At 42.3% G+C, this 142,834-nt stretch overlaps 8 protein-coding genes and 3 pseudogenes across 20 annotated transcripts in view; 3 read left to right on the plus strand and 8 right to left on the minus strand.

Moving 5' to 3' along the window:
- Window positions 1-1,675: 1,675 nt before the first annotated feature.
- On the minus strand, window positions 1,676-14,204 carry LOC139392069 (RNA-binding protein 24-like). 2 transcript variants are annotated; one of them, XM_071139757.1, is made up of 5 exons: window positions 14,001-14,132; window positions 13,707-13,874; window positions 12,715-12,838; window positions 12,187-12,241; window positions 1,676-4,647 (listed from the first exon to the last, which is right to left on the minus strand). In XM_071139757.1, exons 2-5 carry the CDS (start codon window positions 13,872-13,874, stop codon window positions 4,296-4,298), a joined length of 699 nt encoding a protein of 232 aa, XP_070995858.1. In that variant the 5' UTR covers window positions 14,001-14,132; the 3' UTR covers window positions 1,676-4,295. The 2 variants fall into 2 exon arrangements, with proteins under 2 accessions (XP_070995858.1, XP_070995857.1); XM_071139756.1 differs by having other exon boundaries at window positions 13,707-14,204.
- Window positions 14,205-18,919: 4,715 nt separating this feature from the next.
- LOC139391585 (stathmin domain containing 1) lies at window positions 18,920-21,044 on the minus strand. Its single transcript, XM_071138962.1, has 5 exons — window positions 20,883-21,044; window positions 20,413-20,551; window positions 20,180-20,310; window positions 19,684-19,815; window positions 18,920-19,258 (listed from the first exon to the last, which is right to left on the minus strand). The coding sequence occupies exons 1-5, from the start codon at window positions 20,949-20,951 to the stop codon at window positions 18,920-18,922; spliced, it is 810 nt and encodes a 269-aa protein (XP_070995063.1). The 5' UTR covers window positions 20,952-21,044.
- Window positions 21,045-30,591: 9,547 nt separating this feature from the next.
- Window positions 30,592-53,996, minus strand: LOC139391827 (nuclear pore complex protein Nup153-like). 4 transcript variants are annotated; one of them, XM_071139400.1, is made up of 21 exons: window positions 53,778-53,996; window positions 42,529-42,745; window positions 42,051-42,323; window positions 41,638-41,810; window positions 39,393-39,521; window positions 39,148-39,264; window positions 38,808-38,852; window positions 38,664-38,717; window positions 37,674-37,802; window positions 37,139-37,321; window positions 36,781-36,936; window positions 36,423-36,527; window positions 36,160-36,244; window positions 35,957-36,058; window positions 35,193-35,771; window positions 34,814-35,005; window positions 33,788-34,645; window positions 33,286-33,579; window positions 32,808-33,062; window positions 32,465-32,648; window positions 30,592-32,220 (listed from the first exon to the last, which is right to left on the minus strand). In XM_071139400.1, the coding sequence occupies exons 1-21, from the start codon at window positions 53,994-53,996 to the stop codon at window positions 32,130-32,132; spliced, it is 4,440 nt and encodes a 1,479-aa protein (XP_070995501.1). In that variant the 3' UTR covers window positions 30,592-32,129. The 4 variants fall into 4 exon arrangements, with proteins under 4 accessions (XP_070995501.1, XP_070995504.1, XP_070995502.1 ...); XM_071139403.1 differs by having other exon boundaries at window positions 41,671-41,810; window positions 42,529-42,742; window positions 53,778-53,893; XM_071139401.1 differs by having other exon boundaries at window positions 42,529-42,742; window positions 53,778-53,893.
- A 1,109-nt stretch (window positions 53,997-55,105) lies between these two features.
- On the minus strand, window positions 55,106-66,540 carry LOC139391814 (phosphatidylserine synthase 1-like; annotated as a pseudogene).
- A 191-nt stretch (window positions 66,541-66,731) lies between these two features.
- On the plus strand, window positions 66,732-74,689 carry LOC139391812 (transcription termination factor 3, mitochondrial-like; annotated as a pseudogene).
- Window positions 74,690-74,913: 224 nt separating this feature from the next.
- LOC139391813 (cytochrome b-c1 complex subunit 7-like) lies at window positions 74,914-78,558 on the plus strand. Its single transcript, XM_071139378.1, has 4 exons — window positions 74,914-74,991; window positions 75,698-75,766; window positions 75,901-76,067; window positions 78,356-78,558. Exons 1-4 carry the CDS (start codon window positions 74,973-74,975, stop codon window positions 78,431-78,433), a joined length of 333 nt encoding a protein of 110 aa, XP_070995479.1. The 5' UTR covers window positions 74,914-74,972; the 3' UTR covers window positions 78,434-78,558.
- A 409-nt stretch (window positions 78,559-78,967) lies between these two features.
- Window positions 78,968-81,186, minus strand: LOC139391906 (leucine-rich repeat-containing protein 14B-like; annotated as a pseudogene).
- A 4,664-nt stretch (window positions 81,187-85,850) lies between these two features.
- Window positions 85,851-97,960, minus strand: LOC139392187 (protein naked cuticle homolog 2-like). Its single transcript, XM_071139972.1, has 8 exons — window positions 97,754-97,960; window positions 97,555-97,581; window positions 97,371-97,456; window positions 89,649-89,709; window positions 87,720-87,814; window positions 87,366-87,461; window positions 86,978-87,248; window positions 85,851-86,828 (listed from the first exon to the last, which is right to left on the minus strand). The coding sequence occupies exons 1-8, from the start codon at window positions 97,776-97,778 to the stop codon at window positions 86,362-86,364; spliced, it is 1,128 nt and encodes a 375-aa protein (XP_070996073.1). The 5' UTR covers window positions 97,779-97,960; the 3' UTR covers window positions 85,851-86,361.
- A 2,700-nt stretch (window positions 97,961-100,660) lies between these two features.
- Window positions 100,661-103,132, minus strand: LOC139391853 (GATA zinc finger domain-containing protein 1). 2 transcript variants are annotated; one of them, XM_071139448.1, is made up of 5 exons: window positions 102,688-103,132; window positions 102,401-102,523; window positions 102,238-102,297; window positions 101,956-102,139; window positions 100,661-101,381 (listed from the first exon to the last, which is right to left on the minus strand). In XM_071139448.1, the coding sequence occupies exons 1-5, from the start codon at window positions 102,865-102,867 to the stop codon at window positions 101,212-101,214; spliced, it is 717 nt and encodes a 238-aa protein (XP_070995549.1). In that variant the 5' UTR covers window positions 102,868-103,132; the 3' UTR covers window positions 100,661-101,211. The 2 variants fall into 2 exon arrangements, with proteins under 2 accessions (XP_070995549.1, XP_070995550.1); XM_071139449.1 differs by lacking the exon at window positions 101,956-102,139 and having other exon boundaries at window positions 100,917-101,381; window positions 102,688-103,088.
- Window positions 103,133-108,132: 5,000 nt separating this feature from the next.
- On the plus strand, window positions 108,133-112,747 carry LOC139392317 (chromatin accessibility complex protein 1-like). Its single transcript, XM_071140218.1, has 3 exons — window positions 108,133-108,380; window positions 110,829-110,952; window positions 111,260-112,747. The coding sequence occupies exons 1-3, from the start codon at window positions 108,228-108,230 to the stop codon at window positions 111,337-111,339; spliced, it is 357 nt and encodes a 118-aa protein (XP_070996319.1). The 5' UTR covers window positions 108,133-108,227; the 3' UTR covers window positions 111,340-112,747.
- A 15,454-nt stretch (window positions 112,748-128,201) lies between these two features.
- LOC139392402 (protein argonaute-2) overlaps window positions 128,202-142,834 on the minus strand; it is a 17,565-nt gene continuing 2,932 nt past the window's right edge. Inside the window, exons 3-20 of one of the 8 annotated variants that reach the window (XM_071140367.1) lie at window positions 139,822-140,002; window positions 136,862-136,982; window positions 136,407-136,588; window positions 135,916-136,052; window positions 135,415-135,567; window positions 135,095-135,182; window positions 134,703-134,850; window positions 134,367-134,486; window positions 134,017-134,139; window positions 132,770-132,906; window positions 132,369-132,553; window positions 131,978-132,137; window positions 131,402-131,492; window positions 130,808-131,014; window positions 130,373-130,507; window positions 130,165-130,266; window positions 129,642-129,841; window positions 128,202-129,443 (exon numbers count right to left, since the gene is read on the minus strand). In XM_071140367.1, coding sequence (XP_070996468.1) covers window positions 129,335-129,443; window positions 129,642-129,841; window positions 130,165-130,266; window positions 130,373-130,507; window positions 130,808-131,014; window positions 131,402-131,492; window positions 131,978-132,137; window positions 132,369-132,553; window positions 132,770-132,906; window positions 134,017-134,139; window positions 134,367-134,486; window positions 134,703-134,850; window positions 135,095-135,182; window positions 135,415-135,567; window positions 135,916-136,052; window positions 136,407-136,588; window positions 136,862-136,982; window positions 139,822-140,002 — 2,579 coding nt within the window. In that variant the 3' untranslated portion in view covers window positions 128,202-129,334. The remainder of the gene's footprint in view (window positions 129,444-129,641; window positions 129,842-130,164; window positions 130,267-130,372; window positions 130,508-130,807; window positions 131,015-131,401; window positions 131,493-131,977; window positions 132,138-132,368; window positions 132,554-132,769; window positions 132,907-134,016; window positions 134,140-134,366; window positions 134,487-134,702; window positions 134,851-135,094; window positions 135,183-135,414; window positions 135,568-135,915; window positions 136,053-136,406; window positions 136,589-136,861; window positions 136,983-139,821; window positions 140,003-142,834) is intronic. The other 7 variants (XM_071140372.1, XM_071140374.1, XM_071140373.1 and 4 more) reach the window with 7 other exon arrangements.

A 142,834-nucleotide genomic window follows, 5' to 3' on the forward strand; every position in this document is an offset into this window, starting at 1 on the left:
CTCACACATCCCCATGTGCTACATACACCCCTCAAACTTCCCCAACAGCAACCCAAGTTTTGAGCTGAGCGCAACTGTAGATCTGGATCACGGCACCACTGTGAAGGTCATCACGTTGCTCGAGTACCACTTCCTCCCGATTCGGCCGATACCTGGCGCAAACTCAGGACCTCTGCCTTGTCAGGAAGACAAAGGAGCTGATCGTGGACTACAGGAAACGGAGGGTCGGGAACACCCCCATTCACATCGACGGGGTTGTAGTGGAGCGGGTTAAGAGCTTCATGATCCTCGGTGTCCACATCACTAAGGATCTACCATGGTCCTTAACACACCAACACAGTCATGAAGAGGGTACAACAATGGCTCTTCCTCTCAGAAGGCTGAAAAGATTTGGCATGGGCCCTCAGATCCTCAAAATGTTCTACAGCTGCACCATAGCGAGCATCTTGACTGGCTGCAACACAGCTTGGAATAGCAACTGCTAGGCATCTGACCTCAAGGCGCTACAGAGGGTAGTGTGTACTGCCCAGTACATCACTGGGGCCGAGCTCCCTTCCCCCAAAAATGGTCAGACTCCATCCACCCAAGCCACAGACTGTTCTCTCTGCTACCGCACGGCAAGTGGTACCAATGCACCAAGTCTAGAACCAACATGACCCTGAACAGCTTCTACTCCCAAGCCATAAGACTCCTAAACAAGATAGCTACATAGCTCATCAAATATCTACCTGGACTACCTGCATTGACCCTTTTTATAATATCCACACACATGGATACTGACACCACACACATACTCACCACATACTCTGCTGCTAGTCACTTTACCCCTACCTGTATGTACAGTACATAGCTACCTTAATTACCTCGTAGCCCTGCACATCGACTTGGTACTAGTACTCCCTGTATATAGCCATGTATATATTTTCTACTCCCTATACAATTAGTTTACAAAGTATTAGGAATACCATCCTAATATTGTGTTGCACCCCCCACTCCCCCTTTTTGCCCTCAGAACAGCCTCAATTCATCAGGGCATGGACACTACAAGGTGTTGAAAGCGTTCCACAGGGATGCTGCCCCATGTTGACTCCAATGCTTCCCACAGTTGTGTCAAGTTTGTGGATGTTCTTTGGGTGGTGGACCATTCTTGATAAACACAGGAAAATGTTTAGCATGCAGTTCTTGATACACTGAAACAGGTCCGCCTGGCACCTACGACCATACGCCGTTCAAAGCCACTTAAATCTTTTGTCTTGCCCATTCACCCTCTGAATGGCACACATAAAAAATCATTCTATAACCTGTCTCCTCCCCTTCATCTAAATGGATTGAAATGGATTTAACAAGTGACATCAATAAGGGATCATAGCTTTCACCTGGTCAGTCTTTCATGGATAGTCATGTTATTTTCACAGTTTATTTCATCTTTAACTCTTTATTGTTGGAAAATAACTGGTAAGCAAGTGTTTCACTGTTAGGCTACAAAGCACACACACACACACACACACACACAGAGGAAAGTAAGCACACACACTGGAAAGTAATCAGCTACTTAACCCAACTAAACTAAGAACATTGTTTTTAAACACCAGTCTCCCAAAAGGTTTTACAACCATATTTGAGTGATGAGGGGTTTGGGAATTGAGGACGTATGCAAATAGACGGTGAGTCTGTTTATAAGCGTTTAATACACTTAGATGGAACAGTCCTTACATAATACAACACAAGAACAAGAGTTCTGGAGCTAGAAATAAGTAGTCACATCCCAAATGGCACTCACCCAATTCTCAATATAGTGCACTACTTTTGACCAGGAGTCCTGGTCAAAAGTAGTGCACTACAAAGGGAATAGGGTGCCATTTGAGCTACAGATCCATGTGTGTTTGAGAGAGAAGCTTTTGCCTAGTGAAGAGGTGACTCAGCCATTCTCGTGCTGTAGGGTAAAAATCTGGGACATGTGTATCCATAGAACCTGCTGAACATCAACAACTTTAACACCTTCACCTTTCAGACCTAATTTGCTCTGGAGACTATTAATGGTCTCAGGCCTCCACAACAAGGCCCACAAAGTCACCCATCCTGAAAACAACACAATTGATCATCTCAACATCGTATATCCATCTTAAAGAAATAAAAAAAACATTGTTTAAATATAGAACATTTTATTTCAATTTAGAGTAAATAGTGTTGAAATTCTGAAATAAGGTTTTAACACTGTACATGCCTTAATCCAGTGACAATGAAAAGCTTCCTTAAAAAGTATTTTTTTGTCATTTATTTTTCATATTTTCCCTTGTAAGAAATAGTTCAAGTATAAAAATTCCCAAGTGTAAAATAGCCCATCTGATGTATATTAAAAGCAATAGAAGCACAGCTATCCAAACCATGACAATGGCTGTACATTCTAATGTATAAAGCAAGCATTTTGCTAATTTGCCAGGATTTTTTTTGTCTTTTCCAACGGTTCTAAACACAGAGGCAGAATAACAGTCTGCACGCAAGTATGCCTGCATTTAAATAAAGTTTCATACAAAAGGCATTAATCTAGCCAATATTTAATGTTCTACGATTTCAAAAAGGCAAAAAGTATAATTGTACAGTGCACATACAGAATTGTATCTTAAATAAATCAACATTTTTGGTAGAGTATGTTAATAATAATACAACTAAATCTACTCAATAACTTATATGCCTTGAGATGAATACATAACAATAGTAATTCAGTACCGCCACTAAGCGCATAGAACATAGTCAACTCTGAAAATAAATATCTTAAATAGATCTCTTTTCTTACTCTCTTAAATAGCAACACAAATGTGAGGCACACAAAGAACCCCCAGATTCATGTCAAGTGCCTGCAGTCCCACCACCCCCTTTCTACATTCCCCACTGCCACCACTTTCCAGACCCACAGAAAGGAGCCCTGGAGTTGGGGTGTGTAGTCTGGGTAGAGGAGGAGTTGGTGAGGCTTAGAGGAATGGGTACAGGGCAAGGGCCAGGGGGTTGGTGAGGCTGTGAGGAGTGGGTACAGGACAAGGCCTAGGGGGTTTGGTTAGGGTTAGGATAGGAGGGCAGTGTATGTACCTGACACCAGCCCAGCCAGCCAGCTCTAGGACAGAGGACAGAGGTGGAAATGCTGACAGGTCCAGGCAGACAGACAGGCAGGCAGGCCAGAGGGGCCAGTTCCCAAATGGGCCCAGGGATTAAAATGTGACAGCTCAACAAATAAGCACAAGTGATGCGTTCTTTCCAGAGTGATCCATCTGTGTGGCGCTGGGCTAACTGTCCCACCCCCCTCCCCACCCGCAGCTGCTCCCCCCCTCTCTTTCACTCTGACTAGATCCCATTGCACAGAGCCAGAGGGGAACACGACTGAGCCCTTTGTCCTTTACCACTATGTACACAACTGTGTGTGTGTGTGTGCGTAATGTATGTGTTTGAGAGTAACTGATTTGGTGCTTCTCATTGTCTGAAAACCTTTCTTTCGGAGTTGCCTTCATATTGTTTGTGATGCCCTTTGAAGAGTTGATGAGTAGATGGCATTTTTGGTTATTCCTGCAGCTTTTTTGTCTCCTGGTGAACTGTTTGCTTTGCATAGGTCAAGAGATCAAGATACAGAGTCAAAAAAGGGACAATCAGCATCAGGAAGATATGTTCTTAACGCGTGACAAGACTTTCACCTTTTCTCCACAGTTATTTCAGCTCCTCCCTGACACACAGAGGTTGTCTTTACTAACACACTGGAAACTGGTCCATTTCCCTGATTATCACAACATTTACTTCAATGCACTTGACAAGACAGAACGACAAGAGTCCTCGAAATGTGATAATAAATATATGTTATAAGGGCTTCAGAACACAAAACACTTTGGGACACGTCTAAGTGTCCCGTAAAGAGAACGCTCTCTCTCTCTCTTCTATGTTAATGACAGCAATGGAACATACGGTCATGTTTTACACCAAGCTTAGTCGTTGCATTTATCTTCTATAAATAAATACTCTACTACAATTATAATAGTAATAATTATATTAATAACAACAATAATAATCATAAGGATATATCCACCTTACTTTGTTCTGTGAATTGGTAACGTTTACTCATTTTTTTGTGGGGGGTTTAAGCACAGCAAGTTGGAAAGCTACTGTATGGAGCTCCCACCTCACCACCACCATCTTAACGACTCCGTCACTTAACACGGCCCCTCTCTCTTCCTCCTCCTCCTCCTCCTTTCCTCTGCACAGCCAATCAGCCGTGGGCCTCCCATCCTCCTCGTGTCCAATGGCTGCAGTGGCTGCTATTGCATGCGATCAGCTTGCAGTTGCTGAGGCTGGTACTGACCGAAAGCTGCGGCTGCAGCGACGGCTGATCCCGGTGCGGCCGTAGGCAGGGGCTGCTGAACGTAGCCGTAACCGGCCGCAGTTATGTATCCGGCCGCTACAGGGGAGGCAGCGTAGGGATACTGCTCGTAGGCGGCAGCAGCGCTAGCCGCCATGGCGGCGGAATACTGTGCGTAGGCGGCTCCAGTGTAGTCGATGTATGGTGAGGAACCGGTGGAGGCAGAGGCTGCACTGGGCTGCATGGCATGAGGAATGACCATGGTGCTTGGCTGCATAAAGGCCTGAGGGTACACATAGTGAGCAGGGATCCTACAGGACAGAGACAGACAGGGAGTTAGAGGTAGAAATCACAGACCTGGCCTTACAAAGCCACTGATGGACAGCAGCAAACCCCAAGTTTAACAGCAGAACCAAACGCAACCAACCCAACCACACTGCGGCCAAGCGCCCCCCAATACATCAAGACACCAGTCAATAACACCACGGAGATGCCTGCAAGTAGCTATTAGAGATATAGGGTTGCCAAAATAGAGATCTCTCTGTGGGATAAAAAAAAATGGGTTGGTGAGAGGTGTTCAAAGCTCAGAGGGGTTTTGTCCTCTGATAAGGGATAGGAAGACATTTTGGGTTTTCAGTGACCCATTGATGCCGTCATGGAGAGACAATCCAGAGATGGCGAGAAGAGAGAACTTGGTTTGTGTGTGCTTGGTCACATGTGGATTTGGCCCTGGTGCCAGTCCTAGTTGGGAGGGGATAGGGAACAGAGAAGAGGAGGGAGGCTCACAGGCAGCGCTGGGAGGAAGAGAGGGGGAGAGGACATGAGATGAGGGGGGCATTGTGAAAATGTCACTGCCACTTTGACAGCTGGACAGTTTTCAAAAAGGACACTGCTGGCTGTTTCCCCCTCTGTGCTTAGACAAAGAGCCCCGGGCCGGGCGCTAGGCTAGCTGCACTCAGAGGGACGTTTTCATTAAATAAGCAATCAGGAACAATGAGCACATTCAGCCCTTCGTGACATATCCCGGCCGTGAGGCTCGGCTCGCTAGGCTCTCTAGCGCGATCTGCTAGGATGATGATGGTCGTTTGGGAAAGTTACACTATTGTTTTGGTGGAGGAAACCTTGATGGGGAAATCACAAATGACATTCCTCAAAAATACTAAACTGGTGTTAATTGGAGTCAAGTTTATGATTCAGTAAGAGAAGACTGAGTAACCTAATCAGTGTTATGACAATGATTGACAATCACTTTTATATTGACTTACCACCATTTGTCAGTATTGGGTTTCAATGAGTTGTGGTCTGGTGTGGATTTGTAATGGTCTGGAATGATGCGCATGGTGTGATGTTGTCAACAAGTCATTCAAATCTCTTCAGAAACAACCTAACAATTGATCGGACCAAATAAATACTGACATCAATCAAGCCAATAAGAAACAAGATGGAGAGCGGAATCTTTTGTACAGTCAAACAGTTTGGAATCTGGATTGGAGAAACCAAAGACAAGATCTATCGTGGCAACCCTATTGTCAGCACTCCACTATCCAACCAATCACATCTCAAAACACTGGCCCCAACGAGGAAACAGGAAGAAAAAAAAAACAGCAATTCTACAAGAAAAAGACGTCAAAGACAAAAAATTCAAAACAGTCCACATGGATAACCAACACAGCACAAACACTCACTGAAAGAAACAAAAAGGAAAGAATAAATACATTAAAAGAAAAATAAAAGATCAAGTACAGCTCTATCACTCAGGGGTCAGGGGTGCTCCTATGACATCACATCGCAGATGCCTCAGCCTGGCCTGCTGGCACGCTGCTGTCTCAGCAGTGTTACAGTCACAATACAAGGTGGAGACACACACACTGGACAATGCACAACAAAACAAAACGTAACACACACACACTGGATGTACACATACATAAAACGTGTACGCACACACGGGCCACTACAAAGAAAAACTCTCTCAAACACACAAACACACACACAAACACACACGCAAACACACGCGCAAACACACGCGCAAACACACACACAAACACACACACAAACACACACACACAAACACACACACACACACAAGCACACACACAAACACACACACAAAGGATGGTTTCATAACAAAACAACAAAATGCAGTGTCCACTGAAAAACACATGTCAAAGCTGACCATTGTTGTGCCTCCCCATTACTAGCTATAATAAGATATGCGATGCATCCCCACAGGGTCAAAAGCAGGGCACTATACAGGTAATAAGGTACCATTCAGGATGGAAGCATGATGTCAAAAGTTGGATCAAACAGGTATTTTGAAATGCTGTTTTCATCTCTTTTCGGAAAAACGATTATTTCTTACAGTATGGGGAAAAACGGCACAAAAAGAAGCTCTTTCATACCACATATAATATATGTTATGCAGTGTTACAACACACAAGAAAGATGCTTCTTTTTAATAGCACTATATTTGCAATTGTAGAGAATGAAATGACAGCATTGAGCTGGTATGTTTAGATGATGGTGAATTTTATTTGTATTATATTTACTGTGCCATGCGAAAGTATTCGGCCCCCTTGAACTTTGCGACCTTTTGCCACATTTCAGGCTTCAAACATAAAGATATAAAACTGTATTTTTTTGTGAAGAATCAACAACAACTGGGACACAATCATGAAGTGGAACGACATTTATTGGATATTTCAAACTTTTTTAACAAATCAAAAACTGAAAAATCGGGCGTGCAAAATTATTCAGCCCCTTTACTTTAAGTGCAGCAAACACTCTCCAGAAGTTCAGTGAGGATCTCTGAATGATCCAATGTTGACCTAAATGACTAATGATGATAAATACAATCCACCTGTGTGTAATCGTATAAATGCACCTGCACTGTGATAGTCTCAGAGGTCCGTTAAAAGCGCAGAGAGCATCATGAAGAACAAGGAACACACCAGGCAGGTCCGAGATACTGTTGTGAAGAAGTTTAAAGCCGGATTTGGATACAAAAAGATTTCCCAAGCTTTAAACATCCCAAGGAGCACTGTGCAAGCGATTATATTGAAATGGAAGGAGTATCAGACCACTGCAAATCTACCAAGACCTGGCCGTCCCTCTAAACTTTCAGCTCATACAAGGAGAAGACTGATCAGAGATGCAGCCAAGAGGCCCATGATCACTCTGGATGAACTGCAGAGATCTACAGCTGAGGTGGGAGACTCTGTCCATAGGACAACAATCAGTCGTAAATTGCACAAATCTGGCCTTTATGGAAGAGTGGCAAGAAGAAAGCCATTTCTTAAAGATATCCATAAAAAGTGTTGTTTAAAGTTTGCCACAAGCCACCTGGGAGACACACCAAACATGTGGAAGAAGGTGCTCTGGTCAGATGAAACCAAAATGGAACTTTTTGGCAACAATGCAAAACGTTATGTTTGGCGTAAAAGCAACACAGCTCATCACCCTGAACACACCATCCCCACTGTCAAACATGGTGGTGGCAGCATCATGGTTTGGGCCTGCTTTTCTTCAGCAGGGACAGGGAAGATGGATGGAGCCAAATACAGGACCATTCTGGAAGAAAACCTGATGGAGTCTGCAAAAGACCTGAGACTGGGACGGAGATTTGTCTTCCAACAAGACAATGATCCAAAACATAAAGCAAAATCTACAATGGAATGGTTAAAAAATAAACATATCCAGGTGTTAGAATGGCCAAGTCAAAGTCCAGACCTGAATCCAATCGAGAATCTGTGGAAAGAACTGAAAACTGCTGTTCACAAATGCTCTCCATCCAACCTCACTGAGCTCAAGCTGTTTTGCAAGGAGGAATGGGAAAAAATGTCAGTCTCTCGATGTGCAAAACTGATAGAGACATACCCCAAGCGACTTACAGCTGTAATCACAGCAAAAGGTGGCGCTACAAAGTATTAACTTAAGGGGGCTGAATAATTTTGCACGCCCAATTTTTCAGTTTTTGATTTGTTAAAAAAGTTTGAAATATCCAATAAATGTCGTTCCACTTCATGATTGTGCCCCACTTGTTGTTGATTCTTCACAAAAAAATACAGTTTTATATCTTTATGTTTGAAGCCTGAAATGTGGCAAAAGGTCGCAAAGTTCAAGGGGGCCGAATACTTTTGCAAGGCACTGTAACTAGGCAAGTCAGTGAAGAACAAATTCTTATTTACAATGACGGCCTATCCCGGCAAAACCTTAACCCGGACGACGCTGGGCCAATTGTGCGTCGCCTGTGGGACTCCCAATTACGGCCGGTTGTGATAGACCCTGGAATCGAACCAGGGTCTTCAGTGAAGCCTCTAGCACTGAGATGCAGTGCCTTAGACCGGTGCACCAGTCAGGAGCCCAAGAAACATGATGTTGTTGGAAATAAAGGTTGCATCCTAAATGGCACGCTATTCCCTTTCGACCAGCCCATAGGGATCTTTTTAACAGTAGTGCACTATACAGGGGATTGAGTATCATTTGGGATGCATCCAAAGTATGAAGAAGACAGAGACGTTAAAATGGCCCATGATTGTTGGCCTGCATTAGACTGTTTGAAGCAATCACTGCCCAAGAGTTTCATCCCAATGTTATTTTTCCATAAATATATAGCAAAGTGCCAATAAGTCCGACACAAGTACGGTTTCCATAAGTAGTCATGACGACATTCCTGTAATGTGGATCTGGTCTCAGACATGCTCTTTGTTGCCTGGCCTCATGTATGATTGACAGGAGAGGCTGAAGGCTGGGCCCCAGCTATTTTCTGCTTGCCTGTCATCTTACTGTGGTATGTTCCCCACCCCTAGAACTCATCTGGGCTCATATCCCACCCTACCTTTATTTACTTCCTCTATCTTGTCCTTCTCCCTCTCCCCTTCGTAAACTCATTCAACATTAGACTACTACAACCTGTTTCTCCATCTCCAACAGCATAAACCTCTTATATGTTGGTAAATGCTGTGTCACCTAACAAACAAAACACACACACATCTGCCTGGATTCACTTCCGTAACGGTGCTGCTCATGGGAAGCACTGGCTACCCTCTGACTCCCATCTAAGTGCCCTCGTTTCCCTAGAGATACAAGCAAGGTAAAAATACTAGGGTTACTGTGTGTCTCAATGCTCTGTGTAAATATATTATCTTTCTGTCTGGAACTTTGCGGTCGGTAAAGTTCAAGGCTAAATAAAGGTCTGTTTCAATCACATGTCAGATGGGTGACATCTTCGACCAGAGGGGGAAGAGTGGAGGGGTGGCGGGGCGTTTAGCAGTACACACCTGTTGCTCTCCGACACATTAGAACCATTGGGATTCTGTTGCATCAGGAGCTGAGGAACAGCCAGTCATGCTACAGATAAATGTGAGAAGCGTAGAGGGGCGACATGGTGCTATAATAATAACAATGGATCTGGTTGCTACAGCCTCAAACAGTAGCCTGATCCCAGACCTGTACGTACTGCCATTTACCTAGTACCCATCAGAGGAGGCTGGTGGGAGGAGCTATAGGAGGATGGGCTCATTGTAATGGCTGGAATTGAATCAATTGAACAGAGTGAAACTAGATTTCCATATGTTTGATGTGTTTGATACCGTTCCATTCATACTATCCCAGCCATTACAATGAGCCCGTCCTCCTATAGCTCCTCCCACCAACCTCCTCTGATTTATACCCATCTATCAAGCCTCCTACATGTGTTGGGATCATATCATTGGTGAGACTTATACCTAGTGGTGTGATAGCCATGGAGCTGGTTGCTACCCTCCCACAGCTGTGCCCATCGATGTCTGCTTCCCAATGGCACCCTTTTCCCTATATAAATTGCCCTTTCATCAGGGCCCTAGTAGTGATCTATACAGGGAATACAAATGTGCCATTTGGGACAAATCCTTTGTCTGCAGCCTTGGGCCTTCTACATGTGTTGGAAAGCACAGGTGGCACATAGGTGGCACTGTCTGGATGTCTGTGGCCCTTTAAACCTCCCTGGGGCCTCCAGCCTCCATGTGTTGGGGCCTCCAGCCTCCATGTGTCCGGGCCTGCTGTTTTTAAAGAGTGTCCCATCCCATCATGACGGAGCGAGCCCCAGACCCCCTGCCCAGCCCCCCGCCCCACTACCAGTGCAGGCTTCATGCGACTGCAGCGTCAGCACTTCAGCCTTTGTGAGGCACAATGGAGAAGCTTGTTTTCCTTAACGCCGCAGGCCCATGTGATGAAAGCTTGTTCAGAGGCTGTGGCATCCAGACATTTGTTTGTGTCACAGTAGAGACTCTGGTGCACTGCTCTACCACTGGACTGGACTACACACGAAAGGACACACACAAGCGAACATGTGTGCGCACACATACAATAGTTTCGTCAGACAAATACAAACAAACACACACTAAGAAACACACATTAGTAGGTGTTCTGCTTCAACTAAACTACTAGCCTTGGATGACTTTCCCTCATCTGTCACCAGTGTCCTGTAAGGGATAAGGTTAGTGACTACTGTCAATTTACAGTCTTGTCATGGACCTCTCACTGTTCTCTTCTTTGTCATCTCTGAATGAGAAACAGCAGCTCTCCTGAGAGTCGGCCCTGAAGTATACCATATACTAGATAGATGAGAGAGGGAGAGAAAATAAGAGAGAATAAGAGTTAGAAGAGACAAAGACCATGTGGCACATGCCCTTGGTGGATTGAGAAAGAGGGAGAGAGAGAGAGAATATGCTAATCCTGGGAAATACTCCATTCTGGGTGAGTTTGAGAGGTTAGGTGTTAATGCAAGAGAATGAATAACACCAAGGTCCTAGAAATGTCTTGCTGTGAGCTGTTGATGGTTTTGGTAGGTTTGGTTTGGAGTAGGGGTGACAGGGGAATAATGAAAAAGCACACAGAAAACCATCCCTCACTCCAACACAGAACATAATGTTACCAAAGAAAAACTAAACCACAAGCTACAACACGAAAGCATCAAATCAAATAAAGACATTTTAAAAAGACTTTGCTCCCCCTGGCAAAGTCAACACTCTTCCACAAAATAGGGAAAGAACATCCCAAATATCATTAAACCAGTTTTTTTGGGTCATTAAATAGACAGCACACGGTTTAGCTATGAACACCACTTCATAACAGTAAAAATAAAGTCAAAAGCACACAAAGCTCTAATTGCTATTCAAAATAAGTTAAAACTCAAAACCAAAATTAAAAACCAACAAACATGCATCTATAATCACCATTTGAGCTTGTTTGTGTGCATTTGAAATTACAGGTAATTCCCTGGTCTGATCTGTGACATGCCCACAGAACTAATCCTGAAACCACCAGTTATCTTAACCTGTATCGAGCCTGTCGGACCAGAGAGAGATAGATAACATTGAGTCATTGAGGCTCTAACTTTCCATTAGTTGTACTCAACACACACACACACACACACATGCATACACACACATGCATGCACACACGCTCATACTATGAACACACTTTCTCTTTCACTCACACAAACCTTACATTGATATGGTGGTCAACTTTGTAGTCAGTGATAAAAAGAAAGAGGACTTGTGAAACTGTTTTTTTTCCTCAACATAATTATCATGCACTGTAATCATGTAAGTATGGAGAAAAACAGGACTAAGCACAAAACAATTCCATAAACAGATTATATAAACATACATGTCATTGTATGAACATGTCTAACAATGCCAGACTTTCGCCAAATGAGGGACATCACTGCTAATATATTATAAATAACAGATTCAGTGAGGTAACTCGAGTGAGGTTTCATATAGGTTTTCACTGATGAGGTCATTTGTTAATGTATACTCATCAACACCCAACCATCCCCTCAACGCACACAAAGAAGCATCAGTACTTACCCATAAGGCCTTTGGATAAAGGCAGGATGGATTTGTGGAACACCAAAAGTGAAACCTGGAAGGAGATGAGGTATGGTCAAATTAATTAATGATCTTATTTATGTCATTGTGAGTGCCAAATGGCACCCTATTGCCTTTTTATTGCACTACTTTTGACCAGGACTCATAGTAGTGCACTATATAGGGAATAGGGTGCCATTTGGGGTGCAATTATTCAGTTCATTCTAGACACATCGGGACATCCTGAATCATGTATTGAACACATTCATTTGACATATTTATGTGACATAATGATTAATAAGCCTTGGAATCATCATGAAAGTATTCTGCACCAGGCATGATTTGCGAGGGAAAAATGTGTACGATATGGAAATAAAAATACGATGAGACCTGGGGCATGTTCTATAGAACAAACAGCCTCAATGTTTTCAGAACATTACCATACAGAACCGGTACGGTTGCTTCCTACTGAGTTAAGTATACTTCCGCTATAGGTATCTCTCTATGTGACTGTGTGAGTGTGTTTACCTGGCTGCATCACCCGTGGCTTGGCCCCCAGGTACGCCAGGTTGACGTTGGCTTTCCTGCCGTCGATGATGGGGTTTGGATCTTTACAGGCCCTGTCTGCAGCCGAGCGGTCCGCCATCGTCACCTGCAGGGACACACAGAGAGGGTTGACAGAGCACAGGTAAGAAGTGGTGAAGGAGAAGTGTGAGGGGTTGGTAAACATGTACGATAAAGACTCACCAATGTTAATATTCATTAGCTAAAGGGAGGCAAATATTAGAGAAAATATGGATATCACACACAACCCGACTGTCAGTCAATATTTTGAAAATAAAGATAACCACCACTACTTATAGTAAGTTGAGATCTATGGTCTTGGGTAGGCTCTAAGCTCCTGATGACTTATTTCCTTGTTTTCCAGAGTAGAAGCTAGATATAACGCCATCTCTGACCATAGATACTCATCCATTCAAAATAATTGGACAAGTTTACCTGTGACTATAAGCACGTTGAGAGTAATGACGATGTAAGAGTTTTTGGTGCTGTAATATGGTATTTTTCAAATAACCCGAGGAAAACCTCTCAACTCATCAAATTCTACAGGCTAATATTTCACATAGATGTGCTTAAAACTAAATGGCTGCAAGGAGAAAGGTACCATGACAGTAAACCCGTTTTATAGTTGCCCATCTGTCTCTTATTAATGCTCATAGACATCGACATGAGGTTCTGCTCATCATCTTCCCAGAACTCATCTTCTGAACATGTTAGTGCGGAACAGTGCGCGTGTGCGCCTATCGGTTGTTTTCAATGATAGAACGCTTCAAGCTGAAAACACAAGCCTACTTGTGAAAAACTTCAAATATTATGAAATAGTCCTACAGTAGCCTAACCAACACCCACTTTAACGATCACATGTGATTTACTGCCATTTGAAATAATGCAGGCCTTAGACAGACACTTGCACTTTGTGTAGGAAAGTTATGAAGAATAAATACTATATTGATACTTACGAATCCATACCCCCTGGACTTGCCGGTCTGTCGGTCGGTAATCACGACTGCTTCTTCAATTTCTCCAAACACTTCAAAATATTTCCTGAGACTGGAATCCGTGGTGTGGTATGGAAGACCCCCTACAAAAACCTTCGTGTAGGTCGTGTCCTTCTGCGTGGTGTGCATCTTCACCAATATTTCAGTGCAAAATAGTATAAACAGAAACAATCAAAAATATAGTGCAATATTTCCTTATCAGCTAGTTACGTTATTTATTAATATTGCTATAAAAACGAACAATAAGACATTTACCACTGGAGAGGCTTCAGGGAAATATCACAAACTCGACAAAAATCAAGATTCGAGGTAGATTATGTTTCGACACTTAAAAGAGATATGGAGCGGATTGTCCAAGCAATCGTCAGGTGTTTGCAACTCTTCTTCGTAACTGTCGTGACAAACTAAATATGTTTCGGACCCATTCCTAAAAGTGCTTCCCATAACTCCACCCAGTTCCAAGCCTGAGGGCGGTACTTGTGCGTGCATTGCTGCCCGCCCACATGCTCCCCTACACGCTCCAGCAAACAGCTGGGAAGCGGACACAATTAAAGATGCTTAGTGGTGATGAAGAATATACCATATTACCTACCACATGTTAAACCACCAGGAAAGTTATGGTCATTCGGTTTTTCATACCCCTAAAATGACATTTTCTTACAACAGTTGTATAGACTAGTGCTCACGGCAAGGTTTCAGCTACTTAATAACCCACAGTGTCACACACAAGACCCCATTATACTCCATGAAGACATAACTTAAAAAATGAAGGTCTTGGTTCTCTTCCTGTCCCAAGGGATACCTGGCAGCAGGTGGTCGGGTCAGAGAAGGCCCATTACGCATAGAGAGGAGACAGACAGTGGTCAGCCCAGGGACGCATGTGTTTTAGTGGCAGCAGCAGTTCAGCATGACCAATGCAGACAGGTGTAATCTCTGGGCCTCAAATGTCCTTGTAGAATAATGCAGTAGAGTGTTAGATTATATTTTGGACTATCATACACGTGATGCTGTTAAAATGATTATGCACAATGGGTAGGGACATAAATGTTTAGTTTTCTGGGCCCCTAATGTCTCATAGGAAGCCACTGATGACTGGACTGTTTTAAAACGCGTTTAGGAGTGACTTCAGCCGGGTGATGATGGAATTTATGATAACCTTTTTAGGTGGACTTGAAGGGAAGAGCGGTACGTGCGTAAATACGCGGCCAGGGCAATTGGGCACGCGCCCCGTGCAGGATCTGATTTTTCAAATAGGCTACTTATTCTTGTGATTATATACATCATACAAATAATAGGTTAAATTGTATATTTTAGTACAGCAGTGCCTTGAGGTCAGATGAATGTCAACTTGTGGGTCTTGTAGTGCCTGTGATAACTAAAATAGGCCTAATAGCAACTATAAGACTTTGTAAACTTTGTAAAACTGTTTACTTTTGTCTTTCATGAATGAATGTGGAAAATGATGATTCTCCCCCTGTTTTCCACGACAACTGTTCTGTAACGTTATACTGAGAAATCTGATACGGAACTATTGCCTAAATCCTTCATATGGTTCCACCTCTATGGACTAAGACAGCCATGGAGACACGCAGCCTACATAGGCCCTAATACTGGTGTGTGCCTGGTTGCTTGTAGCCTACAGTAATATTATGAGTTGCAAATTTGATGTGGCTGGCTAGCTGTCATAATTGTCATCTCCTCCATCACCGGAATGCAATAGCGTGAATTGCCACTGGACTCTTCTGTACCAAAACAAATCTATAGCCCTCTGCCTGGTCACTATTCCCTGCCGAAACCTGATAGAGCGACATTTCTGTATCTCGGTGGATCAGATACTATTTTATTCATGCGTGCCCACGCACCCTTTAAATTACAGCCCTGAGCAGAGCCGCCGAGTAGTGGTCCGTTTCAGGTTTCAGCGGCCACACAATGAAGATACCATCGAGTTGCGCCCCCTTGTTGTCTCCGTTCGCGTGCAACATGCCGACTAATCAGAATCCCCTTACATGTTGGCTAACAAAACGTAGCTACAGGGTCTCTGGTAAATCCTCATCAATGGTTATCCTTAAATCCCTTATGTGCATATATTTGATGTGTATAGGCCTATAGCATACATTTATAGGCTATAACATTGGGAGTGTGCCAAATGAGCCCTGTTAAATTAAATGCATAGCCTATATACTGTAGTATAGAGATATCCTTTAACGCAATGAATGCTATGTGAGTATGTAACTAACTAAATAAAAAAAAATGGAATTCCATTACAAATTCCATTCAGCATTCCACTTCAAGTTCACCATCCTTGACTATCAGGATAGGCTTCCAACTTGATTAAACAAGGGAGCGTTAGGAGGATGGTCATGTTTAGAAAATGTAAAAGTAATACTTAACCTGACATGTGATCAGACCTTGTAATTTTGGGAACTGAGACTAGATTTTTCACCAGTTGAAAAACACAGCAAACCTGTCAACCATATAACACCCAAAAGGTAATGATGGGTCATTTGGGAACAGTCAAACTAAGGTCGCAAGGGCTTAGTTTGCAGAAGATCTAGGTGCTGCTGTAGGCCCTCCTTGGTTGGGGACAGAAGCACCAGATCATCAGCAAACAGGAGACATTTGACTTCAGATTTTAGTAGGGTGAGGCCGGGTGCTGCAGACTGTTCTAGTGCCCTCGCCAATTCATTGATATATTTGTTGAAGAGGGTGGGGCTTAAACTGCATCCCTGTCTCACCCCCTCAGCCCTGTGGAAATATATATATATATATATATTTTTTTGCCAATTTTAACCACACACTTGTTTGTGTACATGGATTTTATAATGTTGTACGTTTTTCACCCCAACACCACTTTCCATCAATTTGTAGAGCATACCCGTATGCGAAATTGAGGCAAAAGCTTTTTTGAAACCAACATAGCATGATAAACTTTGCCTTTGTTTTGGTTTATGTTTGTTAGTTAGTGTTCTGTATGTTTTATAATACCATCAACCCCACAGGCCTTTTTGTGTTGGATGGTTGGTTTTTTGTCCTGTAGTTCATTCAATGTAATTGAAGAATCCAGTGGGTTCTGGTAGTCTTTAATAGTTGATTCTAAGATTTGTTTTTGATCATGTATATTTGTTATAAAGCCAAAAAGATTGGATGCGTGGTTTATCCATACATCTCCATTTTGGATAGATAACTGTTTGTGTTGTTTGTTTAGAGTTTTCCAATTTTCCCAGAAGTTGTTTGATTCTGTGGATTCTTAAATTACATTGAGCTGATTTCTGATGTGCTGTTCCTTCTTTTTCTATGCTGTATTTCTGTATTATTTTAGTGATTCACCATAGTGAAGGCGTAGGCTCAGGTTTTCTGGGTCTCTGTTTTTGATTGGACAGGTTTCTCAATTTCTTTCTTTGGTTTATGCATTCTTCATCAAACCATTTGTCATTGTTGTTAATTTTCTAAGGTTTTCTGCTCAACATTTTTTAATTTGTTAGGGAAGCTGAGAGGTCAAATATACTGTTTAGGTTTTCTACTGCCAAGTTTACACCTTCACTATTACAGTGAAACGTTTTGTACAGGAAATTGTCTAAAAGGGATTGAATTTGTTGTTGCCTAATTGGTTTTTGGTAGATTTCCACGCTATTTTCCTTCCTTCCAAAAAAAAATGTTTACCCCTTTTTCTATCCAATTGGTAGTTACAGTCTCGTCTCATCGCTACAACTCCAGTACGGACTCGGGAGAGGCGAAGGTTGAGAGCCGTGCATCCTCCGAAACACAACCCACCACTGCTTCTTGACACAATGTCCACTTAACCCTCAAGCCAGCCACACCAATGTGTCAGAGGAGACACCGTACACTATTATTGTTTTTTCTTTGAAGTAAATTTAGCCCACTTTTGCTAAAATAGAAAATATAGTCTACTGATGGTGCCTTGAATACCATGTCAGCGTGCACCGCCCCATGAGTCTCCCGGTCGTGGTCGGCTGCAACAGAGCCAAATGTGGAGTCTCCCGGTCGTGGTCGGCTGCAACAGAGCCTGGACTCGAACCCAGAATCTCTAGTGGCACAGCTAGTACTGTGATTCAGTGACTTAGACCACTGCGCCACTCGGGAGGCCATCTATAGTATTTCTTAATATTATTCAGTTCCTTTGGCTTTGATGCCTAATGATTGAGCATAACTCTGTTCAAGTAGTGTGATTTTGCTGTGATCTGATAGGGGTGTCAGAGGACAGACTGTGAATGCTCTAAGAGACTCTGGGTTGAGGTCAGTGATAAAGTAGTCTACAGTACTACTGCCAAGAGTGAGCTATAAGTGTACCTACCGTAGGAGTCCCCTCAAAGCCTACCATTGACTATGTACATATCCAGCATCCGACAGAGCTGCAGGAGTTGTGATCCATTTTTGTTGGTTATGTTGTCGTAGTTGTATCTAAGAGGGCATATGGGGGAGGGAATGCTGTCACCTCCAGGTAGGTGTTTGCCCCCCTGTGTGCTGAGGGTGTCGGGTTCTTGACTCTCTCTCTCATTTCAATTGCTTATTTACATTAGGGACAGATACAATGAATGTCCGACCATCCTATGCATTACACCACCACACAGAAGCTTACAATAATTCCCAGTGCTTGTCCCCAAATTAACATTAAAGTAATAAAACCTACTTTTTAGACACTATAGTGAAAACACCAAGATACTCTTACATATGATAATGACACCAAAGCCTTTCTGCAAGTGAACTATAATGAACAGTGCTGAAGAAGTCATTTAATTCCATGGAAACACCGCCATCTTGTGTCTAAAACAGCTTTCAACTCAACGTTCACCATTGGGGGGGGGTCCCTTTTTTAAATTAATGGAAAATAAATATCTTCATTATTTCAATTTCAAATAATAATATTGCCCACCTTTATACAGTATGATTTTGCATCGTAAAGTAAACCCTCAGAGATCTCTTCTCTTTATACCACGTACTTCAAACAAGTCTTAGAAACAGACTGTATGCACATACACTTGGCTCTTTTGTATACAAAAACACAAATAGACATCACTGATCTCTCTCTCCCTCACCTCACCTGCCCACTCTTCCTCTAATTCCCCCTGCACCATCTCTCTATGCTCTCCCTCCCTCTCCCTCCTTCTCAGACACACTGGGCTCCAATAGACAGATAAGGTGCTCCCAGCCAGGTGCTAGAATTGCTCCTCAGCTTGCTCAGTCTGTTGAAATGTGGAGTCATTCTCCATCTCAAGAGAGGCTGAGAGAAGCTGCCCACTGAGCCCACTTATGACTCCCTCTCCCCCGCCCTCCCTGACCACTCCACTCCCTCCATCCCCTCCTCCTTGAGTCTGAGTTGGGTCTGGATCCAGTGGCTCCTGCTGGATCCCTCTTGGGCTGGGTGGGGTCTCAGGGGCATCAGGGGCGTGGAGGACCTCCACAGGGCTGACTATGTCCCCCTCTCCGGATGTTGATGCAGCTTCTGGGTCATGGACACCAGCTGATTTAGGCCTCAGGTTCACGTTCAGCTCCTCCTTGTTGAGATGAGAGAGAAAACAAATAAATATTCAAGATATACACACACAGGTCATATTCAAGGTACACAGGTCATATTCAAGATACACACACAGGTCACATTCAAGGTACACAGGTCATATTCAAGATACACACACAGGTCATATTCAAGGTACACAGGTCATATTCAAGATACACACACAGGTCATAAGCAAGGTACACATGTCATATTCAAGATACACACACAGGTCATATTCAAGGTACACAGGTCATATTCAAGATACACACACAGGTCATATTCAAGATACACACACAGGTCATATTCAAGATACACAAGTCATATTCAAGGCAGATATAGTTAAAGTTGGTCCCCATTTAACCTCCTAAACTCAGTTTTCCCTTATTCCCCTCACATTCATATGTTTCATGATTTCATAATCCTCACCTTCCGTTCCTCCTCCACCTGTCTCATCCTCTCCTCCATGTCCACTTGGCTGGTGACAGACTGGTCCCTCTTGCCCTTCAGAGACTCCAGGTGAGGGGTAGGCCTACGTTTGGGTGTCTCTCTGTCATCAATCTGACCGTACACACACAGCAATTAAACCATGAGTTACACACTCCAACAACACATATTAGGTAAACACTCATATACTGTAGTTAATGTGTAAATAACTCATAAAATATCATCTCTTCAATACAGAGTGACTGTCATTGGTATATTGACATAGTCAATCAGTTCTGCACTCACTTCCATAAGATGACAGCAGTTTTATAAATAACCAGGAAACTAATTAAGAGACTATCCAACCAGGCCGCAGTCTTATGATGACAAGAGGTTATGGAACTCCTCCTCTCTCCTGATTCTGACGCCACCATAGAGGGTGAGACAACATGAAGCTACACTTTGCTCTGCCCCACCATTAGACCTGACCGGTACCCACCATGATGTTGTATGCCTCGCTGCTGGACCTCTCCCTGGGCTGGGCGATGATGCCTTGGCTCAGAAGCTGTTCCAGAATCTCACTGGACCTGAGTCTCTCACCACTCTCCTGGGCCAGGCCAGGAATGTGGGCTGAGTGGGAGACACACACAAATAGGTCTCTGACGAGTACAAGATACACACACTCTCTCACACACACACCACCACACACACACACACACACCGACCTCTTACCTGCCAGTGGTGATAGTTTCCTGGGTACAGCCCCCAGTAAGGTGGGAACCTCACCAGTGTCCAGGACCACTCCACTGTCTGTGGTTAACTTTGACACTGCAGAGTCGCCCCTACAGCCTTGTTTACTCACTGTGTCATCCTGTTGGGAGAATTACAACGTCAAACTCAAATGCATAGTGTCTTAGATGTTTTGACAGGTGCAATAATACAAAGTGTATCATATTTATTTCTAGATCAAGTCACCAAATAGTTTGACTAAAAAGAAAGACTGCCACTAGGCTATCAGTAGGCCCCCGCAAATCAAATAAGGGAATCAATTGAGAGGAAAAGTGCTCTGACGCGCATCACGCCGGATGTGTGCCATTCCATTCCAAAAGTCTTCCACTTTGCCTTCTGTATTACACATGTTCATAACATTGTGATTACAGTTTTTAAATAGGAATCGAAATTAGGAACTGCAGGCAGCGTACCTCTCCTCCGTCCAACTCGCTTGATCTCATGGGCTCGACCACCGTGAACCTGGAGCTGCCGCATCCCATATTTACTTTCAAGAGAACAGTGGTCGGCTAGAAGTTTTCTTTTTGATATACCATTAATAGAGCATTTGGCGGGATATTAACGCAAAAGGAACCTCTCAATCAGTCGCATTCCTTCACACTTTCCAAGATAGCGCGACCCATGTCGCCATGGACTCTCTGCGTTACCATGGGCCGTTGCTACAATAAATCTGACCTGGTTAAAGAGGTGACACCCCCTGGATAGTCAGTAGGTGTCCGGGTACACTCAATCAATTGTCCACCAAATAAGTCCAATTCCAAATGGTTTTAGGCTTGTAGTGGCCCCTGTGCAAGCAGGTTTTGGCTCCAACCCAATCTCTTGACTTGAAATTGAAAGCATAAACACAAGAAAAAATACGTTCACAAAATAAAAATGTGTAATATATGTTCTGTTATTGGTGTAACACACAACATAGATATATTATAGCTTGCATCAGCGACTTCAGCCATGCCCAGAGAGACAGGTGGCAACATTCTAATTCCCAAAGGAGCTGAGAGGAGAGAGCAGGGCCAGGGGTTCCTGTGCTGAAGTGTTGGCGGTGAATATGCAGAGCTCTTAGCCTCCAGGCTGTCCCCCAGGGTGAACAGGTTCATATGCACGGTCTCCAGGGTCTTCCTGTATATCTGGTTACAGATAGACAATACCCAGTTATCAAGCATTTAAATATGTTATGTTGTTGATATAGTCAAGATAACCTTTTTCCAAGACAAAAAAGGATCATGTCTTTCATACCCATAACCACAAGGAGGCAATATTGAGGTGTGTGTGGTGTTGCTGTCATAGAACAGTTAGGTGCCATATGTTCACACTGTTAGATCCAGAGAAGGTATGTTTTAGCAGATTCATTTGTCATCTTCACTACTGTGAGGGATAACTCACTGAGAGAGGAGGAGTTTCTTCTGCAGGCCAAAAGTGTTCTTCCTCAGGTTCTTGGTCTCCTGCAGAAGAGCAATGTGGGGCTGGAGGGGTAGCACTGGGTTAGGGCAGCCACACATACATACTGACAACAAACAATTAACATTGTATTGTTAACATGAAACTGTTATAGGATGAGAGAAGGCAGGTGACAGACAGACGCATAGATAGACAGACAGACAGACAGACAGACAGACCTGGTCCATGCAGAGCTCGTAGTTGGCCCTCTGGGCCAGGATGTCCAGCCGGGTGTGGACCAGCTGCTGCTCAGAGCCAGAGCTCATGATCTGTCTCTCCACCTTCTGCATATCCTTGACCAGGACCACCACTGTCTCCTTCACCTGGGGACAGGTTAAAAGGTCAGTTACAGGTCAGTCAATTTATCTCATTAGTATCACTATTCACCAAGCACAATGGCAATTGTGAATTGTTTACATTGATAAACTATGACTATTATTTTCTACAGTGTGTTTTGCATAATTCTTATGTAGAACTCTTTAGGTCTCTGTTAGGCTTACACAACGTTTCACAACAGTGTGAATGTTGTCAGAAATGCCAAGAGATCACAAGGCAGGTCGCAACTGGATGGCAGATGAGTGAGCAACATGGCTAGGACCAGGACAGCTGAACACTAACCTTCTGTTTCTCCCACTCTAGGGCATCCCTGGTGGCGCTCAGCTCATTCAGCCTCTTCCTCAGGCCGAAGACAGTGGCACAGCGCTGGGTCTCCAGAGCCTTCATCAGCTACACCAACAGTGATACACACAGCGAGTCAGACATACAGGAATGACACAGACATATCTTTGTCAAACATAAACAGTCTGTACCAGTCTTTCTGTCAATCACTTGCCAAATAAGACACTGATATAGCGTTGAATGCAGTTCATGTACATACAGTCAACATAAGGAGGAGCATACAAAACTATGTTCCAGCCTGTACTATACCTTGGAGATTCCCACGGAAGTAAGCAGTTTCTCTGCTGTCTGCTTCAGTTTTTTGCAGTAAGCAACCACTGATCATAGGTCAGAGTTCTGGGAAAGAGGATGGAGAGAGGGTTTATCATATAAATCGCTAAAGTAGTGAAACTTTCCGGCTTTTCGTTTCCCCTCCAACTAGACTAAAAAGTTTTAGGTAGGACAATATGACCCGAGGGACAGATGTTCATGCTCATTGATTGATTGATTGATCTATTGATTGATTAACTCACCCCTTGACGATGTGGCAAGGCTGGTACTTGTAGCCCAGGTTGGGCAACTGGAGGTCAAAGGTCAGACAGTGTTCGTTGAGCTTCACAGCTTGTCCCTTGTCCATGTGGTGGGACATCATTGGGTGAGCACGTCCTTCAGAGAGCTACAGGTAGAGTGAGGACATAATGCATTCAAATACAGTCAGATCAGGTGAACAATTTGCAGATACAATGGCTGCATTTACACAGGCAGGCAATCATTTGAAAAAATATCATAGTTGGGCTGTCTGTGTAAACACAGCAATAGATAGCAATCTAGGTATGCCTATGGAACCGATTTGAAACAGTTGAGATAAAGACTTTACAATCGGCAAATAATTCATTCATGTCATTGGAATACTTGCAAAAAAATTAGACAAGCATTGGTGCGTTTTACTATCCAAGACTCAGCAGCCTATGGGCCCTGGTCAAAAGTAGTGTACTAAATAGGGAGCCAGTCTCTGACCAGAGGTTGTCCAGGACCAGGTGGATCTTCTGCTGAATCAGGTGGATGATCTCCTCAGCCAGCTCCACCTCCAGCTTCAGCTCAGCATCCACTTCATCATCTGTAGACCAGATTCCCTCTTCTACATGATCACCAATCACCTGGTACTACACAACACATTGAAATCTGAACACTGCACACTCCCTCAGCACCTGCCTGTACAAGACCTTCTCCAGCAGACAGCGCTCAGCGATCGCCTTCACCTGGAAACACCCAACAACCATGAAATCAGTTTAAATCCCACACATGACAAGAGAGGGTCATTTACAGTCATGGAGGGTGAGCAGCAACATTTAGAATGTCCCGAGTCATGGGAATGTAGTATCTGTGGACCAGATTCCCTATTCTACATGATCACCAATCACCTGGTTCTACACAACACTTCAAAATCTGAACATCATCAGATGTTGGTTGCATCTCTATGCCTGTGTTTAGACAGGCAGACAGTGTCTCCTCGTCTGTTCTAAAGGTATCAAGGGCAGTGCAGTGTGTCTTGAGTGTCCCAACTGTTCTCCCTAACCCTGCATACACCCTGAATCCACTCTACCTTCACTAAGGCAGCCATCTCCTGATCTACTCTTGCAATGCTACCAGCTGATTGTCTCTGCCAGTGCCCTAGCTCCTCTACGCGGTAGGTCAGGTGGTTCTTCGTGCTCCAGCGGATCTAAGCCAGGGGAAGGAGTGGACATTGCATTCCTGGATCTGATGTTTTGTCAGCACAACCCTCCGACTTGAGATTTCACCCCCAGATTGTGAGGTGTGCAAGGATTTATTCCAATACACTGAGAGAGCAGTAGGGTTCCTCTAAAATAGCTAGGGGTCACAACGTGCCACAATGTGTTACCTGAGTAGTAGCATCTCCACGTGCGCAGTGAAGATCCTGGTTGATCTGATAGGTTAAGGCCCTCTGCAGCTGAGACCTATTGCTGACCAGATTGCTGTTGAAGGACCAATCTGGTTGGGTGTACCTGGGGTAAGGCTTCAGAAAACTTGATTTCATGCCTGTAGATCTCCTACAAAACAGGGAAGAATTAATAGAGTATATAATATCTTTCATTTTTCAAATTCTGACAAATAGACCATTATTGACTTGTAGAAGGTTTCAGTTTTAAGCAGTTCTGTATTTTTTGTGATTTGGACCAAGACTGGCTTCAAAATATCCACTAAAGTGAAATAATACCTTATTAGCCATCTGAGATTTCACAGTCAGTGCCTAAAATGATACGTAGCCTTCACTAACAAGAGAATACATCAAACAACTAAAATAAATCACTTACTACATTATTAATTTAAAATTATGAAAATTATAGAGGTATGAAGCAAAGAGCTTGAAAGTTGAGTAGCTTGTTAGCGAAGACAAAAGTGAAATGTGTCAAACTTCGAAACTCTTCAGAAACACTTGGAACCCTCAGTTGAAACACTTCAATTTTTGACATCACAGTAAACATCTTGTAGAATGTTTAAAACAGAATTCAAAACAACATCAAGAACACACCCATTGACCTTTAACGTTTAAACCCGTTAACCCTTTCAGGGCCCTATTGAGCACACCGCCATGTAGTTAACATATTTACGTATTTGCAGTAATAATCAGGAATTCTGTCAGCAATGTAGAGTAGAGGCATTTAGCACACAACGTTTATGTTAAAATCTCACAGACTACAACCATGCCCATTATACTTCTCTACCAAGCAAAAAGGCAGTAACTGCTCATAACGTGGAACTGAGAAAAATTTTCAACCAAATTAGCAATTATTGCCTTTTTGTTTGGTAGGGCAGTATAGTACTTTGTAAAAGCAACAATTAGGCTAAATATTGGATTAATAAAACTTGAAAACAATGCATTCATGAGACAAAAGGGACCCACTAAATCAGATTGAGTATTTTACATGGGTTAATACCTGTGTTAAAATCTATTTAATATTTCTCTGTTTTTGGTACGATGTACCCAATGACTAATGAAAACTTGCTATGTCCTCATTGTGATTTTACAGATGTGTTTCATACGTCTTATTTATATACTTTTGTAATATTTATGAAATGCATATTGATATACACTGCTCAAAAAAATAAAGGGAACACTAAAATAACACATCCTAGATCTGAATGAATGAAATATTCTTATTAAATACTTTTTTCTTTACATAGTTGAATGTGCTGACAACAAAATCACACAAAAATGATCAATGGAAATCAAATTTATCAACCCATGGAGGTCTGGATTTGGAGTCGCACTCAAAATTAAAGTGGAAAACCACACTACAGGCTGATCCAACTTTGATGTCATGTCCTTAAAACAAGTCAAAATGAGGCTCAGTAGTGTGTGTGGCCTCCACGTGCCTGTATGACCTCCCTACAATGCCTGGGCATGCTCCAGATGAGGTGGCGGATGGTCTCCTGAGGGATCTCCTCCCAGACCTGGACTAAAGCATCCGCCAACTCCTGGACAGTCTGTGGTGCAACATGGCGTTGGTGGGTGGAGCGAGACATTATGTCCCAGATGTGCTCAACTGGATTCAGGTCTGGGGAACGGGCGGGCCAGTCCATAGCATCAATGCCTTCCTCTTACAGGAACTGCTGACACACTCCAGCCACATGAGGTCTAGCATTGTCTTGCATTAGGAGGAACCCAGGGCCAACCGCACCAGCATATGGTCTCACAAGGGGTCTGAGGATCTTATCTCGGTACCTAATGGCAGTCAGGCTACCTCTGGCGAGCACAGGGAGGGCTGTGCGGCCCCCCAAAGAAATGCCACCCCACACCATGACTGACCCACCCCCAAACCGGTCATGCTGGAGGATGTTGCAGGCAGCAAAACGTTCCACACGGCGTCTCCAGACTGTCACATCTGTCACATGTGCTCAGTGTGAACCTGCTTTCATCTGTGAAGAGCACAGGGCGCCAGTGGCGAATTTACCAATCTTGGTGTTCTCTGGCAAATGCCAAACGTCCTGCACGGTGTTGGGCTGTAAGCCCAACCCTCACCTGTGGACGTCAGGCCCTCATACCATCCTCATGGAGTCTGTTTCTGACCATTTGAGCAGACACATGCACATTTGTGGCCTGCTGGAGGTCATTTTGCAGGGCTCTGGCAGTGCTCCCCCTGCTTCTCCTTGCACAAAGGCGGAGGTAGCGGTCCTGCTGCTGGGTTGTTGCCCTCCTACGGCCTCCTCCACGTCTCCTGATGTACTGGCCTGTCTCCTGGTAGCGCCTCCATGCTCTGGACACTACGCTGACAGACACAGCAAACCTTCTTGCCACAGCTCGCATTGATGTGCCATCCTGGATGAGCTGCACTACCTGAGCCACTTGTCTGGGTTGTAGACTCCGTCTCATGCTACCACTAGAGTGAAAGCACCGCCAGCATTCAAAAGTGACCAAAACATCAGCCAGGAAGCATAGGAACTGAGAAGTGGTCTGTGGTCACCACCTGCAGAACCACTCCTTTATTGGGGGTGTCTTGCTAATTGCCTATAATTTCCACCTGTTGTCTATTCCATTTGCACAACAGCATGTGACATTTTTTGTCAATCGGTGTTGCTTCCTAAGTGGACAGTTTGATTTCACAGAAGTGTGATTGACTTGGAGTTACATTGTGTTGTTTAAGTGTTCCCTTTATTTTTTTTATGCAGTGTATTTGTGAGCACTTATTAATTTTTCCCTTTAACCCCATTCGATATGTAGAACGGATGTGGGAGGGGCTAGGTATACATAAGGGTGCAAATGTTAAAAAATTCACAAAGGCTCTGACGAAGGCAGTGAGGCTGAATACGTAAGCTTATTAAATATCAGTGATACTACCAAGAGCAGTGTGCGGTTTCCTTTTTCCTTCATCTTGTTCAATTGTTGCCATGCACCTGCAAATCAGATTGCTCAGATGTGCGAGTGCCTTTTGAATTTTTTAACATGTGTTAATACCTACCAAAAACAGAGATTTACACATGATCAAAACTTCACACCATGGTAAGCCTACACAAAACACAGCCTTGATTTTAAGTGTTTCTAAAATCCCCTGTGGGAAACCAGGGGATGTATACTGTACTTTACCATTTATATTTGACAACTTTTACTTTACTATATTTCTAAAGAAAATAAAATAAACTTTTTACTCCATACATTTTCCCTGACACCTAAAATTACTTGTTACATTTTGAATGCTTAGCAGGACAGGAAAAGGATCCAATCCACACAATTATCAAGAGAAAATCCCTGGTCATCCCTACACCCTCTGATCTGGCAGACTCACTAAACACACATGCTTCGTTTGTAAATAATGTCATTGTTGGAGTGTGCCCCTGGCATTCCATAAATAAAAAAAACAAGAAAATGGCACCATCTGGTTTGCTTAATATAAGGAATATTAAAATATTTGTACTTAACCTTTGATACTTTAGTATATTTAAAACCAAATATTTTTAGACTTTTCCTCAAGTAGTATTTTACTGGGTGACTTTCACTTGAGTGTCACGACTTCCACCGATGTCGGTTCTTCTCCTTATTCGGGCGGCGGTCGACGTCGCCGTTCTTCTAGCCATCGCCAATCCACTTTTCATTTTCCATTGGTTTTGTCTTTGTTTCCCACACACCTGGTTTTCATTTTCCAATAACTGGTCATGTATTTAACCCTCTGTTTCCCCCATGTCTTTGTGTATGATTGTTTATTGTTCATGTCGGTACGTTTCCGGCTGGTTTTGTCCGGGTGCTGTTTTCACGCGTGTTTTGTGGCAACCGTTATTGTTCGCACATTTGGTACTGTTACTTGTGCTATTTTCTTGAGTAAAGTGCGTTCACTCATCTCTGCTCTCCTGCGCCTGACTTCATGCACCAGCTACACCCACCGCCTGACATTGAGTCATTTTCTATTAAGGTATCTTTACAATTACTCAAGTATGACAATCGAAACGATTGAAACTATTTCCTTGTTTAACTGCTAGGTTTTATGGGTATTATGACTCAAACTGGTACTCTAAATGAAATTGGTAAGGTTGCTGTATCAACTTGATGTCGTCGGTCATACGGAGACCACCATTACACAGCTGAAGGGACATGTGCCGGAGGACCACCAGAACGGTTGTGCAACACCGGTTTCGTCTGAACTCTAATCGTGACTGAGAGCCTGACCTCTGCAAGCAGGATTTCAGACAACACAAGCCGCATCCTGAACTCCGGTGAAGCAGAACGGAGAAACGGCAGAGCTTTACCGGAGCCACAAACTGAAATCCAAAGATGGCAAAATCATCTGCTCCATTCTGAGGCGCTACATTAGTCTTGTGTGTGGCGCCACCTGGGACAGCGCTCAAACACGCCACTACTGGCAACTGAAAATATGCAACGTTCTTGTTAAGTTAGCCTATGTACACTACGCATTCTCCCACAAATTAGAGGATGCGGCTTTTTCAACCACACCGTTAATGACAGGTGATTAAAAATCGAGCACACAGCCATGCAATCGCCATAGACAAACATTGGCATTAGAACGGCCCATACTGAAGAGCTCGGTGACTTTCATCGTGGCACTGTTACAGGATACCACCTTTCCAACAAGTTAATACAATTTCTGCCCAGCTAGAGCTGCCCCATTCAACTGTAAGTGCTGTTATTGTGATGTGGAAAGTCTAGGAGCAACAATGGCTCAGCCGCAAAGTGGTAGCCCACACAAGTTCGCAGAACGGGACCGCCGAGTGCTGAAGCGGTTAAAAATTGTTTATCCTCGGTTGCAACACTCAGAGTTCCAAATTGGCTCTGGAAGTTTATGGTCGAGCAGTCGCACACAAGCCCAAGATCACCACGCGCAATGACCAGCGTCGGCTGGCGTGGTGTAAAAGCTTAGTGCCATTGGACTCTGGAAACGCATTCTCTGGAGTGATGAATCACGCTTCCCCATCTGGCAGTCTGACGGACGAATCTGGGTTTGGCGGATGCCAGGAGAACGCTACCGGCCCTAGAGGAGGAATAATCTGGGGCTATTTTCATGGTTCAGGCTAGGCCCATTAGTTACAGCGAAAAGACATCTTAACGCTACAGCAAACAATGATATTCTAGACGATTCTGTGCTTCCAACTTTGTGGCAATTTGGGGAAAGCCCTTTCCTGTTTCAGCATGCTCCCGTGCACAAAGCGAGGGCCATACAAAAATGGTTTGTCGGTCTGTGTTGAACTTCACTGGCCTGCAAAATCAATAGCATCTAACTGATCTTCTTTCAGTTAGAAGCAATTGATTTTGCAATGGCATAGACCTAGGTTGAGAATTTGTTTGCCCATGAGAACTGTTTTCACAGTGCAACATGTACATTTGACAAGATCCAGGATTCCTACAGGGTTTAAGTTCAGTGTTCATATTCAATTGTTAAATGCTTAATAATGACTAACACTCATTAATGTAAGGAAAGAGAATGTTGTGCATATTTACACTTACTGTCATTAAACTTATAGCCTACTTGTTGGATGTGCATTGGTGTCTAGCTGAAGGCTAGTTGTATAGTGATATTGTCGACCATCAACTGATCCAGGAAAGACATATTGATAAATAAAAAAAAAAAGCTAAAGTGGTCTGGTACTTGGGAGCACGGAGAACACCAATACCTGCCCTGACCCGGAAAAAGCAATGAGTGCTCTAAACAGCCGACTGACAGAAGCAAACAATGGTAAATCTAAAGCATTGGAATAGAGGCATTGGCTATTTTTAATCAAGGACACATGGCAAACAAATCTATGCATTTTAAGGGAGCTCAGCACTACTGAGTGGACAGGGAGACTTTGTGCAGCCATGTAGAAATAAAAATGGCGTTAATTTTCATATAACATTGATAAATTCGCATTATTGAGAGAACCCCAAAGTTGTTGCATTCAGGGGAGATGTGGCTCCCCGAAATCATATACCATTGTTAAATTAGCATTATTGAGAGTTCACGAAATTGGCACCCTGGTTTTGTTATTTTTCTCTTGATATACTAGTTCCTTATAAAAAAACTTCTGTCAAAAGGAATGATACGTTTTAATGGTTTTATTGATGGCAATTACCCATGGTTGTTATTGTGTCACTCATCCAGTAAGAATCATGGCTTTAAAATTAAATTGACTTCCTTATTATCCAAAGTCACCCTAGTCCATTTAAACAAGCAATAAAAAAATATATACTAATGCTTTGTACAATACTGGTTTTGGTCCAAACAAAAGTGGATCAGAAAAGCCAATATACCTTTAGTCTTCAAAGGATCCCAATTTGCATTTAAATTTTTTTTTAAATGGATTTCAGGCAACTTTGAATATAGGGATTTACATAAATTCTAAATGACAAAATGCTGAACGCAGAGTTGATTTAATGCCACGTTCACGTGCTAGTCGGGAACGTGGACATTTGACTCGCTAACTGGTTGAACGCTGCATGTAACTAACTAAAACCAACAAGTCGGAAATTTCCTAGTGCCGACAAGCACGTAAACGCGACATTACACATTCAACTTCACAGATAAAAAACAAACACTATTTACAGGTTTTTATAATAATATTCAAAGGCCAATTAAGAGAGGCAGACAGAGAATATGAATCAGAATAAAGGGGAGAGAATATGAAAATTAAGGAGATGGAGACCGACAGAGGGAGGGGTAAAAACCCCCACAAAAGAATAAGAACAGATTTGGAACTACAGATTTACAAAGTCGGAGGAAACTTCAGGCATAAGCCTCCGTCCCCAACCTCCACAGCGCAGGAGTAACGGTCCTCTCCTTCCCCACCCTCCCCTCACTTCCACCATTTGAAACACATTCATGTTTCTCACCTTCGACCGTCTGACGGCCGCTGCCACGAATGACACGTACGTTCAGTTTATACACATGCCACAGACACACACATCTCAGCATGTACAAAGAAACCAAAACACACCTCAAATCTGTACACGGATAACAAGCACGCGTCATTCAGCACACAGAAACCTGTACATACAGCATACACGCCATTGACAACATGGCTACGTCTCAAATGGTACCCTATCCCATACCCCATGTTGTGCACTGCTTCAAACTCAGGTTAAATGAAGTGCACTACATAGGGAATAGGGTGGCATTTGGGATTTGCCCTACAGCTCTCATTAACCTCTGCATGAACTTTTGCAGTTCATAACCTAATCAACGCAACAGTAATATTTTTACACTTTCAACTTCAGTTTTTGCCTTTATTTTAATCACAAAAAGTCATGCCTAAATTCTAGCTGACGTTTGCAGATGTTGAAAATATATATCTTTGCTTTTGTTAAGCAGAAGTCTCACTTGATTGTGTGGTTGTTTTTGCTGTCATAGGTTATTTAAGTCTGACATGTCCTGAACAAGGGTCCCTCTCTCTAGGTTCTTTGAGGTCTCCACCCCCCCACATCAGAGTATAACCCATACATCCCCAGATAGCATGTGAAGGATGCTCTGATGAACCCCCTAAGTACTTCAGTGTTTGTCCAGAGGAAGCAGTCCTGCCTTTGCTTGAAAGGGTCAAGATTTGATTTGAAGTCTAGTCCGATGGATGTTTTACTTCTTACGTCGGACGGCTGTTTTGATCTTGCGACCGGGGATTGAGTGCTGTCCGGTGGCAGCTGCAGTGAAGGTGGTGCTCTTTGATCTGTAGTAGGGGATATGACATTATCATCAACACCTGTTTCAAATGTAGCACACACACATCCAATAACTTGCAGGTTTTTTTTATTCATTATCGTCACAATTGGGACTAATAGCTGAATGCATGCATTAAACCAGGGCATGCAGAAATTCAGAGAGAATATGAATACCAATGTATGTGCATATGGGCAGTTGAATTTGCACCAATCCAATGGTCCCTTCTCAGGAGTCGGAGCTGTTGGACTCACCCAATATTAAAGGTAGGGGGCGCTGCGAAGTTGAAACCACTTCCAGGTGCACTGGGTTGGGGTGCGATGGAGGGTGTGGCAGAAGGGGCGGGGGACCCTCCTGGTGCCCCTCCGAAAGCAAACACCCCTGTGCTGTTACTGGAGGTGCCGAACACACTGGCTCCGCCGAACTGGAAACCTCCACCTGTTAAAACCATGACATCAGGCATAAAAAAGGGACTCTGACATTGCATGATTAAAATGTAATCACACTGCAATCAGACTGAGTGGCTCAAATGTATTTTTTAGAAATCACACACATACACAAAAAACAGCCCCAAACAATGTGACAGTAGTAACCCACCTGGTGTGGTGGGGGCGGATGAGCCAAAAGCAGGAGTGGAGTTGGCTTGGTGGCCAAACACGGGGACAGAGTTGGGCTTGGCTCCGAAGGCAGGGGGCTGGGAGGCAGTGGCAGAGAAGGGGGACGGAGCAGGGGAACCAAACGCTGGGGCACTGGGATGGGGGGTGCCCTGACCAAAGTTAGGAGCTTGTCCTGACCCAAACCCAGTGGAGGAGGCAGGGCTGAATACAAACGGAGCAGGGGCTGCTGATGGAGCTGACCAGAGAGAGAGAGGTGGGTAAGTGTTTTATCATTCACAGACTACATTTCAGCCAACTAAAACAAGAGTGCTAAAGTGGTAAAACATATTTGGTCAATCATTGGTCAAAGCCGTTAACAGCTATAGTTGTTATTCTATAAATTGCAGATGAGTAAAATGATGCAGTGGCACGTCAGGGGTGGAAAACCCCCTTTAAAAGAAGTCCTAAAGGGAACCAACCTGCAGTGGAGGGTGCCGCTGCTCCAAAAGTGAAGGAGGGAGCAGCAGCATTAGGTCCAGACCCAAACAGGAAGGGCTGAGCCGGGCCAGGGTTCAGAGAGACTGCAGGGGCAGGCAGGCTGTCCTGGCTCTGCCCAAACAAGAAGGACTTGGCTGGGGTGGCCTCAGTAGAGGCACTCTGCCCGAACAGGAAGGTACTGGGGGCCGGGATGGGGGCTGGGGCAGAGCTGCTGGAAGAAGAGGTGGTGGTGGTGCTTGCCATGAACCCAAATGCTGGCTTTGGGGCTGCAGCATCTACAAGGAAAACAATGGAATTAAGTGAAGATTTATATCATGGTTTAAGTGTAGACAGTGTTTACATTAATTACAAACAGTTAAATAGTGAAAAATAAAAATAGCACCAAAAAAAGAATACATTCCATAGAACATCCATTCATAAAATCGACAAATACAAAACAGGTTAATAACAATATTAACTACTGCAGCAGAGTATTCCTCTCACCTGTTGTGCTTTGCCCAAAGCTGAATGAGGGCTTAGGGGCTTCTGCTGCTAGGGTCTCACTCTGGTCTTCCGGCTTCTCAAAGGCCAAGGCAGGTGCATTGGGCTGGTCTTTAGGTGGGTCTGGCTTACTGAAGGAAAAGCCTGTAGATGGAGCTGATGCCACCCCCTCTTTACTAGGAACACTGAACAGGAACCCAGAACCCATAGAGGCAACTTCCTTCTCATGCTTCCCAAAGGTGAAAGAAGGGGCCTTGTCTTTCTCTAGTGATTCCCTGAATATGCTGCCCCCTAGTGGTGTGGTCAGCGCAGTAGCCTTGGCTTCAGCCAGCTTCCCAAACATAGGCGCTGCTGCTGTGGTGGTGGTAGTCGTGGTTTCTGTAGAAGCTCCACTGTCATTCTCTGTAGAAACAGGGAGGCTGAAAGTAGAGGAGGAGGAATCAGAGGTTGCCACCAGATGAAAGGAGAACCCACTGTAAGGGGGTTCGTTCTCCGTGCTAGCAGCTGCTGCAGTGCCGAACGAGAGCCCACCGCCGACGCCGAATTTGAACCCGGCACCCATACTGGGGGCTTCAGCCTTCTTCCCCTCGTCCACTGCAGGGGTGGAAGCAGCTGAAGCTGCAAATTTGCATCCCTCAGAGGAGCCTCCAAATTTGAAGCCTGCAGAGCTGCTGGTGTCTGTCGAGGTAGAGTCCGATGAGGCAGATGCACCAAATTTGAAGCCCCCTGAAGATGAGGAGTCCAAGAGGGTGCCGCCAAATTTGAAGCCCCCAGAACCAGAGTCCGATGACGCCCCCATGCCAAACTTGAATCCCCCCGAGTCAGAAGAGGACTGGATACCAAACGATGAGGAACCAAATGCTGAAAGAAACCAGGGATCACATTAATGAGTTACAAAAAAATAAAAAATACTTATGAATTTCCTTAGCACGTTCAGGCTTCACATCTATCCTCAATAAAATCAAAGATCTCGCTAAAATGACAAAGCCTCTAGAACACAAAAAGATGGCAGTTGACAGCTGTATATACCTTTGGGCTCTACTTTAGCTCCAGGCTTGGGGGTCTGGCAGGCCACACACTCCTTGTCTGCTCCCTTGTTCTCAACACAGCACACGTCACACTCCCACGCTCCCTCTGACTTCTTGAACTGGGCCCCAAAGCCTAGTAGAGGAGTGGCGCTGACAGGGGCGGGAGTTAGAGATGGAGGCGCAGCCGTTGCTCCTGTTAGGTAGATGAAGATATGAGCGATCAGCAAAAATATAAACATGTACATTTGCATCAGATTCACATCATTTAAACACTCCCTTGAAGATCTTCTGATGTAAACTGAACATTTGGCCAAGATACCAGTATGGGGCAACTTAAAAAATAAAATAATAAGCACCAGGTTGTTCTCTCGTCTCACTACCTGGCTTAGCGATCCCACAGGAAACACACTTGGTGTCCTGCGCCTTGTTCTGCACCATGCACACGCCACACTCCCATGCTCCCTCTGGCTTCTTAAACTTGTCTCCGAAGCCCAGGAGTGGGGCAGCAGCGGGCAGAGTCTTAGCCTCCAAGAAGGCAGGCATAGTCAGTGTGGCCTTAACTCCAGTCCCAGGCTTGGTTGTCTCACAGGCCACACATTTGACAGCATCAGGCTTGTTCTGAACCAGACAAGTGTCACAGTCCCAGCTTCCTGCAGGCTTTGTGAACAGGGCCCCAAAAGTTGCAGCGGGAGTAGTGGTGGTGGTGGAACCCTCCAGCCCGGACAACAAGGGTATACTGTCGGTTTTTGCTAAAGAGGAGCCAGAGTTTAGTCGTGGGGTCACAGAGGTCACACACTTGGTGTCAGTGGGTTTGTTCTGCACCACACAGGCGTCACAATCCCAGGAACCTGTTGTTGCTTTGAACAAGTCCCCAAGGGAGGGGGTGTTGGTGGACAGTGCTGGGGTCTCCTGGTGGGCTTTGGGGACAGGGGAGGTCTGAGTAACAGGAACGGCAAATCCTATGGAGAAGAAGACAAGGGGTTAAAAACCACTAAAACAAAATAGAAAACTAATGGCACTATTTGAACCCTCCCATTAAAATGGCAACATAACAGTTGCCATAACCGTCATGACAGCTGATGGAGTACCAGTTTATGGCAACGGACTTGAGTCATCAAGATAAATCATCACAGGTCATTCTCACCAGGTCCATTCAGGAGGTCCAGAACACTGCCCTGTTTCAACACCTTGGCTGGTTTATATGGCCCTTCAAACTCATCCATGCTCTCACTGGCAGCGTGCTTCACTACAGAGACACCAATGGAAACAACTATTAGCTATGAAATTAATTTCCCTTTACATCAAGGTTTGGATCTTGATCTTATCCTGGAGTTGATCCAACCTTACCTGCTGATAATACTGGGGTGGCCATCTTCCCGTTGGATAGTGACAGACCCGTTTTCACTACAGGTGCACTGAAGGTAAATCCAGACTGAAAGACAAACAAAAATTACCAACATCCGACAGTGCAAGGTTTGGTTTCAATACCTGGTACAGGAGTAAGAATATGAACTCACTGTTGAGTGTCAAAAACAGAAACAATATTCTATAGGGGTAATACTGTCATCACAGCAGGCATACTCAAGCTGCAGTAAAGCTGTGGGACTTACAGACGGGGAGAAGGACGGTGGGCTAGCAGCAGTTGCCATGACGATGGGGGAGGAGAAGGTGAAAGGTGTGGAGGGAGGGGTAGAGGGGGCTGTAGTCGGTGGCACCTGGAATAAAGACGACAACTGATCCAGGTCAGTTTCAGCAGATGTCACACTATTTATTCACTAGGCCTTCATGGTTATTAGGATGAACACTGAACACATTGAAATAAAGCTAGTGGAAGTCACAATGTCAAAGCCTGCATCCCAAATGGCCTGGTCACAAGTAGTGCACCATATAGGGAATAGGGTCAGACGTAGTGCACCATATAGGGAATGGGGTGCCATTTGGGATGTAAGCAAATGGAGCTGGACGGACCTTGTTAGGGATGGGCTCCTCCAGGACAGGTGAGGTAGTGAGAGCGGCAGTGGGCGTGACTGTGGCGGTGGGAGGCTGGAAGAAGCTGAAGCTGGGCAGACTGAAGGACGGGCTGTGGGGGAGCGAGATGGCTGGCAGGTCCGATAGCTCAGCGATCTGAAGAGAGAGTCAAATGGAGTATTTAAAACAGCATGCAGCACCAGATCATTTCTACACAGAAGGGGTATTTTTAAATCTCACTTTCAACCTTTTATGAAGAGATTTAGAACCAAAATCATTTGTTTATCATTTGCCGGGAAACCAAACTTTTCTCCCCAGAAAGGAGAGGGGTCACAGAGAGTGAGAAGGGAGAATCCACCTGGTCTTCAGGACGTTTGGAAGAGGGTCTTGTGCTGGTCCTCTCCCTCTTCATCTTCCCACCTCCTGACCCTGTGCTGCTGAATGCAGGAGTGCTGGACAGAGGGTAGGTGGGTAGAATGCTGCTTGTGCTTTGAGAAGGACCTGCCACTGCTTCAGGAATCAGAGGGGATTGTCTTGTGGGCTGGAGGCAAAGCAGAGGTGGAACATGAAACACAACCAGCAGTCTGGCTGTAATTTGGAAAGCAACTCTGGAATAAAACAGACTTAGTTTGTAAAGGCTTCTACACATCTATCCAACCATCTATGGACAGGTCTTAAATTAATCAGCACGGTGTGTAGTCTCAGTTGATCGCCGCTGGACACAGTAGCTGGACATCGTAGTTGGTCCCGATTCAACATGTAGAAACAGTCATTGACGGTCTGAGTTCAGGGAAAACTTCCCAACACATTATCTATAGTTAATTTGAGGTAGTTGGATGGATGCGTAGAAGCCATTAGCTGACTAATGTGGAGGTGGTGCTAGGGGTCCTCACCGTGTCTCTAGGGGTCCGAGCCACGCCCCCAGGGGTCAGAGAGGGCCTGAACGACATGGAACGGTTCCCCGACACTGACGCTGCCGCCGGGATCACCAGCTTCTGGACTGGGGGGAGGGGAGAGTCCAGCTGGAGTCGAACACACAAAAACGTCCGATAAATACTCAAAACAAGGTGTCCCAGGCCCGCGAGCACACACAAAGTACAACATTAAAATGTTTGTCTCAGCTCTCCAATCCATATATGGCCATTATCCACAGCTGGATTAATCTGGCCAAATAAAAGTTCTAATAAACTGGCATGTACCACTGCCAAACTTTCATTGTAACAAAATGTTTGCATGGTCCTTGAGAAATCTCAAAAAAGGTAGCACTTAGTCAATATGACCACAACATTGAGAGGAACCAGCCCTCGAGCCTTCTGCCCCAAAAAGCCATCTATGGATCTGGACAGTCTTGTCAGACCCCCTTACTTCTCAACGGCCCATTGTCAGGGCTTAGTGACCAGCTGTCACAGCTGGACCATTTAACAGTTACGGACAGCCATCCAGCTTTGGCATAGCTAACCCTACTAGATAGCAACACAAAGACACACACATGCTCACAAATGCTTACAAACACACTCTTCACTCACTCTCACACACACCCGCTTACTTAAAACACACGCCTGCTCACAGACTCAGCGCATAAACACAGCAGAGCAATGGTGAACAGCTGCCCCAGCCTGACACCCATTAACTTCAGCAGACAGGAATAAAAGGGGCAGGAGGAACTAACAATGACACCACTGTTCACACCAACTAACCGCAATGTTTGGCTCAAGACCTTTCAGCTGCTGCTGTGCATGTTAGTTGTTGGGGTTCATAATATTGTGGACAAACAGCTGGGAGAAAATTGGTTAACAAACACACGTAGAGGAGAGGAGACCAGCCATAATGTCAATTATCAGTGTCAAGAGATTTTGTAAAGGGTGTTTCGAAGATACACTTACCAGTTTCTTTTTGGCCTGAAAATGTGAAAGGTGTAGAGTGCTGCCATCCAGTGACTGAAGGACATAGGAGAAATAACTATGAGATCATGACAATGACAACAATGGAGGACCTAAAAAGTTTAAAGAGAAATACTCATCACTTACTGTTGATAAGGGAGAGGAAACTGTAGAGGGGATTCTCTTGGCATCCTGTTAAGACAAACACACAACTGTGATGCACTTGTTAACATAAACAACCAATATTTACCATTACTTGGTAGCCAAGTTGAGATGTTAACTTCACTTCCTTGTGAGGATTCACCACTTCTCAAATCACTTTTCCAGAAATAGAATATAAATAGAAAATGTAAAGTATAAAGCTGACTGAGGTTGAAAGGTCTACACAATAAAATAGAACGGTTCTGTAACCATTGTGCCAGGCTTAGTAAGCCCCTGTTCCTGCTAATCTGAGGATTCCATATTCAATTAAAACATGTGTACTCACAGCGAGGGGGCTGGACATGCGCTCCAGGGACTGTAGGATGCGTCGGGCGGTAGCGCTGGTCACCCCACAGGGCTGAGCCCCAGCAGGCTTGGCCTTGATCTGTCTCCGCAATGGAGCCTAGAGGGGAAAATATAGCAGTCAAATTAAATATAGCAGCACTTTTCACAAACCCATTTCCCACAGAATATTGTTTCTTGCCTAGGAGAAAATCAATAGGGAAACATTGTTGAGTTGTAGAGAACTACCTGGTAAGGTATGGCTGTGCGTGAACGGGCTGTTCTAACAGCAGCCGCTCCCCCGTAGGTAGTCTTCCCTGGGTAGAAGGGGGAATCCCCCAACTGACTGGAATTCAGCACTGAACTGTTCATCGTAGACTAGTGGAGAAGAACACAAATGCCCAATGTTAAAAAACACAAATCATAAATAATGCTGCAAAAGCCAGAGTTTCCAAGATCCTATAGAAAGTCAACACCCCCCTTGGATTTCGTCACATTTGATTTTGTTACAAAGTGGGATTCAAAGGGATTTAATAGTCAGTATTTTGTGAAGATCCTTGACAAAACAAATGTAATTTTGTAATGTTTTTTTAATTGAACCTTTAATTAACTAGGCAAGTCCGTTAGGGAACAAATTCTTATAATGCCAAAGTGGAAGAAAAATAATATTTTTAAAGATTAATTAAATACAAAACACTTATAAATGGGGTGGTTTGAGCACTGAATGCTGATTGGCTGACAGCTGTGGTATATCAGACCGACAAAACATTTATTTTTACTGCTATAATTAAATTGGTAACCAGTTCATGATAGCAAGAAGGCACCTTTGGGGTTTGTGGTTTATGGCTAATATACCACAGCTAAGGGCTGTGTCCAGGCACTCTGCGTTGCGCTTAAGGACAACCCTTAGCCGTGGTATATTGGCCATATAGCACACCTCCTCGGGCCTCATTGCTTAAATATACCTTGATTAGGTAAGAGTCTATACATGTTAGAATCACCTTTGGCAGCGATTACAGCTGAGAGTCATATATATATATATATATATAATTTTATTTTTATCTTGGTCAAGGTGTTGGGGACAGCAATGTTCAAGTCTTGCCATAGGTTTTCAAGCAGATTTAAGATGAAACTGTAACTTGGCTACTCAGGAACATTCACTGTCTTCTTGATAACTAACTCCAGTGTAGATTTGGCTTTGTGTTGTTGATTACCGTCCTGCTGAAAGATGATTCCTCTCCCAGTGGCTGGTGTAAATCAGACTGAAGCAGGTTTTGCCTGTTTCCGTGACATAGTGAAAGTAATATCCAATAAAGAGGCAGAAACTTCAGTTTAGGCTATTTGCGCAGGCAAACATGAACGCCATAACATGCCCACCACCACCACTAAGCTCAATACACAACACTCCATCACGTTGTTTTATCCAGTTTTTTTTTTTTAAATCCATCGACAAAGACTGCCAAGTCTTGATGTCAAGAACACCCATACCATGATGCAACCACCACCATGCTTGAAAATAAGGCAGTTACTCAGTGATGTGTTGTGTTTGCCCCAAAACATAAGGCTTTGCAAAAAGTAGATTCCTTTGACGTATTACTTTAGTGCCTTGCTGCATACATATGCATGTTTTGGAATATTTTTTATTCTGGATATTTGTATTCTTCTTTTCAATCTGTCATTTCAGTCACTATTGTGGAGTCACTACAATGTTAATCCGTCCTCAGCTATCCCATCACAGCCATTGAACTTCGTAGCCATTTTAAAATCACCAAATGGCCTCATGGTGACATACCTAAGCAGTTTCATTCCGGTCCTGCAGCTCAGTTCAGAAGGACAACTTCATCTTTGATGTGTCTGTGTGGTTCAATACATCACCCACAGCATAACTGTTAACTTTATCATGCTTAAAGAGATATTCAGCGTCTGATTTGTTATTGTTACCCATCTACCAACAACTGCCCTTTATGAGGCTTTCAAAAAGCTCCCTGGTCTTTGTAGTTTAATATGTGCTTAAAGGACCTTACAGATGTTGTATGCATGAGGGACAGAAGGGGTAGTCAAAAATAATTTAAACTCCATTATTTTACACAGAGTGAGTCCATATAACTTACTATGTGATTTGCTAAGCCAAATTTTACTTCTGAACTCATTTAGGCTTGCCTAAACAAAGGGGGTGAATACTTATACAGTGACTATATCTTAGTTCTAAAAAATGATTTAATTTGTATAATTTTCTTTTCAGTTTGACATTATGGGAGTGTTGTGTAGATCAAAGGACTTAAAAAAATAAATAAAATAAAAAACATTACCAATCCCACTTAACATAAAATGTGGAAAAAATATTAGGGTGTAAGCTTTCTATAGGCACTGTATGCATGTTGGTTTTTCTGTTAAAAAGGTACTTACATTTGTGTAAATGATCAACTAGTCAAAGTAAATCAACTGAACATCAGTAGCTAAGTGAGTAGTTTGTGGACTCTTGACTGGCACTCACAGTGGAGGACTGACTTGACTGACTGACACTCACAGTGGAGGACGTCCCAAAGACAGACAGGTTGAACGCAGGCTTCTTGAGACTGGACTGGGACTGCTGAGGCCCAGAGTGGGTCCGGTCCATCTCCGGGGACCAGAGCTGGGGTAGCGATGCGGTCTTTGAATTAGGTACATCTGGGGACAGATAAGATTCAAATTTGAGTATTCATACAAAATGTGTCACGCAACAAAGGACTGAATTTTAGCAGTACCGACTAGATCCTAAAATCCTATATTCAAGATTTGGGATATAATTTCTCAAAGCCACATCCTACCATAAAAATCTCTTCTGCCGACTCAAGACCTCAACAGGATTGCTAGTGGCCAAAACGGGATTCCGTACTTTTGACACACACAATCCCCAACACACATTACCTTTGTCTGATGCACGTGAAGAGAAGCCGCTGGTGGTAGAGATGTTGTCGTCCTCGTGCTGTGAGCTGTTGTCCTTGATCTCTTTGACAAGGGAGAAGCTGGGCGAGGCCCCAACGAAGGGGGCAGAGGAGGTGGAGGGCTGGGAGAAGAGAGAGCTGGGGCCCCTGCGGGCCAGGGAGGTGTCCAAGGAGGGGAAGTGGAGGTGAGAGCGGTTGAGGGGGGGCCTCGACAGGACATCCTGGAAGTTCAGGGATGCCCTGCTTGTCGAAGGTTCTGGGGGTGTTGAGGAGAAATGACTAGGGTTAAGATGGGTTGATACATATTTTGAGGTTCAAAATTGCACATAAGTCCCAAGGCAAGTCCAACTACTGGAATTAGGCTTTTACAATCCTAACACAAAATATGAAACATTAACAAATATTATAAACTGGGTGGTTGGAGCCCTAAATGCTGATTGGCTGACACCATATCTACTAACCTGTATTGCTGGTACCGGGCTCCGGAGTGTCCCGTCCATCAGGACGTGGTGCTACCTCCTCGCTGCCATTTGGGGGAGGGGCCTGGCTGTTCTGCTCCGCCCCCACTACGGCCCCTCCCCCCTCTGCAGCCTCCCCATTCCTGAAGTATTTCTGCAGCCAAGAAGGAACGATGCTCTTGACCGTGTCTGTCACTCGACTAATCAGGCCAGGCTGCTGCTGGTGGAGAGAAAGTGGAGAGCGGGATGGAGAGAATAAAGGGAGACATTTAACACAATAGTGAAACTTTCCAAAACAAAATAAAACCGTGATGAACGTCTAGTGTTACACATTATAGCAAAATACAAATTCATTCAGGGCAACACATTTGAAAAAAGACAAACCCCACCAATGATGAAAGTGTCACTAGGTAACAATAGAGAGAGAGCGAGCGAGCAGTGGGCGCACAGGAAAGTAATTCCTCTCAAGCGAAGCCCTACTTACTCAAGCTCTCAGTGAAAAGTGGGTCAGAGGAGTCTGACGCAGCACAGGTCTAATGCTATAACACACACATCCTTCTACAGGAGATCTAGGCTTATATACAAGCCAGAGGAAGATGCTTCCTGTCTTTAAATCAATATCACAAAAACGGTCCTGAAGTGCTCTACAGCTTCATTAACTACACTAAATGTCCTTTTAGAACAGGTCTGCAGGAGCCTCAGGCCCAAGTTAAATTTTGCCGCAGCAATAAAGAGCAACTGTAAAAAGAAGGTAGCTCGCACACCGCCCAGTCTCCTGGTAGCTTTTGACTCCTGATAACGACCATATGCTCCACTTCACTTCTGCTCATCTGTAAAAACCACCAGTCGAGTGCAGAGCAGATATCCACACAGTTTTTACCAAGCAAAGACCAGTGTAAACAATCAATTTTACATGACTTATCACAAGGCAAATTGTTTATAATTATAATAAGCCTTTAATTAGTTACATTGACTGCTAAAAGTGACCGGCAAGATATAGCGGTAAAATAAAAAAAAAGTGCCACTGCGAATGGTAGCTCTCAAGAGATTTTGACTGTGATGGTCCCGGAATGGAAAAAGTTATGAACTGCTGCTCTAGATAAGTCTAATTAACCTATGTACCAGCCCCAGCCTCTCAGACCCCTCTCTGGGTCAGTTAGTGCTCGCAGGCCTTTGTGATTCTAGGGATTTAAAGACGCTGCATTACTCCTGTGAATGGGGCCATGAGACCACAGGACTGTGCCAGAAATCTGCTCTCATTGTTCTCCCAGGAAGCACTTGTGTGTGTGGTTGAAACAGTGAGATGGTATGGAGGCGTACAATAGGCCTTATGCACATTCCATGATCGAACGCTCTAAACACACTTCCTATCGGTTTGGCAATTTCCGGTCAGTCTAGTTGTTATCGACGATATAACGTTACTACCACTATGTCGCAGTTTTTTTACTAGGTGTCTTCAGGACTTGCCTCAAATTAATATTGTACATTGAATTGTTACATCAGCCTCCGAGACTCCAGCTAGCAAGAATGAAAAGGGGTTCAAGATGTATATAGGAAGCTACATAGACAACTACTGGCAGGTGCAAGGTCAGGGAGGTTAGGGAGACCCAATCCATTGCCAGGCTGAGAGTGCACGTTGAAAGAATGATCCGCAGAGTAAAGGTGCACAAGCTGTTTGACACGGTCATCCCCCTGACCATCTCAGGCAGCATCAACCAATTATTTGCAGTGGCGTGCCTGTCGGTCAACTTTCAAAACAGACCTTTGGTCAGAGCATGGGCCAAGCCAGTGTAAATGTACATATGTTTATTTGCTAGCAGCAAAATAATAATTTGTTTATCTATGACATGTATCAATAATTTGTGTTGTAGTGAATATCAGTTTGTGTGGAGCTTGTATTGGCTTTAATTAGGCAATGAGTAAAACACAGAATAACCAGAATGCAAGATTGAATACAATGTTAGAGATGTGTAATTGATTAACTGAACTGTTGAACATTTGCTGAAATACATTTTTTTTTTTTACAAATCTAATCTACTGTACATTTCTTCACAGGAACATCAATACTTATTTTTCATAAAACCATTAAATTTGGCACCCATGCAGGGGATCCATTCAGGTGCGAGAGACACTTCTGCAGGTAGTGGTAAAAATGAAAGTGGTCAACCTTCTCTCTTATAGTTTTTGAAACCTGTAGATCTTTATATATCCTTTCAACTAGGATGTCCCCTTGTGCACAGCTGACAAAGCCACACCAGCTACAACCTGTGAGAAGGATTTGACCTTGCACCTGCCAGTAGTAAGCATGAGATCTCTTCAACTTCAGCTCTCCATTCTGTATCTACAGGTAAGGACATCAGCTCTCCATTCTGTATCTACAGGTAAGGACATCAGCTTTCCATTCTGCATCTTCAGGTAAGGACATCAGCTCTCCATTCTGTATCTACAGGTAAGGACATCAGCTCTCCATTCTGCATCTTCAGGTAAGGGCAGTCAATATAACTTGGTAAATTTGGGCACTTGACCTCTAAGAGTCCAAAGTGTGATCTCACACTGGAATCAAATATGATTCCATCTGGAGAGGATCCTAACCACGGAGCATCTTAGTGCAATACGAAGCCACATGGAAAGAAGTTAACATTCTTCAGTGTGCAGTACTCCTGTACAGCCACTGGCTCCATGGCTAGCCCCCTCTTCATCTCCATGGTCTGCATACACAGAGCACTTCCTGCAACACAGGAGCAGTGGCTTTGGACCACTATCACTGGTACGGAGTGCTTAACACCATCTGTGAAGATAAGTGTGATGGAAGACTGAAGTGAGAATGAATAACAATAAACATAGTAGTGTCTAGTCTTCTTAACCAGGGGCTCATTTAACTATACAGGAACACATTGTGTTTCAGTAACAAAACTACCAAACACTGCATAACAGATCTTAGCCAAATAACCTGTTAAGTGGGCAATTCTAAATTGTGATTGGGACCCATCCTTAATATCTACCTACTGATAAGATTAAACGTTGACACTGTCTCCAACACATTTTGACCATGATGACAGTGTCTCACAGGAGATGTTTAACAAGGTCCCTAGTAGCTATCTATAACCTTTCCCTACTCTCATGCTGTGCGGCTTTTCACTCTTCCTCATGGACCTGTGGCAGGCAGCCCTCACGGTGATCTCCCGTCAATGTATTTTTGTGTAGAAGACACGAATAACAATTATTTTTAGCTAGCAAATATAGCTAGCAAGCATAACTTAACCAAGCTAACAAAAATACATTCTCAGGTAGATTCTGTCAAAGTTAGATCATTTTACGAAGTAACTAGCTAGCTACAGTTAGTTAAATTAGCCAGCTAATGATTGTAGCTAGCTAACGTTATATCTGTCACTGACTTGGTACTCACCTTCATAGTTGTCTATGTAGCTTCCTATATACATCTTGAACCCCTTTTCATTCTTGCTAGCTGGAGTCTCGGAGGCTGATGTAACAATTCGATGTACAATATTAATTTGAGGCAAGTCTTGAAGACACCTAGTAAAAAAACTGCGACATAGTGGTAGTAACGTCATATCGTCGATAACAACTAGACTGACCGGAAATTGCCAAACCGATAGGAAGTGTGTTTAGAACGTTCGATCATGGAATGTGCATAAGGCCTATTGACAGAAGTTAACCAATGAGCTGCTAGGCTATTCAAACTGGACAATGTGTCTGACTCAGATTGTAGTGTTTCATAAAAAAAGGAAGATAATTATTTTTGCCATTTCAAATGTGTGCAAGGTAATACAGAACACCAGTTGAACTTGCATCTGTCCCTTAACATGTGCCAGCACAACCATAAATCATAATTTAGGACCACTACAAAAGCAGACCGGTCAAGTGGTCAACATAGCTAAATATACAGACCCCAAACCCTGTAAACACTGGCTCGGGGTTCCACACAAACAGATGTAAATGCAATGTTCATTATTTCCTATATGACTGAAAGAGCTGACTGTGTCACACCACAATAGGCCTGTTCTGACACATCCTGTATACAGACCACACAGGTTTAACCTCTAAAAGACTAAGCCTCGGGGGGGGGGGGGGGGGGGTTGTGAGAGTGTCACCTTTCCATATTAGTTAGTTGGCCACACCATTCGGACGCTACAGATGTTTTCGTGAGATAACCGGTTTTTCGTCTCCTGGTCTGACAAACAGCGCTTTGGCTCTGCTATACATTCCACTGCAGATGCGGAAGGCCAACATTGGCTGTGTCTCAAGCTGCCTATGTTTAAAAAAAATAATAATAATAAATAAAAATAAAATTCTCTAGCTTAAACATTTGATAGGTATTTTTTTTAAATGTTAATTCGGCTGATGCTCAGGTGCATCAATAGAGTTAAGTTAAAGACAACTAGCCTGGTAGGCCTAACTATACTGAACAAAAATATAAAACACAACATGTAGTGTTGGTCCCATGTTTCATGAGGTAAAATAAAAGATCCCAGAATTTTTTCATACACACAAAAAGCTTATTTCTCTAAAATGTTGTGAGCAAACTTGTTTATATCCCTGTTAGTGAACATTTCTCCTTTGCCACTCTAAAATATGCAGTTTTGTCACACAAAACAATGCCACAGATGTCTCAAGTTGTGAAGGAGCGTGCAATTTGCATGCTGACGGAATGTCCACCAAAGTTGTTGCCAGAGAATTTAATGTTAATTTCACTACCATAAGCCACCTCCAATGTCATTTTAGAGAATTTTGCAGTACGTCCAACCAGCCTCATAACCAGACCACGTTTAACCACTAACCAGCCCAGGACCTCCACATCTAGCTTCTTCACCTGTGGAATTGTCTGACCATCCACCAGGACAGCTGATGAAACTGAGTATTTCTGTCTGTAATAAAGCCCTTTTGTGGGGAAAACAAATTTTATTTGCCCTCACAGGCCCACCCATGTCTGCACTTCTGCCCAGTCATGTGAAATCAATAAATTAGGGCCTAATTTATTTATTTCAATTGAGTGATCTCCTTATATGAACTGTAACTCAGTAAAATCATAGAAATTGTTGCGTTTATATTTTTGTTCAGTATATAGCAAAGTGTCAATGGCATGTGGGAAAAATCTATTACCAATGCATTTTTAAAAAGGGAGGTCCAATCTGTAAGAAGGACGCTTCGTGAGAGGACGCTTCGTGTTAAATTCAACAAGGTGGGATGAAAGCAAAGTGATTTCCCTCGTAATTTTCCCTCCCTCCAAGGACAATAACCTGAAACCAGCTGCTGTGATGACACTAGAGGTCGACCGATTATGATTTTTCAACGCCGATACCGATATAATTATTGGAGGACCAAAAAAAGCCGATGCCGATTAAATTGTAAGAATGACAATTACAACAATACTGAATTAACACTTATTTTAAACATAATACATCAATAAAATCAATTTAGCCTAAAAAAATAATGAAGCACGTTCAATTTGGTTTAACTAATGCAAAAACAAAGTGTTGGAGAAGAAAGTAAAAGTGCAATATGTGCCATGTAAAAAAGCTAACGTTTGAGTTCCATGCTCAGAACATGAGAACATATGAAAGCGGGTGGTTCCTTTTAACATAAGTCTTCAATATTCCCAGGTAAGAAGTTTTAGGTTGAAGTTATTATAGGACTATTTCGCTCTATACCATTTGTATTTCATATACCTTTGACTATTGGATGTTCTTATTGGCACTTTAGTATTGCCAGTGTAACAGTATAGCTTCCGTCCCTCTCCTCGCCCCTACCTGGGCTCGAACCAGGAACACATCGACAACAGCCACCCTCGATGCAGCGTTACCCATGCAGAGCAAGGGGAACAACTACTCCAAGTCTCAGAGCGAGTGACGTTTGAAATGCTATTAGCGCACACCCCGCTAACTAGCTAGCCATTTCACATCAGTTACACCAGCCTAATCTCGGGAGTTGATAGGCTTGAAGTCATAAACAGCTCAATGCTTGAAGCATTGCAAAGAGCTGCTGGCAAACTGCACAAAAGTGCTGTTTGAATGAATGCTTACGAGCCTGCTGGTGCCTACCACCGCTCAGTCAGACTGCTCTATCAAATCATAGACTTAATTATAACACACAGAAATACGTGCCTTTATTAATATGGTAGAATCCGGAAACTATCACCTCGAAAACAAAACGTTTATTCTTTCAGTGAAATACGGAACCGTTCCGTATTTTATCTAACGGGTGGCATCCATAAGTCGAAATATTCCTGTCACATTGCACAACCTTCAATGTTATGTCATAATTACATAAAATTCTGGCAAATTAGTTCGCAACGAGCCAGGCGGCCCAAACGGTTGCATATACCCCGACTCTGCGTGCAATGAACGCAAGAGAAGTGACACAATTTCACCTGGTTAATATTGCCTGCTAACCTGGACCTTTCTTTTAGCTAAATATGCAGGTTTAAAAATATATACTTCTGTGTATTGATTTTAAGAAAGGCATTGATGTTTAGGTACACGTTGGAGCAACGACAGTCCTGTTTTGAGAATGCGCACCGCATCGATTATATGCAACGCAGGACATACTAGATAAACTAGTAATATCAACCATGAGTAGTTAACTAGTGATTATGATTGATTGATTGTTTTTTATAAGATAAATTTAATGCTAGCTAGCAACTTACCTTGGCTTCTTACTGCATTCGCGTAACAGGCAGACTCCTCGTGGAGTGCAATGAGAGGCAGGTGGTTAGAACGTTGGACTAGTCAACTGTAAGGTTGCAAGATTGAATCCCAGACCTGACAAGGTAAAAATCTGTCGTTCTGCCCCTGAACAAGGCAGTTAACCCACCGTTCCAAGGCCGTCATTGAAAATAAGAATGTGCTCTTAACTGACTTGCCTAGTTAAATAAAAAGGTGTAAAAAAAATAATTGTTTTGTTTTTAAGTGTCTAAAAATACAGATTTCCGTTTGTTATGAAAACTTGAAATCGGTCGGCCTCTAGATGACACAGTTCATAACTTTTACATGTCCATTTAAAAGTGAGTAGGCCTACTGCTTCCCTCACCAAAAACTTCCCAGCTGACGGAAGAAAAGCACAATTAATGCGTGTGGGGTCCAACCAAGTAAGTGGAATGTGCAGCTGACATGTAGGCCTACACAAACATAACCCTAACTGGAAGTTCGAGTTCACTGGTCTGAAGTGAACTCCAGTCAAATATTCCACTAGTTTGGCCTAACACGTCCTCTTTGTTTTTTTTCTGCTGGAGGGCTTCTGGCCTTCACTTTCCAATAGCCAATCTAAAAGTCCCCACAGGCTATTGATAAAATGACTTTATAATAAACTCCAAAATGGTGCATTGTTCCTGTCAACTGAAAACATTTACAGACATGTTTTGACTTATGAAAACATACTGTGGCATTTCATGTCAAGGTGTTTTATGTTCCTGGAAATCTGGACACTGATATGACATAGAACAGGGATGGGAAACTAACTTTCTAGGCCAGCAGATCAATTCCCCATGAAAAGACTGAGCTACGAGTTGAGGACCAATGTAATCAGATTCCCTCCCTCTTGCAAAGATTGCATTATCATCCCCTTCATTTGAGGAAGATTGATTAAATATTTTATTAATCAAATGTGTGGTCAAAAATAGTGATGTTAAAATTAGGTCTGACACCTTAATTGACTGGTTGATTGTTGGCAGGGCCTAAAATTACATGACAGGTAGATAAATAATAATAATAATCTACCAGCCATAATGTTTTTTTCCCCTGCTAAAATTACACCAACAAAACAGATGAGCATGCTTTGTATTGTTTCTAAAACAATAAATGTATTACTAGCTAATTTGTCCTGGGACATAAACACTGGGTTGTTATTTTACCTGAAATGCACAAGGTCCTCTACTCTGACAATTAATCCACAGATAAAATGGTCAACAGAGTAGGTTTCTAGTAATCTCTCCTCCTTCCCTCAGGCTTCTTCTGCTTTGGACTTTATATGGTGGTTGGCAACCAATTTTAAGGTGCCTTAACATAAACCAACTGAACTGGAGTGTGAACCTCAGTTCATCTTTCAATCACCCACGTGGGTATATGCGACTCAAAACCAATGAGGAGAAGGAAGAGGCAGGACTTGCAGCACGTCAAGTGTCACAAATAGAACCAAGTTATATTTTAGTGCCTGGCTACGTTGACGCATGCGAGCAGTGTGGGTGCAATGATTGAATAACATGTGTACATTAACTATGCAACGCTCGCATACATGACGCAAACGGCCTGGTCAGCGTGTAAGAGCGTGTGCTGTTTAGTCTTCCTACTTAGGACGATATTTCAATAAATATGCTACTGTATCAATCAACCCTGGAATAGAACCACGGTCTGTAGTGACGCCTCTAGCACAGATGCAGTGCCTTAGACCGCTGCACCACTCGGGAGCCCCATGTCATCACACAGCATATGAGTCATTCATGCTTTGAAATGCAATCGAGTATTTCCGTTTTAAAATTAATTAACAAAGGAAGCTTTGAATAATTATCCAAAACAAGATAAACCGCAGTTCACGAATGCATGCAACCTTTTTTTGTATTTGCTGTAATTAAGGCTTTATACAGTAATATATATTATTTACCTACATTAGAACAGACTCTTGTATACATCATTTATTTTGTGTTTACACTGTTCCAAATGGTCCGAAAATATATCGTAATCTAACAGCACCTGTTTGGCACACATAATACTCACAGCGCTCGCTCATATACCCTATTTTCTTGATCTCCAGTATTTCCCACAACTATGTCAAATGTCTTCCACAGATCTGACTTCCCCTTTCCCTCCTGAGAAATCAGTAAACATTTGCCTGTTTCAAGTTTCAAGTTGTCCTCCCACTTCACCTAGAGTGGGTGAAATGGTGCTTTGGTGATGCCATTTCACTTCCTTGTGTTCTAAAATAAATTTGACCAATACAAATATCATTCTTCATGTTCTAAATCGTTCACTGGGGTCTTTCTAACATATGAACATTATATCCAAAATGCCAGACTTAGTAAAATAATAAAAAGCACTCGACAGAGTAGTGCCACTTTCACGCAGCAACTTTTGGGGATTTTACATATGATGATCGTCTGCAAAGTTGTTTCCTCATTTTACAAAAAAAAATATTAAAAGGGTAGACTCAGCTGTATGACGTAGATGCAGAAAGTAAACAGCAAAGTGGGTCAATTTCTGCAACAACTAAGAGCGTTGAAACACAAGGCTCAAATTCCGTTTTGGTGCCCTGGCTAGCACGCTGTGAACTTCATTAAGCGAACCTGTGCACATACTCTGTGACAGAGTGAAGTCTTGCATCTCACTCATCTCAATATCTGTGGTGCTGCTCATGGCAACATTGTTTTGTTGAGTCTACCTTTAACATGAGAGAATCTGAATTCTGTAAAGTAGTTTTTGGGGGTATTTTTTACAACTTTTACTTCACTACATTCCTAATGAAAATATACTGCATGTTTCCTTACACTCGTTACATTTTGAATCCTTAGCAGAACAGGAAATGACCTAATTCACACACTTATCAAGAGAACATCCCTGGTCATCGCTACTGCCTTTGATCTGGCAGAATAACTCAACACAAATGCTTTGTTTGTAAATTGTGTCTGATTGTTGGAGTGTTCCCCTGGCTATCTGTAAAAAAAAAATTAAAAAACAAGGGATGTGCTGTGGTTTGCTTAATATAAGGAATTTGAAATAATTTTACACTTACTTTTGATTCTTAAGCACATTTCAAACCAAATACTTTAACTCTAGTATTTTACTGGGTGACTTTGTATTTGAGTAATTTTCTATTAAGGTATCTTTACTTTTACTTTTATGACAATTGCATACTTTTCCCACCACTGTGTAAAAGGCTTTGAGAATCTAAAGCTTGTGATACACTCAGTGCTCCGTTGACATTTCACAGAGAGAAGATCTCTCACAAAAACAAGCCTAAAAATAAGATTTTTGCATTAATATGAGAAGAATTTGGTAGAATATTAAGATGCTACATGTTATGTCTCAAAATCGATCTTACCTCCAAGAAGAGGACTAGTTCAACTAATTCTCGCACAGCATCCAGCCTAGCTAACAATGCTATTTTCCAGATTTGACCACTTACTCACCCTACAATGTTTAAAACTACAATAACTTTAACAGATGATAGAGACATGAGGTTTGAACCGTATTGTTTGGTCTGATTGTTATCGGGCCCGGTTCGCCCTTTTAAAGCATTGTATTATCCGGTTCGGTTACGATTGTCATGGGGTCCAACTTTTTGGACCCTGGAAAACCTCTAGTCCACTGTCCTCAAATGAGCTCAATGCCCCAGGCTAGGCTACGACTGGTTAGCTACGTTTCCACACCGCCTCACATTTATGCCCCTTTTGAGATGAACATGATATTGCCTTGTTTTTAAGAAATCTGGAAACTGACTACTATCACGGCCTAATGTTGATATTTTATTTATGTTGCCTTAGTAGATTGTAACCAAGTAATGATAATGTTAAAACCCGATCTAGCCTCCAACGTTTAGGTAGTATTGAACCAGTCAACCATGTGGTCACTTGAAACGGTTCTGAAATTAGCTAGTTAGCAATGCTAACTAGCATTGCGCACCAGCTACACATTATGACCTAACCGGCTATGAAATGACAAAGACCAACGCCAAATGTCTTAAAAATAGAAAATATATACATTATTGAATTGGGAGATACTATCAACTTATCACAACTGATATGATATTCCATAGTTTACGTTGCATATCAATGTAGGCAAAGAGACAACGCAAAACTAGCTAGGTAGTTAGCTAATTTCGGATGCTTGCTAAATCTAGCTAACGTTAGCTACTTGTCGACTGCTTGCTAGTTTGAATAGCTACGCATGTAGCCAACGCAAACTTGACAAGAAGCCAGTAACGTTACTACATATAAACTAGTGCATTTCAATATTTCTACAAGACTGTGTTAAATAACGATGGCTATCGTTAGTCTTTACCGTTTTAAAAGATAGACACCGGTTACCTGGCTAGTAACACGTTAGTTCCCTGAACCGGCTAAATGTTTCTCACTTCGCTAGCTTGCTCGTTTCCTTGACACAGCGTGGAGGCCATGAGCGCTAAGACTAGGCCACACAAAATGTCTCCAAGAAAACAATAACACAAGAGCGAAAAGACAACTGTCAAGAAACTACATGCTATCCTTCAATGTGGAACATTCATACGAACACGGTCATTTTATTTACCTGTTTGCTTTTGGCGTAAGGTTTCGAAGCGCTATGACATCTTCTGCTTCTAATTTTCCCTCCACCCGTGGCCGCCATGGCTAGATTGAATATCGACTCGGCACCGGATAGCTGTTCCAACTGTCCTGTCATAGCATTAACCATAGAGTTCAGCGACTCAGTCCTCTTGGAAGGAAGCTTCAAGTTAAAAGAGAACCATGGGAAATGCAGTTTAGGCATTCACACTTGTGAGCCTCTTCAGGGTTTATTTACGTAGTGCCCCTGAAACCTATAAATATCAGATATATGAGTGACAAAGGAAATTAACAGACTTAAAAATGTGATGTACATTTCCCAATGAAAAATGAACAAATTAAAACAGTTGCACTAGACTCAGATCCTCAAAATATGTGTACGCATGCATTATTTTATCAGTGTCATTTATTCAATACACAATGCATGGGAGATTAATGGAAACATTTTATTTTTTTAATCACTCCAGTCCAGTAGTAAGACTGATCAAAATGATCCTCTGCTACCTGACTCTCTGCTACCACCAGCTGGTACAAATTGGTCTTAAACAAAGGACCACAAGAGACTGTCATGTTTTAAATAATGACTGTGTCATGTTTTAATTATTTATTAGAAAGCTATAGTCATATACATTATCTTGCAACAGTGTGCGGTTCACATCATTCATATAAAAACACATGCACTCTTAATGCTTGTATAAAATCAAAGGTTAATCACATTACCTTTCACACACTCACCTGAACAAAATAGGTCACCATGACATTCTAAACATTTAAGGCCTGGAATTATTTCTACAAATCCTCATAGAAAAAATGTGAATTCTGACTTTCAATATACATGTATAACTTTAACTTATTGAGTCAAAAAAATAATTGACTCAAATTCTGAATCAAACTCTGAATACTGAAGTTGTAAACGGGGCATCTCAACATTTCAGGTTTTACCTTCAGATTATTACATTTTTCATTCTTAGTTAAATAAAATCCATCCTGTAATCCTTAGTCATCATTTGAACAACACAAAAAGAGAGAGGGGGGGAATAACATTTAAAAAATGGCATTCGGTACCCCTTGGTGTACAATAAATGATGTTAAAAGTGTAAACTCAAAAGTTGGTGCCTCCTCATCAAAAGGTAAATGCAACTTTTGTTGAACAGTTCTTGATCTTACACACACGGTAAAGTGGGAGTGGTCACCAAAGTCTAGTAAGTCGCTCTGGATAAGAATGTCTGCTAAATGTTTAAAAGGTAAATGTAGTAAAGCTCTCTGCTCAGCCTTTTCCATTCAGTTTATGCTTAATTTACTTTCTCCTTGTTCAACCACCTATTCAACCAACGTAATATCCCCACCTCTTGAACCTCCTCTCCCAAATTCTCCTCCTTCCATCTCCCCACAGAGTTGTTGGGTGCAGTAGGGATGTGGTCCCTTCATTGGCTCTCTTTGCTTTTAATCATTGTGTCCATTGACAGCTTTGGTTCTCCCAGAGCCTCTCCTTCATTTAGATGAGCTGGCTGAGTTTTTCCAAGAGTCTCTCTCACCTACAAGAGGACAAACAGGGAATAGGCTCCTTGATGAACATCAGCAAATATGATTATGCTTTATATACACTGCTCAAAAAAATAAAGGGAACACTAAAATAACACATCCTAGATCTGAATGAATTAAATATTTTTATTAAATACTGTTTTCTTTACATAGTTGAATGTGCTGACAACAAAATCACAAAAATTATCAATGGAAATCAAATTTATCAACCCATGGAGGTTTGGATTTGGAGTCACACTCAAAATTAAAGTGGAAAACCACACTACAGGCTGATCCAACTTTGATGTAATGTCCTTAAAACAAGTCAAAATGAGGCTCAGCAGTGTGTGTGGCCTCCACGTGCCTGTATGACCTCCCTACAATGCCTGGGCATGCTCCCGATGAGGTGGCGGATGGTCTCCTGAGGGATCTCCTCCCAGACCTGGACTAAAGCATCCGCCAACTCCTGGACAGTCTGTGGTGCAACGTGGTGTTGGTGGATGGAGCGAGACATGATGTCCCAGATGTGCTCAATTGGATTCAGGTCTGGGGAACGGGCGGGCCAGTCCATAGCATCAATGCCTTCCTCTTGCAGGAACTGCTGACACACTCCAGCCACATGAGGTCTAGCATTGTCTTGCATTAGGAGGAACCCAGGGCCAACCGCACCAACATATGGTCTCACAAGGGGTCTGAGGCTCTCATCTCGGTACCTAATGGCAGTCAGGCTACCTCTGGCGAGCACAGGGAGGGCTGTGCGGCCCCCCCAAAGAAATGCCACCCCACACCATGACTGACCCACTGCCAAACCAGTCATGCTGGAGGATGTTGCAGGCAGCAGAACGTTCTCCACGGCGTCTCCAGACTGTCACATGTGCTCAGTGTGAACCTGCTTACATCTGTGAAGAGCAGAGGGCGCCAGTGGTGAATTTGACAATCTTGGTGTTCTCTGGCAAATGAAAAACATCCTGCACGGTGTTGGGCTGTAAGCACAACCTCCACCTGTGGACGTCGGGTCCTCATACCACCCTCATGAAGTCAGTTTCTGACCGTTTGAGCAGACACATGCACATTTGTGACCTGCTGGAGGTAATTCTGGCAGTGCTCCTCCTTGCACAAAGGCGGAGGTAGCGGTCCTGCTGCTGGGTTGTTGCCCTCCTACGGCCTCCTCCACGTCTCCTGATGTACTGGCCTGTCTCCTGGTAGCGCCTCCATACTCTGGACACTACGCTGACAGACACAGCAAACCTTCTTGCCACAGCTCGCATTGATGTGCCATCCTGGATGAGCTGCACTACCTGAGCCACTTGTGTGGGTTGTAGACTCCGTCTCATGCTACCACTAAAGTGAAAGCACCGGCAGCATTCAAAAGTGACCAAAACATCAGCCAGGAAGCATAGGAACTGAGAAGAGGTCTGTGGTCACCCCCTGCAGAACCACTCCTTTATTGGGGGTGTCTTGCTAATTGCCTATAATTTCCACATGTTGTCTATTCCATTTGCACAACAGCATGTGAAATTTATTGTCAATCAGTGTTGCTTCCTAAGTGGACAGTTTGATTTCACAGAAGTGTGATTGACTTGGAGTTACATTGTGTTGTTTAAGTGTTCCCTTTATTTTTTTGAGCAGTGTATATAAAAATACTTTCCACTTGACTCTGATGCTTACCTGTGATGTCATCAGGGACGTAACCACACAAGTCTTTTAGGTTACCATCCTCACGCTCAGAGACGCTCTAAAGGAGAGGGTTCTTGATAGTCAGTCAGAAGCAAAAATAACAATTAAAAATACTAAACTGGACAAAGACTCTTATGGCCAACATAGTCTTTCTGTGCAACAGTTGACTGTGGGCTTACCATTAACTCAGGCTCATACCGCACCATCCCATACAGACAGAGAAGTGTGATGAAGGCCTACAGAGAGAGCGGTAGAGAGCACTGACACCACAATGAGAGCACTCATCTCCCATATAGCAGTCACATGTCAGAGCATACCAATGGTATTACACAGCCTAAATAGCACATCATTGTTATGGACACTTGCGATATAAGAATTGGAGCAGGGATCATTTTTAAGGTAAACACATGTTCGTGCACACACACACAGAGAGCGAGAGAGACGCGGCTCTTACCACACACAGAGAGCGAGAGAGATGCGGCTCTTACCACACACAGAGAGCGAGAGAGACGCGGCTCTTACCACACACAGAGAGCGAGAGAGACGCGGCTCTTACCACACACAGAGAGCGAGAGAGACGCGGCTCTTACCACACACAGAGAGCGAGAGAGACGCGGCTCTTACCACACACAGAGAGCGAGAGAGACGCGGCTCTTACCACACACAGAGAGCGAGAGAGACGCGGCTCTTACCACACACAGAAGCCACTGGAACACATACCGGCCTTGTGTTTTGGAGAACACATCCTGACCAAACTTGATGCACGCTAGGGCCTCCAGGAAGGCTATGGCCCTGTGGGTTAGATAGAGACCGTTGTTAACGGGCCTCCAGGAAGGCTATGGCCCTGTGGGTTAGATAGAGACCGTTAACGGGCCTCCAGGAAGGCTATGGCCCTGTGGGTTAGATAGAGACCGTTGTTAACGGACACTCACCACCAAACATTCACCTTTAACAATAATTGCATTTTACAACAAGCATTATCTATAGCAAAATATATATTTTTTGTTAATGGCACTATGTTAAAATGCACACAGTCACAGAAAACAAATACATTTCCTCATTAATTCTAGTCACCAGACTGCAGAGGGTACATAGACTTTTGCTGTGCTTATAATATTGAAGGGGTGAAGCCAGGGGCATACAAGGCCCTCATTGTTTTCTATTTAATAGTGAGAGAGCAATCTGGTCACACGTGGTTACCAGCACCTAGTCAGGGCAATCACTAGCTTAGGACTGAGATGAGGTCAGCATCTTTACAATATTTTGAATAAAACTGTACGTGACCTAATTTCCCATTCACAGCACTTCTGACATGTTTGTCAATGACATGGTCGCAACATTAGAAATGGCCACTAGAGGATCCAGACGAGACTCACCCAAACATCCAACATTGTGTTCCCACTCTTTTGCACTGTGTGTCTATCAGATACGCATAATACTGTCGGAAAGAACAGGAAGACGAACATTAGATACAGTTTATCTACAGCCATGACAAAAACGACTGTCAAATCATTACGATAAACAGAACGGTTTACAGAAATAGTTCAAAACTTACTTAAACTCAATTCCATCTATATGAGAAGAGACTGCAGGTGTCTGTCAAAACCCCCTTGTGCCTCTATAATGTAGAGCACGTGTGGAGTGGCATGTTGGAGGGGTCCCTACCGTACAGTAGGGGCTGTGATGATTCCAAGGAGGAGGATCCGGCACCAGCTGAGTGTGTGAAAAGCCTGGAACACGAAGATGTGCTTCAGGAAGAAAGTGTTCAACTCAGTCAGCTGTTTAGAGGAAAGGAGGACAGACAGGAAGTAAAGTAGTCCAGCAACATGTATATTAAAATCATCACTGAACTCACAGCTTAGATACCATAACATCTAGCCCATAATCTTCAGCACCGTCAATAAGACAAGATCATAGAAAACAAACTGTTGTAAATTTTTAAATACAAATATTGTTCAACTCCATATGTTTCACAACAGTGTTCAATCGCAAATGACTTATCAGTCAATATACACAGAGTAATGACATAAATGGATTCTGAATTCTAACCCTGACACTACATACTATGTATCATTTCCAGGTCAGAGGTCACCTGACAGAGGATCATAAAAAAAGAGGTAGACCCCAGCCAACCTCTGGAAGGAGGACTTGGGGTCTAACCAGTGTATGTAGGTATAGCTGGCTGGGGTGAACTGGAGCAGAACTTGTTTCAGCTTCCCTGTGGTCGTATGGATGTCTCTGAAGACACATCATAGATACAGATATACAACCAGAGGTACACCTACACACTGGGAAGTACCACTGATGAGTGTTCAGACACAGACACACAAGGTTAAACACACAGATACAGGCAAAAAGAGAATTACATACGCTGAGTGTACAACGCATGCCGTTCCATTACATAGACTGATCAGGTGAATCCAGGGGAAAGCTATGATCCCTTATTGATGTCACTTGTTTAATCCACTTCAAATCAGTGTAGACAAAAGGGAGGAAACAGGTTAAATGATTTTTAAGCCTTGAGACATTTGAGATATGGATTGTGTATGTGTGCCATTCAGAGGGTGAATGGGCAAGACAAAATATTTAAGTGCCTTTGAACGGGGTATGGTACTAGGTGCCAGGCACACTGATTTGAGTGTGTCAAGAACTGCAACGCTGCTGGATTTTTCACTCTCAACAGTATGGTGGTAATTACAAGATTATGTTATAATACTTTTATTCCATAAAACGGTTGTTTTATTCAACAGCATAGAGGGTTCTTATAACTATTGTGTCTGTGTGAATTGAAAGTGGGCCTCAGAGATAACACTGACAGGAGATTTACAATGTCTTTCGGATACCGCATTCCAGAGCATGAGTTAATGTTTCTGTTCTATAGGGTACCAGGGAGAGATGACCCCAGGGCCAGACCTAGGTCTCTACACAAAGATAACTGTTTTTATCCGCAGATACTGTCTGCTGTGAATTATAAGTATCTTTCATACAAATCTTAACCTTGTGACCCATTCCATACATCTGTTGTTCGTCATGTAGACTGAAGGGGGTTTATCTTAGCTATAAAATACCTTTGTACTTTTGTCTCAGGGCTCTGAACGAATCACCTGAAGGGGATTCATCGACCAGCCATCATAGAGCACTCAATCAATTCACTTTATATGCGTGTGTTGTATTGACCTGCTTCCGTATTAATAAGTGAATACAGATTTAGTTGAACTCTGACTTGTGTGATAAGTTTGTCTCTCCTCATTTGATAGTATAGAAATTAACCACCACAACAGTTTCCTGTGTGTATCATGAATGGTCCACCACCCAAACAACATCCAGCCAACTTGACACCTGTGGGAAGCATCGGAGTCCACATTGTCTAGCATCCCTTTGGAATGCTTCGACACCTTGTAGAGTCCATGCCCTGACTAATTGAGGCTGTTCTGCGGGTTAAAAGGGGTAGGGCAACTCTATATTAAGGTGTTCCTAATGTTTTGTACACTCAGTGTAAATGAGAAAGCACACATGCAATTAATCAGAGCAGGCAGAAATTCAATAGAATAATGTAGTTTAACTGTATTGTGCCATCTGTCATGAGACTACAGGAAAAGGGAGGAATCCAATAGAAGGATAACTCACTTGATGCAGGCCAATTGGTAGGTGTGCATCTCTAGGAAGCGACACACAGTCATGCCCAGCCAGATGCCCCCTCCATTACAAAGCAGGAAGTCCAGGATCACCTGGTACCACCAGCACTCAGAAAAGTTAGGGAGCAGGTGCATGAAGAACAGCTGAGAGTGCGAGACAGAAAGAGAGCGAGGTGAATGAGGAGCTGACATTTGACTTAAATGAGCACATCCAATAGAATAAATCAGAAGCAACATATGGACTGAAACCGAAATGTGATCTGTTGTTAGAAATTGAGCAGGACTTCACAAAGACATCTGTGTCCTAAAAGGCACCATATTCCCTATATAGTGCACCACTTTTGAGGGTCCATATGGCTCTGGTCAAAATTTGTGCACTGTATAGGGAATAGGGTGCCATTTGGGATGCACTTTTATTTACCTCAGTGAGCTCCCTGGTGATGCTGATGGTCCAGCAGATGCCGTGGCTGCGGATGAGCAGGGCCTTCATGGCCCAGCCCGCAAAATTCCCAAACACAAAGATGTCAAAGTGGCTCAGGATCCGTTCCCAGGTTATCACGTGGCAGTTCACTGCATATTCCTGCAGGAGGAGAAAGGCCAGGTAAGACATGAACACAGAAAAGGCAGAGAAGACATAATACAGTGGTGTGAAAGGAAAGGGGTATACCTAGTCAGTTGTACAACTGAATGCCTTGAACTGAAATGTGTCTTCTGCATTTAACCCCTCTGAATCAGAGGTGCAGGAAGCTGCCTTAAATCAACATCCACGTTTTCGGCGCCCAGAGAACAGTGGGTTATAACAGCCTTGCTCATGGGCAGAACGACCGATGAGTAGGTGTCCAAACTTTTGACTTGAACTCTATAAAATTAAATTAAAAATTAAAAAGCCTCTCGCTGTCAACCGCAAGAACGGGCAAATCTGGTGCAGTCCATGAGGAGGAGATGCACTGCAGTACTTATTGCAGCTGGTGGCCACACCAGATACTGACTGTTACTTTTGACCCCTCCTTTGTTGAGGGCCACATTATTCAATTTCTGTTAGTCACGTCTGTGGAACTTGTTCAGTTTATGTCTCAGTTGTTGAATCTTGTTATGTTCATACCAATATTTACACATGTTAAGTTTGATGAAAATAAACGCAGTTGACAGCGAGAGGACGCTTTTTTAAATAATGAAGACAACAAAACTATGAAAACACACATATGGAATCATGTAGTAACCAAAAAAAGTGTTAAACAAATGCAAATATATTTTAGATTCTTCAAAGTAGCAATCCTTTGCCTTGACAGCTTTGCACACTCTTGGCATTCTCTCAACCAGCTTCACCTGGAATGCTTTTCCCACAGTCTAGAAATAGTTCCCACATATGCTGAGCACTTGTTGGCTGCTTTTTCTTCACTCTGCAGTCCAACTCATGCCAAACCATCTCAATTGGGTTGAGGTCGGGTGATTGTGGAGGCCAGGTCATCTGATGCAGCACCATCACTCTCCTTCTTGGTCAAATAGCCCTTACACAGCCTGGAGGTGTGTTTGGGTCATTGTCCTGTTGAAAAACGTGTTAGTCCCACTAAGCGCAAACCAGATGGAATGGTGCATCATTAAGTGTGCACCATTAAGTGTGCCTTGAATTCTAAATAAATCACTGACAATGTCACCAGCAAAGAACCCCCACACAACGACACCTCCTCCTCCATGCTTCACGGTGGAAACCACACATGCAGAGATCATTCATTCACCTGCTCTGCGTATCACAAAGACACGGCGGTTGGAACCAAAAATCGTATATTTAGACTCATCAGACCAAAGGACAGATTTCCGCCGGTCCAATGTCCATTGCTTGGGTTTCTTGGCCCAATCAAGTCTCTTCTTCTTATTGGTGTCTTTTAGTAGGGGCTTCTTTGTAGCAATTCGACCATGAAGGCCTGATTCAGTTGATGTTCAGATGTGTCTTACTCTGTGAAGCATTTATTTGGGCTGCAATTTCTGAGGCTGGTAACTCTAATGAACTTATCCTCTGCAGCAAATGTAACTCCTGGTTTACCTTTCCTGTGGCAGTCCTCATGAGAGCCAGTTTCATCATGACGCTTGATGTTTTTTTTTACTGCACTTGAAGAAACGTTCAAAGTTCTTGAAATGTTCCACATTGACTGACCTTCATGTCTTAAAGTAATGGACTGTAGTTTCTCTGCTTATTTGAGCGGTTCTTGCAATAATATGGACTTGGTCTTTTACCACATAGGGCTATCTTCTGTATACCACCCCTACCTTGTTACAACACAACTGATTGGCTCAAACGCATTAAAAAGGAAAGTAAATCTACAAATTAACTTAATTAAGGCACACATGTTAATTGAAATCCATTCCAGGTGACTACCCCATGAAGCTGGTTGAGAGAATGCCAAGAGTGTGCAAAGTTGTCCTCAAGGCAAAAGGTGGGTACTTTGAAGAATCTAAAATGTATTTTTTTTATTTAAAACACTTTTTTGGTTACCACATGATTCCATGTGTTATTTCATAGTTTTGATGTCTTCATTATTATTCTACAATGTAGAAAATAGTACAAATAAAATAAAAACCCTTGAATGAGTAGGTGTGTCCAAACTGTTGAAAGGTACTACACACACACACAATATATATATATATATATATATAATATAAACAAGGACATTTCTAAGTGACATACACACACACACTATCGTTCAAAAGTTTGGGGTCACTTGTTTTCCATGAAACATGAAATGAGTTGCAAAATGAATAGGAAATATAGTCAAGATGTTGACAAGGTTATAAATAATGATTTTTAATTGAAATAATAATTGTGTCCTTCAAACTTTGCTTTCGTCAAAGAATCCTCCATTTGCAGCAATTACAGACTGGCAGACCTTTGGCATTTTAGTTGTCAATTTGTTGAGGTAATCTGAAGAGATTTCACCCCATGGTTCCTGAAGCATCTCACACAAGTTGGATTGGCTTGATGGTCACTTCTTATGTACCATACAGTCAAGCTGCTCCCACAAGAGCTCAATAGGCATGACAACCGGTGACTGTGCTGGCCACTCCATTATAGACAGAATACCAGCTGACTGCTTCTTCCCTAAATAGTTCTTGCATAGTTTGGAGCTGTGCTTTGGGTCATTATCCTGTTGTAGGAGGAAATTGGCCCCAATTAGGAGCCGTCCACAGGGTATGGCATGGTGTTGCAAAACAGAGTGATAGCCTTCCTTCAAGATCCCTTTTACCCTGTGCAAATCTCCCACTTTACCACCACCAATGCACCCCCAGACCATCACATTGCCTCCACCATGATTCACAGATGGCGTCAAGCACTCCTCCAGTATCTTTTTATTTTTTCTGCGTCTCACGAATGTTCTTCTTTGTGATCCAAACACCTAAAACCTACGATTCGTCTGTCCATAACACGTTTTTTCCAATCTTCCTCTGTCCAGTGTCTGTGTTCTTTTGCCCATCTTAATCTTTTATTTTTATTGGCACGTCTGAGATATGGCTTTTTCTTTGCAACTCTGGATAGAAGCCCAGCATCCCAGAGTCGCCTCTTCACTGTTGACGTTGAGACTGGTGTTTTGCAGGTATTATTTAATGAAGCTGCCAGTTGAGGACTTGTGAGGCGTCTGTTTTCTCAAACTAGAAGCTAATGTGCTTGTCCTCGTACTCAGTTGTGCACCGGGGCCTCCCACTCTTTCTATTTTGGTTAGGGCCAGTTTGCGCTGTTCTGTGAAGGGAGTAGTACACAGCGTTGTACGAGATCTCTTCAGTTTCTTGGCAATTTCTTGCATGAAATAGCCTTCATTTCTCAGAACAAGAATAGACTGATGAGTTGCATTAGAAAGTTCTTTGTTTCTGGACATTTGGAGCCTGTAATTGAACCTACAAATGGTGATTCTTCAGATACTCAACTAGTCTAAATAAGGCCAGTTTGATTGCTTCTTTAATCAGAACAACATTTTTCAGCTGTGCTAACATAATTGCAAAAGTGTTTTCTAATGATCAATTAGCCTTTTAAAATTATAAACTTGGATTAACTAACACAATGTGCCATTGGAACACAGAAGAGATGGTTGCTCATTTACAACATTAACAATGACTACACTGTATTTCTGATCAATTTGATATTATTTTAATGGATAAAAATGTTGCTTTTCTTTCAAAAACAAGGACATTTCAAATGACCCCAAACTTTTGAACAATAGTGTGTGTGTGTGTACACATGTGTGCGTGTCCCACTTCTAAAACCAAAGTTGCGCCTCGGTCTCCTACAAATGTAATTGGATTACCCTCCGGATTGGAGAGCTTTCCAAACCTAAACCAGGATCACTTCATCAGAATTTAACCTACCTTTTCATTGTGAAAACATGGCATGGATTTAAACTAAAGGATGGATGTAATAGGATAAATGCTTGAGGGAATGGAGGGGGAGTCATGGATCATCTTGAATACAAGCTCCAGGGTTAAGTTTCCCCAAAGTACAGATCTAGGAACAGCTGCCCCTCCCCCGATCATAACCTGACACAGTTGGAAAAATGCTGAACTGAACCAAGATCAGTGTCTAGGGACAACTACACCCACCGAATATGGTGTCCGGCATGCGGTGAATGAATACAGTAACATATTGAGATGAAAATAACTCACCATGATATCAGCCTCACGGTTAGCATAGCGTAGGTTGGGGTCCACCCAGTACATGAGTCTATTCACCTGAGCCCAGTTCAGGAAGAGGAGGATGACCAGGAACAGGAAGTACAGAACACTCATACCTGACAACAACAGGAAGGAACCAATCAGAGCGGAGTTCCATGAACATGGTTCCATAAAGGAGTTCCCCTGATGATGACATATACTGTGCAGTAGGCCTACTCACCAAATACCATGCGCCAAATCGCAGGATGTGGTCGGGTGAATGGACCTGAAGTGGTTAAATTAAATACTGCCTTTACACACGAATACATGTATCTACCATTATAAGAGTGGCTCTACCAAAACCCTCATACACTGCACTTCCAAAGTTAACGTAGCATATACTGCAAACAGTGGGTATCCCATTCACTCGTACAATCAAAACTATGTCAAGCTGCAAAAGGCCATGCTGTAGACTAGTTTCGAATCTTGGAAGAACTCAAAAGACCTGAACAACTATTATGTGACCAATGATCTACACTAGAACAACATTCCTCCCACCCACCCCATGCAGACACACGTTTTCTACCAGGTGCTGGGCTGAGCTATTGTCAAGTACAAGGCAATGACTGAGTGAGTACCATTGGGGAAGGCCAGGACACTGATGATGAGGAAGAAGGAGACAACCAACAGGAGACCCACTCGAAGGTTGTTGTCAGCATCTGTATCCTCCCTGGCAGAGAGAGCAGGGTTTAACATTTTAAAAAGCATTGGCTGAGATATGCAATATGTACATTATTCTCAAGAGGATAAAGTAAGGTTTACGATGACACAGTAAACGGAAAATGTGACAAAAAAATATAAGTTCTTGATTTTTGTATTTATAACAATAAGGAACATGAAAATGTCTAAATGTACGTAGTTCAGTTATACAATTGAGTTTACACTACGCCATGTTATCACAACTACTAGGTCTACTTGCTGGTCCAATGAGCCGTCTACTCTCAACTGTCATTGGGTTACCTGGAAAATACGAAGTAAATCAAACTAGCCACAGTGAACGTGTGAGGCTTGAAGAGAGTGAGGCTTGTAGAAAACGTCGATGCTGATGTCCTCCACCTGTTGCTCGTTAATCATCCGAAAGTGTAACATGTAATTCACATCATCCTTGCTTAATGTCCGGGACCCCAAAACAGGTGCCATGGCGAGGGCTAAGGAGTTTATTTATTTTAAGTATATGTCAGCACTTCCAGACAGGACAGGTTCGTCTGCCTATAAGTACATGGATGAGTATTGGGAACGACAAGGGGCAGAGAGAGTACTGAGCAAACCAGACAACGGCGCAACCAACTCAACAAAATATAGGGGTGTAGTGGGAATGCACATTCCAATACCAGCACTCCCAATTCATTCACTGCCATTTTTCATCGGAAATAGTTTTATATTTAATTATTTGTAACATTATAAAATTCCCGATGAAAGACAGGGAGTTGTTTTTATCGGTCCCTCATAGGTTGTTTGAGCTGCCTTGTTGCATTCCTATTTTGGCTGTGACACTTCCGTAATCCTTCGGTTAGAGTGCACACGTGAGTAGATTGACATTGGCGCTATCTTGTTGTTTTTACGCCTGTTCAGGGGACATATTCATGTTTTGACCCATATTTGTGTAAGTTATTGCATGATGTCATCCATTTTGTACAAGCAAAAACCACTATTTCTATACGCTGGCTGGCTACCCCGTATGATTGTTCTACGCAATCTAGCTAGCCATTGCTGCTTCAATGAGACATGCCCTCTTTTAGCCAGCAGATCCGACCTGCTTCCTTACAGCTGCACTAGGGTCTGACAACATTGATCTGTATATTAAGACACTGCGGAACCAGCGCAAGATATGGCTCAGAAAACATACCTCAATCCAGGGATGAGAAATGCGTTATATTCCGAATTATCCCAACTGTTACACTGAGAAGATTGAACAACTGCTAGTTTTGAAAGAAAACGGTCATTTTCATCCTCATGCTAGGTAGCAAAAACCACAGCAGCCATTTTGGAATGGCAGTGTCAGTCAATCAGCTCCTTTGTTGTTCAACACCACATACCATCCCATAATGGATGCTGTTGCTACTGATAGCTAGAATGAAGACTAAAATGGCTGTTTACTTAAAGTGGAACTGACAGCGTTTTAACTACAGAAATGAAACAAACAATCATATCAATAATAAAATATGAAATTCCCAGTTTATGCTTAAAAACCAACTCTTTACAAGGTTTTTTTTAAACAAGTTATATTTGCCTAAAAATTCCATACTGTACAGTAAGGCATTGTTGGCAGAATAGATGGATCAAACACAATTTTATTTGCCACATTTGCTGAATACAACAGTTGTATACCTTTCCGTGAAATGCTTACTTACGAGCCCTTAACCAACATTGCAGTTCAATAAATGCAGTTAAGAAAATATTTACTAAATAAACTGAAGTAAAAAATTAACACAATAACGAGGCTATATACTATAAATAGGGGGTACCGAGTCAATGTGTGGGGGTACAGGTTAGTCGAGGTAATTTGTAGATGTAGGGAGGGGTAAAGTGACTATGCATAGATAAACAGCGAGTAGCAGCAGTGTAAAAACAAAGGGGGGGGTCTATGTCAATAGTCCGGGTGGCCATTTGATGAATTGTTCAGCAGTCTTATGGCTTGTGGGTAGAAGCTGTTAAGGAGCCTTTAAACCTAGACGTGGTGCTACGGTACCACTTGCCGTGGGGTAGCAGGGAGAACAGTCTATGACTTGGGTATGACGTTTTTTTTTGGCCTTCCTCTGACACCACCTAGTATATAGGTCCTGGATGGTAGGAAGCTTGGCCCCAGTGATGTATTGAGCTGTAGGCACTACCCTCTGTAGTAGAGGTCGACCGATTAATCGGAATGGCCGATTAATTAGGGCCGATTTCAAGTTTTCATAACAATCTGATATCGGTATGTTTGGATGTCGATTTGCAGATTTTTTTTTTGCACGCAGAGTCAGGGTATATGTGATAATAATAAACGTTTTGTTTTCGAAATGATTGTTTCCGGATTCGACCATATTAATGACCAAAGGCTTGTATTTCTGTGTGTTATTATGTTATAATTAAGTCTATGATTTGATAGAGCAGTCTGATTGAGCGATGGTAGGCACCAGCAGCATTCATTCAAACAGCACTTTAGTGCGTTTTGCCAGCAGCTCTTCGTTGTGCTATAAACATTGCGCTGTTTATGACTTCAAGCCTATCAACTCCCGAGATTAGGCTGGTGTAACCGATGTGAAATGGCTAGCTAGTTAGTGGGGTGCGCGCTAATAGCGTTTCAAACGTCACTCGCTCTGAGACTTGGAGTGGTTGTTCCCCTTGCTCTGTATGGGTAATGCTACTTCAAGGGTGGCTGTTGTCGATGTGTTCCTTGTTCGAGCCCAGGTAGGAGCGAGGAGAGGGACGGAAGCTATACTGTTACACTGGCAATACTAAAGTGCCTATAAGAACATCCAATAGTCAAAGATATATGGAATACAAATGGTATAGAGAGAAATAGTCCTATAAATACTATATTAACTACAACCTAAAACTTCTTACCTTGGAATATTGAAGTCTCATGTTAAAAGGAACCACCAGCTTTCATATGTTCTCATGTTCTGAGCATGGAACTTAAACATTAGCTTTTTACATGGCACACACACACTTTTACTTTCTTCTCCAACACTTTGTTTTCGCATTATTTAAACCAAATTGAACATGTTTCATTATTTATTTGAGGCTAAATCGATTTTTATTGATGTATTATATTAAGTTAAAATAAGTGTTCATGCAGTATTGTTGTAATTGTCATTATTACAAATAAAAAAAATAAAATCGGTTGATTTAATCGGTATCGGCTTTTTTTGGTCGTCCAATAATCGGTATCGGCGTTGAAAAATCATCTGTCGACCTGTACTCTGTAGCGCCTTACGATGTCGAGCAGTTGCCATACCAGGCGGTGATGTAACCGGGCAGGATACTCTCAATGGTGCAGAACTTTTTAAGGACCTGGGGACCCATGCCAAATATTTAGTCTCCTGAGGGGTAACAGGTATTGTCGTGCCCTCTTCACGATTGTCTTGGTGTGTTTGGACCATAATAGTTTGTTGGTGTAGTGACACCAAGGAACTTGAAACTCTCAAACCGTTCCACTATAACCCTGTCGATGTGAATGGGGGCATGTTCGGCCCTCCTTTTCATGTAGTCGACAATCAGCTCCTTTGTCTCGCTCACGTTGAGGGAGAGGTTGTTGTCCTGGAACCGCACTGCCAGGTCTCTGACCTCTCTATAGGCTATCTCATCGTTGTTGGTAATCAGACCTACCACTGTTGTCGTCAGCAAATGTAATTATGATGTTGGAGTCGTGGGTGAACAAGGAGACACCCCTTCAAATGATTGGATTCGGCTATTTCAGCCACACCCATTGCTGATGGGTGTATAAAATCGAGCACACCACCATGCAATCTCCATAGCCAAACATTGGCCGTAGAATGGCCAAATGAAGGACTTTCAACATGGCACCGACAGTCAATTGTCTGCCCTGCTAGAGCTACCCCGGTCAACTGTAAGTGCTGTTATTGTGAAGTGAAAACGTCTAGGAGCAACACCAGCTCAGCCGCAGCGTGCTAGGCCACACAAGCTCACAAAACTGGGCCGCCGAGTGGTGAAGCATGTAGCAACACTTACTATCGAGTTCCAAACGCATCTGGAAGCAACGTCAGCACAAAAACTGTTAGTCGGGAGCATCATGAAATGGGTTTCCATGGCCGAGCATCTGCACATAAGCCTAAGATCTCTGGAGTGATGAATCACACTTCACCATCTGGCAGTCCAACAAACAAATCTGGGTTTGGCGGATGCCAGGAGAACTCTACCTCCCCGAATGCATAGTGCCAGCTGTAAAGTTTGGTAGAGGAGGTATAATGTTGTGGGTCTGTTTTTATGGTTCGGGCTAGGCCCCTTAGTTCCAGTGATGGGAAGTCTTAACGCTACATTATACAATGACATTCTAGACTATTCTGTGCTTCCAACTTTGTGGCAACAGTTTGGGGAAGGCCCTTTCCTGTTTCAGCATGACAATGCCCCCGTGCATAAAGCGAGGTCCATACAAAAGTGAATGATGGCAGTGTGGCAAATGGCTTATTTGCATATAGGCCTACTATAGCTCTGATTGGCTATGGCACACCGGTCTGCGTAGATTCTGGTTCTGGACAAGACGGATGTTTATTTACTGCAGTCTATTAATTGTCCAAACGCACAGCCGCTTTCCCATTCTATATTGCAATCAAATTTTCACAAATGCCTTAAATTCATTGAATTTTTGAGAATGACCTATATGAAAATGACCATATCTAAGTGCTCGCTTTTTCAGAAAATGTTTAATAAAGGTGTCATATTCTTCCTGGGGGTTTATATGAACAGATTTTAATAAGATTCCATGTTGCTAGTTCCCCATGTTGTCAGTTCCCCTTTAGTAGTCGTTCCATATTCTCAGTGTAACAATAATTCGGATTAGAACTCATTTCTAACTGCTATGCTTTATCTTGGCCAGGTCGCAGTTACAAATGAGAACTTGTTCTCAACTAGCCTACCTGGCTAAATAAAGGTGAAATAAATGTTTTAAGTTTAAAAAAATCCCTGGATTGAGTTATGTTTACTGAGCCATATCTAGCGCTGGCTCCGCGGTGTCTTAATATACACAGGGTAGGCTGTCCGTCCGTAGTGCAGTTGTAAGCAAGTGGGTCAGATCTTCTGGCTAGCCCCTTATTCATTGTTTATAATATATTGGTTGCTTCTTTACTCAACAACACCAATCCCCATCATTCAAGCTCAATTAAAAATTCATAGCATTGGCTAACGTACTTGTATGATGGTGTGTTCCAGTTACGTTCAATGTACAGACCCCCTTCTCATGTCACAATGTCCTGTGTTTTTATCACAGATATCTACATGGCTTTAACTTGTATCCATCATTGTCAGAGATGCACCAGTTTACTGAGGTCAAGGAGTGTTGGTATCACCACCCTTCAGTATTCCACAGATGCCCAGCATTGGCCTGCAGCCCTCTGGAATTATTTCATTGTTCCAGTCTTGCCCTCTGTGCTCCAGAGAAGTCCGAATCCATCTCAGACGCGACAGAGGTGGAATCTAGGAGTGCGGAGTTACTGTGAATCTCATGCTAAGGTCCAACCATCTCAAACGAAACACAGGAATACTGATGAGTTACCTGGGACTGATATGGTGTCATATCAGAATCCTGTCTCCCATCAACTCATAGATGGAGGGATTCTTCTGAAGGAGTGGCAGACAGCTTTTGGTACTAATGCCACCCCTGTGTACACACACACACACACAGTTAAATAAAGGTGAAATAAATAAAATAAAAACACAGTGGTCATTTCTACCTAATATTTTTTGTCCTCTCCAGATTTGGATGATGCCCCAGGCCACTCTGCATTAGAGGAGATCAGTCACGAGGAGGCAGTTCATATGGACATCCCAGCTGCCCTGCCTCCTGTCTCCATCTCCCTGAAAGACTATGTCAACGAGTCAGAGACGCTTGGAAAGCTTATACAGCTAGGTAGGTTGGGTTCATTTAGGGTTTGTATCTGATTCGCCATTACTCCCTCACTGTCTAATGTACAAGAGCAATAGATGTCATGTATATCTATGTCTCTGGATCGTACTCACTAGGCACCAAACTGAAGTAAATGGGGAGGGATTACTAGAGCCCAAAAATAAACACTTGCTTTTTATTTCTACTGCAGAGCATTTTGATACGCTGTGCACTAATGAATGTGACCCTGGTGTTAACCCTTCGGTTCCTTCTTCAGGTGTTCAGCTATGGAAACTGGAGCAGAGGCCTAACGTGGGTTCCATGTTGCTGAGGCTAGACTTCCAGACAGACGTGACCCCACGGCTGGTCTTCCTGAAGCAGCTGGGAGTGGACGATTCTCGCCTGGGTTATCTGATCAGCCACAACCCCTTCATCCTCACAGAGAGCCTGGAGAACCTGCAGGCCAGGTACCAGAGTTGAGGGGATGGTTGTTTTATTGGCAGGTTGCATTTTCTACAGTCAGCAACACACAGGGTTGACTATTGTAATGGACGTTTTAAATTGTGTGTCCATGTAACTAACCTTGTGAAAATGTCCTATTATAATCTACTGTTCTTCTGAGTATAATTATGTGTTGCAAACCAGCTTGCTCCTGTGTCCTTGTAGAGATGAAAGGATAACTGAAAGTCCTTCCCAAGAACAGGAAACTATAAAGATATGTGCTTATCACCCAATGCTTCGGAATTCAGACTGTCTACACTGAGCTGTATAACTCTGTTCCCTCTGAGCTCAGAAATAAAGAATCTTAGTTTGACTTGGACTCAAGAAAATCCTTATTTGATAATATTCACCACACTATCTTAGGGACATAGACGAAACTTGGTCTTTCCAACTGATATACCTGTTTAATCTCGTCTTTCAGCTTCAGTTCTTATAGGACTATGACAGGTGATACATTTCATTGTTAAATTATTTACAAATAATCTGTAGTATAAAATTAGGTAATAATCTCTCTTTCACATTAGGGTGGCATATCTTAGGTCCAAGAAGTTCAGCGCTGAGTCTGTGGCTTCCATGGTGTCCAGAGCTCCGTACCTGCTGAACTTCAGTGTGAAGAGGATGGACAACCGCCTTGGATTCTACCAACAGCAGTTAGGCCTTAGTGCTCAGAAGGTCAGGTCTGAATTGAGTAAACAATTACATTTAAAAGTTGTGTAAGGATTGACCCAAGACAACAGCAATTGGTCACATTATGTCCCACTAAATTTGTTATAGAACATTATTCACACCCCAAATTACAGACAGTAAGATAATGCATAAGATAATACATTCGTATCTTTCAGACACGGGATGTTGTGGCTCGCCTTCCAAGACTTTTGTGTGGAAGCTTGGAGACAGTTAAGGAGAATCTTAAGGTGTGACAACAAACAAACGCTATTAAACATTAACTGTGATATGTCTTAATTCTTGGAGAGAAAAATAGGATTAATTCTTAGAATCCGTCTTTTTCATCCTAGATATGCAAACTGGAGATGGGGTTTCGTGAAAATGAGCTCCAGCACATTGTCACTGTAATCCCCAAAGTTCTTACTGCTAACAAGAAGAAACTGACCCAGATATTTGACTACATCCACAACACCATGAACATACCCCATGACCTGATTGTAAAGTTCCCACAGGTAAGCTATAAACTACCAGTCCTGAATCATCCATCTTTGGATAGTGGATACTCGCAAAGAATACATTATCTGGATATGTTAGCGTTTACCTAGCCCAATAATTTACTCCTTATAGTTCATGTTCTGTTTAAAGGTGTTTAGGCTCTGGAAGCTGAAACAGCCAAATACTCCATCTAAACATGAATCGATTCTCGATTGCTGTACAGTTCTACAAACAGAAAGCACTGTACTTTCATATCACATCAAAATAATTTCACATATACTAAATATACTTACTGTACACTGTTTTAACACAGTTGCATCCAACAGTATTTTTCAGTGACGACATGTTTTTGGCGTCCGTCTTCCATTTACACACTGGTGTTTGGAGACGCAGATAGTGTGGACTAGCTGTGCTAATTGGCTGTCTTCAGTCTGTTTTCCGTTAACAAGCGCTGTAACGTAAATATGGCCGTGTGGGAACCCTAACCCTATAAAGGTGTGTAGTAATTAAACTATTTGTTTATTTTATTATTTCTCGCTGACATGAATGATTCGTTCATTATGTTTCCAAAACCATTCCGCAAGCGATGCGTGTTCACGTCTAGAGAAAAGTCCGGGCTCGTAACAAAACTCGTCAATAGGCGTTTAAGGTAGTTCGCGTCTGTGACTTGGGTGGGGTAGTATTTACCAAGTGATGGATCAGGAACCACTTATGGGTCACAGTGGGTAACCCCTGCTGGGTCATGGCCAAGGACTGAGTTGTGGCTAAAAACATTTTTATTTTGTTGAGCTGATGGGACATAGTACATTACCAGTGAATTGTCTTTAGACATGTCACAGATTCAGTTGGACTTGCTATCACCTATTGTCTGAAAAGGTATCTGTCCTTTCTACAGGTCCTGAATGCAAAGTACCTTCGTATCAAAGAAAGACACCTGTTCCTGCAATACCTAGATAAGGCTCAGTATGACCCTGCCAAGCCTAATTACATCTGTCTGGACAAGCTTGTCTCCCTGCCAGATGAGGCCTTCTGCACTGAAGTGGCATCAGCCACACTAAAGGACTTTGAACTGTTTCAGAAGACGATGTAATTAATAAAACACTACAGTTTCTGTATATGTGTGTTATGTGAATAAATTTGTTGAAGATATTCTACAATTGAAAATTGCTGTTTACTATTGAACTGGTTGAATGAGCCGATGAGCATGACCAGAAGAGTGCCACATTTCGACACATTGTTGAGATTTTGGATGATTTTGGACCTTTGATAAATGTAGCTAGCCTACTTCATAAGTAAATATAACGTGGAAAAATAGCGAGGATAATTTCAATTCGTGTGATAATTCAATTCTTACGTTTTGTGCAGAGTTGCGCAACCGCGGATGACCTCATTCTCAGAACGTCATTTTACCCACAATTCCACTCAAACTTTTTTTTGACAGAACAACATGGCGTCGAGGGCACCAGGTAATTACAATCACCTATCTTTTAATCATTTCTTTACCCGTAAATCGAGATGATACGTTGCAGATATTGTTGAGTATTGGGGCTATTGATTTGTGGGGGAAAAACAAGACGACGCGGAGTGTTTTGGTGCGTTCAAATCCATGTTTTTAAAGACTTTCTGTCGTCCTCTGTGTCCCCGCGAAAGGCAAGAAGTATGTTAGCTAGCTATGGCAAATTAAGGAAATCTGGTTTGTGCCAGTGACATATTGCGCATTTAAATTAAATGTATGCCAGTTGGCTAATGGTTAGGTAAAACAGTACTATAACAGTTATAATAATCTTCTATGGTCTGAGCAACCTTCAAACGCCACGCCAGTGCAGCTTGATTATCTAACAACATCTAACGTTAGCAGTTTCCACCTAGCTAGTAATATGTAGGTCATCTGATCTACTAGCAATCTATTCACTTATCCAACACGCATGTAATATTTGCGTTTTGAGTGCACTTCTAGGTTCGCCCAAATAATACTACTGTCAAATCCTCCCTCCAGTCCCTACTTCTATAATTCACTCATTTCTAGTGGATCCACTCCAATGTCTTTTTAGATTCATGGATAATATTGGGTGTCTCTTTGCTTTTGTGCTGCAGTGATTGCAACTGGATTTTAAGCTGTTTTTGTGAACAATCTTGTTGACAAGCAAATTACTCTTCTGGTATCCCCCACAGCAACTACAGGCAGACTCCTGGTCAGCTTTCGCAAATGGTACTACAATGCTGCTGGATTCAACAAAATTGGTAACTTTTGGGAGTCTTAATGTTTTTTATTCTATTTGGGGCCATCTCTGAGTCTTAAGACTAATTAATTCACTCAGTCTTAAACATCTAGAATCTTCAGTTAGATCTCGCCTTGTGGATATTCTTGGTTCCAGGTCTGATGCGTGATGACACAATCCATGAGGATAGCGACGTGAAAGAGGCCCTGCGGCGTCTCCCAGAGAAAGTGTACAACGACAGGATGTTCAGGCTCAAGAGAGCCCTGGACCTCTCCATGAAGCAGGCGGTTCTCCCCAAGGAACAGCGGACTCAATATGAGGAGGTACAGCAGACCTGGGCTCAAATGACATATTCAGGACTGATTCAGACCTGGGCTCAAATAATTTCAAGTACTTTGTGTTTGATAAACCTTGCCTGGTTTAATGGACTAATAAAATGGTCCTAAAACTGCAAACTCCACTCATCTGGCACTCCAGGCATGCAAACGCTGAAGCATTTGAAATAATTCAAATAATATTTGAACCCGGGTCAGAGGTACAGTGCATATAGTCTCACACGTTAGTTTGTACATTAATGGCTTTGCGCTGCCACTGGGGAAATGGAAGATATGTCTAAAGTTTCATAGCAGTTGATGCTATAGTGAAGAGGTATTCAACTCCTGGAGTTTTCTGTTCTACCTGATAATTAATTGCACCCACCTGGTGTCCCAGGTCTGAATCAGTCCCTGATTAGAAGGGAACAATTAAACGCAATGGAACTGGCTTCACGGAGGGTTACAGTGTGACTTTGGAATGAAGGGCAAAGTCTAGCCTCTGAGGCTAAGGTGGAGATATTGTTACTACACTGCTCAAAAAAATAAAGGGAACACTAAAATAACACATCCTAGATCTGAATGAATAAAATATTTTTATTAAATACTTTTTTCTTTACATAGTTGAATGTGCTGACAACAAAATCACAAAAATTATCAATGGAAATCAAATTTATCAACCCATGGCTGTCTAGATTTGGAGTCACGCTCAAAATTAAAGTGGAAAACCACACTACAGGCTGATCCAACTTTGATGTAATGTCCTTAAAACGAGTCCAAATGAGACTCAGTAGTGTGTGTGGCCTCCACGTGCCTGTATGACCTCACTACAACACCTGGGCATGCTCCCGATGAGGTGGCGGATGGTCTCCTGAGGGATCTCCTCCCAGACCTGGACTAAAGCATCCGCCAACTCCTGGACAGTGTGGTGGATGGAGCGAGACATGATGTCCCAGATGTGCTCAATTGGATTCAGGTCTGGGGAACGGGCGGGCCAGTCCATAGCATCAATGCATTCCTCTTGCAGGAACTGCTGACACACTCCAGCCACATGAGGTCTAGCATTGTCTTGCATTAGGAGGAACCCAGGGCCAACCGCACCAGCATATGGTCTCACAAGGGGTCTGAGGCTCTCATCTCGGTACCTAATGGCAGTCAGGCTACCTCTGGCGAGCACATGGAGGGCTGTGCGGCCCCCCAAAGAAATGCCTCCTACACCATGACTGACCCACCGCCAAACCGGTCATGCTGGAGGATGTTGCAGGCAGCAGAACGTTCTCCACGGCGTCTCCAGACTCTGTCACGTCTGTCACGTGCCCAGTGTGAACCTGCTTTCATCTGTGAAGAGCACAGGGCGCCAGTGGCGAATTTGCCAATCTTGGTGTTCTCTGGCAAATGCCAAACGTCCTGCACGGTGTTGGGCTGTAAGCACAACCCCCACCTGTGGACGTCGGGCCCTCATACCACCCTCATGGAGTCTGTTTCTGACCGTTTGAGCAGACACATGCACATTTGTGGCCTGCTGTAGGTCATTTTGCAGGGCTCTGGCAGTGCTCCTCCGCACAAAGGCGGAGGTAGCGGTCCTGCTGCTGGGTTGTTGCCCTCCTACAGCCTCCTCCACGTCTCCTGATGTACTGGCCTGTCTCCTGGTAGCGCCTCCATGCTCTGGACACTACGCTGACAGACACAGCAAACCTTCTTGCCACAGCTCGCATTGATGTGCCATCCTGGATGAGCTGCACTACCTGAGCCACTTGTGTGGGTTGTAGACTCCGTCTCATGCTACCACTAGAGTGAAAGCACCGCCAGCATTCAAAAGTGACCAAAACATCAGCCAGGAAGCATAGGAACTGAGAAGTGTTCTGTGGTCACCCCCTGCAGAACCACGCCTATAATTTCCACCTGTTGTCTATTCCATTTGCACAACAACAAGTGAAATTTATTGTCAATCAGTGTTGCTTCCTAAGTGGACAGTTTGATTTCACAGAAGTGTGATTAACTTGGAGTTACATTGTGTTTGTGTTCCCTTTATTTTTTTGAGCAGTGTATATTTATTGATTCTTCAATTAGTTTAGCACTATGAAGCAGGTAGGATAATTATGATTGAGGTATTAGATTATGAAGCAAGTAGGATTAGAGACTAAAGGTTTGATTGGAATTGGGCAATAGTTGAGTTGGGAGATGCCTATAAAGCTGTTTAATGTTGAAAAATGACATACTATTTACCACGTCAAGTACAGTTGGTGGAAGAAAGTTGACAGAACTAATGTTTTGTTTCTGTTTGACCTTTTTTTCTTTAGGATGTACATTACCTGGAGCCTTACCTGAAAGAGGTCATCCGTGAGAGGAAAGAGGTTGAGGAGTGGTCGAAGAAATGAGATTGCTGTGGAGGGCTGATGTTCCTTCTGTTTGGTCTGGTGAATGGTTGTCCTCTGTAATATTTCAAATAAAGTGTACCCTGTGGGAAGACTGCTTAATAAACATTTAAATTTTTGGAAAAGATGTACAAGTGTGGAGAGTTTAAGAAGTATTGCAAGATTGGTAAAATAGCTTTTGGGTTAAGATGTGAACCAGGATGTTGATCACCACAGTAATGTTTATTTATAGTGAATCCACTTTAATCCCAAATTTTAAGACGGAAATAACAATTGACTAAACTATAATCAAACGGCAGTTGCATATTTAAAAAATTATATTGGAGCAATACATTTGTCCAAAAAGTTTTTCAAGGCCTTAAATATCCCAATAGGCTAAAGTTGTCAACTTTTTAGTTGCACAAATTTCTTAGTTGTCTTTGGATAAGTGTAAATGAAGTGTTGCAAGCCACAATAGATGATTGAGAAAGATGAACCCTTTGTATTGCACACACCCTTGATCTATCAACCCTCTTTCCCGCCCTCTGGTATGGTATTCTACCTGAACTTCAATCTACCTCTGGATCTCCTGTTGTCCACGATCTCAATGGTATCAAAGTTTCCAATGATGCTGTTGAAGGATTTCACCATGGACACCCGGGGCACTGGCAGCTCCAAATACCTTAGGGCTGGGAACCCAGCGGCCAGAGAAGAGGCAGCGAAGGGCCGTGGCGCTCAGAGGGTTGCCCAGTATCTTCAGCCGCGACAGGGAGCCTGGGTCAGGATGTCCATGTGTTCATCCTCTAGGGTGAGGCTGTGGCGGGGAAGAGGCCGCACACGTCGTGACCATTATGTCCAGACTGACCAGGTTCTCCCTTTGCAGGCTGTTGGCCAGATAGACCATGTCCACACAGTTCAGATTACAGTTGGCCAGCTTCAGGAATTTCAGTGGGGTGGTCAAGGGGCTCTGGACAGGGCCATAGAGTCACAAATGTATTACATTTTCACAATTCGGTTATATTATCACTTGTGTATGCTTGCAATGTGGGTGTGCGCATCACTTCACGCAAGCTTGACAAAAAACTAAGCCAATATGAAATCTTTACCATGCATGCCTAATTAATGGACAGTGCAGGTGTCTGCTTGTTGTTTTGGGGCATGACCTCAGTGCTATTTCAAAGTCAGCTGTAAATGACACCATATTCACTTTTAAGTGCACTACTTTCTACCAGGGTCAAAAAGTTTTCTGGTCAAAAGTAGTACACTATATAGGAAATGGGGTGCAATTTGGGAAGCAGACAATATCAACCATTAAGTGTTCCCTGGTTTCTGGCCAACCTGCAGATTTAGCAGCAGGCAGCTGTCTACATTCTCCCCCACAGCCAAGCAACAAAAACAAAATGCCACTGAGTGCAAACTGAGTACCGGAAACTGAGTACTGGAAACTGCAGCCCCCATGTTATGATATTACACAGTGGAAATGCATCAGCTTGAATAGACATCCCCAAAGCTATATATACAGTAGACATCAATACCTTCTACCTATACACATGCACACACACACACTCTCGCCCAAAAACAGGGGTGAGCCTCTCAACTTAGCAGTCTTTGCAGGTGTCTGGTGAAGGTGCAGAAGCCCATGTAGAGCTCTGTCAGCTCAGTCAGCCGGCTCAGCAGATCCCCAATGGTCACCAGCAGGGCATCTTCATCCGAGCCCAACCGTCGCATGTCCATCACCTCCTCGGGCAGCATCAGGGACTGCAGCTGGGGGAACTCTATCCGGGACAACAGCAACTCCAGGTGCGGGGCCTCCAGTTGAACATTATGGACCATCTGTAGTCTCCTCATGGCCTCCGGTTGGGCCACACGCAGCACGTAGAACAGCTGTTTAAGGGCCAGGGAGTTGGCTCAGGACCTGACGAAGCTCAGCTTCAAGGGGCAGTGACGGAGGAGCAGGAAGGCCTGGGCCACCACCTTGTAGTTCCACCCGGTGACAAAGCCGCTCAGGCGCACGTCCACCTCGGTCTCGAGGGCTGAGGGTGCAGCGCCAGCCGCCTGGATGGCCACCATGACCTCGTAGCACATGCAGGTGAGGAGCTGGGTGCGGGCCCACTGACCCAAGGTGGATCCACCGGAACAGGCATGTTACTCTGTGTCCTTCAGCCCAGTCAGGTCCACCATACGGAGGGTCTCGGCGTAAGTCTCTGTTGGCCGCAGCACGTACGACTGGAGATTGGAGATGGAACAGATAGAGATAGAACATAACTGTTCATTGCCATCAAATGGGAATTTGTCTTACAAATCAAAGTTATATGATGTAAGGTGACATTGTGACCTTGTATTGCCCCAGTGGCAACTCAAGTAACTACAAACACATTGAGACTTGAAGCAAAACCAAAAATGTGTCACACTGGCAGAGATCCAGTGCCTCAGTTCACACGCAGCATTTTTGACCAGTGACAGATTGCACCTCTAAACACAACACCAGAACACACAGTTAGCCTACTTTCAGCCCAGTCAACAGAGCCATCTAGGCACTGCCGGCAGATGCAGGAGATCCTCCTGGCAGTCTACCATCCTTCCCAGGAGCCTTTGCAGGTTAAGCTCATGCAGAGGCAGATTTGGACCAGGTAGTGGAGGAGGAAGGCCTTCTCGTGCAGGTAGCAGGCATTGAAGAGGAGTGGATAGAAATTGAACAACAAACAGCTAAGGTTCTCCATGGTGCTCGGGCCACTCTGAGTGAAGCCCTCGGCAGCAAGAAACCTCAGGCTCTTCATGGCTCTCTCTTCTCTGGTCTGTCCTCGAGGTCTGGGTCTTGAAGTGTTAGGATCAACCAATCAGCCCTTGTGACTGGATGTGTTTGTGTTGTTGCTCTCTCCCCAACTGTCTCTCTGTATGTTGATTCTTTGTCTCTGCTAGTACTGTATATCTGTCTGGACCTCGAGAGGCTTAGCGCGTGAGGTAGGTGAGTAGGAGGGCTATTTTTTGGAAACAGCTGTCTCATTCCATTCGCCTCTCGAATGGGTTATCTATTTGCATCTTTCACCAAGGGGCAAAGCAGAAACAACCTTATCGTACTGCTTACAAAATTAGGTCCAACCTCCCTCCATACCACCAACATTGAAATTACCTGTTTATGCAAGCAAGCTATAAAAAGACGCCAGTAACAACAATAACAGAAAAGCAATGTAGACAAACATAGCATGGACGTTGTACAGGGTAACATTGGCATCATGCCCACACTGAAATGATAGATTTACTGAAGGCTTAGATGTTAATCAAGACCAAAGTAGTGGCAGATCAGATATCATAATGTACTAGCCTAACATGACTGGTTATGAAAACATTATGCATTTGATGAGAGTACGCTGGAACACCCAGAGTGTTGTAAATATACTGAACAAAAATATAAAAGTGTTGGTCCCATGTTTCATGAGTTGAAATAAAAGATCCCAGAAATGTTCCAAATGCACAAAAAGCTTCTTCCTCTAAAATGTTGTGTACAAATTTGTTTAAATTCTTGTTAGTGAACATTTCTCCTCTGCCAAGGTAATTCATAATTCACCTGACAGGTGTGGTATATCAAGAAGTTGATTAAACAGCATGATCATTTCACAGGTGCACCTTGTGCTGGGGACAATCAAAGGCTACTCTAAAAGGCACAGCATCTCAGTGCTAGAGCCGTCACCACAGACCCTGGTGTGATTCCAGGCTGTAACACAACCGGTTGTGATTCCCATAGTCCCAAAGGGCGGCGCACAATTGGCCCAGGGCCGTCCGGGTTAGGGTTTGGCTAGGGTAGGCTGTCATTGTAAATAAGAATTTGTTCTTAACTGACTTGCCCAATTAAATAAAGATTCAATAAAAAAATGTGCAGTTTTGTCACACAACACAATGCCAGTTAACCACCTAACTGAGGAACTCAATTTAACCTTGCGCAATACCCTAGATGCAGTTGGACCCCTAAAAACTAAAAACATTTCTCATAAGAAATTAGCTCCCTGGTATACAGAAAATACCCAAGCTCTGAAGCAAGCTTCCAGAAAATTGGAAATGGCACCACATCAAACTGGAAGTCTTCCGACTAGCTTGGAAAGACAGTACCGTGCAGTATCGAAGAGCCCTTACTGCTGCTCGATCATCCTACTTTTCCAACTTAATTGAGGAAAATAAGAACAATCCAAAATGTATTTTTAATACTGTCGCAAAGCTAACTAAAAAGCAGCATTCCCCAAGTGAGGATGGCTTTCACTTCAGCAGTAATAAATTCATGAACTTCTTTGAGGAAAATATCATGATCATTAGAAAGCAAATTACGGACTCCTCTTTAAATCTGCATATTCCTCCAACGCTCAGTTGTCCTGAGTCTGCACAACTCTGCCAGGACCTAGGATCAAGAGAGACACTCAAGTGTTTTAGTACTATATCTCTTGACACAATGATGAAAATAATCATGGCCTCTAAACCTTCAAGCTGCATACTGGACCCTATTCCAACTAAACTACTGAAAGAGCTGCTTCCTGTGCTTGGCCCTCCTATGTTGAACATAATAAACGGCTCTCTATCCACCGGATGTGTACCAAACTCACTAAAAGTGGCAGTAATAAAGCCTCTTGAAAAAGCCAAACCTTGACCCAGAAAATATTTTTTTAACTATCGGCCTATATTGAATCTTCCATTCCTCTCAAAAATTTTAGCAAAGGCTGGTGCGCTGCAACTCACTGCCTCCCTGAAGACAAACAATGTATATAAAATGCTTCAGTCTGGTTTTAGACCCCATCATAGCACTGAGACTGCACTTGTGAAGGTGGTAAATTACCTTTTAATGACATCAGACAGAGGCTCTGCATCTGTCCTCGTGCTCCTAGACCTTAGTGCTGCTTTTGATACCATCGATCACCACATTCTTTTGGAGAGATTGGAAACACAAATTGGTCTACACAGACAAGTTCTGGCCTGGTTTAGATCTTATCTGTTGGAAAGATATGTTTGTCTCTGTGAATGGTTTGTCCTCTGACAAATCAACTGTAAATTTCGGTGTTCCTCAAGGTTCCGTTTTAGGACCACTACTGTTTTTACTATATATTTTACCTCTTGGGGATGTCATTCGAAAACATAATGTTAACTTTCACTGCTATGCGGATGACACACAGCTGTACATTTCAATGAAACATGGTGAAGCCCCAAAATTGCCCTCGCTAGAAGCCTGTGTTTCAGACGTAAGGAAGTGGATGGCTGCAAACATTCTACTTTTAAACTCGGACAGAACAGAGATGCTTGTTCTAGGTCCCAAGAAACAAATAGATCTTCTGTTGAGTCTGACAATTAATCTTAATGGTTGTACAGTCGTCTCAAATAAAACTGTGAAGGACCCCGGCGTTACTCTGGACCCTGATCTCTCTTTTGACGAACATATGAAGACTGTTTCAAGGACAGTTTTTTTCCATCTACGTAACATTGCAAAAATCTGAAACTTTCTGTCCAAAAATGATGCAGAAAAATTAATCCATGCTTTTGTTACTTCTAGGTTAGACTACTGCAATGCTCTACTTTCCGGCTACCCAGATAAAGCACTAAATAAACTTCAGTTGGTGTTAAATACGGCTGCTAGAATCCTGACTAGAACCAAAACATTTGATCATATTACTCCAGTGCTAGCCTCCCTACACTGGCTTCCCGTCAAGGCAAGGGCTGATTTCAAGGTTTTACTGCTAACCTACAAAGCATGACATGGGCTACCTATCTCTCTGATTTGGTTCTGCCGTACATACCTACACGTACGCTACGGTCACAAGACGCAGGCCTCCTAATTGTCCCTAGAATTTCTAAGCAAACAGCTGGAGGCAGGGCTTTCTCCTATAGAGCTACATTTTTATGGAATGGTCTGCCTACCCATGTGAGAGATGCAAACTCGGTCTCAACCTTTAAGTCTTTACTGAAGACTCATCTCTTCAGTGGGTCATATGATTGAGTGTAGTCTGGCCCAGGAGTGTGAAGGTGAACGGAAAGGCTCTGGAACAACGAACCGACCTTGCTGTCTCTGCCTGGCCGGTTCCCCTTTTTCCACTGGGATTCTTTGCCTTTAACCCTATTACAGGGGCTGAGTCACTGGCTTACTGGTGCTCTTTCATGCCGTCCCTAGGAGGGGTGCGTCACTTGAGTGGGTTGAGTCACTGATGCGATCTTCCTTTCTGGGTTGGCGCCCCCCCTTGGGTTGTGCCGTGGCGGAGATCTTTGTGGGCTATACTCGGCCTTGTCTCAGGATGGTAGGTTGGTGGTTGAAGATATCCCTCTAGTGGTGTGGGGGCTGCGCTTTGGCAAAGTGGGTGGGGTTATATCCTTCCTGTTTGGCCCTGTCAGGGGGTATTATCGGATGGGGCCACAGTGTCTCCTGACCCCTCCTGTCTCAGCCTCCAGTATTTATGCTGCAGTAGTTTATGTGTCGAGGGCTAGGGTCAGTTTGTTATATCTGGAGTACTTCTCCTGTCTTATTCGGTGTCCTGTGTGAATTTCAGTATGCTCTCTCTAATTCTCTCTCTCTCTTTCTTTCTTTCTCTCTCTCGGAGGACCTGAGCCCTAGGACCATGCCTCAGGACTACCTGGCATGATGACTCCTTGCTGTTCCTAGTCCACCTGGCCGTGCTGCTGCTCCAGTTTCAACTGTTCTGCCTGCGGCTATGGAATCCTGACCTGTTCACGGGACGTGCTACCTGTCCCAGACCTATTGTTTGACCATGCTGGTAATTTATGAACATTTGAACATCTTGGCCATGTTCTGTTATAATCTCCACCCGGCACAGCCAGAAGAGGACTGGCCACCCCTCATAGCCTGGTTCCTCTCTAGGTTTCTTCCTAGGTTTTGGCCTTCAAGTTTTTCCTAGCCAACGTGCTTGAACACCTGCATTGCTTGCTTTTTGGCGTTTTAGGCTGGGTTTCTTTACAGCATTTTGAGATATCAGCTGGTGTTAAAAGGGCTATATAAAAAAAAAATGATTTGATTGCCACAGATGTCTCAAGTTTTGAGAGAAGTCCAACTGGTAATTTTACTGCAGGAATGTCTACCAGAGCTGTTGCCAGAGAATTTAACGTTAATTTCTCTACCATAAGCTGCCTCCAACGTCATTTTAGAGAATTTGGCAGTACTTCCAACTGACTGATTTTCTGATTCAACCACCTACCTTTTACATTTAAGGTATCTGTGACCAACAGATGCATATCTATATTCCCAGTCATTTGAAATCCATAGATTATGGCCTAATCAATGGATTTAAATTGCCTGTAACTCAGTATGTATGTATGTTGTTGCATGTTGCGTTTACATTTTTGTTCAGTGTATTTTCCTAAATGTTCACAGAGCCTTAGCACGGAATGTTTTGCCATAAGAGAACACATTTTACATTTGACAGCTTCCACATGACGTAAACAAAGTGTATCACTTTATTACTTCTTACAAATTGTTTTACATTTTTCTTCTTCCCAAATCTGAAAGCATCAGCCTTCATTAGATTGTGACTTTTTTCAATTGACAAACTACAATGATCACAAGCAAAGTGTATCATGCTTTCATACATCAAAATACAGACAATACAAAACATACTGCATTTACTCTCATACGTAGATTGTGACTGTTTAAATCATTATATTAAATGAAAGTGGTCATCTATAGAAACCTGAGAAGAAACTTCAGTCTAGAGGGCTTCGAAATGTGAGTGGAATATTCAACATGACACATTCAACATGAAACTCAGTCACCAATACAAGGCACATAAGCTCATTTTTGTACAGAGTTACTATTATTCCTTAGTATAGAGAGTGATTGTGTCCCACAGCCCTATACTATATTTAGGCCCACCTGATCTGACCAGAAACCACTCAGGGCCCTAACTATAGGCTAAACCACAGGGAGGTGTGTCTCTCAGTCTCTGTATCCCTGAGTGGAGTGCAGACTGCAGTCATGCTGGGGGGTGGTAGTGGTGGTGGTGGTGATGGTGCTCGTGGTGGTGGTGGTGTTCATGCCTCTGAACCAAGGGGATCAAGCCCCCAGAGGAGGAAGGCAGGCTGGACAGCACCACACTCTCTCGCTGCACATTGAGTAGGGTTCTGGTGGGGGACCCAGCCTCTCTGGCCCTGGAGCGAAGCCTCTTACTCTGGCTGTGCTGTAAGGGGAGTTGGGGCTGGGAGTATGGCTGAGAGGGGTGGCACCATTTGGAGGGGTGGTGGCCATGGAGCTTGCTTGATTTATCCCTACCTCCTCCTCCCCCTCCTCTGTCTCCCCCCACTGCCTTGGCTTGGCCCCTGAGAGACCTGAGGAAGGAAAGGCCCCTGCCTCTGGACTCTGTAGGGCCACAGTTCTTCCCCACCACCACTGAGCGGCGCTGCTGGTCTGAGCGGGCGTCCGGTCTGGGCACCTGAGAGGGGGCGGGGATGCAGAGGATGGAGAACATCATGTTATACTGTCATTTCTCTTTGTTGAATGTCATTCATCTCTGGTGTAGTTTCAGTAAAAACCATGTTGACTTTAATGATCTGTGCCTCAAAAGTGCTGAAAATAAATGGTCATTGTGTACCTACCTGCATCGTCAAACTTGGAGGAATAGTTCTCTATCCCAGCTAGGTCTAAGTAGTGGTTCCTGCGTTCTGTGTTTTCATCCACACAGTGAAAAGTCCTCTCTGGGCTCCCTGCCTCCTCCTGCTGGACTTCCTCTTTTCGGTCCCCTGTTCTGGAGCTGCTGGAGGGGGCCACCACCAGTTTGACCTTCAGGGCTGTGCTGTTACATGAAGGCTGCATGGCCGACGCTTCAACCACCTCATAGATGGACTGCATGAGACTGGACATATCCTGTAACATAGAGACACACACAGACACCATTAGTAAGACTGCAGGGTTGACTTAATCTTAAGAGAAAACTCATAATGCCCAAAAGTTGCTTGTTGTAGCTGTGTGAAGCTACCGTACCTCATTGGTGACTTTACCACTGTTGTCAAAGTGATACAGTGTGAAGATCCACTCCTGTCGAGTGTCATCCTCCAACACCACATTGCACTCTGTGTCCTGTAACCATGAATAATTGTCACTATTACGCAGACCCTTTTATGCGTTCTTACATTTTACAAGTGATCCCAGGAATTGAACCCACTAGCCTAGCATTGACGTTCCATGCTCTACCTACTGAGCTACAGAGGACCAAACACAACAGGTACCATATTATGGTCATCAAACAAATCCCTGCCAGACTCTGTAAAGATTCTATAGATCAAATCCTTTTGTAGTTGTAGTGTACAGGATAGTAAAAGACCAAAAGCCACTCACATCAACGTGGCTGTTCCTCTTCCTGGGCTGTCTGAATGGAATGTGGATGTAGCTCTCTCTCTCCTTCTCCCCTCCCTTCTCTGATGGCAGTACCACTGTAAAACAAACAAAGTACAGTGAGGGGGAAAAAGTATTTGATCCCCTGCTGATTTTGTATGTTTGCCCACAGACAAAGAAATGATCAGTCTATAATTTTAATGGTAGGTTTATTTGAACAGTGAGAGACAGAATAACAACAAAAATCCAGAAAAACGCATGTCAAAAAGGTTATAAATTGATTTGCATTTTAATGAGGGAAATAAGTATTTGACCCCTCTGCAAAACATAATTTAGTACTTTGTGGCAAAACCCTTGTTGGCAATCACAGAGGTCAGACGTTTCTTGTAGTTGGCCACCAGGTTTGCACACATCTCAGGAGGGATTTTGTCCCACTCCTCTTTGCAGATCTTCTCTAAGTCATTAAGGTTGAGGCTGACGTTTGGCAACTCAAACCTTCAGCTCCCTCCACAGATTTTCTATGGGATTAAGGTCTGGAGACTGGCTAGGCCACTCCAGGACCTTAATGTGCTTCTTCTTGAGCGACTCCTTTGTTGCCTTGGCCGTGTGTTTTGGGTCATTGTCATGCTGGAATACCTATCCACGACCCATTTTCAATGCCCTGGCTGAGGGAAGGAGGTTCTCACCCAAGATTTGACTGTACATGGCCCCGTCCATCGTCCCTTTGATGCGGTAAAGTTGTCCTGTCCCCTTAGCAGAAAAACACCCCCAAAGCATAATGTTTCCACCTCCATGTTTGACGGTGGGGATGGTGTTCTTGGGGTCGTAGGCAGCATTCCTCCTCCTCCAAACACAGCGAGTTGAGTTGATGCCAAAGAGCTCCATTTTGGTCTCATCTGACCACAACACTTTCACCCAGTTGTCCTCTGAATCATACAGATGTTCATTGGCAAACTTCAGACGGGCATGTTTATGTGCTTTCTTGAGCAGGGGGACCTTGCGGGCGCTGCAGGATTTCAGTCCTTCACGGCGTAGTGTGTTACCAATTGTTTTCTTGGTGACTATGATCCCAGCTGCCTTGAGATCATTGATAAGATCCTCCCGTGTAGTTCTGGGCTGATTCCTCACCGTTCTCATGATCATTGCAACTCCACAAGGTGAGATCTTCCATGGAGCCCCAGGCCGAGGGAGATTGACAGTTCTTTTGTGTTTCTTCCATTTGCGAATAATTGCATCAACTGTTGTCACCTTCTCACCAAGCTGCTTGGCGATGGTCTTGTAGCCCATTCCAGCCTCGTGTAGGTCTACAATCTTGTCCCTGGCGTCCTTGGAGAGCTCTTTGGTCTTGGCCAAGGTGGAGAGTTTGGAATCTGATTGATTGATTGCTGATTGATCAAAACTGAGATTAGGAGCACTCCCTTTAAGAGTGTGCTCCTAATCTCAGCTCGTTACCTGTATAAAAGACACATGGGGGCCAGAAATCTTTCTGATTGAGAGGGGGTCAAATACTTATTTCCCTCATTAAAATGCAAATCAATTTATAACATTTTTGACATGCGTTTTTCTGGATTTTGTTGCTGTTATTCTGTCTCTCACTGTTCAAATAAACCTACAATTAAAATTATAGACGGACCATTTCTTTGTCAGTGGGCAAACGTACAAAATCAGCGGAGGATCAAATACTTTTTTCCCTCACTGTATATTCTCTTTAGCCTTTGTGTTTGCTGTTTACAGACGATAATACACACACTGTATCCCAGGTTTCCCCGACAAGCAAGGGGAATTCTTAGTTAAGATATGAACCATACCGAATCAAACAGGTCAATCATTGAGTAAGTCTAAGATGTTAAGTTAATGATGCATGCTAGACTAGAATCAGTGCAACAGTAATGTGATCAGCCTGATCCACTGAGCTGTCCTTTCTCTACTCACCCTGTAGGGGGCTCTTATCGTTCAGGGACTGCTCATCCTTCACTTCCCTTCTGCACAATTCCTGGAAAAAGAGGGAGGGGAGCAATGGACCAAGTGAGAATTAGGAGAGAAAAAGTCACAGAAGAGGGGGGGTAGAGATAGGGAGAAGGAGAAAGACAAGAAAGTTTAAATGATGTGAGAGCAGGTAATCTTTGATCATCTGGGGGCCTATTGTTTGTCATCAGCTGGGTAAATAACACTGTGAGAACCAGCTCCCAGCTGGTGTTTTCAAGTTCACCTCAACTTCCGATAAATTCAATAAAACCATATGTGTTCTATAACTAATCAGATGTTATGCAGACACAGCTCTAAATCCACGCACACACATAATAGAACGCTAATTCGATATACAAGTAGCTAGCAAATCAAATTCTATTTATCACATGCACAGGACCAGTAGTAATTAACTTCCCCTTTGGGATGAAAACTGTGCTTCTAATCTGCCCCCTGATCTCCTCCGCTCACTGGGACAGTGTGTTCTACAGTTGATGTACTGAGGGTCAGCAGAGAACCCCGGAAACTTGTCACGTGGGACCGAGTGGGGAACAGAAGGTCAAGATGTCACTACCCTGAACACAGGAGCCACAGACAGATGACTGACCTTCTCTGTCTGTGTCTCGTTTCTCATCTGATCTTCCTGAGAGATAAAATCTGCCAGGGTCTGTTTTCCTAACATTCGAAGAGCTACTTCTGATATCAGAGTCCATAAATGACTGACATTAGCTCAAATCTACCTCATAATCTAATGTCCAAGAAGCAGAAGACAAATGTCTATTCCACTTTCCAGCAGCATACCACCCTGCATCACACTCCTGGCTTGCCACTGAAGCTAAGAAAGGTTAGTCCCTGCATGGGAGACAAAATGCTACTGGTAGTGGTATTGGAAGGCCAGTAGGAGGCACTCTTTCCTCTGATCTAAAAAAAATGTCCCAATATAGTACCACAGCATGAGTCATAATACCCATAAAGCCTAGTGGTGAAACAAGGAAATGGTCCCAATTGTTTTTTCACCATTCATTTTCCCAATAGGGGATTTTAGAAACACTTAAAATAAGGGCTGTGTTTCCTGTAGGTTTACCCTGACGTGACGTTTTGATGACCATGTAAATCTCTCTAGGACAAGCTGACTTTTATCAATAAATTCACCTGTATTTACCCCCCAAAAATGAAACGCTAATTAGCAGCTAATGTGGCTATGATAAAGAACTACAAATGCCATGATGATCTAGACGAGACTGCCGAATCGAGGCAAAGGTAAGAATCTCTCAATTAACTATCTAATGTTAGCTAAATTGAGTAATTAATCAACTGGCCCAATTTCTTTAAATGAAGAATTCTGTGAACTGTCTTGTGCAAGTTTTATATTGACACAATACCTGTTAGCAAAGGTGTCAGCTAGAGATGATGTGCAGGGATTTGTAGTTTTGCATTAAATCTACTTTGATGCTAATTAGCATTTTTGAATCTGAGCGTAGAGCTGAATATATTTTTAAAAGTCAGCTTGTCCGAGAGAGATTGACATGGTTAATAAAACATCACGCCAGGGTAAACCTACACAAAACACAGCCCTTATTTTAAGTGTTTCTAAAATTTCGGATGGGAAAAACGACTGGTGGAAAAACTATTGGAACCATTTCCTTGTTTGACCGCTAGGTTTTATGGGTATTAATACACCTCCATTGCCAGGGCAGTGGTTGGGGATGTTGCCCTGTGAGTGTGCTGTCTATTGGACGGGATGTTAAACGGGTGTCCTGACTCTCTGTTGTCACTAAGATCCCATGGTGCTTATCGTAAGAGTAGGGGTGTTAACACTGGTGTCCTGGCTAAATTCCCAATCTGGCCCTCATACCATCATGGCCACCTAATCATCCCCAGCTTCCAATAGGTTCATTCCTCTCCCCTGTAACTATTCCCCAGGTCTTTACTGTAAATGAGAATGTGTTCTCAGTCAATTTACCTGGTAAAATAAGGGTACATTTTTAATAATCTGTTCTATTTTATTCTGTTCTCAGAGAGGGAATAAAGCACTGGAGAAAAATAGAACCTATAAGGGTAAATTTACTGTAAGAGAAGGCAGGCAGGCAGTCATGCTCATGCCATGACCATGCCAGCTGTGACATCACTATATCCAGTAAAAGTAAATGCATTAAGTCACTCTTGGTATTACGGTAATATCATCTACAGAGTTCCCATATATGTGTAGAACTGAACGTCCCATATGGAAACAATAACACACAGTCTATAAATTTACTATGTTCAAAAACCCGCTGAGACTACAACCTATTTATAATGCCTATGGGCTCAAAGCGGATGTTAACTTCAACTAAATCCACTGGGTAGTTGTTGCTTGGTGAGTACCCACACTTTGAAACTAGGTGTTCCCTTGAACGGTGTTGAGCATATTGCATGTGCTATCAAGACCAATCAAGATCTGAGCATATGATATCCAACCCTCTGTTGCAACAAGTCAGAAACCATCCCTTCAAAAAAGGACAGTGAAAGCACCAAAACATTAGATCTGTGCGTCTAACTGTCTCCACCACAGACATTCCCAGCAGCCAGCCGCCCACAGCTCTGACAGATGCAGATGAGTAACAAAGAGCCTGTGGAGTCTGAGAGGACCATGCTGACAGATAACCCTGACTGCTGATGGCTTCAACCAGCATACCAGCCAAACCCCTGCCATCGACCGCCACACTCTGCCTGCTATGGGCCCTTTCATCTGGGGTCGGGTTACCAACCGAGAGGGGAGAGGAGCGGGGGCCTTTTCCTGCACTCAACTGGGTGTCACCAAGCTTTGCATCCTGTCCTGTCGCCCCCCTCTCTCCCACCCGCCTTTAGTTAGAGTCAAACGCAGAGCCCTGAGAAGAGAAGAGAAGAGAAGAGAACAGAGCTTTGCTAAAAACCTCTTGGCGCACCCATCCCATTAGCGGGATCATTTTTGTCAACATCCGCTGAATTGCAGAGCGCCAAATTCAAATGAAATTACTAAAAATATTAAATTTTCATGAAATCACAAGTGCAATATAGCAAAACACAGCTTAGCTTGTTGTTAATCCACCTGGCATGTCAGATTTCAAAAAGCTTTTCGGCGAAAGCTATCCAAGCGTTTATGTTAGGACATCTCTCTCAGCAGACAAAGCATTACAAACAGCTAACAGCAGAGTAGATTGGTCACGAAAGTCAGAAAAGCAATAAAATGAATTGCTTACCTTTGACGATCTTCGGATATTTGCACTCACGAGACTCCCAGTAACACAATAAATGTTCCTTTTGTTCCATAAAGATTATTTTTAAATCCAAAAACCTCCATTTGGTTGGCGTGTTATGTTTAGAAATCCACAGGCTCGAGCCGTCACGAAGGGGCAGAAGAAAATTCCAAATAGTATCCGTAAAGTTTGTAGAAACATGTCAAACGTTTTTTTATAATCAATCCTCAGGTTGTTTTTACAATAAATAATCGATAATATTTCAACCGGAGTGAGAGAGATAGGAGTGATCAGAGAAAATGTCTGCTCCAAGCTGCTCACGTATGCAAAACTCTGCTGGCACCCAGCCATCCAATGACACGATGTGGTCTTTCTCGCTCATTTTTCAGAATAAAAGCCTGAAACTATGTCTAAAGACTGGTTACACCATGTGGAAGCCATAGGAAAAGGAATCTGGTTGATATCCCTTTAAATGGAGGGAAGGCATGCAATGGAACAGAGAGGTTTCAGGAAAAACAACACTTCCTGGTTGGATTTTCCTCAGGTTTTCGCCTGCAATATCAGTTCTGTTATACTCCCAGAAAATATTTTGACAGTTATGGAAACTTTAGAGTGTTTCTATCCTAATCTGACAATTATATGCATAGTCTAGATTCTGGGCCTGAGAAATAGGCAGTTTCATTTGGGTACGTTTTTCATCCAAACATCAAAATTCTGCCCCCTACACTCGGAGGTTTTAACAATCTCTCTTCCTGCCAAACAATACCTGGATAGGTGGTTGATCATCTCTCTTCCTGTCAACCAATACTTGGATAGGTGGTTGATTGTATGGGGGTGGGGCTGTATGGGGAAGGATGGTTGCTTCATCACAGGAGTTTATGTGAAGCAGCTTCTGTTATTTACCTTTATTTATTTATTTGTTATATACATAATAGGAAGATAAGTCTCTTGAACTTGGTATACAAGTTGATATTCAAAGAATGTAAAGGGGGTTGGGGTTGTTTTCAGGCTCAGGCAATAGTTAACGTTAAGTCAGAGAATAACCATTAAGAAGATCTCATTTTCAGAGGTCTGGCCTTGCTCACAGAAACCAGATGTGAGTGATTTCTGGAGGGGAACTGAGGGAGGGATTTGGATGTTGAGCTGTAGTTGGGTGAGGAAACGCTGTAGCCAGAGTCTATACAAGTACCTAGCTATAGAACTGGGCCTCTCTCCAACTGCCCAATCAGTTCTGCTGGCCATGAGGGTGGAAAGCAGTGGGAAATGTTCAGATCATTGTGGGTAGAGATGTCCAAGGGTTCTTACCACCTAATGATATGACCATGGTCTCTTTCTCTCTTTGTCTCCATCTGTCTCTCTTTCTTTCTCGCTCATCCTCTGTCTGAGCTATAGCCCAACAAACAAGGTGGGTAACCAAACATGAAAGGGTGAGCCAGCCACCTGAACAATCCAATCTGTGTTTGGGAAAATCGGTTTCCCTGGCTTAGAGCTGGAATGTTCTGGGAGGCGATTTCAGCCCAAATATAATCACAGTCCAGAATCTGAACAGTAGAATAATAAACAGAAACCTCTGGTACAACAAACAGGACAGAAACACCTTGGTGGAAACAATAAGAGGAGGACTAGAAGGAAGATTCCTTCTCCAAACCCAAGAGAATGACTGGCCCAGTTTAACCAACACTGTTGTTCCAAATAGAAATCCACACAGAGACAGTGATGCAAACGGCAATCCGATTCTGATATGATTGGTTGCATTTCATCAGACAACTTTTTTTATACTTAGTGTTTGTACATTTTACAAACTCTCTGGCTCACTTGACTGAGCTGTACCTGATCCAAACCTGCCTTGGATAAACAGGTTTATTAATGAAAAGTGCCTTTGTTATTGCCTCAGGTGATATTGTCAACACTCCACCCTGAGTCATTGTAATTAAACAGAAACAGTATGTCAATATTGAGGTTAATTGTTCCACAAGTCTGAAATTGTTTAACATCCTGATGGAAATTAGGTTGTCTTACAGATATCGAAATGGGATTTTTTTTAACTACGCACACTGAGTAGAATCACCACAGAATTATCTTTACGGAAATGAAAGCACACATTCATTCAGAATTTTGCTCCACTCTTTGAAGTTGAACAGCCAGAAGATGAGAAGCTGGAAGAAAGAGGGATTCTTCCAGGACTAACAGTGAACAGGGTTGGTGACGGAGAGCTTTGGTGTCTCACTGCAGGACTAACAGTGAACAGGGTGGGTGACAGAGAGCTTTGGTGTCTCACTGCAGGACTAACAGTGAACAGGGTGGGTGACAGAGAGCTTTGGTGTCTCACTGCAGGACTAACAGTGAACAGGGTGGGTGACGGAGAGCTTTGGTGTCTCACTGCAGGACTAACAGTGAACAGGGTTGGTGACGGAGAGCTTTGGTGTCTCACTGCAGGACTAACAGTGAACAGGGTTGGTGACGGAGAGCTTTGGTGTCTCACTGCAGGACTAACAGTGAACAGGGTGGGTGACGGAGAGCTTTGGTGTCTCACTGCAGGACTAACAGTGAACAGGGTGGGTGACGGAGAGCTTTGGTGTCTCACTGCAGGACTAACAGTGAACAGGGTTGGTGACGGAGAGCTTTGGTGTCTCACTGCAGGACTAACAGTGAACAGGGTGGGTGACGGAGAGCTTTGGTGTCTCACTGGGTCTATGACCTTAGGCTGCAGGATGTTGACACAAGTGATCTAGGACATGTGACCGCTACAGCCTGGACACCCCAATGAAGGGTCAAAGTTGACACTATAATCAAGCTTCATTACTGAAAAGAGGATAAACAATTAACATAATCTTAGACAGCCAGACACACACATGAAGTGCCCAGGCAAATAACATAGAGTATACCAGTACACTACAAACTGTAGCTAGCCAGGCCCCCTGCTGACAGTTACATATGCGGTTGTGCCATGGAGCCGCTAATGGTGGAGCTGGAATACTGAATCACAGGAACAATTGAACTGCCATTAAAAAGGCGTGGAGGACCTGGGTCTCATTATAGAAACCTGGCAGGCTCAGCCTTTCTTTCCTAATAACAGGCTCCAGAAAGACAGCAGCATGGACCAACACTTCATTAACACCTCCTACCCACCATGAGTTCAAAATGACACTACTGCAGGCATTCAAAATGGCTCTATGCTACATCTTCCCAAATGTGACCATCTCATTAACAGTACTAAGCCTACATGTGAAGGTGTTCCACCCACAACCAGACACTCCGCCTACCAGACCTTGTCTCCCCCTGCCAGCACCAGATGTGGGGTTTCAGTGTGGCGGTAATGAAAGACCCTGCTGTTCTGGACAGCGGCCATATGCATTTCACACAGACATGGGGGGGGGGGAGCCCCTCTCCAAACACCTTTCATGTCCCTGGCTTGGCTGTGTGCTTATACTGTTCTATCATCCTGTGGTTGCTTTGCCTTGGCTGGGACTGGGAGGGAGGGAGGAGCAGACCTGGCTGAGACATCATGCACATGTGATTCAGAGTCAGTGAACCCTAGTGTGAACACCAGTGTGGACTCAATGTGAGCATGAAGTGGTGACTGACAGTGTTAATCCTCTATGGATGGATGAATCAGGATGTAAACAAGACTGAGAAGGCAGCAATTCAAAATGTTATTTGTTGTTTACCCAGATGGTACAGTTGTTTACCCAGATGGCTGTGATTTATGTATAAAGATTGATGAATAAAACACCATGTATTAAATAGAGAATTGTCAATTTGCTTACCTTTGTCTTAGATAAGAAGCGATGTGTGATACACTGCCTTCATCTTTTCATTAGGATTCTAAGCTCTTCCACTCTGGGCGGCTGTGGTCCATTCAGCTACCCTTTCACAGGAATCCACCATTCTGGTTCTTGTTAGCGTCATTATCCAAGTTCAAGCCTCTCAACTCTAATGACACACATGTGTCTGTGTTGCTTTCCATTTACAGGCCTTTCTGGGCCAGAAAGAGCCAGAAGCAGATGCATCATGAACATGGTCCAGAGAAGGACGCTAACCCCCCAGGATGCAAAATACAAACTAGAGTTTGGTAAACAACTGACTGTTAGCATTGACAAACTAAATAACTGTCCTAGAGAAGTAGGCCTATGGGGATTTAGGTGTGAGAAGGATTTGGCAGCAGGGTATTTTTATTTTTTATTTAACTAGGCAAGTCAGTTAAGAATTAATTCTTATTTACAATGACGGCCTAGGAACAGTGGATTAACTGCCTTGTTCAGTGACAGAACGACAGAGTTTTACTTTGTCAGCTCAGGGATTCGATTTGGCAATCTTTCAGTTACTGGCCCAACACTAATCTCTAGGCTGCCTGCCGCCCCAAATATGGCTAGTGACTGTCTGATGACTCTCTCTCTCTCTCTCACTGAAAATCTGCAAACAGATGAAATGTTCATTCTATTTCAATATCTCTGGAAAATGCGTTGTACAGTACCTGCTTGAATCTGATTTTGTGGGTGTGGAGGTCCGTACATTCCAGCTCTCTCTGACAGGTGAGCACATTGGCAGCAAAACTACCACCTGGAAGAAACAAACAAATAGAAAAATAAAGTCTCTATCCTGCATAACACTATGTTTGAGAGACATACATTTGAGAACTTCCTAAAGGTGATTCTTACCTTCAGGATTTTCTCTGCGTTTACAGGCTATCCAAATTATGCATGGAATGGAAACATAAAAGAGAGAAAGAAAAGATTGTTACATTTTGGTTATTAAGAGATATACAGTAGCCCCTGAAACTAAATACTAAAAGATTGTTACATTTTGGTTATTAAGAGATATACAGTAACCACTGAATCTAAATACTAAAAGTCTCACCATGTTTTGATTGGAGTTTGCCCATATTTTGTGGTATTTCCTCTTGTGCCTTGAACCTTCATCTATTTGCGCATTGATCAAGACGTCTTCATCATCTCCCATTGATAACAACAAAGACAGTTGTATCCTGTATGCACCGATATGTCGTTTTTGCCATTAAGTTATTATAGGGTTGAGATAGACAAGAGGACCGAAGCTTCGTGAAAGTGCACACAAGTATGTTGGACAGAGAGAACTTGCGGAGTTTATTATGGAAAAGAAACGAATAATCAATATACAGAGGGTACAGCACATCCTGCTGGCCATTAGGGGAAAGTATTTTCTCAATTTTTATTGAGCGCATACAACAAATGAGCTCACAATGACATAATTTAACGCGTGCATGATGTGTCTTTCGTGTAAACATAAAATAAGAGCCCTTCATTATGCAAACGTTTTATTTGTTTAGTATCTAGATCGCTTTTTCCCTAAATAGGCTACTGTATATTGGGGCAACAGGTAGCCTAGTGCGTTGGGCCAGTAACCCAAAGGTTGCTAGATAAAATCCCCGAGCTGACAAGGTAAAAATATGTCGTTCTGCCCCTGGACAAGGCAGTTAACCCACTGTTCCCAGGCCATCGTTGTAAATAAGGATTTGTTCTTTACTGACTTGCCGAGTTAAATAAAGGATACATTAAAATATATATATTGCCACCCAGTGGTGTCTGCGTAATTTGCGCATATAATGGACCAGGGACTGAATGACCTTAGATCGCCACTTCAGTTCCTATCACCTTGTGATGTCTATCTTCTGAAACAAGCCCTTTCTGGTCAAAGAATCCTCAACATTCTTCATAATATTTCTAACCGGGTTGGTGAGACAAACGCGGTAAACGCCTCCCACTCCCTAAATGTTCACTCCCCAACCCCTCTCACTGCACAATTTTTCACTTCCCAAACCTTCACTCCCCAACCCCTCCCACATTTCACTACTCAACCCTTCACTCCCATCATTCTTATCCCTTCACTCCCATCATTCATCATTCAGCCCCTCCCATCATTCATCATTCTTATGATGGGAGGGGCTGATGTACGGACCGTCTCTACTAACCACCAACCTGGAGGAAAAGATGGACAACTATGACGACAAGAACTCTTAAGAGTGTTCGCTGGCTAGCGGTAAATCTGTCACTCTTTCCGTTTCCCCTATAGTTTCCATGTCACATTAGTGCTATTCATACCAAGGCTCTGTTGTTGATGACAGAGGTTGGTGGGGGTTGTGTGATGAATTGCGTGTCTTCCACATTGCTGTATACTGATTATTACTACAAGCTTCCTTTCAAAATCATCAATATGACCACTCCTCTTTCGTTGTTTTCAATCACATATTACCATCCTGTGTATTAAGTCCACTCTCCCGACACACCACACCAAACTCACTCCTCAACCCCTTAATTCTCCCACAGATTATACCGGAAGATACGGGAGTCCTGATGGACCAGGGCAGAGGTGGTGACCAAGACCAACATGACCCGGCGCCAGAAGACCTGGAAGAACCTGACCATGGACACCTTGGAGAAGCTGGCCCTTGCCAGCACAAGCGGTGATGATGAGGAACCATATGACTGCAACCCTCCAGGACAAACTATGCAGAAAAACATGGCTGCCTACAGGGAGATATGGCAGGTATATTTCAGACCACGTGTATGTGTTTATCCACAGTATAGTGGAGGGGGTGCACAGCCTGTCATTCAACGTACAGCAAGAGGTGATGATGAGGAACTATATGACTGCAACCCTCCAGGACAAACTATTGAATAATGATATTGCCACCGGCCATACTGGAGACATCCTGTCCACCTTCATCACCCTGGAGAAGGTAAGAAGGCAGTGGACATGGCACTATTCCCCATTTAGTGCACTAATTTTGATCAGAGCCTTATGGGTGCTCAATAGATTCAATGACTCTTCCTGGAGTTGTCTATAACCTTATATTTACTGTTATGTTACTAATGTCAGTTGTGTGTCAAGCTCATCAAATCCAATGTATTTATAAGGCCCTTTTTACATCAGCAGATGCCACAAAGTGCTTATACAAAAACCCACCCTAAAACCCCAAACAGTAAGAAATGCAGATGTAGGAGCACGGTGGCTAGGAAAAACTTCCTAGAAAGGCAGGAGCCTAGGAAGAAACCTAGAGAGGAACGAGGCTCTGAGGGGTGGCCAGTCCTCTTCTGGCTGTGCTGGGTGGAGATTTTCAGAGTACATTGCAATTAAGGCCAGATTGTTCTTCAAGATCTTCAAGCATTCATAGATGACCAGTACGGTCAAATAATAATCACACTTGTTGTAGAGGGTGCAAAAGGCCAGTACCTCAGGAGAAAATGTCAGCTGGCTTTTCATAACCGAGCATTTAGAGGTCGAGACAGAAGGTGCAGTAGAGTCAGTAGAAAACAGCACGTCCAGAAGGTAGCACATCCAGTGAACATGTCAGGGTTCCATATAGCCATGGGCAGAGCAGTTAAAACTTGAGCAGCAGCAAGACCAGGTGGACTGTGGGCAGCCAGGAGTCATCAGGCCTGGTAGTCCAGAGGCACGGTCCTAGGGCTCATGTCCTCACCTCGAACAGAGCATCCCCTCACCTGTTCCAGCAGGGGGATATGCGTCATGCAGCCATGAGGCTGTCCTTTGACAGCCAGCTGTCCTACCTGTCAACTTCTACACATGTGGATGTGGGACACAGTAACACTCCCAGCACACACCACAACACTGGCTGAACACACCTTTAACAGCCATTTGGCTTTACTGATTAGCTGAAATGATCTCAAAGATAATGCTAGGTTTCATGGTTAAGTCAGACTGTATGCTTGCTGCACACATTTGCACATGCAGATCAATGTTGACCATGTACTGTGAAATCAAGGGGGATTTTTTTTTTTAAATAAAAAATATTGGAGATTTGTGGGGGGGGGGGGGTAAATTATCATAAAGGTTTCACAGTGTCTCAAAAATATACTCAAAGGGATAACTTGGAAGCTATTAACAGCTTATTTCTAAATAAATGTTCTTTATTTAAAAATGTTAGTTGGTCTCGATCTAATATTCATTAAACACTTGACATGAATGACACAGATGTCTAAAGAAAATTAAGTTGATTGTTTTAAAAGCATTCTAGTAGACAAAGCTTTTGAAAACGTATTTTCCACATTACTGAATATAAAAGTCAATCCCATGTTTGATGGTGTCACCTCTGGATGATCATTTCATGGGTTTTTATCGTACTGTTCAAGATGTTACATTTAGATTGGTTTGTAAACATCCACAGTTTCCATATTCAAAGACTAATAATGTGTCTCATACAGTCTAAAACTTGTCTCCATTATATTACAAAAATGTACATACGTCCGTTAGCAAGCTAACAGACAAAGTTAATATCTTCATTGTAAATGCCCCAGCAGCTAATTGCTGTTGCCAAAAGATTATTTGATAGCGATGGCTGGCGTGGGTCCAATATGGGTCCAGATGTAGCCTTTCTCTGGACGGATAGGAATGGTGGGGAAAGGACAGCTCCTGGACTTGAAGTACTCCGAGGGGGCGTGGCACACAAACTCCAGGTACTCCATCTTCCTGGGAAAATCCTCCTCTGGACCTATAGAAGTCAGATAATCAATAACATAGACATTATTGGCTAGTTGTGGTCTTTGAGTCTACTGTGGCATTACTCACATTTACACAATGTTCAAAGATAGACATAACTTATTTCTGTATTCTCAAATGTAACTTTAGTCTAATGTGACATAAATTCAGCCTTCTGGATGGCGCAGTGGTCTAAGGCACTGCATCTTCTTGGTTCGAGCCCAGGCTCTGCCGCAGCCGGGAGGTCCATGGGGCGACGCACAATGGCCCAGCGTCATCCGGGTTTGGCCCGGCAGGGATATCCTTCTCATTGCACACTAGCGACTCCTGTGGCGGGACGGGCGCAGTGCATGCTGACCAGGTCGCCAGATGTACGGTGTTTCCTCCGACACATTGGTGCGGCTGGCTTCCGTGTTGGATGTGCGTTGTGTCAGGAAGCAGTGTGTTTCGGAGGACGCATGGCTCTCGACTCCGTACGGGAGGTCCAGCGGTATCCATTTGGTTACTACCAAATGGATACCACAAAATTGGGGAGAAAATGTTTTATTTTTTATTTTTTAAGTGATGTAAATTCAATCATCACTCACCAACAATGTAAGTGGCAGGATCAAACAGGTCCTTAGGACTGGCCTGGGTTGGTATCAACCAAGTCAAGGCTGCACTTTTCTCACAGTATTGGTCCTGGACAAAACCTCTGATCTGTGCATAGTATGGCCTCCCATCATCCTCATCTGTAACTTTGATGACATCTCCTATCTGATAATACACACCCTGCACAATGACAAAAGATGTGGCATACAGATACGTTTGTTATGTTTGCTAACATACAGTACTGAATGATTTTTTAAAAATAAGTAAACGTACTGTACCTTATAAAAGACTGATTCTGATGTGATGATAGTGGAAACTGATTCTGGTGCTTTGATTGGCTGTGGAAGAAATCACATTTTGAGGAGCTTCAATTAGAACAATTGTCTGACAATCCAACACAAGGATGTCTGAGTTCCTGTGTATTGAACCAATGGTACTGACATTTTTTAGTTTGAAGATGTGTCTTCTTCCTTTTCCTTTGGTAGAGACCTTTTTTTCGGTAGCAGGGTTTTTGTACTTGGTGCTCCTCAACCGTGCTGATCTCCTGTGGATCTCTTGTTTAGACTGTGGGCAAGATGTGTCAAATACCAATATGACAATGTGGATCACACATGCCTATATGATTGATCTCTGCTTTGCCTTGGAAGTATAACAGTATGGAGGTACAGCCACTAAGGGAAGCACACTCCAGTGCAGTGCAGGCCTATGTATATTTTATATGTGCAAACCTGCTTGCCCCCGACATTATTCTGCTGTGTGTTGGAGGACGCAGAGGGTCCAGATGCTCCACTGCTGGTGCTCTTTCCCGTACAGTTATTGCACAGGATCTCTCCTTGGTTTCCCTTTTTCCACATAGACGATGAGTTTGTTTTGCAGACAGCGCAACATGGTTTCAAACCCAGCGGCATCTTGATAGGAAAATGTAGGCCAGCGAAATGAACGCAGAGGCTAGCTAGCTATTTAGCCAGCTAACTGTATTCTGGCTAACATCAGCAACAACAACAAAGCCGCTCTTGACGGACGTACTTAGACAAAAAACTACAGCATGCAAATCAAATACAACCAGCAATAAGCTAGATCTAAAGGAACAACACAAATGGCTACATCGATTTAGCCCAGACAGCTAGCTAACCAGTCTGTAAAAATGTCTTCTTCTTTCAAGTTCAGCTAGCTAGTGTGGGCCACACTAAGCGAAGTGTAATGCTCCACCTACTGTGACGGCGTGTATCGACAGCCTTATATCTAGGTATTATATTTATCTAACAGGCAGGCTTATAAACTGTCTATCAGCTACTTATTAGCAAAAGGGAAGTAAAAAAACAACAATCATATTGTCTTAAACAGGAGTACATACTGTTGAGGGTTCGTCAACTATGTTTGGCCTCGGCCCAATTTTTTTCTGAGCTATTAGTCGGCGGGTCAGAACATAATTATAGCATATAATTTTAGCACAATGAATTGGCCTACACTACAAATTGAACATGTTTAACAAATACGATTAGTACATAATACATTCGGTGACAATAACATATTTTTTTCGATCTGATTACGCTCATAAAATCACCATGTCTCTATTCAAATGTTATTTTGTCTATTTCTCTGTAAGTTGATTGGTGGGGAAAAACAGGTCTACGAAGTCAACTGGAGACTACACTATTGTTTTAACGTCAACATTCGTTCTGTTCAGAACAATCATATTGATAGCAACAGAAAATGTCGCTCTCAAAACGTATCAAAAGAAAGGTGGATAATGAAAATTGAAGTTTCAGGGAAGAATGTACAGAGATATGCGTTCATTTTACCATCTTTTCCCAATGCCATGCCAGTGTGTCTTATTTGCAATGAAAATATCGCTGTTTACAAATAATTCAATCTCAGACGTCATTATACATCTAACCATGGCATGTTCTAATTTAAACGGGTTAAATCTCCAGTTTACAAGGAAGAGGGAAAACAGTCGTGGACATGGTGGAAAAACTTGAGGCCTTTACTAGGAAGATTGAGCTGTTCGATTTGGATTTGTCATCTGGAAGGCTACTGCACTTCAGCACACTGAAGAAACGAGAGGCAGAGGGACAAGGTCGCAGCATTGTCGGAGGTGATGAAAGAGTTCAATTTACAAATTATAACTTCTCCACCAGATTTGAAGACTACAGCATGCCAAAGGATATTATTGCATTTGTACGTGATCCTCTCACAGTCCGCCCAAGTGGAGAATTATCCTCCCTTGCTAAGAAAACGATACCCTCGCTGGATGAGACCGCAATTCAAACTCAGCTGATTGAATTCCAGACATCCAGCCAAATCAAGGATGCTCTCCGAATCCTTGTGCGTTTTGGATGGCATGCTCAGAGGAATACAGCACAATAAAGAATCTTGCATTTTATGTACTAACATCAAGTCCTAATTTTCCTCTATGAACGCAATAGAGACCCATGACAGGAACCAGCTTTCAATCGAGGACAGCCTGTGGACACAAGATCGTGTCCGAGGGGAAATGCAACTTTTCCCATTGTGTAAGTCACTTAGTGGCCTATATGACAGTATTTAGTCAATACTAACATTATTGTGCTTTTCCAGGGATATTTAGGTCTCAAGCTGACAGTAATTTCTGTTTGTTCTCTCGTTAAAGGAGCAGGCCATCTTTAAATTATTGTTTTATGTAGGATGCTACATTTTTGGCCAGTTGCAATTGTAAGTACGGATAATTTTAAAAATCCCACTTCTATTAGGCCATTCATTTTTTTTTTTTTTTGTAAAAGATGCTGTTAAGCCTCATAACTGGCTGAGCTAGGCTAAGGTATTTTATTTATTTATTTATTTATTATTTAATGTTTTAATTAGGGGTAGATCAGCTTTAATACTGCAGATAGATTGTAGCTACCATCAATGTAATTGTCGGCATTGTCGGCATCACTTCCAATCCCCCAATATATATATTGTGGCGTACAGCAGGTCAGCCACCAGGGGGAGACTCGTCGAGGCCTGGTAACATGGAGTATACATCGAGGCGATGGCTCCATCTGCTGGACGTGCCAGGTCTCGATGGGCTCTCCAGCCAGGACTAATTGGGGCTGATTGGGAGCTGGTGAAATATCAAGGGCGGATTGCTCACCAGCTGTGCAAGGCCCATAAAGCTGTCAGAAGGGCCGCACACAGGAGGACTAGGGGAAGTGAGGTGACTTCCATGTGGTTGGATACGGTTACCCGAGCTAAGATGAGGGAGTTGAGTTTGTGTGCACGACAGGATACAGGAAGACCCGGAGCCCAGGAGAAGGTATCGCGGAGAGGGTCTCATGGAGGAGACCTGTTCTTTTTCTTTTTGATTTATTATTTAATAAACACCCTTGAAACCAAGCTACTCATACTCTGTCTGTATCTGATCTATGTAAACGTCTTGACCAAACCCCCTGGTCTGCCACAATATATATATATATATATATATATATATATATATATATATATATATATATATATATATATACACACTACCGGTGAAAAGTTTTAGAACACCTACTCATTGAAGGGTTTTTCTTTATTTTTACTATTTTCTACATTGTAGAATAATAGTGAAGACATCAAAACTATGAAATAACACATATGGAATCATGTAGTAACCAAAAAAGTGTTAAACAAATCCTTTGCCTTGATGACAGCTTTGCGCACTTTTGGCATTCTCTCAACCAGCTTCATGTGGTAGTCACCTGGAATGCATTTCAATTAACAGGTGTGCCTTCTTAAAAGTAAATCTGCAGAGCTGGGAAGGTTGTATCCTTCATATAAATAACATTATTTTAGTTATTGAGAGAATTTTGTATAATAATTTAAGTTGAGAAATTCTACATTTTGAATCTGGCGTCGTTTTGCGTATCAGTTCATAAACCATGTACCATGGGATTGGTACGTCAAAGATCTCTTCCCAACTATTTTGCAATCTTTATGGTACAGCTGTCATTTTTTTTTAAATAAATTAAACTGATACATTTTCTTATCACAATATTCTTTAACCAATGATGATCTTTATTGCAGGGCCAACAGACCAGTTCCTTACTTCTTCCCCCTTCCACTTTCCTTTTCCATTTTTTGCGGTAATGCTGCAATTAGTTGGTTGTAATTTTGGGTAGAGCAGATATTTCCATATGTTTTTGATAGCTGCAACTCTTATTGTTTGTAAAGTCAAATTAAAATGAAGATTATTGTTTAAATGGATTACTCGACTGATGTAGGTTTTCTCAATCTGTTGCTGTGCAACACTTGCATAACAAGTTAGCTATATTTTCAGCACCAGGCACTGTTCCTCTCCTATTGATTGCACTGTGGCTGCAGCTTTACCTTTCAGCACCACAAAATGGTCCGCTGCCTGCTTTATTATATGACTGTCTCCTGTATTCTCTCTCGTCATGAAATAAGTTAAAATGCAACTTTTGCTTTATTTAGGGAGAATAACTTCCTTCTTGAGACATTGCATTTGGGAGTGTTTGCATCTCGAGTCCTTGACTTTTTTTAAATTATTTTTTTATTTTTTATTTTATGAAAAAATATATATATATATTTGGGGAGCAAATAATATTTCTGGTGGGCCAGATTTGACCCGCAAGTTGGGGAACCCTGCTCTACTGGTCTACTGGTAGAGATACTTGGCTGAAGGTAGAGAGAGATACAAGGCTGAAGGTATCTCTAGATGGTGCTCTATCTTTATATCTTGACAGTAAAATAAGCAAGGAGAGAGACCAGATGCTTTTCAACTTTCTTTTGAGAAACTGTACCCATTACATTAGGACAACTGTTGTAATGAACATTTATGAGAATGGTGGACTGAATTTTCTGGACTTTACTACTTTAAATAATACTTTTAAGATCAATTGGATAAAACAATTCTTAAGAAGACCCACTTCTATCTGGAATTTTATTACAAATCATGTCTTCTCTACTTTGGTGGCCTTAACTTCATGTTGTTTTGCAATTATAATAGACAAAGTTTCAGTGAAACTTTCTGCTTTTCATCGGCAGGTTTTCTTGTCATGGTCCTTAATTTATAAACACAACTTTTCTCCACACAGATATTATATATGGAATAATCGGGATATATTGTATAAAGATACTTCTTTGTTTTTAGAATATTGGGTTCTGAAATAATATCCTATTGGTGAGCCAACTGGTAAATGCAGAGGGTCTTTTACTCAGTTATAAGGAATTCTTATCACTTTACAAGGTCCCTGTAAAACCTAAAGATTTTGCAATTGTTTTAGATGCCATTCCCTCAGGTGTTGCTATGTTATTCAGGAACGTGTCAAGACCTGATCCTCAGAGCCTACCTTCTATTGACCCTGTTGACTCATCAGTAGGAAAGATTTGTTTCTCTTTTGGTCCATTCAACAACAGAGCGATACGAACCTTGTTTCAGCAGGATGTTGTATGTCATGCCTGGAATGGATTTATTGATAATATCTGTTGGAAAAAAGTTTGGATGTTGCCACACACATACCTATTAGTTAACAGAATTAAGGAAGTTTCCTTTAAAATTATTCATAAATATTATACTGCCAACCACTATATGAAGAAGATTAAGGAAAACCAACTCAAATTGCTCCTTTTGTAATGACCACCCAGAAACAGTGTTGCATCTTTTTTGGCATTGTATTCATGTAAGAAAACTGTGGCAAGACATCAGTAGATTTATAATTGAACACATTTATGAAGATTTTACACTATTGTGGAGAGATGTACAGTTTGGATTCTTTACATACAATAGAAATAAGCTGAAACATTTTTATGTAATTAATTTAATTATTATTTTGGTCAAATGTCATATACACAAATGTACATTTACAAACAGAGAACCACATTTTCGTACCCTAAAAAAATAAATTGAACTGTATTTTAAGGCGGTTAAATGCTTTACTAACAAAACATCTGTTAGAATTGTAAGTATATGTATGTTCCTTAAGGTCCTTGTGTAATTTTAATGTGATATTGTACCCCCTAGCTCGATTGTCTATTGTTTGTAATCTATGTATGCTTGTGTTCCCTCGTGCTTTATGTATTGATTTGTTGTTAAAAAAAAACAATGTTTTAAAGTAGAGTGTGGGGAAAAAAATGTCATAAATTAATTAAAAATAAATAAAAATAAAAAGGATTTGGAGGGAAATGGAAGAAGAAAAAAACTAACCACGCTCACGTCATTGCTCTGAAAGTAGCGGGGTACTTCCGCTCTTCGCAAGTGTTTATCAACTGTGTGCCCTTACTACTGAGAAACATACTTATCAAGATGTCGAGCAACAACGTGGAAGAGAAAGTGAGTCATGCATCTAACAGCAAAGGCATCTCTCTTCCAATGACTCGTGTGAAACTGATCATGAAAAGTTCTCCCGACGTCTCAAGCATCAACCAAGAGGCTCTTCTCCTCACCACCAAAGCAACAGTAAGTTTAGTTCAATCGGCAGTTTGTTTATTGGTTTAGCTATGCTAGCTAGCTAGCTAGGCCTACAAGGTAATTTTGCAGTAAGGTCTGAAATGAATGTATACATATACAGACAGTACTAGCTATCTACTTTCATAAAGTGCGACTTTAATCTCTAAGTTTACTGTACTTGTCAAGGTAGGTAACTAACCCTGAATGGCTGTACTGCTAGCTAACTAACGTTCACCCCGAAGTGACATTACGGTTGCACATAAAGTGGAAATATATTTGGCTGTAATTTAAACCAGAATAGGATGTACAGTTATCCCGTAATGAATGCAGGGCCTAAAATGAACAACCGCCAAATACGGGTAGATTTAGGCATTGGCTAATTCACTAGCCATGTTGGCGGGGTGGCCACACTCGGGGCTCTTGAGTGCGAGCGTTTAATAAAATTAGTCAAGTATGGGTACGTTGTGATTTATATCAAAATAAATGCTGCAGTTGTTGTGTTCAAAGTATTTCTCCCGTTTTTGTTTCGTATCTGGTCATGCACAAAGATCGGAATCCTAACGTCAAATCTATCCCACTTCCCGCAGCAACACTTCCTGTATCTACCGGTCACAGTGGCTGTTATTCACAAACGTTTTAGTCTGGACTCCCAAGTGGCGCAGCGGTGTAAGGCACTGCATCTCAGTGCAAGAAGTGTCACTACAGTCCCTGGTTCGAATCCAGGCTATCCGGCCGTGATTGGGAGTCCCATAGGGCGGCGCACAATTGGCCCAGCGTCGTCTGGGGTAGGCGTCATTGTAAATACTGACTTGCCTAGTTAAATACAATTTTAAGTAGGATGTGTAGACAGTAGAAGCTGTTTTTCAGTCCTCTCTCTCTTCTTTGATGAAGCTTAACCACAGTTTGCATCCAAAATATATGTTCAGCTCTGCCCACAAATTTTCTATAGGATTACGGTCAGGGCTTTGTGATGGCCACTCCAATACCGTGACTTTGTTGTCCTTAAGCCATTTTGCCACAACTTTTGAAGTATACTTGGGGTCATTGTCCATTTGGAAGACCCATATGCGGCCAAGCTTTTACTTCCTGACTGACGTCATGAGATGTTACTTCAATATATCCACATTTTCCTGCCTCATGATGCCATCTATTGTGTGAAGTGCACCAGTCCCTCCTGCAGCAAAGCACCACCACAACATAATGCTGCCCCCCCCCCCCCCCCCTCTCACGGTTGGGATGGTGTTCTTCAGCGTGCAAGCCTCTTTTTTTTTTTCTTTCAAACATAACAATGGTCATTATGGCCAAACAGTTCTATTTTTGTTTCATCAGACCAGGGGCCATTTCTCCAAAAAGTACGATCTTTGTCCCCATGTGCAGTTGCAAACCGTAGTCTGGATTTTTTTTATGGCGGTTTTGGAGCAGTGGCGTCTTCGTTTCTGAGTGGCCTTTCAGGTAATGTCGATATAGGACTCGTTTTACTGTGGATATAGATACTTTTGTACCTGTTTCCTCCAGCATCTTCACAAGGTCCTTTGCTGTTGTTCTGGGATTGATTTGCACTTTTCGCACCAAAGTACGTTAATCTCTAGGAGACAGAACAGGTCTCCTTCCTGAGCGGTATGACAGCTGCGTGGTCCCATGGTGTTTATACCTGCATACAGATGAACGTGGTACCTTCAGGCATTTGGAAATTGCTCCCAAGGATGAACCAGACTTGTGGAGGTCTACAATCTTTTTTTCTGAGGTCTTGGCTGATTTTTTTTTTTTCCCATGATGTCAAGCAAAGAGGCACTGAGTTTGAAGGTAGGCCTTGAAATACATCCACAGGTACACCTCCAATTGACTCAAATGATGTCAATTAGCATCAGAAGCTTCTAAAGCCATGACATCATTTTCTGGAATTTTCCAAGCTGTTTAAAGGCACAGTCAACTTGGTGTATGTAAACTTCTGACCCACTGGAATTGTGATTCATTGAAATAATCTGTCTGTAAACAATTGTTGGAAAAATTACTTGTCATGCACACAGTAGATGTCCTAAACGACTTGCTAAAAATCTAGGTGACAAGAAATTTGTGGAGTGGTTGAAAAATGAGTTTTAATGACGCCAACCCAAGTGTATGTAAACCTTCGACTTCTTCAACTGTATTTATATTCCAGACTCTGACGTTGCTCTTTCTAATATTTTTTTAATTACATTTTGGGGATTTTTGTGTTTTTGGGGGGGTATATTACTGCACTGTTGGGGATAGGGAGCGTTTCGCTAGACTTGCGATAACATCTGTGGAATATGTGTAGTTGACCAATAGAATGTGATTTGCCCCTCAACTTACTTTACGTGGCTATAGTGTAACCTCCATCAGAGCCTTGTAAAGAGAAGACTGCCCTTCATCCTAATGGTGTCACTGGTAATGATATGGAACTGTCCCATGTAATAAGTTGATTCATCTCTCTTCTAGGAACTGTTTGTTCAGCACCTAGCTCTGTCCTCATTCAATAATGGATCAGGGAAAGACCAGACCCTCTTGTACAGTGATCTGGCCAATACTGTTGAGGAGAAAGAGACTTTTCAGTTTCTCACAGGTAAGAACTCTCTCACAGATAACCTTCTTTACTATTATGTATTGATTTTTACAAAATAAATTCACTCTTTATGCGATGCGCAATGCAGAGAACACCAGAATAATTCTCATTTCATTACCATAGTGAATTATTGTAATGTTTGTAAATTAATCCCATAAGGGATGGGTCCCAACTGGTGATTTGACACACATGAAATGTGATTTAATACATTCGTCGCCGCCAGTTGACTGTCCTTCTCTTCTCTCTGAATGAACATGGGCTATCATGACACTGAGAAAGCAAATATTTTTATCTGTTCCGTTTTCAGATATCCTACCAAAGAAGATCTTGGTTCGGGATTACCTGAAGCTTCTAGAAGAAAATCCAATTGAGGAAGCAGACAATTGAAGCAAAACCCCTTGAAGCAACAGTGGTTGTATTGCTAGCATGGAGTCTGAATATATTCCTGAAGTAGACCACATTCATACCACTTCCATTCAATGGCATTGTGTAGGCCTACATCTTGATCTGAGATTTACTAGAGCATATCATGTTTACTACAATTAAGTTGCCTAGTCATCCGCATGCTGAGCATCCAGTTTTGGGTCAGAAAGAATCAGTATGTGAAATGACTACAGATAAAGCGTTAAAATCATAATTATATGTTACCCCTCCCCGCCACAGCAATAACCTGCTGCCTAAGAGGGAATTCTCTGTACTCCCCTGGGTTTTGATGCCAGCTGATGCATATAGTGCACAGAGATGAGGGATTTCATTTGTTTTGGGCATTATGTTTTACAGGAGACCTTGAAGCAAAGGGTGAACAGATCAGTTTCTTTTTCTTTTTTCAACAATGTCTTCCATACAAGCGACGCAGTTCTCAGGTCAAAATCAATTTCTCGTTGGTTGTATCCTTTTATAAAAAGGAACACCTATGCACAGTCTTTGCTAATGGACTTTTATTCCTTTTATTCATATACCCAATGAAATCTGCAGAAATATAGACATGCAAACTGATTTCTTACAGCGTTTGAATGGGTTATGTGACTAAGGAATATACAGACTTTAGATTTTAGCTGTGTTTAGTGTGATCTATTTTCTATACTACTCATAGGTACTTCCAGTCCTGGGTGGCTGCAGGCAGCACTTATTTAAATCTTCTCTTATTATTTTTTGTAACAGCTCCTCTCCGATTGCAATGTAAGTTATGCTACAGTAGGCATTGCCATATTTTTAGGTTTTTCATGTGAAATAATCAGACTTAATACATTTATTGAATCAAAGTCTAAATATTCTGCTGTGTGTCTTGTGTGCCATGAAACTACAAAGCAAGGTCCTGTAATGTGATGTCTCAAGAATGCACTGAACTAAGTAGCTGAACTGTCCCGTTAACTCAGACCCAAATAGATGTTGTTGACTCATCCTATACTCCTATTTGTGGCCAAAGCATAAATTGAAGGGGGAAAAAACACTAAGAAACCCACCTCAAACTCAATTGCATACTCCTGACATCTCTTCTCGACAGCGCATCTCTTCGGGAGGATGAGCTGGCCAATCTACTCGCACCATTATGTTAGGGTACTTAACTTGATAACCATTAAATTACTTTGTTTTCCTTCCTTAAAAAAAAAATCGCTCATATTGTAATTATAGTTCATATTTAATAGAAGTCAGGAAACACTGGACAGTTTAACAGCTATGAATATTTTTTTTCTACAAGAGTGAAAAACAGCAATTTCGATCCCACCCAACTAATGAGACTTGTCTTTTGTACCATAGTTTAGTTTTATTAATAAATTAAATCCTCTTCATGCTACACAGACTTTTCATCATTCCCTATCTGTTGAATTACTGTAGATATAAGTTTTCGCCTCGTTGCAACAATGTTATGCCATACACAGCTGTACTTCATTCAATAAAACATCTCTTTATGGTACAGGTCTGCAGCCTGGGAGTATAAACATCAGAATACCCCTGATGCTGTAGGCTTAGCATACAGTTTGGATTTTAGGTACATGTGATTAAAATACACCTAATAGGAATGTGACGCTATTGAGGAATAAAAGGCAAAGAATACAGTACATAAAGTGCACCTCTTGCTTTGTACAGGGTTTCCTACCCTGAATCTGCATGCATTGCTAGTGGAATATACAGTGCCTTGCGAAAGTATTCGGCCCCCTTGAACTTTGCGACCTTTTGCCACATTTCAGGCTTCAAACATAAAGATATAAAACTATTTTTTTGTGAAGAATCAACAACAAGTGGGACACAATCATGAAGTGGAACGACATTTATTGGATATTTCAAACTTTTTTAACAAATCAAAAACTGAAAAATTGGGCGTGCAAAATTATTCAGCCCCTTTACTTTCAGTGCAGCAAACTCTCTCCACCTGTGTGTAATCAAGTCTCCGTATAAATGCACCTGCACTGTGATAGTCTCAGAGGTCCGTTAAAAGCGCAGAGAGCATCATGAAGAACAAGGAACACACCAGGCAGGTCCGAGATACTGTTGTGAAGAAGTTTAAAGCCGGATTTGGATACAAAAAGATTTCCCAAGTTTTAAACATCCCAAGGAGCACTGTGCAAGCGATAATATTGAAATGGAAGGAGTATCAGACCACTACAAATCTACCAAGGCCTGGCCGTCCCTCTAAACGTTCAGCTCATACAAGGAGAAGACTGATCAAAGATGCAGCCAAGAGGCCCATGATCACTCTGGATGAACTGCAGAGATCTACAGCTGAGGTGGGAGACTCTGTCCATAGGACAACAATCAGTCGTATATTGCACAAATCTGGCCTTTATGGAAGAGTGGCAAGAAGAAAGCCATTTCTTAAAGATATCCATAAAAAGTGTTGTTTAAAGTTTGCCAAAAGCCACCTGGGAGACACACCAAACATGTGGAAGAAGGTGCTCTGGTCAGATGAAACCAAAATTGAACTTTTTGGCAACAATGCAAAACGTTATGTTTGGCGTAAAAGCAACACAGCTGAACACACCATCCCCACTGTCAAACATGGTGGTGGCAGCATCATGGTTTGGGCCTGCTTTTCTTCAGCAGGGACAGGGAAGATGGTTAAAATTGATGGGAAGATGGATGGAGCCAAATACAGGACCATTCTGGAAGAAAACCTGATGGAGTCTGCAAAAGACCTGAGACTGGGACGGAGATTTGTCTTCCAACAAGACAATGATCCAAAACATAAAGCAAAATCTACAATGGAATGGTTCAAAAATAAACATATCCAGGTGTTAGAATGGCCAAGTCAAAGTCCAGACCTGAATCCAATCGAGAATCTGTGGAAAGAACTGAAAACTGCTGTTCACAAATGCTCTCCATCCAACCTCACTGAGCTCGAGATGTTTTGCAAGGAGGAATGGGAAAAAATGTCAGTCTCTCGATGTGCAAAACTGATAGAGACATACCCCAAGCGACTTACAGCTGTAATCGCAGCAAAAGGTGGCGCTACAAAGTATTAACTTAAGGGGGCTGAATAATGTTCCCGCTGTGTTTGGACCCCTCCGTGTGACAGGTCCTGAACATAAACTGTTCTCTCTGCTTCTGCATGGCAAGCGGTACCGGTTCATCAAGTTTGCCACCAGCAGACTCCTGAACAGATTCTATACTATATTGATTGCTTTACTGTTGGGTTTAGAGCTTGCAAGAATGGCATTACATTGTACTTGTGCACGTGGCATTAAAACAAGACTAGTGACTGATCATGCATGACTTCATACGCTAGGAATTCAACCATTCTGGTTTGGAGCAGAAAGCTCAATATTACCTTTCCTCTTTGTTCTCTTACTCCCCTATTCTGCTTGCACAAACCCCAAGAGGAAGTTCGCTCAATCACCTTTGATCAACTAACTTCTACAACCATTTCATTTCTCAATAGTATTACCTTGCCTATAATAACAAATAATCACTGTGGTAAAGTACCCAATTGTCATACTTGAGTAAAGATACTTTAATAGAAAATGGCTCACGTAAAAGTGAATGTCACCCAGTAAAAGTAAATGTTTAATTTAAAATGCAAGCCAAACAGCACAATATTTGTTTTAATTTATAGATAGCCAGACATAATTTAGTGAGTCTGCCCGATCAGTGACAGTAGTGATGACAGCGCGTTCTCTTGATAAGTCCATGAATTGGACCATTTTGCTGTCCTGCTAAGCATTTGAAATGTAAGAGTACTTTTAGGTGTCAGAGGAAATGTATGGGAGTAAAAAGCACATTTTTAGTTAGGAATGTAGTGGAGTAAAAATAAGTGAAGTACAGATACCCCCCCAAAAAAAACTTTAGCAGTACTTCAAAGTACTTTTACTTTGTTTATTTACACCACTGGTAAAAGGGCATTAATATGACTGCTTGAATATTCCCTCTAGGAGCAAAGCCTAGCACAAGCCTGCTGCTGTGCAAGCCAACTATCATCCTGGTCCCGCCCGCACCAGGCACTCAGGAGGAAACAGGACAGGCAGAACTCAGCTCGTTGTTCTATCCTGGAGCAACTACACCACGATGAAACTGGACCAGTTTTGTTCCCCAGCCGTGTTTGTATTAGCATGGTAAGTGAGGCTGCTGGGCTGAGGAGTAATGTAAAGGGCATTATTATCTAGATAGGCCTAATAAGTGGAGCTAGAAACAAAACAAGGCCAGCACTAAATCATTCATCCAGGGAAACATGAGCCCACAGGACTCTTTGTTTTGGACATTGCGTTAAGTTCACAGCAACTTTTATCCGTTCTTCAAAAACTCACCTACATTTTCCTGTGTATTCTTTCCGTGTGCTAGTAGGGTGGTCTAATTAAACAATAAGGCCCGAGGTGGTGTAGTATATGGCCAATATACCACGGCTTAGGGCTGTTCTTAGCCACGACACAACAGAGTGCCTGGATACAGCCCTTAGCCGTGGTGTATTGGCCATATACCACAAACCCCAGAGGTGCCTTATTGCTATTATCAACTTGTTACCAACATAATTAGAACGTTGTTGTATTTGTTTGTTATACCCATGGTATACGGTCTGATATACCACAGCTTTCAGCCAATCAGCATTCAGGGCTCTAACCACCCTGTTTATAATAGCAATGTTTGGCATGATCCCACTGGGCAAAAACTGGTTGAATCAACGTTGTTTCCATGTCATTTCAACATATCAAAATATTTTATATTTGAGATTCTTCAAAGTAGCCACCCTTTGCCTTGACAGCTTAGCACACCCTTGGCATTCTCTCAACCAGCTTCACCTGGAATGCTTTTTCAACAGTCTTGAAAGAGTTCCCACATATGCTGAGAACTTGTTGGCTGCTTTTCCTTCACTCTGCAGTCCAACTCATTCCAAACCATCTCAATTGGGTTGAGGTTGGGTGATTGTGGAGGCCAGGTCATCTCATGCACTCAATCTCTCTCCTTGGTCAAATAGCATTTACACAGCCTGGAGGTGTGTTGAGTAATTCTCCTGTTGAAAAACAAATGGTGGGACTAAGTGCAAACCAGATGAAATTGGCATATCACTGCAGAGTGCTGTCGTAGCCATGCTGGTTAAGTGTGCCTTGAATCCAAAATAAATTCCTGACAGTGTCACCATCACACCTCCTCCTCCATGCTTCACGGTGGAAACTACACATGGCGATCATCCATTCACCTTCTCTGCATCACAAAGACACGGCAGTTGGAACCAAACATCTCAAATTTGGACTCAGACCAAAAGGACAGATTTCCACCAGTCTAATGTCCATTGCTTGTGTTTATTGGCCAAAGCAAGTCTCTTCTTATTGGTGTTCTTTAGTGGTTTCTTTGCCCATCCAACCTGACAGAGCTTAAGAGGATCTGTAGAGATTCGGAGAAACTCCCCAAATACAGGTGTGCCAAGCTTGTAGCGTCATTCCCAAGAAGACTTGAGGCAGTAACTGCTGCCAAAGGTGCTTCAACAAAGTACGGAGTCAAGGGTCTGAATACTTATGTAAACATATTTCAGTTTATGAATTTGCTAATAATTTTCAAAACCAATTTTTGGGTTAGGGAAAAAAACAATTTAATCAATTTTAGAGTAAGGCTGTAACGTAAGAAAATGTGATAAGTCAGGGGGTCTGAATACTTTTCAAATGCACCAAATATATATATATTTTGTGTTTATGCCTCCAGTCACACCATCGGTTTAGTGAGTTTTTGTCAGTAAATTTTAAACAAGGGATGTCTTTGAAGAAGTCTACCTCTGACATAAGTAAATAAGAATGGGAGAAAGACTTAACAAAACAAAAGATGGTGACATTTGATGTGGTTCAAGAAGCCAAAAATGTGTATTACTGAATGAATAACTTGCAGAATCGATGATGATGTCCACCTATATAGAACCATAACTAGTTATTCAAAACATACATACGGGACTAGATTAAACCATTCACATTTTAAGCAAATTGTTATATGCATAGTAAAATAGACATGTAAAGTTTCTTCAAACCTTTTTATTAATTAATGCAATTTACAGTCAAGCCAAAGTGAACTACATCAAGTAATACGTATTCACATTATTTCCTAACAGGGTTTACAGCATAGCTTGTGTTTGTAATCATAATTGTTAACAAAGTCAAATAGAAATCAAAGCTCACTTACACTTTACGACAACAAGAACGAAGAGCTTAGCAGTGGATCCGAACAAATAAACCAGCAACAAAAAGACTTCTCTATGATTGGAATGACAGCAACTTCAGTTTTGGCATGTGGTAAAAGGAGTTAGAGAGACTGAAAATGTAAATGACAGGCGAGGAGGTTTGAGTTCACAGGACTGTGCAGGGCTGACTTTGTGAAGATAAACTTTGGTCACTTTGCTCCTCTGTGGCTTACATTGACATTTAAAGAAACAAAAAAGATTGTCAATGACGGGTTAAAACGGCACCCTGAAAATTCTGTTTACTGTGAAAATAAGTAAAAAGACAGGACATTTTGGTCTTTAAAAAAAAAGTAAATTGATTAGAATTTGAGGATGAATGTCTATGAAATAATAACAGAACAAATACATTCATCAAGTGACTGCATCTTTAGGACACTTACATTCATAGGAGGTAGATATGACAATGGGGCATGACATGGTTTCAAGGTGTCTATGGGAATCAAGCTTTTTTTGCAAGTTGTGGATTCTAGTGCATAATTTCGTACTTAAGGCCAAATATACATATATAGAAGAATGTACCCCATTTGAAGTTCTAAGGCTATCTTAAGACAAAGGTGTGGTAGAGTAAGATAGGGAGGAAAAACAGTTGCAGATACAGCCCTTATGGCAATTACCGGAGTCAACAGTCATATTGAACAGCATTGCATTCCCATAGTTTTGCTGATGGAAAAATCACATGAATTCTTCATTGACTGAACCCATTGTTTTAGGTTCTATGGACACTCACAGCATCCTAACAAAAGCTAAATGTGGAAACTGTGTGGATGCAACTATTCAGACAATCAAATGTTTTAACAAATGCATACAAGACACACAACCATTTCTTTTGGCGGCAGGTTCAGAAAATACCCTTTCACCTCTGACAGTGAACATGCAGAACATCCTACAAGACCCATTGAGTCAGAAAGCAGGTTTTGCATGGCATATGCACAGCCTTGTGTGGCAATCAAACCTCCCAGGGGGGGGGGGGGGGGGGGGGGGGTATTGACATTTTATTGGACAATAGAAAAAGATTACATGAGAAGTCCATGCAGCATTTATCAGGCTTATGAGGTACTTCATGAATATATATATCTTTATCTTTCCATTTTTTTTTTTTTTTTTTAAAGATCTTCAAAGTCATATTATTTCTTATAATTCCTATTGATGGCATAAAATACCTTTATTTATTTTTCTGTCCGCCCAGCCACAAGCTGCCTTGAAAGTGCAAAACACAAATACTGATCGTTCTATGCAGAATGTTCACTCAAGGTTGCATGATAATTCATGTAGAAAGTATTTTGTGGCTCTGTGAATCAAAATGTGTAAGCAACCCATATGAGGTGGAAACGAACTCTAAAAAAAGGCACACACACAAAACAGGATGGTTTTAGCTCAGATGACCATAATGACAGAAGAATTTGAATTACATTTCCATACAACCTTTTTTTGTACCTTTTCTTGAGTGACTGAAATATCCCAGTAGGCTACATCAGTGTGTGTGTATGATATAGCTCTCTCATGTCACAATGTACAATACATTGATCAAAGTATAGTTCAAATTTTGATTCCCTTTGTAAAATGTGGCATGCAAAAAGACCATCAAAAACATTAGCAAATGTTGATAATTTGTAGCTTAATAGTTTATTTTTCTGGGTTATTGCGATACTGGATAAAATCACTTAGAGATGCAGATCATGTCAGACACTCGGCTTTAACTGTGGACCATTTATATTTGGTAGTGTAGGTTTGTTAAGTATATTCCATTTATCAGACATCCACTTGCAATCTCTTAAATGCTGAATGAAAGATGCCACACTAGACCACAAGCCAAGGTTCATGTAGCTCACTAGGTGAGACTTGCCATACACCTTGACTAGGCCCCCTAATAAACCTAGTCAAGCAAATCACAACCCTAGTTTGGACTTAAGCAGTTATTGCTCTGCATACAACATCCCATTGACAAGCTTCTTTCTCGCCATCTGCAGCCCACTATTTCTATTTAATACTACCAAAAACCTATTGCAGGAATATCGATTAATCGTCGATCTAAAAAGCCACTCCATTGGCACGCCAATATATCATTCAGCCATGACTACAGCCACATGAACGAATCCCAACTCATTTTGTTCGTGTTCATGTGTTGTTTTTGTTATCACTACATTTTTTTTAAAGGGAGGACTCACATGCATGTAAGAACATTGAGACTTAACTCCAATTACACAATTTGGTCCCTTGAACTTTACATACTAAAACAAAGTTCATCCGTAGATGTTTCGTTTTTAATGTAAAATAATAACGTCTATATAATACACAGTATTGACTTGTGTTGTTTGGTCAGTATAAATTCTTTGTTTTCGTCATAAATTAGGGATATACAAGCACCCGAGACCGTTCTGAGGTAGTTTACTAAAGCCCTGTTTCCACTGGCACTTCAAATTAGGGCCACAGTCGAGCTCAAATGGAACTCTCAAATTCAAGCTGGGTCGAGGGAAACCTGGGCCAGCGCAGTTTCACAGCTGGTGCCAGCTCAATTAGAATGCTGACACCACGTTTCGCTAGCTTGTATGGGCTTGTTGCTGTTAGCTAGCACATGGACAAGCAGTACTAAAGTAGTCAAACTACACAATTTACCACCATTGCTGTATCCTTTATTTTTGCACTACAAAATACTTTGAGAAGTCAGCCCTCGAATGCTGGCTACCTAACATTAGCTTGCAACTCAAGAGTTGAAACAAGCTAGCAGGAATTTTTGCTGGCCAGGTCGTATTGAAAGCTAGCTACATCAATCCTGTCATCTGGTTTGCTTGGTTAGCTAGCTAATAGCCAATGCCATGGCAAGCAAGGTAGGTATTATGCTAGCGATGACGCTAACTGTTTAGATAGTTAGCTAACTTTAGCAAGCTCAATACATGACTGAGTCTGACTGGCACTGGCAACGGTATGGGGTAATGTTAGTTACAGCATGGTGAATTGAACTCTTCAACATGGTGATAGCTAGCTAGCAATATTAGCGAAGCCAGCTATACATTGGCTACCCAGCAACATTACATAATTTATCATTTCTGGAGGCAGAGGAAACTCAATTCGAGCTAGTCCACCAATGTCAGCGCAACCCAGGCTGACTTCAAAGTGCTAATGGAAACAGGGCTTTAGTTGGTAGAAGGATACAAAAATACCCAATGTCAGTCTTGCATGTTATATGCACGAAATTCCGCTATATGGCATTCGTTTGGTGAAACTCTGAAGGTTCTCCATTCTCTTTTTAAATAGGATCTCAAGACAGCATCGCTGTGGGTTATAGGGGGTCAAGCTTAGTATGATAACTATCGTGGGCTAGGGCTTGGAATCAGCTCAACCAAAGAATACTCAAAAAACAGCAGTGCCACCTTCTCAATGGGGAGAGAGGACTGAGATATTGGACTTTTCTAGCTGGGCATGCTGAAACGGTCACAGAGTTTGTGGAAAGAAAATACATCTAATCCTAAAAACAAAAGCTATATTTCCAGCAAAAAAGGAAAAAACAAAAGCCAAAGCGTCAACTTTTGCATCTATGACTTCAATAGAATATTCTGTAGACCACTAACAGCTGCTCATGAAGCATCATGTCAGAGGTCATCTGTGTCATAAGAAAAAATGAATGTTGGTTGAGGCAGCATTAGTCTCTAGTGCCTTCAAACTCAACTCTGGACCTGGATCCCCTCTAATCAGGAGCTGATGTAGATTTAGGACACCAGGTGTGAGCAAAGAATTATCAGGTAGAACAGAAAACCAACAGGCTCCAGACCTTGTAGGGTAAGAGTTGAATACCCCTAATCTAGTGTGTACTGTAGTGGAATTACATAACTAAGACAAGCAAAAGCAAAAATCACTAATATTACAGCACCTCACAAGAAACAAAGGAAAAAAACACGACTGCACCTGTGTGATACTTTATGTAGCCAAAACGTTTGTTTTATAGAAGTCTAAAATGTTCATGATATATCCAAAAGTGAACTAAGTTAAGATATTAAATGAGAAAAAAAACTTTTGCATTGTGATGACCAGCGATAAGATGTACAGTATGATATTGAATAGTCATCCGAGTAAGAAATTGATGACTGAAGTGGAATGAATGATTTGACAATATGTGCCATTAGCCTATGCTAAGGATAAGTAACTTAGGAAAACAAAGACTGACTTGACCACATCCCACTTTCAGTAGCCAATCGGTTTATAGTTTGTGGATTGAAGTTAATGAGCATGCATAACAATTATTTTATACAACCATATTACAGGTGGATACATTTCTTAATGACAAACACTGTCTTTAAGTACATAAATTGTAACCTATCAGTTAAGAAAATAAGTTCTACTCTACTAAACCGGGATGGTATTTCAACTGTAGACCTTCAAGAGAAGACTGGAAAAGGCAAAGGGGATAGGCCTTTCTGTATATACAAGTCTGATTTAATATTTTCTGAAGGTTTTGTTTTGCCCATAGTATACAATAGCGCAAACAGATACATGCATCTGTTGTCATTTACATCTGTATCACCTCTGATGCAGGAGCCATTACTGTATTTGGATAAGATAGTAGTATAGATCCATTACTTTTCTATGTTCTGTCCAAATCAAAGCTATACAAATCACTTAAGCAAAAACTATTATGGGGTAAAGCTAAGCAATGAAGAAACTAAAACCATCTCAAATACCTTTGAAAATGTCATGGACACACAACTCAAATAAGCATGATAAAGATAAATATTGGATTGATTCTCATTTTATGTATTAGGCTGAGACAAAATACCAAAATAACAATTATTCACAACCTTTATTAATATCTATGTTCCTCAACTACTCATACTGACAGTACAAATCAGGTGGCAAATGCTCAACATTGACTTTTATCAAAATATATTGATATCAATATTGAATTATAATCAAAGACAGTCCAATAGGACTCGTTGTCCCAGCCTTAAAGGAGAGCACCTCTTTCTGCAAGGGCCTGGGACTAGAATGTATGTCAGAATGTACTTGTCAGTTCCAATGATCTATTGACGTGATATGTCTTAATTCTAGAAAACGCATCAACATACTTGTTAGTCAGTGACCACGTTTACATGCACACCAATATTCCGTTATTATTCGGGATACTCAAGTATTCAGTTTGAGTTGACAAACGTATCCCGTTTACAATAACCCGAAAAGCTTGTATCCCGGTTATGAGAAATCCAGATAAGATACCTGGGATATGCTGATCTTAGACGGGATACTGTGGCATGTAAAAAATCTTATCCCGTTTACCATTTTTTTTCCTTGGGCTGCACAGGCTCAGTTTTAAATCTCATGGGTGTTGTGATGTTTTCATCTGATTGTCAAACAAATCACTTTAAAAAAAAAGTAGGCTACCTGTGCAGTTCCATCCTCCATAATTTATTTTGCTGATACTCCGTACTGGACCGTATAGCCTACTGGCTACTTTCACCTCCAACTTTCTGCTTATAATTTCTGACATTTAGTAGGCCAAATTATACATTTCAACATTTGGTAGGTCATGTCTGCCAACTATAGTTAGATACATGCAGCTTCTCTTCAGTCATAACTTGTTGTCCCAGAAGACTAAATAAAGTAGAGCTCACCAGAATAAATGTCTTACATTGATATAATTAATGCATTAGTAATCAAGTTAACACCAGTTAAGTTGTCTATTTAGTTCAGGGACCTGGGAGAAAAACGCACTAACTTCAAAAAGGTGGAAAGATTTGTACATTTTGCACAGGACCAACCCAAGACACGTTTGTCTTGGGTACATATTTTGTGGTGCAAATACTGTCTGTTTGCAGTACAGTGTCAAAGATTACACTTGCAGTCACATTTTTGTCAAGCGATGCTGAAAGAAATCGAATTTCTCCACTCCTGTTCCCGAGACAAAATTTTAATTTGTTCTATAATTTTACTGCAATAAATGCATCATTCTGCAGGACTTACTATATTACTCTGCATGTGAGAGGTTATAGGCCTACAGTCAGTGTCCATATTCCACTTACTATTCAATTTAACCTCTGAACTTAAAATAAGGAATATTCCATTTATTCATGGACACAGTGATACTCGTGAGCGGGATATCAAAAGGTGCATGTAAACAGCTTGTCCCGAATAAGAGCTTAAGCGGGATATGAACTATTATCCGGAATACTGTGTGTATGTAAATGTGGTCTTTTCCCCAGAAAAGCACTAGGCGGAGGTCAATATGCATTTTGAGATTTAATTAAGAACCGGAGATGGTAGGTGCACAATTTAAAATGTTATTTTGCATCATTATTTACTTGGGCTTGCCATTTTTCAGTTCACTCAATCTAGCCACTAGTGTACTTCTTGGTACAACACCACACAAACATACCCATGAACTGTTGAGTTCCCTATGGCAATTGTATCTCACTTGTGTACATTCCTGATTTGGCTCAAAAAGACTAAATAGCTATGTAACTACAGGGAACGGCCAAAACAAAGAAAACACCAAGCGTCTTAATAGGGCGTTGGGCCAGCACAGCTTCAATGCACCTTGGCATAGATTCTACAAGTGTCTGGACCTCTATCGGAGGGATGTGACACCATTCCTCAAATGAGAAATTCCACCATTTGGTGTTGGAAAACACAGTCTCAGGGACCGCCTCAGAATTTCCCATACGTGTTCAATTGGGTTGAGATCTGGTGACAGACAGCCATGGCATATGGTTTACATAATTTCCATCAAACCATTCGTGCCTTGTGGATAGAGGCATTGTCATCCTATGGAGGCATAGCCTTGGTAGCCAAAATAACGTCCTTTCCAGAATCTTTATACATGACTCTAAGCATGATGGGATGTTAATTGCTTAATTTACTCAGGAACCACACCCATGTGGAAGCAGCTGCTTTCACTATACTTTGTATCCCTCATTTACTCAAGTGCAGAGTTTTCTGCAAAGAAGTGTTTTTTTTTCAGGCTGCCTATGTCCAAACAGTAAAAAAAATGTTCAGTGTAAACATAAAATGACTAAAACCAGATAAAGTATGCAGAAAACAGACCTAGGGGTTGGGTTAAATGCAGAAGACACATTTCAGTTGTACAACTGACTAGGTATCCCATACACACACACTTTAAAAAAAATGTTTTTATATCATTTCTTTGAGAACCAACAAATCACCAAAATAAAAAGCTACAGTCGAGGAGAATCTAAAATCCCCAAAATGATGCTTTCAGGAGTATTTGTCATGGCATGAGGCCCCCATTGATTGTGTTATGTTTGAGTCACTCGGATAGCATAAGCCATGGCAAAATGTGTAGAAATGCAGAAAATGTGCCTAAAACAGCAACATTGTCACTGCGGCCAACAGTGACATTTTCGGTTGCCACGCAACCACCCAAGCCCCATTTTGACCCAGAAAACCCCCCTGAAATGTTACCATTATTTTGGCAGTTACATGTATGTTGACAAAAAAAGCTTAAGGTTTGCAGATAACTCCTACATACTGATATGACACTAGTTCTACCACATTCGTTGATGCATGTGATTTCTCTATGGAAGTCGTATTTCTGGCGACCATAAACGCAAGTAATACATATTTAACAACCAACTTGCAGAACACTTTCCACACACAAACTTTGGCATCAGACTATAGCTACACATTTACACAACTAGTACAATATACAAAATCACAATGTTCACAACTATCAGACGTCCACCCAGTATCCTAATACATGGTATGATGTCAGTTTCATCTTTGCATATGCTGTTGTCTCACTCACAACCTTCAAGCTTTTTCATGGCCATAGAAACAAGAGCTCAAAACAAATAAATGCATGAATTAGCACCCTCTTCTGGGAGGAGTTTCAATCACAACCCAGTGGCAGTTATTTATCTGACAAAGACGTTAAAAGGCATTATTTTCAGTGAATCACCCACTGTATGCTGGTTGGCTGGGAGAATCCCTCAACAAATAGGCCTAGGTGTAACCACCTGAATGTCTGACTTCGAGGTGCACGTGTGTTTATCTCGGACCAGTTGTCAATGCAATGAGTTAATGGTCTCACCTGACAAACTAGCCTAGTATTAAACAATGTAAGCATCATGATGAATCAAACCAGCTGATCTGATCTCTCAATCCGTCTGAGACAACACTAGTGACTCAACTAGACAACAGCTCCAAAATATTTTTTTTTATTTTAGTGCAAAAAAGAACATTATTAAATGTTTTGGATATTTTCAGGAAAAGCAATACTGTACAGGTCCGATATAATCTAAGGTGCTGTGTATAAATAGGTAACTTAAAACACGTATAAGCAGTAAAAACAAGACCACATCTCCCAAGAAACAAGTTTAGGATGAAAAGGGTGGGGCAGACTTCAGGTTGGGAAAACTGATGAAAAATGGTAGTATGAAGCATTGAGCATTATCCACATTGAAAGGGAAATATTCACATTTCAATGGACAAGCACACATATTGTATCATAGCTTGAGTTTGTTTTTTTTGCTATGGAAACTATCAATAACATCAAGTCCACTTGACTACATGTTTCTGCCCTCTGTACGATTGACTGTAGCAAACAATAACCTGAATAAACGCGAGGCAGAGCTTAGACTATGCATTCCAAAACAAAAATGTTAATATTTCATTGAACAGCTATATTCAATGACCCAATTAAAGCAACATGGGAGATGCCTTTCCATGTACCCCATGTGTATCTATGGGAGCACAGCAGTACATGTTGCATATTCAGTATCAAGCTAATAGTTTAAAAGACAGATGACATAGGCTACAATAGTAAATCATCAAATTGTGGGTGAGCAGCTATAATTGTTAGCCTTGGCTTGACCAACATGTTTTCCAGCAGTCAGTTAGGTAACATACCATCCATCTCCAAGGATATGCAATGAAGTTGTGATATATTTCTGTATGTTTTGCATTGGCTGGTTTAAAACATTTTACCACAAATAAAAAGGCGCTAAATGAATGCTGTTCCATGGGCGCATAGAAAAAAAAGGACAAGTCAAAAGCTTGGTTGGACCAACATAATTTCAGCTCAACACTAAAGACCATGTAGCTCTCTAACCACTTAAAAAAAAAAAAAAAAAACTTTAGGATCGTGCACAAGAACTATGATTACAGAACGCAGGTTCACCGACTGTCACATGACAAACACTCAAAATCATTCCATTTCATGACAATGTAAGATTCAAATGATGCCTACCAGATATAATATCCTGTGTAATTATGAAGAAATGACCAGCAGTGTGACGTTACCATAACACTTGAACAGGTAACAAGAGGTAGAACACACAGCCATTTCAACACAATTGCACCAGACTCATAATGTACGTTAGAGTTTCCTGCTTGGCTCGACCAATCAATGGAATTCATACCAAGTTGACTTCTATGAAAAGTGCATCCAAATTTACAAGTCGCAAGACCAGCACCAAATAATAATATTGACATAACAGTAAATATCAAGTACTTGATTTCTAAGAATGCCCAACAAACAGTCAGATTTTGGATTACTTTACAGGGAATAAGAAATGAAAGTAATGAATATCGTTAAGGGAGAAAGAAAAGATGTTCTAAAATGCTTTATCTATTACCATACTTACGGCAAGTGAAGTCCATCGCAGATTTAAGGTGACATTACAGTGAAGGAGAAAACATCTAGCACCTGTAATTAAGCTGTCCTTTTGTGCATCAATGTACAAAATGTGTAATCTTGTTTGGCTAAGAAGAGAGATTGTTTTACAAAGTATATACCGAATTTGTGCTAGCAAACATACAAATGAAATACAATCCCCCATACCATTACAAAGGTATAGGAAAGAAGCACAACAAACGCTATTAAATGCACCAAGCAAAAAAACTAAACAAAAAGTTACTACTACTCTAAAAATACCCTAAATTCATATTTGAGAAACATCACTGCTAAAAATTTCTTGGTTAAAAACAATGCATAGTTAGAAAAGAGGGATAAAAGCTAGCCCATCTAGGCTACATGAAGAATTCCCTGCTAAAATCTAATTATTCGGGAGAACAGAAAAGGGAATAAAAATAAATATACTAAAGATCAGTATAATTTCAGTTTTGGAAGGCATTAAATTTTTTTTGCATGAAAGTTCTGCGTATACAAATAAAGCCAATTTGACTTAGTTTAATTCAACTACATATGGGCCAATAAAAAAAATGCTTCTATTATAATTTTAACAATCTCTTCTAAAAGCTTATTCAAAATATACCTTATGTCCCTCAAGGCTATGCTACAAAGAACCACAATAAAAATAAAAAAAAACTTTGCTTGACTACGAATAATTGCCCCCCTTTTTTGCTGAGCAATAATGAAGAGACCATATCCGTCTCCGGAATCCTTTTCCGCCCAATAGAACCCCACCCCATTCTTCAGTCCCTAAGCTGTGTGACACTTGGAGCATAGGCTCACTCTACTGTACCGATTCATGCACCAACGCCTGTACTACAAGATGCCAGCAACACGACTTGCCCCCCCAGCAAGGAGAAAACCATGATTGAAACCATTTTAAAAAGATCAAAACTACAGATAGGCTTAACATATCCAAATCGAATGTGTGAGTCATCTACACACAAATTCATTTTTACATTTTTTTTTTTTTTTTTAGAAAGACAACATGAAAATAAGGGGATACAAAAATGTAATTTGAAGAGACTTGACCTCCCCCCCTATTGTAGATGTCTTAACATGTAACAAGGCTCAGAGAACATAAAAAGGTGTCCGTTAGGAACCAGTCCCATTCTATTAGTAAGTTTCTCTTGCAACACTGACCATAGATTGACAAAACGACTCAGTCCAAGTAAAAAAAGGCAAGAGAGAGCAACAATTGCCGACAGTTTAGATTTCATATTATTAATTTGTATAGGTCTTGATTAAAAATAAGTGTGAACAGTTTCAAAGTCTAATGAAAATCGAATTCTTGCTGTCATCAGATGCAGCATAAAAACGTGTGTTGGTCACCAGTGTTGATGGACAAATATTCTGCGGCTGGTACTGTACACAGGCCTGTTCAATTCATAGCTGTACATACAAATTAAAAGACAACATGTTAAGTACTTGTGTCCTGGTCAAAGTATCCATCTGGTCAGTGCACTTTGCTTTGATTGGCTGATAAATAATGAAGTTGTGAAGAGAAAGAATGATTATAAACCTTCCATCGGGCCCTTATCTTCGATATGCCCACCTCCCTTTATCCCTATTTTTTTTTTTAAGTTTAACTATGGAGAAAACAGTTTAGTGTGACCTTGTGTCTAGATTCTAAACAATCAAAGTGTGAGGATACTGCCCTCTAGTTTTTGATAGAAGTATTTCCTAATAAAAGTTTCCTTTGCTCAAACTCTGTAAACTACTAATTTACAAATACAGACAAAATGTACAACATGTCAAATAAATGAGTCCACCCCACCACAACCGATTTCTGAGGAATCATTTTACACACTACTGCCTAATAATGACCAGGGTTAGGCCAGGGAGAGGGGAAGAAAGTGGTTTTGCATGTGTGGGTTTGAAAACAATTGTGGACATTTTGGAAAAGAAACCATTCCAATTTGTTTGGGATGACACTTATCATTCCCCCTTACTGGTGAGGAGAGACAATAGACGGCACAAACCCACTGATGCCCACACCTGACACAGTAAAGGGGTTAGGTGGGAGGAGTGAAGGCTTCTTCCCTGTGGGGTCTGTCTCACCCCTGCCAACCCCGGTGCCCAGGCTTGGAGCTTCAGGCGAAGTACATTGTGCGCAGTGTGTCCTGGTGAATCTGAACTGCCTTGGCCAAGGCCTGCTGGTCACGCCCGTTGCTCTGTCCCGACGTGTGACTGCCCTCCGCACTGGAATGATCACAGGGGAAAGAGTTAGTGAATTCTTCAGTCTGAATTCTTTAAAAAAAATAAAAAAATACATTTAAGACCCATCATCACCTTCTGGTAATTACTCGTCTACCACAATCTGAATAGTGCAGTGATGGAAATACCCTATTAAAGTAACTGATGGTCATGGTCTACAGCAAACATGGTGATGTCTCTTACCTGTCATGCTCCTTGTCCACCAGGTGGTAGCGGGCACGGAATGCCACCAGGTGGGCGTAGTAGGCCGGCGCTGGGATGGACACGGAGCGGGTGCAGCGCACGTAGGTGTGGCACAGCTGGTAGGTGAGTACCTGCAGCTCGTCTGAGGTGAAATGGTTGTCGTCCCACAGCACGTGGTAGTGGGATGGTCGGCTGGTCCCCTGAGGGGAATTACAAATGATAAATGTTTATTGTAAATGGATTAGTCATTTACTTTTTGGCTCTACTATAACCAACATCTAGAAATTTGAAAAGTCCAAATTATAAAAACGTTTTGAGCAGAGAAACTACAATTAGATTCTCTCAAAAGCACATAATATTAGTAAAGCTGGCGGTGGGTCCATTCTCCACAACTTAGCTCTATAGTGTCCTGGGTTGTGTCAGACATTGTACCCTATTGCCATATAGCGCACACAAAGTAGTACCCTACATAGGAAATAGGGTGCCATTTGGGATGCACCCCTGGACACTGGCTGGTTCCTACCTGAATGCCAGCATGGCTACACAGATAGAAGTCAAACTCCGATGGGTGAGTGATTTTGGTGTCCACTGTGGTGCCGGCAGGGATGTTGCCACTCTTACCAACCTGAACAAAACACATTAGGAATCATATAATATCCCAATGTAGGCATTTAATTTGCACATTTATTTTACAGTAATAGTGGTCAGTATGAATTGGAGAGATTACGAACCCTCTCGTTTCTGTCCATGCAGAAAAGTCGAGTGTGGTGTCTCTTCTGCACCACCACGAAGGTGATACCGGGCTGGTAGTCTTTCTCCAGTTTGATGCAGGCCTCACGGATAGCCAGTAACTCATGTTGGAGCACCTGGATAAACCCCAAAACGACAGCATGTCCATTTATACCAGTTCAAAACAAGGAGTCAGAACAGTAACCAATAGAAACACAGCAGGGCAAACCAAAAAGGAAACTCCCAAACAACCAAAATATCTGATTTGATCTCAGTAAAGACAAAGACCGGGCAGTCAGAATTAAATTGGAACAGAAACCAATAAACAGCAACCAATACAAAAACCAAAAATATATTTTTCTACTCACGCCCCACGGTTTGTACAGTACAATTACAGATCATGCAATTGAATTGAAATCCTATTTCCTCAAGTCTACCTCAAGTCTAACCTGGTTGAACTGGCCCTCAGATATGCCGTCGCGGTAGTAGATGATCCGGGTGGGCTTGAAGCGGGTGGACTTGTAGAACTGGATGAGCAGCTCTCTGACCATTGTGGCCAGGTCCTGGATGATGTCCTGGCGATGCTGCTGTACCCGCACTGTGGCACAGTAGCGGCTGGGGTGGGCGTCCATGCTCCCCACCACCTAGAAAAGAGGCACAGGGATGTGATCAGGACAATATTACACATAAGGGATTTTGGCTAGGGGCATAGTTCAATCTCAATTATATGTGAATGGAGGATGACTAGATAAGCAGGAATTGCTGATTAATCATGAAGAATCACGTCTCGGAGGAAGCACAGGGCACACTTAGATTTTTTGCAAGTCAGGTGGAAGCCCATCAGTGAGCTAGGTGGAGTGGTAGACTATAGTTCTCCTTAGTCCTCTCCATTTTAGATGTTGGACATAGTCTACTGTGGTTTATTTGACTATTTAGATGCACTCTGCCTCCCTAGCAGAACGTGGTTGTGGGTATACATTCACAGGTAGTTGACACAAGGCCCTATGAAGAGTCTGGTCCGTCTGACTTACTGCCGCGATGGAAGGCTTCTTCCCGTCTCCAGCAGGAGGGTGAGTGACGTCAGCACCCAGGAAGATAACTGGCTGCTGGAACACCAGGGGCCTGGAAAGAATAAACACCCACAAGGTTAACCAGAGCCATCCTTAGCGATGAAGTGTGAACAGAAGAATGGACGGAAACATGATAGTTTAAACAAATTCATCTCATTTACGGCATATCATGGCTCTATAGTGCAACCATTTCACTTGCATAGGCGCCAAAATCTTTTGCAGTGCAACCTGTAATTAATATTTAGGAGCACCAGTGCGCCTAGAATATGTAAGGATTCTAACATTATTACCGCAAATATTTTTTCACTGTGCTCCTAAATTCCTTTATTTTTCAATTTAGGCACACGTGCTCCTTGTAAAAAAGCTTTGAGCCCTGCATGTGGATGTATAGGTGAATGAGCATGTTGAAACAAGCCACCAGTCTCAGATGTCATTGACAAATGTATACCAGTTTATACATTTTGAACAAATGTACAACACTCCATTTGATTGATGACAACAACCAGCCCATGTTAATGAGAGAGGTTCTACACTGACCTGCCCTGTGGGAGGAGGATGTTGTTGACCCCGCCCAGCTTGACGTTGATCTTCAGGCAGAGATTAGAGAGGGTCTGGGGAGTGGTCTTCTGAACGTTCTTCACCTGGACACACTGGGTGGCCATGCCCAGCACCGTGTCACCAACACGCTTCACCTCAGCTACACCACACAGGGAGGGAGGGAGACAGGCCATGTCAGCGCAACAGGAGAGATATACAGTTAGCGGTGTGTGTTAGAAAGTCTATATATGAGATTTGATACAGTTGGAAAGATAATCCAGGAAACATACCAAAAACCCTTTTAGAGCACAGTGTTCCAGCTGAACCAAGAGGATTTACAGGTTAATCTATAAAAACAGGAAACAGCCATTCACTTAGGAACTTTCCTCACCATAGACAGGCGTCTTCCCAGGCAGGATGACCACCACCAGTTGCAAGCCTTGATAGGTGTACTTGAGATGTTTGAACATGGGCTCCACGCTGTCCGCCCCCTGGGCGTACTTACAGAAACAGGGTTGGCCCTGGATGGGCATCCCCGCGTCACGAGAAATCTTACGCAGCTGGTCTGTAAACGCCCTGAGAGAAACAGGTTTAGCAGAGGTTAGATGGGGAAACCATAGTCCTAAAATATGGAAATCATAAAAGGCAAACATGCAAGGAATATGTAAAGTAATGAATGTTTTTAATACCGTCAAGGAATTGGTAGAAGAAATTAATGGTTTTTAATACTATCAAGATTTCTGCAACAATAACTTGATAATATATCCCCATCCTAGCAGATGCAGTTCTTACTTGAGCAAAAGTTCAGTACACTGTCTCTGTGGGGCAAAGCAGGCGATGGCCCACACCTTGATCTCTATGCCAGTGTGGAACTGCTTGTTCCTCATGTCCCACACTCCCTGGATGGGAGTTGCTATTGCTTTATTCTGCTTGAGTAAAAGGGAGATGTCCCTTTGTAATGTAAGGGTCAGAAACAAATAGTTGTCTGTAACCACTCTTCCAGCCAACCATTTCATGCGGATGAATTACCTGAGGCATGAAAAAAAGTCACGACTAGACTAATGGAAACATAAAATACCAATACAATTTTATAAATGCTGACAAGACAATTTGTTAGTTCGAAATGGTGGGATCTTTTTGTGTCTAAGAAATGGAGGTGGAAACACCTTTATGCGCAAATATTGATATAATAACCATCCTAACGAAGCGAACTTGGAGTCACACGATGATATGTTCTGTGGTCCTCCCACTACAACTAAGGAAAGCATGCAGTTTATTAATTATTAGGCTACAAATTAAACAAGTTATGATGAACTTCACAGGGTGATGAAAGTGCAAGGTGATGAGCTTGATGCTCCTTTCCAATAAATATTGAGGGTCTTATTCTGGTGACATGATGATTGATGCTTGGCTGCTGTTTGACAGATACAAACATGGCTCTTATCCATAATAATCTCATGTAGGTAGCCTACCCACACTGTATCTGCCAGCTGTTGGCTAGAGCGCATGTGCCAAGACGAGTGGGCACATTCTCTATAGAACACAACAGTTTGTGACAAAACCATCAGTAGAGTTGAAATTGCGATGGAAACCTATTTAACTTGCATTTTTCATCCGGTACATGGGAATTTAATAGCAAAGTTATTTTTATGTGCCCTTCATCCATAGCCTTTTATCTGCAAAAAGTCAGTTTGATTGAAACATCTCTGGTGGGAAAATGCAATGTTAAAAATATTTGCATGAAAATCTCTTGCAAATTGGATGGAAACCTAGCTTGTGGTAAAAATAAAAACTCTACACGGGTTAAGCAATAAAAAAAAAATTAAGACAATTACACCCAACTGGGATATGTCTCACATTCAAAACACAAATGATAACATTAACACTCCAAAAAGCCCAGTACCAAGTTTATTTTTTCATAATATACCTACAGAACTGTGGTTCATCAGTGCACTGTTCTTACGCATCAGAGGCAACAACAAGTGGTTTAGAATGATCTAAATCAGTCAAACAATCCAGCTTAAATGGCAGAAACCTACCCGCCCTCCGTAGAGGATAGATGGGGCCTGGAGGACTCGGCCATTCACCTCGGTCATCTCATCCCTCACCATCACCCCAAACTCACGCACGTAAGGATCATTGTTAAAGTTGGCACTTCTCATCTGAAAAGGGTAAAAGTTCAGCAGTAATAATTCAAAGGGGTTATTATACACTAGGACTTCAGAAAGACTGAAAGAAAACATTTGCATATGGTCAGGCCACCAATGGTTCAATAACAGCAGTTCAGTCATTGTACATTCAGTTAAAACCAAATACATACTTTAAGTGCATAAAAAGCAGCTTTCAAGACACTCAGTGCTCGAGTTCATTCCAGTAACTGTAACTTTACCAGTTTGCTGATCTCTTCCTGGCGGTCGGGTGCTGATCGGGCTGTGGCACGGATCATAGTGGACGTCTGATTGTCTGTCAGCTTCTTGATGCACCGCTGGCCAGCTACTATGTTGCATACCTGGACACAAACAACTTTATTAATACCCTCAGGGACACATTAAGAAGGCATCATCGACCAGGAGATTAATCTCCCATACCCTAGAGATACAAGGCATTTTCACTGTTTCAACAGCAAACTGGAGTTTCTATAATACCTCCAGGGACCTCATTCTTTGTAACAATTTGAACCAGACAGTAAACCATCTGAGGTTGTGAGGGGAGACTGCAGACTGACCTCAAGGGGGAGGTAGGTGTGTTTCTGCTCCTGTCCAACCTGTAGACAGGGGAGGTGGGGGTAGCGTAGTATGAGTTTGTACTTGTCTTTGAAGTACTGTGCTACTGTGCATTCTATGGTCTGGCCATTCTCCTGCTGCAGAGGAAACCTGAGGTCAAACAGATGAGAGAAATAAAGAAAAAAAATGTTTGATTGGATTTTCAAAGGGATTCAAGATCCCAAGTGGGGATTTCTTTGTCTTTATTGGTATCTGCTCTTAAATCTGTGCATGAAAGATGTGTTAAGCAGTTTTTTTTGTTTTACATCCCTATGCAAACCATTCCTGGTTATATCACAAGATACTAAAGGAATTGAGGCAGTAGTTGGGAATCTTTTATGGTGTTCTTTCTTACGTCTGGTGGCTGGCCGGTCTTCTGGTAACATTACATACTCTGTACTTCCTTTTCATCTGACCACAGTGAGTGATCTCAACCTTCAGACCTGAGAATCACAACGGCAAAACAATGGTCGGATTCACACATACTGAACAATAACATTTTCCAATTTTATCACATTCTACTTTTAAATAACAGTTCAAATCAGATTTTTACTTCAATACACAAATAGATATCAATATTTATTATTATAATAATACAGAATTGTTGGGTATAAGTATTAAAGCATTTCCACTCAGACAGACAAAAAAAAACAACCCAACGCAACTATTGATTACCTGGTAATGAATGATTACCTTTGATTTCCTTGGTAAACTTTACTCTCTGGGAGTCGGTTAAGGGCTTCTGTTGTTCTTCAATGCTTTTGAAATCCAAAACCTCACACATGAACTCAATCACAGGCTGAGCCTTGTAGAACGCGGTTGCAGACACTGGAACAACAAAACACCAAACACAGCGATGAGATTCACAGACCTATCCTCCGGCTTCCAAATACATACTGTAACTTACGATTATGTAGGTTGCACTTGATTGAGGATAGTTGGTTGGGTTTACCTTTTTAGGACCAATGGCATCACCTCAAAAGTACAAGCCCCACCCAATCAGCACTTTAGGAAGAATTAAATATATTTACTGCCTGAAACATACCATGGAATGAGATTCTATCCTCCTTCCAGTCACACACCCAACACAGAGACATACTCTAGTCAGACACACGCCCTACTATTTAGGGAATAGGGTGCCATTTGGGACGCAGACATTTCCTGCGTGAAACCTACCGTCAATGTTTAGCATCATCTTCCACAGGGAAGGCCTGACTGATTGGTGGAACCCAAACCAGACCTCCCTGCCCCCGCCCAGGGGGTTAGAGCATCCCTCTGAAGGGGTGAAGAAAGAACGTCCGACGGGGGTGTACCTGGTGGAAGAGGGTGTGAAGACGATGTGATTCACCTCAGTCTCAACAGAATCTGGCTTCACAAGAAGCCTGACAGAGGAATTTGAATAAACAGGGCCAAATACACTAGATGTAAATGGTGTGTGCATAGGTATAGAGAAAACAGTGGTTTATGAACAAATTTGAGGGAAAGATTGAAGAAATGACCTGAGGGTCATTAAGTATGTGGACCAATGTATTACAGCAGACATGGTAATGCTAAGCCTATTTGCACATTTTGTCTGAGAACTTTGTATGCAACTATAAATACCACCATTAAATACCAATATTACTTAGCGAAAATATACTGGTTGTTTTCAAGGGGAAAAGACTGACCTCATAGAGGGCAAATGTCTCATGACCACATCCAGGGCCTGGATGGTCTCGAAGGGGATGTTTGGCAGTCGTCCCGACAGGGCTTCTTGAAGAGCTTGCAAACTGACGCAGGACACCCACTTTATGGCCACTTTGAAGCTCCTGTCCTTCCCCTCGCCTGGGATGGTCACTTCCAGCTCCACCTGTCAGTGTGCGTGTACAGGTGTTTTAGTGTGTTTAAAATTGGCATGACTACCCAGTCAAAGCATCAAAAAGCTTAATAAAATATATTTTTCATATCACCAGGCAAGTCAAGACCTTACATGGAATATGTAGCCTATACACAAGGTAAAACCACTCTCCATCCAATATCATGGATGTCATTAATATAGTACCACATTGCATGTAATCACATCGATAGTCCCATAATATCACAATTACATCACTGACACCTCAGGTCAGATGGGGAGACATACTTTTTCCCTCCCTATGGGTAAGGGCATGGCTGTGTAGAGATTCTTCCTCCCGTCATACACTGGCTTTCGATCCCCAAAGATCTGCGTTTTAAAGTGCTGTACCATGTGCTCCACAATTTCACTGAGAATAACAAAAATGGAGCATATGAGACGTTATCAACACAGTACACAGTCCTTATCACAGTCAAGACACCTATTTTATAGCATAAAAACTGTCATATAACAGAACAGCATCTGGAACAGTTATTCTCAAAGAGTGATCATTTGAAACGAGGCTCAATTTGGAGAGTTGAAAGACATTTCAGGGTTACAAAAAAAATATGTATTTTCGATATTGACGTTTGATTTAGTTTATTCTGTTCTTTCAAGTTTTCTAAACGGATTAACAATTCCACAATGTACATTGCATGTGGATGAACTGTGGCCACGACATCTGTTTGGTGATTAGACCTATGCTTAATGTATTTAGTCTTTATCAAATGACAAGTTTTCATATTTCCAGTCTGGAACCTGTCTATATTTAGGGGGTTTATAGCCTAGGGTAATCAATTGTAAATGGCACTAGCAGTTCGCAGACTAGGGTCGTCACTGGTTACCACAGCCACAAAGTCATAAACCAACTATTTCTACAATTTTGCTTCTTAAAAATCAGATGTTAAACCTAACCTTTAACAACACTGCTAACCTCATACTAAGACAGATTTTCCTTTTGGTTTTCACGATATGTGACACGTTTCAGGAAACTAGGTGAATGTTGCGCATCACTACTTCACAGGAGAGGCATTTGAGCATTAACATTTTATTTTTTTTGCCAAATGCATTTTGGGGCAGAAATGCCTTCTGGAACGCGTGAACTTTCATGTGCCTTATAAACAAACTTGTATGCCATCTGTAAATATGAATACAATTGTTAAATTACAAGCCTAGTTGGTTTAGCCACGGAGAAAACAGGAACCTTCCCGCTTTCCATGATTGGTTGAGATAAATGGATTGGACATGCCGAGATGAGTTCGGATTGGTCTGCCATGTAGCACGCGTCGGTCTATAATGAGCTACTTAATACGTGTAGGTAATCCTTTCTAACGCAGATTTTGAACGATAGCTCTCCACTTTCTGGAGGACCGAGTTTTGAAATCAGTAGAATGCCTGTTGGAAGCAAGAGTATGATAGCTAAGGAGAGAAATGTAGGCATTTGATTACAAGGGAGTTGAAAAGAGAACACAGAAATCTGTTGTATAAAACACATCTCTGGATTACGTCTTCAAACGAAGGGCAACCATGGCATCCATGACAGAGGGAGAAGCGTTCATTTGTGTATACGTGTAAGAGTCTAGCTAGCTACAATTTAATATATGATACGTTTCTAATTTTGCCCAAAAGTAGTTCTCATTGCAAGTTAAAACATACAGTTATTTAGCTAGCGAGAGAGCCAGCCAACGTTGGCTAATGTTACGTGTATGTCTATTACTTGTATCTCAAAGACATTTGCATTGTTAGCAATAGCCTAATGTTAGCTAGCTAACATTGAACCTAGTTGGTTAGCATTTAGCTACCTGTAGATTCACGCAGGGTGGTAACGTTATGAGTTGGGATTATGGTTCATCATTTAGCTAGCTACACAAAAAAATTGTTTTAACTCCATTATGCAAGTAGCCATTTCACTGTACCATTTTCACCTTCTGTATCCTGTGTATGTGACAAATAAACTTGGGATTTGATAGTGTGTTTACCAGAGACTAAATGTGAACATAATGACCAGCACCAAAGTCAAATTACGATATAACATTAAGCCAACGAGACAGTGTCCAAGTTCTAAAATGATCTGGTAGAATGCCCTGCTTCTATTTCGTCACTCACAACCATAAGCTATGAAAGCTTTGGTGGTTTAGTACATGACCGTACTCACTGTTTAGCACATGGCCTCACATGTGAATCCTTAAAAAGTTGGGTGGGGCTAAGGCTTAAGGGTGTGAATGATGCAGAATGAGTGTAGACAAAGAGCTCTCCAGTAGGTGTACCAAGACATTCAAGGGCCCTTTTCTCAAAAGTGGGGTTACAAGTTTATCAACTTTCAAAGCAGAATTACTTTTCAATTGTTCCTCAACTGTAGTGTGACATACCATTTTCTAGCCGAGTCTCTACTTTTACATTTGTCAAATTTTGCTACATAGGACTGAATCGAGCCGGTCGGTCACATATAGCAATTGACTTAGTGGCTGTGGTAACTAGTGACAACCACTAAGACCCCAAGCAGAAAATGATGCAACTGTTCCATAATTTCAGCTCATTATTTGAACACATATTTCCCACCTTCAGTCAGCCAGTCCATTTTGAATTTGTGATGAAACTGTTGTCATTTGGCAAGGAATGTAGCTTGTGTAGTATCCCATCAGTTAGATATGTTTTTAATAGGCATTTTATTCTCTAAATCCACTCAGCAAGCATTTGTGGAGGGAGCAGTTGGAACGCAATGGAGTAAGTGAGACATGGAAGGGTAAGGGAATTTAGGGAGCAGAATTCTGTGATACTTGGCTTCTTTTTTATGTGTCGCCCAAATGCATATGTACAAATGGAACTCTAGAGTAAAAGCAAATTAACGTAGCCTTCAAGAAAAAATCAAATACACCATATATATATAATCTCTGGTTAAAAGGTAAAGTTTTGACGTCTGTTCAAGTACTCGATTACTCATACCCATCCCTAGCTCACATGGGGAAAATGGCGCAGCACAGCTTCTAGAAAAATAGTCTCTTTCAAACTAGGGATTTCGTGGATAATTGTGGTAAAACAAGTCATTCTGCTCATAGATTATGGTTTTATGAACTACACATTAACACCACCAGCCCAAAGCGGGAGGTAAAAAAAAAATACTTTGATATACTCTGGAACTTTGGAAACTTCTAACTAGATAATTGAATACTCAGGTGAAAGCCTGTAAACCAAATAAAATGGTTCCATACCGGTTGACCCTTCTGGGGCATTTCTCTGGCTTGATGTCAATGTCGTAGTGGTAGACCTCCAGTTTGGGGATCTCCATCTCAAAGAAGTTGGCCTGCAGTTTGATTGTCCTGCCCATGGTGCCAAAGTCCGGCCGCGAGGGGGGTTTGAACACATACTCTGGCACTGGGGGAGATGGGGGATCTGGATCAGAGGGGTCAGGGGTAGGAAGCAAACAACGGAACAAGTTAATAACTGTACAGATGGAATGGATTTTGCCTAGTCCCAGATGTGTTTGTGCAGTTTTTCCAACTCCTATGTTCATTATCACAAGTTAGCAAGACACACTGTTCTAGCCTGGTCCCAGGTCTGTTTGCGCTAACGCACAAGATTGTTCTAGAATATTATTTTTCGAATTTGAATAGTTGGATGTTCAAAGCATTTGACTGCCATGCTTGAACTATTTGGTTGGTGAGCCCTGACCAAGTTTGGACACCTTATTGAACACCGAGGACTGTGAAGAGACACACACACACACACACACACACACACACACACACACACACAATAACACACACCCACATACACATGGATTTCGTATTGGAGTAATGGCCTGAGAGCACACACTTAATGTGTTGTGAAGTTATGAAATGTAATGTATATAACTGCCTTAATTTAGCTGGACCCCAGGAAGACTAGCTGCTGCCTTGGCAAAACTGGTTCAAAGTCAGTCTTTTCTTTAGCGGTCTGTTAATCCTAGGGATTGTGTGTTTCCTCAGATAGAAGCTTAGCTATGACGAGAGGGTCAAATTTTCAACTTCTAATCAGCATGTCTAAGAATAACTGGCATCCCACGTGATAACCAGCTTTGTTGTAATAGGTAGAGAAGGGGATATCAGACCCCTGAAATTCGGGACATATGATGTAAAACAAGTCCCTTTGGAAAATAATGGTTATTCGGACACGACCTGACTTGAGTTCTAAATAGTAGGCATTTTACGAATGCAAAAAATGTTTTATAGTATGTGAATCTTTAAAATCGAGTAGCTTTAAATGCCTCGCTGTTCTACTCATTTTGGCTTGTCATCTATTAGAATTCACTGCACACTTTTGAAGAGAATCGTTATTCCTGAGTCTGTTTGACAACAGCCGATAATCAGATAAGTGGACGCCCTGTACCTAAATGAAAGAATGGTAGGAATCAACACAGTTGGGCATTACATGACGCATCCTCAGGATGGGTGAGGCTAGTATATGTTACCTACTGCATTAGTTCTTAATAGGACGCAGTAAAATTAGTACACAGTATGTCGTTTTAGTAAGTAGCAGGCAAGACAGATTTCGGACATGGCCGATGTGCTCCAGTGCAGTCAGCTGTTGTCCAGTGTTTCTTACCGGTAAACACTACCTAATTGATTCCTACAGTTATACTTGCCCTATTTTATATCCAATGTCCTTTGCCTGCCAGAATCAAGACATTTAAAGATGTGGGAAGCTCTAAAAGGCTAGCAAGGGCAAGCTACTCTTCCTTGCTTTCACAAAATGAAACAAACAAAAAATTGCAAATGTTTTGCCAGCGCCCCCTTGTAAATGGTAGTGGGACATCATGTTACCAAAAGCTGTCCACTGCTCCAAAAATCCCACTCCACCCCTGGACACACAAGTGAGTAGATCAACGGAATGAAGCTTGTAGTAACCTTAAGAGTGTTTTCACACAGACTATCAGTCAAAGGTTTGGACACACCTACTCATTCAAGGGTTTCTTTATTTTTTACATAATTGTCCACATTGTAGAATAGTGAAGGCATCAAAACTATGAAATAACACATGGAATAGTGTAGTAACCAAAACAAAAAAAAAAAAAAAAAAGTGTTAAACAAATCAAAATATGGTATATTTGAGATTCTTCAACGTAGCCACCCTTTGCCTTGACAGCTTCGCACACTCTTGGCATTCTCTCAACCAGCTTCACCTGGAATGCTTTTCCAACAGTCTTGAAAGAGTTCCCACATATGCTAGGCACTTGATGCCTGCTTTTCCTTCACTCTGTGGTCCAGCTCATCCCAAACCATCTCAATTTGGTTGAGGTCAGGTGATTGTGGAGGCCAGAGCATCTGATGCAGCACTCCATCACTCTCCTTCTTGGTCAAATAGCCCTTACACAGCCTGGAAGTGTGTTGGGTCATTGTCCTGTTGAAAAACAAATGATAGTCCCACTACATGCAAACCAGATGGGATGGTGTATTGCTGCAGAATGCTGTGGAAGCCATGCTGGTTAAGTATGCCTTGAATTCTAAATAAATCAGTGACAGTGTCACCAGCAAAGCACCCCCACCTCCATGCTTCAGTGGGAACCACACATGCAGAGATCCTCCGTTCACCCACTCCGCATCTCAAAGACACGGCGGTTGGAACCAAAAATCTCAAATTTGGACTCAGACCAAAAGGACAGATTTCCACCAGTCTAATGTCCATTGCTTGCATTTCTTGGTCCAAGCAAGTTTCTTATCATTGGTGTCCTTTAGTAGTGGTTTCTTTGCAGCAATTTGACCATGAAGGCCTGATTCACGCAGTCTCCTTTGAACAGTTGATGTTGAGATGTGTCTGTTACTTGAACTCTGAAGAATTTATTTGGTCTGCAATTTCTGAGTCTGGTAACTAATTAACTTATTTTTTGGAATGCCCTTGAAGAAACATTCAAAGTTCTTGACTGACCATGTCTTAAAGTAATGGACTGTTGTTACTCTTTGCTTATTTGAGCTGTTCTTGCCATAATATGTACTTGGTCTTTTACCAAATATGGCACTCTTCTGTATATACAAGGGCCCCTACCCTAATTGAAATGCATTCCAAGTGACTACCTCATGAAGCTGGTTAAGAGAATGCCAAGAATGTGCAAAGCTGTCAAGGCAAAGGGTGGATACTTTGAAGAATCTCAAATATATATTTTGATCTGTTTAACATGTGTTTACTACATAATTCCATGTGTGTTATTTCATAGTGTTGTCGTCATCTTATTAGTGAACATTTATCCTT

Source organism: Oncorhynchus clarkii, chromosome 32 (assembly GCF_045791955.1).
Source record: "Oncorhynchus clarkii lewisi isolate Uvic-CL-2024 chromosome 32, UVic_Ocla_1.0, whole genome shotgun sequence".
Lineage (NCBI taxonomy): Eukaryota > Metazoa > Chordata > Actinopteri > Salmoniformes > Salmonidae > Oncorhynchus > Oncorhynchus clarkii.

What these genes read in the sequence shown, in the direction of transcription:
- LOC139391585 (XM_071138962.1), bottom strand. Translation starts at nt 20,951, where the DNA reads ATGGGATGCGGCAGCTCCAGGTTCACGGTGGTCGAGCCCATGAGATCA. An exon ending in GCGAGTTGGACGGAGGAGAG is followed by an intron (nt 20,552 to 20,882) that starts GTACGCTGCCTG and finishes TTCTCCCAACAG; the next exon opens with GATGACACAGTGAGTAAACA. An exon ending in GAAACTATCACCACTGGCAG is followed by an intron (nt 20,311 to 20,412) that starts GTAAGAGGTCGG and finishes TCTCCCACTCAG; the next exon opens with CCCACATTCCTGGCCTGGCC.
- LOC139391853 (XM_071139448.1), bottom strand. Translation starts at nt 102,867, where the DNA reads ATGCCGCTGGGTTTGAAACCATGTTGCGCTGTCTGCAAAACAAACTCA. An exon ending in ACATCTTCAAACTAAAAAAT is followed by an intron (nt 102,298 to 102,400) that starts GTCAGTACCATT and finishes TTTCTTCCACAG; the next exon opens with CCAATCAAAGCACCAGAATC. An exon ending in TCCTGCCACTTACATTGTTG is followed by an intron (nt 101,382 to 101,955) that starts GTGAGTGATGAT and finishes TGACTTCTATAG; the next exon opens with GTCCAGAGGAGGATTTTCCC.
- LOC139391813 (XM_071139378.1), top strand. An exon ending in TGCTGGATTCAACAAAATTG is followed by an intron (nt 75,767 to 75,900) that starts GTAACTTTTGGG and finishes TCTTGGTTCCAG; the next exon opens with GTCTGATGCGTGATGACACA. An exon ending in AGCGGACTCAATATGAGGAG is followed by an intron (nt 76,068 to 78,355) that starts GTACAGCAGACC and finishes TTTTTTCTTTAG; the next exon opens with GATGTACATTACCTGGAGCC.
- LOC139392187 (XM_071139972.1), bottom strand. Translation starts at nt 97,778, where the DNA reads ATGGGCAAACTCCAATCAAAACATG. An exon ending in CAAACTCCAATCAAAACATG is followed by an intron (nt 97,582 to 97,753) that starts GTGAGACTTTTA and finishes TAATTTGGATAG; the next exon opens with CCTGTAAACGCAGAGAAAAT. An exon ending in ACAAAATCAGATTCAAGCAG is followed by an intron (nt 89,710 to 97,370) that starts GTACTGTACAAC and finishes CTCTTTTTCCAG; the next exon opens with GAATTGTGCAGAAGGGAAGT.
- LOC139391827 (XM_071139400.1), bottom strand. Translation starts at nt 53,996, where the DNA reads ATGCCTAAACTGCATTTCCCATGGTTCTCTTTTAACTTGAAGCTTCCT. An exon ending in GGACCTCCTGAATGGACCTG is followed by an intron (nt 35,772 to 35,956) that starts GTGAGAATGACC and finishes TCTTCTCCATAG; the next exon opens with GATTTGCCGTTCCTGTTACT. An exon ending in CTTTGGGCAAAGCACAACAG is followed by an intron (nt 33,580 to 33,787) that starts GTGAGAGGAATA and finishes TTTTCCTTGTAG; the next exon opens with ATGCTGCAGCCCCAAAGCCA.
- LOC139392069 (XM_071139756.1), bottom strand. Translation starts at nt 13,874, where the DNA reads ATGCACACCACGCAGAAGGACACGACCTACACGAAGGTTTTTGTAGGG. An exon ending in GCCACGGGTGATGCAGCCAG is followed by an intron (nt 12,242 to 12,714) that starts GTAAACACACTC and finishes ATCTCCTTCCAG; the next exon opens with GTTTCACTTTTGGTGTTCCA. An exon ending in TTTATCCAAAGGCCTTATGG is followed by an intron (nt 4,648 to 12,186) that starts GTAAGTACTGAT and finishes TCTGTCCTGTAG; the next exon opens with GATCCCTGCTCACTATGTGT.
- LOC139392317 (XM_071140218.1), top strand. Translation starts at nt 108,228, where the DNA reads ATGTCGAGCAACAACGTGGAAGAGAAAGTGAGTCATGCATCTAACAGC. An exon ending in TCCTCACCACCAAAGCAACA is followed by an intron (nt 108,381 to 110,828) that starts GTAAGTTTAGTT and finishes TCTCTCTTCTAG; the next exon opens with GAACTGTTTGTTCAGCACCT. An exon ending in GACTTTTCAGTTTCTCACAG is followed by an intron (nt 110,953 to 111,259) that starts GTAAGAACTCTC and finishes TTCCGTTTTCAG; the next exon opens with ATATCCTACCAAAGAAGATC.